Source organism: Dermacentor albipictus, unplaced genomic scaffold (assembly GCF_038994185.2).
Source record: "Dermacentor albipictus isolate Rhodes 1998 colony unplaced genomic scaffold, USDA_Dalb.pri_finalv2 scaffold_13, whole genome shotgun sequence".
NCBI lineage: Eukaryota > Metazoa > Arthropoda > Arachnida > Ixodida > Ixodidae > Dermacentor > Dermacentor albipictus.
The window spans coordinates 7,619,147-7,741,042 of NW_027225567.1; the positions used below are offsets into that span (position 1 = coordinate 7,619,147).

Sequence of the window (121,896 nt, forward strand, 5' to 3'; positions counted from 1 at the left end):
CAAAGAAGAAAACTGAGTGGCCAATCTCAGTGCCATCGTGACAGGCATCAGTGTTTGTGCCTTACTTTTTTCGGGTTTTGTCACCAGTTCACATTCTCGCCAAGGCGTATTTTGTTGGCTTTTATTGGTGCCATGCTTAGTGTGGGTCTACCGGGGCCATGAGTGGCTGTGGTTCTTTGTGTTGGAAATATCAGTGAGCAGCGAGTTTGTTTAGTTTTTCTGATGGCAGCACAGAAATGTGAAATGCCTTCTCAATGCACTGACACTGGAGACAAAAGATCAAAGTTATTGATGACTTCAAGAATGGTTGCTTTTCTAAAACAGACATTCTTTTACTACGTGACTGTTTTTCTTTCTTTAGTTATGTTTTATGCTGCTAGCTGTAGTCCCTTTGTAATAAGATCTGTTACACCTATTATTTGCTGTTGGCAATAAAGTATCTGCCCGTTTCAAAAGAACATCTTGTGTACTCTTAAGCTCAATCTTTCAGTTCATCGACCTCATGATAAACGAAACTTATTTTCCTGGTGTCTTGAAGTTTCATTTGAACTTGAACTTTATTTGTATCTATACAATATACAGATGACAGGGGCACAGACAAAAAGCCATAAAATCAGCTTGACTAGGTCTGTGTCCCTTATTGGTTTCTTTGGCATCACGTAGCAATGCGTGCATAAATACAAGATGAACAAATGTATTGGAAATACAATATAAATATAAACAATGTGCGAATAAAAGGGGACTATTTATACAAAGTTACTTTCGCACTGCGGTGAAAAATTGACAGGAATACAGAAATTGTAATTGTCATACAAATTATGAAAAACAGGAACAGGAAAAGAACAAAATGCAGACAACATGAATCACTTTTCATTTATGGGTAACATTCACAGAAATACATAACTAAATAAGTCACTGTGCAATTACAGCTTAGAATGCGTGTACATCAGAACAAAACACAAAGAAAAGCACTAAGCATTCACGTGAATGCCAATATGAGTGGCAAGTTTGGGCACCTAATTGAAATGATAATAAGTATGGCAATTAATGAAGAGAGTTAAGTAGAGATGGTAGTTCAGGGCGCAGCATTTGATTCTCGTAGTTCTTGAGTGCGGAATATGTTACGTTTCTCTGTGACGTGTACTGAAACTGCTTGTATTTAATGTTAGCCTTGACAAGTGCTCGAGAAAATTAGTGCTACTTTTTCTTTCTGCTAAAAAGCGTTTTAGCAAAATTGTATTGTACACCGATTTTATCGGCGCTATATCTAATTTATAAAAAAGAGGATCAGTATGCGCATCGAATGAAGAGTTTGAAATTGCACGGATAGCTTTCTTTTGCAATAAATATAGAATGTTGATGTTATTGCTAGTCGTGTTGCCCCATACGAGGTGACAATAGTTAACATGAGATAAGAAAAGAGAATTATAAAGTAGGAGCTTCACTCTTAATGGTAAAAGGAAGCGTAATCTTATTAGTATTCCAACAACTCGTGCAAGTTTGTTAGCAATAATGTTAACATGGTCATTCCACAGCATATTCTCTTGGAATATGACACCTAAGCTTTTAACCGATGGTACTATGTCTATGAAAGAAGTACGTATTCTTATATGTCTGTCAATACTATGCCTTTTGTGTTCTGGATGAAAAAGCACGCCTTTTGTTTTGGTAGTATTAATAGGTAATGAGTTGAATAAGCTCCACTTGTTTATTTGGGCTAGTGTATCATTAGCAACACATGCAATCAGCAATTCTTTCATATCCTTAGACGTTATGAATAAACTAGTGTCGTCGGCATAGATAAAAAATTGTGCACCGGTACTGATTTTAGTTATGTCATTTATATACAGGTTAAACAATAGTGGTCCTAGTATGCTTCCTTGAGGAACTCCAGTGAATATAGGCAAATTTTTTGAACGGTTGTTACCTACGACAACGGCCTGATACCTGTACTGTCAATAACTTCTAATTAAGTTCAGGAATGTTCCCCTAAAGCCATAGATGTCAAGTTTTGTTAGTAGAGTATTGTGGTTAAGGGTGTCAAAAGCCTTCGAAGAATCAATAAAGACACCGAGAGTAAATAAATTGTCTTCAAAGCCTCGCAAAATTGTCTGTTTTTGCATCAGTAAAGCTATTTCTGTTGAACGACCTTTTCTAAACCCATACTGGTAATCTGTAATTACATTGTGCTTTTTACAAAAGGAGGTTACTCTTGTATTAATCAATTTCTCTAGACATTTAAAAAATATAGGCAGGATCAGTATTGGCCTATAATTTGAAAGCTTGTTTCTGTCGCCAGATTTAAAAAGTGCTGTTACGTTTGCTATTTGCATGCGCCGATGAAATATACGATTCACCAATGAAAGATTGTACACGTGCTCTAAGACAGGACAGATTAGGTTTAAACATGCTTAGCTGGGCGAATCTGCAAATCATCGATATCGCAACTTTTGCTATTTCGAAGGCTGAGAAACTTGCTGTAGATTTCATGAGTATTAGTGGGGCTTAGGAATGCACTTTCGATGGCTTTTGGTTTTACGTATTCTGTGCAACGAAGATCGTAGGAACTATTCACCAGCGATACAAAGTGATTGTTAAAAGCGTCAGCCAATGCCGTGCCTGATGTCGGCTGATTATTTATTTGTAACTCTGCTGCATTCCCTGGCTGATTGTTTAATGAAGTAAATTGTTAAATTTTTTGCAGGTGATATCAGTTTGCATTATCGTTTCTTCATTAAATAATTTCTCGAAATATTGCGCTTTTGCTGCCCTTAGAGTACCATTAACTTTATTCTGGAATTTTTTGAACTCTTTTAAATCTATTGTATTCCTTGTGCCTAGGAATTGCTTGAAAAGAGCATCTTTTTGTTTGATCAACTTCAACGTACTGTCAGTTATCCAAGGTTTCCTTGCTTTCTTGGCTTTTTTTGTTTTGCATTTAAATGACTTTCTGTGAGCGCTTTGAAAAAAGGATAAAAACAACTCGTACGCTTTGTCTCAGTCTTTTTCGTTATATACGTCTTGCCAGTTGCGCAATATTGCGCAATATTTTTTGCGCAATATATTGCGCAATATTTCGTTGCGAAATTTCTCAAGTGTGAATGGGTTAATATCCTGAAATGTGAAGTGTTGATCTTTAGAAAGACGCGAGGGCAACACAGGTGAATTAACAAGTAGAAAGATAGGCAAGTGGTCACTGACGTGAGCAGTGACCACTTGCATTACAATTACATTCAATTACATTCAATGTGTTGTGTGTCAAAATTAGTAATGAAAACATTGAGTAAACTTTGGCAGTCACCTTGAATACGAGTAGGAGCAGTAATTGTATTAATGCAAGCATTTGATTCAAGTACCCGCAATGTGTCTCTGCGAAGTAGGCTATCATGTAACATGTTAATAATAATATCGCCACCCAAAACTAACTTGTAGTCATTATCGTTAACCCAGGATAGCAGGTTGTTGTATTTAAGAAAATTAACCACATTCCCTTCCGGTGGGCGATATAACACAGAAAAAATGCTGCGACCATGAAGAACAGTCAAAATTTCAAAGTCAGCAGTAATTTGAGTAGTCTTTCAACAATTCGCACTGCAAGTTAGTCCCAGTAAGCAACAGAACACCGAAGCCTTTTTTATTGCACCAATTCAGATAATGAGAGACATAGTCTGATATTTGCAGTACTTCGTTGTGATACCATGTTTCACACAGCATGACAATGTCAAATAAAAAACCAAAAGAAGACAGCAGTGCATTGAGATCATCGTCCTTACCGCGTGCAGATTGCGTGTTTAAATGTAAAAAGGATGTGCACTTATTTCTCTTGGAAAATATTTTACCAATGTTGGTTGGTGTGAGCAGTCTTTCAGCTATGTTTAACTGTTACAGTAAGGACGACGTCCGATGCACACTAGCAAGCGCTTACTCCATTTTATCAAGGTCTTGAACTGCAGATATGTGTAGTGCCCATGACGTGTCAGTTTTCCGTGCGAAAATTTTACCATCCCGAGTCCACGCGTACTTCCACTGTTTGTCTTTCTTTCGCCCAACAACTTGCCCAAGAAGCTTCTTTAGTGTTAGGCACAGGTGCTCGTTTACGAAAATAGAAGCATGACCAGATTGACCGAGATCAGTGGCGGAGCTTTTTTCGCGCCTTTTCAATGAGCCCATCACGCTTTGAACGCGAACGAAACTGAACAACAATATTCGGACAGCCACCGTCTTTCCGCGGCACACGGTGACAAACATCGACGTCTGCATCACAGATAGGCTCATTGACCAGGCTGCCGAGCTTCACTACTACTGCAAAACGATTTTCATTTTCAGTGAATGGCACACCTTTAATTTCAACGTTTCTGTTTCTTGAGTACTGTTCCTGGGTTGTCACCCTCTCCTCAAGGCTAGACACTTGCCCTCCAAGTTCCTGACATTTGGCTGTCAAAGCAGTGTTTTCCTTTTTTAAGGAAGCGTTTTCTTTTTCAATTGCAGCACACCATGTCGTCATTGCATCAAACTGGGTGCTGAAGAAATCAATAGAATGCTTCATATCTTTGAATCCCTTTTGGAGTTCTTTTTCAATAGCGCTTCGCATGTCACGCATTTCTTGCCGAATGTCTTTTAGGAACTTGGTTAGTTCAGGCATCACTTAAGTACCGGACATTTACGCTTCACGCTTGGCAGCAGCGACGGAGTAAGTGAGAAAAAGAAACACAAGATTCCCCACAAACCTGTGTGTAGGACGATCAAAGTAAGTAAATATGTTGGCTCAACCACCACTGCTGCCAAAGTGCGGTAGAAGATGCAGGTCCTTTATAGCCAGGGGCCGTACCAGTCGAAGGTCAGGGGGCGCTGATTTCACTCGGAAAGCTACATCAGCCATAAGTGCGTATGCCACCTATATGAAGACGGTATGATGTGACAAAATGGGAACAATCCCGTGCAGACGCAGCCGTAAGGTCCCCCAAGTGGCAGTCGATGTCGTTGCGCCTTGAGGCAGGCAAAACCTGTGTGTAGGACGATCAAAGTAAGTAAATATGTCAGCTCCGCCGCCACTGCTGCCAAAGTCTACTGTAGTCCACTATTTCAAGTCTACTATCAAACAAGTCTACTGTAGTTCGAATAGTTGTGGGATTTGCATAACACTTCGATGCAACAGCCAGGAATTGGCAAACCTTAAAAAAACTTCAAGAGATGGAAAAAGTTTGATCTCTGGAATTGGCTTTTTTTTTTTTGCAAGTGCTGTTATTCAGATATTTTCTTGCAAAACTGCGAGTTCAAAATTTTTTTGCAACACCAGCAGTAAGGAGAACTGGTTTGGGGACCTTTTCTCAGTGTTTTGATATATCCTACTTGAAATATCACAATTGTTGAGGCTGTGGGAACGTTTAAAGGGGCCCTGAAACACTTTTCTAATTAATCATAGAATGGCCTCTCCATTACAGGAGATTGTCTCACAAATCTCAGGCCGCAAAAAGTTTTAGAATCCTTCAACTATGAGGGAAGTTATCGCACCTGCGCAGATACCCGGCTTTCACTCTCCTTTCGTCTCCACTAGCACGCTGGAAGTTACGCAGTGGAGAAGCCTAGAAGGCAAAACCCCGGACGAAAGTTGAGCATTACGGTGGCAAAAGGGCTCGTTGCGGCACCCCGTGGCAGCCGCAGTAGACTACACTAAGCAGTATGCCGCTGCCATCTCAGGGGCAATGCGCAGAAGATGCAGCTACACGCATTGCAAAAATGAAATTATTTTTCTGTCTTTTTGAGATCGCAGACACTTATATTTTTATTTATTTAACTCAGAATTAGCAATTATGTACTGCTGAGAATGCTCTCGCGATCACAAAATCAGCCAATAGCATTGATTGGCCAGCTGCTTTCAATAACACCGCGTGACAACATTGGGGAAGCAAGAGCAAGCAGTTTTCTGCCGTTTATGACAGTAGATTGTAAACTCCCTGCTGCATGCAGTGCAGTAATATTTGACTGAAATGTTCACAGCAGCCTCTACGACAGATCGGCAGCATTTTCTTATTATGTTCAAAAGGTGTTTCAGGGCTCCTTTAATGTTTGCCTGTCATGCAAGTCGATGTGCGGCATGATGCCACAAAGTGCGACCTTGACTGCACAATCTTGGCACAGGTTATGCTGTGTTGCCTGAATTCAAATCAGTAGTGTTGCCCTACATATGAACTTGACCCATTCCGCCGTGTAGGTGCACAGCTGAACGTTGTAGCCATGCACGCTGTAATTGTTGGCTTGTTGTCTGCAGACCCGAATGCCGATTCTATGGATTCTATGGCCCTCAACGTGCATAATACTTCAGGCCTGATCACCAGTGAGACACTCGTTGAGCGGCAAACTTCTCGCAACAGTTTGCTGCCAGCCACTATGCAGTCCATCAGCAAATTTTAGTCACGGCCACACTGCTTTGGCTGTTAGACTGAACCCGCACTGCTTCACTGGGTGTCGGTGACTAATGTTGCGGTTCGCTATCAACTCAACACAAATAAATTTGCAGCGGCTGTAGAGTTGTTGAAGAACCGAGAAAATACCTGACCGATTTAAACAAGAATACGGAGGTTAACCTGTATGGTGCCGACTACCTTCACAGCCACTATTTTCCTGACATCATGCATGGGGATCTTGTCGGAAAAATCAAGCGAGATACCACACAGCCTTCGAAACTTCACTAATCGTTATGCATTAGATCAATAGTGAATACAGAAGGTGGTGGTGCTGCAGGGATGTTCGAATAATCTAACAAGTTAGAAAAATTGGTGACTGTAAACAAGTACTTCATAATATGCTTGTCTGGTCTGCGAGCCATGTTAATGTTATTGCGCCTTCCTTACCGAAACCCTACTGTCGATCGTGCATCTTAAAATTCGTATTTGTTCATTTCGAATAATACTTTGAAAATTGTGAATAATGAAATTTGAACCAAAGTGAATATTGACACGTGTACTTGTTAGTTTTTATCGGGCGACACGTTTCAACGCCTAACAAAAGTTATCACTCAGCGCAAGGCGCGCCTGCATGTATCAGAAGTTTCTGGAATGTTATCAATGCTTCCATCCGCCTTCTGTGACGAACCTTGTGTAATCTGATTGCATGTATGCGCGACGCGAATAGTGTAGAACTTTGTGGAAGACACGCGGGTCCCAGCAATTGCTCTGGAACATTTGATAACTGATGTATAAAAGCCGACACGCTTGACCTGCTGATCAGATTTTGATGGTCGCCGACTGTGTTCGCCGTTGTCGCCGTTCTTTAAGTGTAGCCTGTTTTTGTGGGCACAGGTTCGCCCAATAAAAGTTAGTTTCGCCTTTCACAGAAAACAAGATCCTTGGACACTGGCCTACGCGAACATCAGCGCGATCGGCTATGAAGGCGCTGCTGCGGTATTTAAAAGACACTGGACTTTCTGCCAGATTGTGACTTCAGTGTGACTCAGGATTGTACGGTGCACTGCATCACAGTAGGAACGCCTTTGCGGGCTGCGTGACAGTGCCCACAGAAACAGTTTGTGTGTACGTGCGTGTGTGTGTTTTTTTTTTTAAATCCTTCTCCTTCTCACCTATCGCTTCCCCTTTCCCCTCCCCCAGTACAGGGTAGCCAACCGGAGATAATCTCTGGTTAACCTCCCTGTCTTTCCTTTGCCTTTCTCTCTCTCTCTCTCTCATAATTCACTCCTCGTGACATCTGGTGGAGGTGCTTTTCGTTCCTGTACTGGACGCCCCCAACAAGCCGTGATCCAAGCCCAGACTGCAAAGAGAACACCAACGTAATCCCGGAGCACGGATTTTTACCTGAGAAGACCAAGAAGATTGTGGCCAAGGCAACCACAATGGCAGCCCCAGGGTCACCCATCGTATTTCAACAGCCCAGAGAGCCCCCTACCTTCTGTGGAACTGCGTCGGAGGATCCGGAAACCTGGCTCGAAAGCTTCGAAAGGATCTCAACCTTCAACAACTGGTCCTCTGAGCATAAGCTACGACAGGTGTACTTCTCCTTGGAAGATGCCGCGAGGACTTGATTCGAGAACCGGGAGTCCTCCTTTGCACACGGGAACTGTTCCGCAGTAACTTCCTGAGGACGTTCACAAGCATTGTCCGAAAAGAAAGGGCCGAAGTTCTGCTGGAAACCCGAGGCCAACTACCCAATGAGACCATCACCATCTTCACAGAAGAGATGACTCGTCTTTTCTGGCACGCTGACCCAGAAATGTCCGAAGAGAAAAAAGTGCGTTTCTTGATGCGAGGCGTAAAGCAAGAACTTTTCGCCGGACTGATCCGAAACCCACCGAAGACCTTAGCCGAGTTCTCGACAGAGGCAACGATGACTGAGAAAATTTTAAAAATGCACACTAGGTAATATAACCGCCAAGTGCTCATGCCTCACTGCGCCATCCAAGCACTGGGCTCCGGTGATCTCCAAGAGACCATCAGGGCCATTGTGCGTGAAGAACTGTGCAAGGTCTTGTCTTCGTCACAGCCTCAAGTGGCCTCGATCGCTGACATTGTGAAAGATGAGGTTCAGCGATCGCTTGGAGTTCCTGAGGTGCAACCTCAATTGTCACAGCCCCAGCCAGAAGTGATGACCTACGCCGCCGTCGCACGCTGTCAAGCTCCCCCTCCACGACCGCGCCAAGGCCCTGTAACGCTGCAATTCCATCGTCCGCCACCGCCGCCAGCACGGCCACCCGTCGCCCAGCGTACCTACGCGAGAAAGACGGACATTTGGCGCGCCCCCGATCACCGCCCGCTCTGCTACCACTGCGGCAAAGCCAGCCATGTGTACCGCCGTTGCCCATACCGCGACCTGGGATTGCAAGGCTTTGCCGTCAACGCAGCGCGCCTGAGGGAAGGTGAACAACCTCATGACATCACCGACTACCTCGCCGCTGCTCATTGGAGCCCTCGACGACCATCCCATTCGCCGTCACCGGGCCGCTACCTGTCGCCACAGCGGCGTCCATACACTGGCCCAGCCTGGGGCCGGTCCATGAGCCCATATTTGGAAAAATAAAAGCAGCAGCCAATGGAGGTGGGGTTGTTGTTCGTCCAACTGACGAAGATCCTCCGCCGCATACGAAGACTATGAAGAGACTACCTCAACAACATAACGACACGCCGCCGTCCCGACGAAGTCCGGAAGCAAAGAATACGCCGACGAAAGGCAACCTGACGCCATTTACCAGCCACAACGTAACCGTGATCCGACACCAAGACCTAACTGTAACGCAAGACAAAGAAACACCGACCTCAACGTCCTTCTCGACGGCCACGCAGTCACCGCCTTAGTAGACACAGGGGCCGATTACTCCGTCATGAGTGGACCCATCGCTGCCCAGTTGAAGGAAGTTAAGACTGCACGGGAAGGCCCTCAAATTCAGACCGCTGGAGGACACCTAATCACGCCGACTGGGATCTGCACGGCAAGAATTACTGTTCATGACCGGACTTACCCTGCCACCTTCGTTATCCTCCAACAATATTCACGCGACATCATTCTCAGCATTCTCAGCATGGACTTCCTAAACCAACACAGCGCAGTCACCGACCTGAAGTCGAAGTCGATAACCCTGTCGGAAGATCAAGCGATACCGCCGGAGACCTCTCATAGCCACCATGCCTTGAGCGTGCTCGAAAGTCAAGTCAGCATCCCACCCCGCTCCAGCATTGTCATTTCTGTCGGCACCAAAACACCTGCCGACGTAGAAGGCGTCATCAAGGGTGGCCAACGACTACTGCTAGACCGTGAAATTTGCGTCGCAAGAGGGATCGCTCGACTGCACGGAGGAAAAATGAAAGTGTTGCTGACAAACTTCAGCCAGGAGTTCAAGCACATCAACAAGGGCACGATGATCGCGTACATCGAGGAAATTCTGTAAACCAGTAATGCGTTTGTCCTCTCGGATTCCGCCGCATCTACCCTGACGACCATGGTTCCCGAACCAGACTACGACATTAATCCAAGTCTCCCCGTGATTAAGCAACAGCAGCTCAGAAGTCTGCTCCGACAATACAAACGCTGCTTTTCGACGTCATCGAGGATTCGACAAACACCAGTCGCCAAGCATCGTATAATCACCGTGGAGTGCGCTCGACCACTCCGCCAGAGCCCTTACCGAGTTTCGCCGCGAGAATGTGAAGCTATAAAAGAACAAGTCGACGAAATGCTGCGCGACGACATCATCCAGCCGTCGAGAATCCCGTGGGCGTCCCCTGTTGCCTTGGTGAAGAAAAAGGATGGAACACTACGTTTCTGCATTGATTACCGTCAACTGAACAAGATCACGAAGAAGGACGTATACCCCCTTCCACGGACAGACGACGCATTGGATCATCTCTGCAACGCTAAATACTTCTCGTCAATGGACCTCAAGTCTGGCTACTGGCAAATAGAAGTCGACGAGAGAGATTGCGAAAAGACTGCCTTCATCATGCCAAATGGCCTCTACGAGTTCAAGGTCATGCCATTTGGACTATGCTCGGTGCCTGCAACATTTCAGCACATCATGGACACGATGTTAGCAAGATTGAAGTGGCAGACCTGTCTTGTTTACTTGGATGACGTCGTTGTCTTCGCCGGAAATTTCGACGATCACCTTAGGTGGCTTGCCACAGTACTAGAGGCCATCAAGTCATCAGGGCTCACTCTGAAGCCAGAAAAGTGCCGCTTCGCTTACGATGAGCTTCTATTCCTAGGCCACGTCATCAGCAAATCCGAAGTACGCCCCGACCCGCAGAAAACAGCTGCCATCGCAAAGTTCCCGCAGCCCACCGACAAGAAGGCAGTGCCTAGATTTCTTGGCATGTGTGCCTACTACAGGCGATTTGTCAAGGACTTTTCACGCATCGCTGACAGCTAACTAAATGTGATGTCGAGTTGAAGTGAGAAACGCCACAGGCCGACGCATTTCAGGAACTCAAACGACGCATGCAGTCGCCGCCGGTACTTGCACACTTCGACGAAGACGCCGATATTGAAATCCACACTGACGTCAGTAGCCTAGGCCTCGGTGCTGTCCTAGTCCAGAGGAAAGACGGACTTGAACAGGTGATATCTTATGCTAGCCGGTCGTCAAAAGCGGAAGACAATTATTCTACGACTGAAAAGGAATGCCTCGCCATCATTTGGGCTACAGCAAAATTTCGCCCTTACCTATATGGCAGGCCATTCAAAGTGGTCAGCGACCATCACGCGTTGTGTTGGCCAGCTAACTTAAAGGACCCTTCAGAATGTCTGGCGCGGTGGAGCCTCCGACTGCAAGAATATGACGTCACGGTAATCTACAAGTCCGGACGAAAACACTCTGACGCCAGCTGCCTATCACGCACCCCCATCGATCCCCCACCACAAGACGACGAGGACGACGACACCGTCCTTGGAATAATAAGTGCAGAACATTTCACTGAACAGCAACGAGCAAACCCAGAGCTTAAAGGCCTCGTCGAGTATTTGGAAGGGAACACTGATGTTGTCCCTAGGGCATTTAAGTGCGGATTGCCTTCGTTCACGCTACAAAACAACCTGCTCGTGAAGAAAAACTTCTCACCAGTCCATGCCAACTACCTTCATGTTGTTCCGTTAGCGCTGCGTCCAGAAGTACTGCACGCCCTACATGACGATCCAACTGCTGGGCACCTCGGATTCTTCCGGCCGCTGTCGAGGATACAAGAAAGGTATTACTGGCCGCATCTGACCGCCGACGTTGGCCTTTACGTCAAGACATGCCGAGACTGTCAGCGACGCAAGACACCACCGACAAGGCCAGCAGGATTACTACAGCTGATCGAACCTTCTTGCCGGCCATTTCAGCAGATCGAGATGGATTTATTGGGACCGCTGTTGGGCCGATGTCAACATCCTGAAATAAGTGGGTCATTGTGGCGATGGACTATCTCACCCGCTTCGCTGAAACTAAAGCTCTACCGAAAGGAAGCGCAGCCGAACTGGCGGAATTTTTTGTGGAGAACATCCTGCTGCGACATGGTACCCCAGAAGTCCTCATCACCGACAGAGGAACGGCCTTTACAGCAGAGCTCACCCAAGCCATTCTGCAATACAGCCAGACAAGCCACAGGAGGGCAACTGCCTACCACCCACGGACGAATGGTCTTACGGAGCGCCTGAACAAAACCCTCGCCGACATGCTAGCAATGTACGTCTACGTTGAGCACAAGACATGGGACACGGTCCTGCCGCAAGCACAAGACATGGACACGGTAACCTTTGCTTATAACATGGTGGTGCATGAAACAACACAGATCCCGCCGTTCAAGCTAGTGTACGGCAGGAACTCGACAACGACGCTCGACGCCATGTTGCCACACGTCACTGACGAAGAGAATCTTGACGTCACTACCTATCTCCAGCACGCCGAAGAATCCCGACAGCACGCTCACCTACGGATCAAGAACCAGCAGCGTATCGACAGCCGACACTACAACCTCCAACGACGCTTCGTCGAGTACCAGCCCTGCGAACGTGTTTGGGTTTGGACCCCGATATGCCGATGAGGACTGAGTGAGAAACTATTGTGACGCTATTTCGGACCCTACAAGGTCATTCAACGTATTGGCGCACTGGACTATGAGGTCGTGCCAGACGGCATTTCGCATTCACAGCGGCACCGCGCATGATCTGAAGTGGTCCACGTAGTGCGTCTTAAACCATTTTATGGACGCTGACGAATTTCCTTATTTTGTTGTTCTCTTTGCTACGGGTGTTTTTCTTTATTACTTTTGTTTGCAGCATCAAGTCGATGCTTCTTGAAACGGGGGGTATGACACGTGTACTCGTTAGTCTTTATTTATCGGGCGACACGTTTCACCGCCTAACAAATGTTATCGCACAGCGCAGGACGCACTTGCATGTATTGGAAGTTTCTGGAATGGTATCGATGCTTCCATCCACTGTCTGTGACGAATATTGTGTAATCTGATTGCGTGTGTGTGCGACGCGAAGAATGTAGAACTTTGTGGAAGGTACGTGGGTCCCAGCGGTTACTCTGGAACATTCGACAACTGATGTACAAAAGCCGACGCGCTTGATACGCTAATCAGATTTTGATGATCGCCAACTGTGTTCGCTGTTGTCGCCATTCTTTAAGTGTAGCCTGTTTTTGTGGTCACAGGTTCACCCAATAAAAGTTAGTTTCGTCTTTCACAGTATTGCTACTGTGTTCTTCATACGTCACTCCACGTGACAATATCAAACAGTATAATATTCGACCAAATATTCGAAAATATTGAATATTCGCAGATGCCCACCAGTTTCTATGGCATATCAACAAGCCCACGACTCAGTACTTGCTGAGGAAAACCATGTTGAATTCTGTAGGAATGTTGCTTAGAAGTTAAAGGTGGTTTCGTTGTCGCGCACAGAAGGTGGAATAGGAAGTGGAGGAAGGAATTATATGCATGCCTGAATGTTGTAGATGCCTGGTTTCAGCTCTTAAAGAATAAGGCAGTTAGATGACCTCTAACACAAAGAGTCAACAGCACAGCAATATTGATGGGATATGTTGAACTATACTCTGTCTCGTACTACACAAGCAATGCTGCGTAAGCTATACAAATAATGCAGTCATAGAAATTTCACTTCCCGCACCTTGTAGTGCAGTTCTTTTTGGCATGTGATGTTTTCTGTAGAAAAGCTGCTTCATGTCATATATTACAATTATAATTTGTGGACGAAAGGGTACATCAAATCGTATTATTTTGTTCACGTTTGTGCTTCCTGTGTTCGATGTGCTATGTTTTGGTCGCAAACACAAGTGTTGGGCCATGGCCGCCAGTTGCAGATACATGCCACTATGCATATTCTGTGGCAAATATATTCTTCTCTGCAGAGCCTTCCACATATTGATTACGTCATATTTTGCAACATAAACATATAAAGCTTGATGTTGCATCTAATTACAGGACACATACTGATATATCTGTTCTTCATCTGGGACACACAATTGTGGATCATGAATTGGAGCAGTGAGAAAATCCTCTCTAGCCCTTGTAGCATTGCTTGCTATGTGTGAAATGGAGTATGGCCAATAATAGTGCCAAGTAGGTAGTATGCACTGCTTCATCTGAGCTGTGCTGGTAGTGGTTTGCTATTTGATGTTGTGTGCAGTAAGACTTTGTGTGGTTTTTAATTCCCATGTAGCTAACGCATATGCTCAGGTGCTTAAAGCATTGGGAAAAAGTGTAAAAGTGCAACTGAAACAACTTTCTCTTTACTGAATAGATATCGCTAACATGCAGTCAGTACAAAGATTGTGACAGTTCTTCTATCATTCATTCCTTGGTCTATTGTATCTCAAATGTACAAGGTGAAACACTCAAAACAGAGGCAGCTGCGTTTAGATTTGAAAGCTGAATTACAAAGTTTCACCTTAGCCTTGATCAGCTCTTTCCCCTGTCTTTCTTTTCTTTTTCTTCTTCTTCTTCTTCTTTTTTTTGAGCTGTTGGCAAGCGTTTTGTATCTTTCACCATTTTCATCATTGTATTGTCATCAGCCTGAGCCTGATGTTGTATCAGTTCTGTCCTCCAACACATTTTTCCGGTGCCCTTTTGCTTGTTCTCTGTATTTATCAGGTATATCTGGTGAGAAGGTGGAGATAACGCCTCTGCATCAGAAAGCCAAGAACCGACTCTGGACTTGGCAGCCAAAGGCAGTTACGCACAACATGAACGAGATTGCTGCATGCGAGTTCGTCCACCGAAAACACAGTTGAGTTCGGCCCCTCCTACTGCCACTTTCTTGTTTCTCTATGCAGCAAGTACAGTTCTTAGCTACCAATGACAGCATCAGTGCGTGTGGCTGCAGGGTGGCACAAATGATCAAACTGATGAGTTTATTAGTGTGTTTGGTATGTTAAGGCTGTATTTCGTATTGTTCCTTTTTCCTGATTTGTGTTTTTCACCATGACGTTGAACTTGTGTAGGCAGTGAGGCCAGCAAGCATGTTGACGTGACACCAATGCAAGACTTTTTGAAGAACAACACTTGCAAATCTGTCGTGCCTCCAGAAGCCTTTTGTTTGCTTTGTCTTTTCAGAGACCTGCGTACTGGCTCTGTGTAAGGAAAAATGCATGGGCGCACAGTAAACACATAGTCTACTTTTGTGATTTTATTGCCATGCTGCGATGTACACCCGACCACAAAATATTATGGACCATGAATTCTGAAAAAAGCTGAATATCTCCGCAACCTCACAACGCAGCCTAGTATTTTCATTTCGGGCATCGACTAGAATATGCTAACAATATTGTCGTATACACTTTTACTGGCTACTGCTACAGGCTCCTCTGGAATTGAACGTTTTCTGAGATCCCGTGGTCCGTAAGCTTTCGTGGCTGGGTGTGCATACAGTGCATGCATATGCTGTAATGTCAGCGTTAAAGATGTATGGAGCCTAAGATCTGCAGAAAAGTTACATGCCTTGCACCCTGAGCACTGAGCCTGGAATTCAGAGTTGCAACTTGTCCTAGCATATGTGACCAGCAGTGTGCCAAAAAAATGTGGTTTTGGGCAAGTTTAGGTTCAGTTCTGCTGTGCATTATTCTCCTTGGCACAACATAAGCAGTGTGAAACATAAATGCAGTAGAGGCAGACAAGCACCATGCACCCTCTGTTTGATGACGATTCCAGTTGTATAGTGAAGAAGCCTTCTGCTCATGCGCAGTACACACTGCGGTAGAATCATGACATACCTTGACTGCCGTTACAGTTGTCTTTTAAACAAGCACATTCCTGAACAACGCAATGTGACAGATGTATTACTAATACAAGCCGACCTTTTTTTTTCTCATTTGAAAGGCTTCCCTCACAGTTTGGTCTCTGTTTTTGCCGAAAATCTTTTGCTGCTGAGCACAGGTTGTGGGTTTGATTCCCAGCCACGGAGGCCACGTTTCGATGGGGGTGAAATGCTGAAACACTCGTGTACAGTCACCAACCAGTAATTTGGACATGTTTGATTAGTATATAGACTCGTGTAAGGGCCGCATCCCCAACTTTGCAGCCCAAAATTTGGAAGAAAAATTCCGACAGAGAAGCAATCGCGTTTGGTGCACCGATTCCGCACATATTCATCGGCAAATTTTCTCAGGTTGCATACTTACACATGCCGCTATTAGATGGCGAGAGCATTGCGTTGACCTCTGATGCAGTTGACCCGACATGTGCACAAGTTACTGGCTGTGCCAGCACCATTTCACCTAAAGGTCTGGTTCTGTATAAGGGCTGCACCTCATCAAAATTGTTAGAACAAAGTGCGGCCTTTACATGAGTCTATACAGCATACTTCATACTCTGCGCTAACCCTGGCATCATACAGAATGTGGGTGTGCTCAGCAAGGTGCGCTGCAGTGACCATGGGATGGTAAGAACTGGAATTAGCCTAGACCTGAGGAGGGAACGGAAGAAACTGGTACATAAGAGGCCGATCAATGAGTTAGCGGTAAGAGGGAAAATAGAGGAATTCCAGATCAAGCTACAGAACAGGTGTTCGGCTTTAACTCAGGAACAGGCCCTTAGCGTTGAAGCAATGAACGACAATCTTGTGGGCATCATTAAGGAGTGTGCAATAGAAGTCGGTGGTAACTCCGTTAGACGGGACACTAGTAAGCTATCGCAGGAGACGAAAGATCTGATCAAGAAATTTCAATGTATGAAAGCCTCTAACCCTACAGCTAGAATAGAACTGGCAGAACTTTCCAAGTTAATCAAGCGTAAGACAGCTGACATAAGGAAGTATAATATGAATAGAATTGAACATGCTCTCAGGAACGGAGGAAGCCTAAAAGCAGTGAAGAAGAAATTAGGAATTGGCAAGAATCGGATGTATGCGTTAAGAGACAAAGCCGGCAATATCATTACTAACATGGATGAGATAGTTCAAGTGGCTGAGGAGTTCTATAGAGATTTATACAGTATCAGTGGCACCCACGACGATAATGGAAGAGATGATAGTCTAGAGGAATTCGAAATCCCACAGGTAACGCGGGAAGAAGTAAAGAAAGCCTTGGGAGCTATGCAAAGGGGGAGGCAGCTGGGGAGAATCAGGTAACAGCAGATTTGTTGAAGGATGGTGGGCAGGTTGTTCTAGAGAAACTGGCCACCCTGTATACACAATGCCTCATGACTTCGAGTGTACCGGAATCTTGGAAAAACGCTAACATAATCCTAATCCATAAGAAAGGGGACGCCAAAGACTTGAAAAATTATAGACCGATCAGCTTACTGTCCGTTGCCTACAAAGTATATACTAAGGTAACTGCAAATAGAATCAGGAACACCTTAGACTTCCGTCAACCAAAGGACCAGGCAGAATTCCGTAAAGGCTACTCAACAATAGACCATATTCACACTATCAATCAGGTGATAGAAAAATGTGCGGAATATAACCAACCCTTATATATAGCTTTCATTGATTACGAGAAAGCGTTTGATTCAGTCGAAACCTCAGCATTCATGGAGGCATTGTGGAATCAGGGTGTAGACGAGCCGTATGTAAAAATACTGAAAGATATCTATAGCGGCTCCACAGCCACCGTAGTCCTCCATAAAAAAAAGCAACAAAATCCCAATAAAGAAAGGCGTCAGGCAGGGAGATACGATCTCTCCAATGCTATTCACTGTGTGTTTACAGGAGGTATTCAGAGACCTGGATTGGGAAGAATTGGGGATAAATGTTAATGGAGAATACCTTAGTAACTTGCGATTCGCTGATGATATTGCCTTGCGTAGTAACTCAGGGGACCAACTGCAATGCATGCTCACTGACCTGGAGAGGCAAAGCCGAAGGGCGGGTCTAAAAATTTATCTACAGAAAACTAAAGTAATGTTTAACAGTCTCGGAAGAGAACAGCAGTTTACGATAGGTAGTGAGGCATTGGAAGTGGTAAGGGAATACATCTACTTAGGGCAGGTAGTGACCGTGGATCCGAATCATGAGACTGAAATAATCAGAAGAATAAGAATGGGTTGGGGTGTGTTTGGCAGTCATTCTCAGATCATGAACAGCAGGTTGCCACTATCCCTCAAGAGAAAAGTGTATATAATAGCTGTGTCTTACCAGTACTCACCTATGGGACAGAAACCTGGAAGCTTACGAAAAGGATTCTACTTAAATTGAGGACGAAGCAACAAGCTATGGAAAGAAGAATGATGGGTGTAACGTTAAGGGATAAGAAAAGAGAAGATTTGGTGAGGAAACAAACGCGAGTTAATGACATCTTAGTTGAAATCAAGAAAAAGAAATGGGCATGGGCAGGACATGTAATGAGGAGCGAAGATAAACGATGGTCATTAAGGGTTATGGACTGGATTCCAAGGGAAGAGAAGCATAGCAGGGGGCGGCAGAAAGTTAGGTGGGCGGATGCGATTAAGAAGTTTGCAGGGACAACATGGCCACAGTTAGTACTTGACTGGGGTAGTTGGAGAAGTATGGGAGAGACCTTTGCCCTGCAGTGGGCGTAACCAGGCTGATGATGATGATGAGAAAAATTACAAGATGTTAATATACAAGAGGAGGTCCCGAAGTCAAAGAATTCGGGACCTCCTTTACTAAGTTTAGTGGTGTTTCATAACGCACCATAGATCCCTCACAAGAAACTGCTGCATGAACAGCAGAGTTCAACAGACCGAGTTGTGCATATTATAACACTGCCAGAGGAAGTGTCAGGTGGAGGGCTTTCTAAGCGAGCAAGACATGCCTTGACCACGCTATTTGTGCAGACTGGGACCATCACCAACCATGTGCTACTTGCACTTGCACACCTCTTTATGATTATTTCCTGTTTCTGCAGCATTCACCTAGTTTAGTTCAGAAATTAAGTATCCCTCTCAATTTTCTTTCTTTTTTTTAATCATCTGTTACTCTTATCTGTTGTTAACTCTTTGATAGCTGTGTCGTTTTTGCACTTCTCACTAACACGGTACTTCCAAAGGAAATTCGGTTGCGGCTGAGGTCAGCATCTTGGTAAGGAACTAATGCTATGGTTTTTTAGTTCCCTTCTCTTCTCCATAGTTGGTGCTGCTTACTTGAACTGTTGAAGCGATATTACTAAAGAAAATTTTCTTGGTGCTAATTGGGTTTGCGCTTTTTTCTATGTTGTGAAAACCTTGAAGGCATATAGGTCCTGACCAATTCAAATACAAACATCAATATAATAAACACGGATATGATGAATTAATGGATATAAAGAAGTAAATATAAAATTTTGTTGGCCATGCTTTATTTCACTGCTATAAAGAAACGAAATATGTAAGAGCTGAGAAAATATTGGTTACAGCGGAGCAAACATTCATTCATTCACTTGCAGTTCATAGCACATATTCTGGTAGCAAAAATCCTGTGATCACACGGTTGTATATTAACGATGATGCAAAGCATGTTTTTAATTTAGCTTTCTTCACTTGCCAAGTATTGGCACCCCAAGCCACCAACCTGCCATCAAAACTACAAGAAACCCTTTGGTGGCCAGTTAAAAGCATTGCAGTTCCATTTTCTTCCTTCCTCATGAATCCAAAATTGCATTCAGTTTTTTCTGATATCAGCATGTACACTTGTAACAAATATTGAATATAACGAAGATATTTTTGTGTCGGATGCACTTTATTATACAACATTCAGCTGTAGGTTATCACAAAGAATCTGTGTTTTCAGATTTTGTTGGGGCAGTATGGGAGAGCGTTTTTTAGAGTTAGCTTTTTCTGCAACAAACTAAGTTTATCGGTGCATTTTTTCTACAATGCAGTGAAATTACTGTTTAATCTTTGAAGTGTTATTCGCATTTTTGTTTCTCCCATATTAAAAAAATACTTTCAATTGCAAAAAAAAAATGCAGTTGAGCTGCAGGAAAGCTTATTTACAGTCAACCTTTACCATAACAGAAGTGCAGAAGGGCTTATGGCTGTTACATCTTAGTATTATATATATACGCATATTTGCAAACGTGGGAATCAGTCATTGCAGCATCATCTTTTTAATTTATGGAACAAAACATTGAGAATGCCCTCTCAAGATTTACACAGGGTATAATGAAACCCTGTAGATACAGTGTAGTACTTCAAAGGATAGGCCAGACTCAAGCACGCGTCCTTCAGACAATCAGCTCCAATAACATGCCTCTGATATTTTGAAAACTCTCTTGCCAGCAAACTTGTATCATGTATCAGTGGTAAAATGACTGAAAACAACTACTGTACTTATATGTGCATGTCAAACACTGCTGGCAGTTGTACCTTCGTGCTTGGGTTCATGATCTGGCTGCAGTACCAGAATGACTTGTTGGTGTAGTGCATGTTGAAAAATATTTAGCCTCACGGTGCCACTTTAATTTTCTGCAACAGCAGCACAGTATTCTCAAAAGCTGTTAATTACTTCACAGTGTTTTTCGCTGCCTGTGATGTCAAGCATGCAATTGATGTCAATGCAAAGGTTGTTGCAGATGTGTCATTTGATCAACTTGGCTGTACCTGTAGGAACATGGTAAAGAGATGGTACACGTTTTACAGAAGGAACAGGAGAATCAGATTCTAGTTGCTTAATTATTGAGAGCAGTTTGTTCAAATTTTTCTTCAGTAACCTGAGCCCTATGAGCAGGTTGTGAGGGGGATTTGTTATATGGTATATGCCTTCAGCTTCTCGCGTATTTTTTTTTCTGCAAATGTGGTCACAGCATGATCACATTGTAATAAGTGCCCCGAATTTCGGAGCTTTTCAAACTGAATTTTCTGTTCTTTTTACCTGCAACTGTTCTTCGGATTTTATCCTATGAATCCAAAACTGCAGGACCCTACTTATAATGAAAAAGCACACCATAGCATTCCAACATAGTGAACTTCCGACAAATACAGAAAACTTCGGTGAAAGAATATGGATTCGTCAAAAATTTTATGGAAGTATCCTTTTTCTGACATGAAAAGTACCATGTGACAGGTGTGCACATACAGGTATCCTAAATGTATTTATTTCAGCAAAAAGTGCATTTCAGTTTCTTATTTCAGGGTACATTATGTGCTCTAATATGATGCCCGGATTATCAGATAAAATGAGATCTAAGATGGCATTGAGTCTTGTTGGTTTGTACACATATTGTTGCTGTTTACATAGGACACATTCATACAAGCTGCAGCCAAGCAAAGACACAAGCAACCTGCAGCCATGATGAGAGTCATTACTTTCCCTGGCATACACCATCCCTTTCACTCTGTTCTAAACTGTGTGCTTCTTGCCCACTCCGCACGTTGCTGATGGGACTGAACAACATTCGGGATATTGCACACCATTCATTGCATAAGTTTCTCAATGGAGTGCAGGATGTTTATGTTAATTATGCATCAGATAATGTCTTTATGCTCTGTGCGGCTAAGATAATTCTAGGTTAATTGGAACCAACTTGCAGGTATTGAAAAGGTGTTTTTCAAGTTATAAAGTAGTGACCTAACATGTCAGTGTTCAGCGTCATTACTATCACAGCCGAGGGTTAAAGCAATGCAACAATGAAGGCAGAGCGTGAGCTTTTGCTGTCTTCGTTCTACGGTCAGCAATGAAATTGAAACAGCATTGAGGCTGTCTTAGTGTTAACTGTACCGACTTTAATCTGCAGCTTATATGGTTTCTTGTAACATGTACATGGGGGGAAGTTAATTTGTTTGCAACCCTTGGCTGCCAGCATTACAGGAACAAAGGGTATAATTGAACATAAATTTAATGTTTGCTTTGTGCTGTGCGTGGAAAACTTTTTGAGGAAATGACTGCGTGTCAGCACTGTGTCATGGCAGTTTAAAGCCATTTCTGCAATTACACAGAATGAATTGCAGTATGAAGTAATTTAGGCAACCATTTTGCTCTTTTAATAATTAAAAATATTCCCGTGTGTATTGTGATAAATGTCTGGGTACGCTTTTTTCTCACCAGGCATGGGCTCTCCCGAGAAGTGCGTGGTGAAAGTGGTGTACCTGTCTGGTGGAGAGTTCAAAAACCATGTGTTTGAGACAGACCCTGGCACAGCATCTGTGATCCGCAACAAGCTGGGCTACATTCTTGTTATGCGCACCAGTCCAGCACGCACTCAGTACCTGGCACTAAAGGAACGAAAGTTACTCCGCAAGCAAGCCTCCTTCCTGCTGCCTAGCTAAGGCCTTGTTCCTCGACCTACTTCTCCTTCGAGCTCCATCATCTGCCCTGCCCCTTGTACCACATGTGACAGCAAATGAGGCATGCAGGCAGAGCACAAGTGCTGTACGCCGAAATGTGCTCAGATCATTTGTTGTGTTGTCAATTGTTTCATGTGCCTCGTGGTTTTCAGTGCATCACTCAGCTGGAAGTGAAGTCCCCCTCACCCCATGCACACACATGTACACACACAGCATATTCTCACCGCCCTGCTTTCTCCTTTCACAAATTCTGTCACCTCTTCCACAACGCTGAATTATGAGGAAAGCATGCAGGACGAAGAGGCAGTGCTGTGAACTTGGCCATGCCTTTTTCGTCATCTGCTGTGATAGCAGCCTTCATTTGCTACCATCGCCTCCTCTTCGGGTGCAACTTGTAGCCACGTGCTCCCAAGCCCGTTATTCCCTCCTGCATTTTCTGGCTGTGAACAAGGTCGCTTAGCATGTACACTGCAGGTGGACCTTTTTGCAAGCTACAGACATGTCTCATGTGAGGATGTGAGTGCTGGAAGTGAACAACCTCATTCGTAATTTCTGCAAGCTGATCACTGTGCATTATTACTTGTTATCTGACTCATAGAGTGATCGGTCTGAGATTTTGACAGGCTCAGGGTCCTTAGGCACAATTGCCACCCTGTCTTCCAACCCATCATCCCCTTATCTCATGCTGAGACTCAGTTCTGTATTTGATTTCTTGGAGACTTCAGTTCTTTATATTACCAGTGGTGCTTTGTGCCAGACACGTGTGGTGCTGTCATTAGATTGTGCAGATAGTAGTGTATGGCTTTAAATTTTCAGCTTGTATATAGTGTATGTGTACAATTCAAAAGTTGAGCCATTAGTGACATACTCCCTGGCACAATGAGCACTCTGTTTCATATCCCGTGCTCTTAACTTCTCTGATCCACATCACACTGGAATAGAAAAATGCACCATCCACTTTTGAAAGTTGATCCACAACATGCTTAAAGGCCACAATGTTACACAAGTGAACTTTGGGGTGAACAGCCAAAGGAAGGGAGCCATATGTGCATATTTGCTTTTTATCATGCCGAGTGGTATTGTTTAAAGCAAAGAAAATATGTGTGAAGTGGGCAGGAAGAGCTTAACTTAGTTTGGTTTGCAGACCTCCCAGTCACGTCTCAGAAGCCTAGCCAATCTGTAAAGTTTCATTAGTTACCCAAAGAGTAACGAGCTAAGAAAAAGTATTCTGTGCACATCTGGCAATTTTATTACGCCTAACCTACTCACCTGCTTATCTTGCAGCACTGGTGTTACATGCAGCAGCATTGCTTGCCCCACTCAAAATATTTCACTGTAGTTCTTGCAGTCCTCCTTTTTGTACATTTTTTGCTGCCTTGTCCATGTGTGTAGTTGTCTGGGAAAAGTGGTGTGGAGGGAAGCCGCTCATCTCATGCACACTGCCTATGCAGAGAGAATGGGCATGTTTAGAGTCATCTGTTACTCAAATGACTTAGTGAATGAGTTTTTAGTAGACGCAGCTTCCCCTTGTTTCTTGTTGTGTGATCCACAATATGCCAGAGAAAGAAGAGTATCACAGGTAAGCACCGAAAATATATTCTGATTTTATATGTGTTCCTATGACACTCGGGTACACCTTATTTTCCTCCCCTTTTTTCCCTTCTTTTTTTTTCTCTTTTTGATAGCTTTCATTACCAAGCTGGACAGCTTGATATTGTTTCTCCCCCACCTTCATCATTTTTATTTCTTCTGCAACTATTGTGTTTTGCTAAAACAGTGAAGTGTGAAAGGAAGTGATAGCAGCCCATGTGGTGTCTGCTATGCAGACCACACCCTCTTCCTACCTCTAGTTTTGTAGTGTTTGTAGGTGCAGCGAGAAATCTGACCCATGGGGAGCATTCAAAATGACATTTCGGAGTACATACGTTTCTTTTTTTACTTCCTACGAGTTGTTCAATTCAGTGTGAAACCTACGTGGCAAAGGGAGGGAGAGCACTGCATTCATCAGGTGACGATTTCACAAAAAAAGCTTGTGCATTTCACCCAGAGACACATGAAATTATATGCTGTGTAGCAACTGACAGGCTTTGTACATTTTACCTTGTTAGTTCTTTTTAGTGTACTTGGCTTAATTTGCAAGCATAACTGTTTCTTCTATGACATAGTCATCTCAGATTATGCGATTTCACAAACGGCACTCAGGCAAGGGTTCATACACAATCAGTGTTGACACTCGCAGTGTATTACATGCTTATTCTGCCTCTTCTTAGAAATCAAACTTCTCTCTTGTACAGCATGGTCAAAGAGCAGTGTATGCTGTATGCCACTTGGAATCCAGAACCTGTTGTACAGCCCTCCTTCCCTGTGGCTTAAGGTAAATTTTAAAAAAAAGAAAAGAAGAAGAAAGGGAAAAAATGTAATGTTGTCAAAGTGCAGCATTGCAAGCAGTCTTCTTGAGATGCTTCAACGTGTCTACTAGGAACCACCCCATTCTTAGAAGTATAGTAAAGTGCAGAGATCACATGTTCCAAGGAAAAGCACAAATAGTGGCTCCATAAGTGGTGCTTAGCTTGCCTCCGCATGCAAATGGTTTTATCATAATATAAGTTACCAATGTTGCAGGGAAGATTGCTGTGACACTTCAAGAGCTTGTGTTTGTGGGTTCCTGAGGTAGTTCCCAGCAGTCATGATATTGTGGGAATTTTAGTGAACTATAGTGGCATGATGTTCATGCGAGTTTGATTTCTGTGGTTCTACACGAGTACAAGGCTACCAAGTCATCACAAAGCTCAAAAGCATTATTATGTTCCCATCTGCCAGTGAAGAAGAAGATGGACTCTTAAAATGCCAGTCATATGTTATGGCAGCACGACTTACTATAGTACTGTACTACATGTTCTAACATTGCGGTGCACTTGGCTGTGTCCTTCTCTGCAGGAGTGCATAAACTGTCTTTGCAAGTGCAGCAGAAAAACGAAAGCTTTAGAAGCTGACCAAGTTGCTGCAGGCTTGCCTATTTTATGTGGGATGTAGGCTGTAAGTAAAATCCTTTGCTCAAATGGCTATGAACACGCATTGCATCATTCGTGCGTGCTAAACTTTAAAGGTGTCCCACGACGCCTTCAACAGCTTTTGGCTGTAAGGTTTGCCATAATGCTACTCAGGTCATGTTCTGATTGCCACCCATTTTTATTTGTGATGACTGTGGCAACTTCACTGCAGTGAAGAAATCATGTTTGATTTTCCTCCTTGCTGTTGACTGACTATATGTTGGTTTGTCATGCATGTTTTTTTTTTGTTTCATGAAACTGTTTTGGTTGTGTAACTTTGTAAGCAGAAGTTACTATTGTAACGCTTTCCAAAGAACAAGAAATGTAAGTAAAATTTTATGTGTAGAAAAATGGTTCAATACTGCTAAATTTCCTGCCCTTCAGAAGGCAGTGGATTGGGCGAGTTGGTGTTCCATGGTAACAATAAAATTCAAACAGCACTAGACGACAGGACCAGAAAGAGGAGGAGACAAACACGGCGCTGAACTTTCAACTGATTTATTTGAAGCAAGAAGTCGACTTATACGTACAAAACTGGGCATGCATGCGATACACAATTGACGATACACAATTGTTATTTTTTCATAGTGACAAGACTACCAGAGATGTCGCTGAAGCATTCCATATCATCAGAAAATCTAATAGTTGCATTAGCAAAACATCTTTAATCTTGTTGGCGAAAGAAATGGCATTGCTGCATAAAGGGTAGATTGCAAAGCAGGTACATCGCGTGCGTATGTTGGCTGTCTGGAGTTTGTGTCTGAGCATCGATGTATGGCCGGACGCATGCATGCCCAGTTTTGTACGTATAAGTCGACTTCTTGCTTCAAATAATTCAGTTGTAAGTTCAGCGCCGTGTTTGTCTCCTCTTTCTGGTCCTGTCGTCTAGCGCTGTTCGAATTTTATTGTTCCTGCACTTGTTGACTCAGTCTCGTGCTAGCTGCTTTGGTTAAAATTGGTTGCACAGCTATTGTGTATGAAGCGTGACTTCACCGTTGTGCTTAACAGTGCTTTTAATTAGCTGTCATTGACAATCCAGTTGCTATTTCTAGCAAACAAGGACGGAAGGGAGACGACAACACATCCTTGTCCTCGTTTGCTGGCGCTAAATATGCTTTCAATTTACCAACACGCCCAACAAATGGCAATGCTATTTCTAGCAATATTGTCATAATGTGATTGTGGGAAATTGCCAAAACAATTCTCGGTGGCGTTTTCACCGCCATTTCTGTGAGACCCAAAAGCTTTAGAATAAGCGTAGTTGCCCTTCAATTACTTTTATGTACTCTTTTCTTTTTTCAGTCATGGGCACACATCAAGGCGTTCAAAATGATACGCACTAGGGATATTGACAAATTTGTTGTTGGGATAGCTAGGTGGCTCAATCCCTATTCAGAAGTTATAGCAATAGCATATTAACATGTTCACTGTGGCGTGGGTCTCCAATGGCTCACAGCTGTTATTGCTACTGTGCAGATGCACAGCGCTTTCCTGCAAAGCGCAAGTGCCATCTTTGCTAGAACTTAACAAAAAAGAAAAATTCTTGTTTCTGGTCCAGCGCGTTGTGGTGCCATCTGTCTGCACCTTGATCAAGTTTTGAAGGAGCACAACTCCCTGGTGACACACCAGTGAGTCACGACACGTCAGAGCAATATGACGAGTGACCCACCAGTGGGTCACCCTGGACAAGAAGCAAGGCTTCAAAAAGTGATGCTGCAGTGAATGCATTAATTATGATATGAAATTAACATATTTAGACACACTTCACATCATACAACTTTTGTATTCGCTTTTGGTTAAAGGAGATGCTTTGAAGGAGCGAAGGTGCATGCAGAATACATTTTTGCTCTTGTTTTAGGTGCAGTGTCTAATGAGAGGAAAGTGGTGAACAAACATCACTGTTGTTCTTGTGTGATGCACACAGATTTTTCTATTTAAGAACGCTCACTTCTTTCCCTTGCCTATTGTTTCCTGTAATGCAAAGAAAGTGTTCCAGAGCTTGAGTTTAAAGACACTAAAGCAAGATATTTTGTTAGAGAATAATGGATTACACTCTTCAAATATTAAATAGGATGTTTCTACAAAAAGAGTTTTTGTGCAGCGGGAAGCAACAGAAACATAAAAAAAACTGTTCTCAATGCCACTTCAAGATTCCTGCACTATCTTCCTTTAATGTTGATTGCAGCAATGCCGTGCATAAAAAATAGATCAAAGCTGAACTGCTGAACCTAGCAATATAAGAATACACTTGCAGGAGTATACTGACATGAACCAAGGTACTGTTGAATTTGTACCATCACACAGACAGTATTTGCATCATGGTTTAGACATGAAGTAAAAAGTTTGACCTTTTTTATGGTAATAAGCACAAGAAAATAACTCAAAGAAAAGTTTCCTTACTAGTCCTGATGTTTAAGGCTTTCTTTATGGTACCTTTATCCTTTTATCTGGCGAGATAAGAAATGTGTGGGTGCAAACAATTTTCTTTATTGGTTTCTGTTTTCTTTGTCTTAAATTATTATAAACCATGTTCAGAAAATGTTTGAAAGCAAAATAAGAATAATGGAGAACTTCAATAATCTCTGATGTCCAGCTCAAGCAGGTGAAAGTTGGAAAGTTTGTGTATTTCCGCACGTTCGGTAATTAACAGATGGAGATATGTATCTAAGTGGGAATTCAATAAAAGAATCTGCTGTCACAACGATTTCTCGAGAGATCTGAATGAAATACTTTAACTCTGCTAACTCCAGATGTTTAAACCCACAAATAAAGTGCCATGGATTAATGCACTGTTACTCGGGCCCCCTGTGAGAAGGCTCAAGCCACTGAAATGTAAACTGCAAGTCTAAGAGAAACGAAATCTGGAAACACTGCAGTCGGTGTTTGAGGGGCTGTGTTTCATAAGAGCCTACAGTATTGTCTAGGTGCCACTTGAAAAGGTTTAATGCACCTGCAAAGCCTTGGCATAAGCCTGAACATAAAATTGTACCTTGTTCTCTAGCATCGCACATTGAAATGCAGTATGAATTTGGCATGTCTATTAGGCCCTTTGCCAAGAAAAAAGTCCAGCGTTTCATGGCGAGTTATGCGATTATTTTTTTTGCTTTTTCTGTTTTATGAGCATGTTCTTGTAGAGTATTTTAGGAACAAAATTGTACCCACTTAGAGCAATACCTTCCATTCATGGGTCAAGCCCACCATCAAAATTCACCAGCAATTCTTGCAGTGCTTTAATGGGGGGGGATTTGAGGTCTTGTCTTAAACAACAACGAAGTTCCTTCCTGTCGTTGCTCTCTCTCTCTCTCTCTCTCTCTCTCTCTCTCTCTCTCTCTTTGTGGTAAATGCGCTCCACTTTTACCATCGGTGAAGCACTTATGTTCCTCGCCTAATGTTGTTCTCTGCTTTTTTAACCGTATAGTTATTGTGCTTAGTTTTGTTTCCCCCCATCCCCGTTCATATTCAGATTTATTGGAGGAGGAGGAAAGAAATTTATTGTGTACCCTGCGAGTTGGTGGGGAGGGCCAAAGGCCCCGCCTAGGTGACGGCCAGGAGTTCGTGGGTCCTGGCGGCATCCTCGGCCCGCTAGACGGCCCATAGTTGATCTTCGAGGGCGGGGCTGAGCAGCGCGGCTTCCCAGCGCGTGCGAAGGCTGCTGCTAGAGGCCGCGTTTTCTTTATTGTTATTTATCCCTCGGCATTCCCATAATATATGCTCCAGAGTGGCTCTGGATTCACATGTTTTGCATTTGTCCGTAGGATATACATCCGGATATATGATGTGCGAGAGCGCAGGATTCGGATACGTCCTATAGTTTGTGTAACTGCCGCCATGCGACAGACTGCGTTTTTGTCAATTTTGCGTGAGGTCGCGGGAATATGCGCGTCTGTAACCTATAATGTTTCGTAATGTCATTATATGTTGTCATTCTGTCCTCCCACTCATTTACCGCACCGTCACGTCCGGAGGATGTCGGGGCGTCACTCGCGACTGCGGCTCGGTCCGTAAGCCCTCGAGCAGCGTCGTGTGCCGCCTCGTTGTTGCCGTCCTCCGCGAGGGTGTGAGCGGGTGACCAGGTGATGTATATCTTTCTTTTGTAATTTTGGCCTCCTGCAAGAAGAATGCGTAGTGCCTCCGGGGAGATTCGGCCGTTGGCAAGGTTTCTTATTGCCGTCTGAGAGTCGCTGACTAACACGGTTGCGTTAGTCTGAGCTACTGCGAGCGCTATGGCTACTTCAGCTATCTCGTTACTTGTGGTGCGTATCGTCGCGCACGTCTTGCACCGTTTCTCCCAATCGATTACGGCTGCCGTAAACCGCCGTCTGCGACTGTATCGAGCCGCGTCTACGAACACTGCGTCCTTGTCGCTACCGAATTTCTTCTGTATTTGCTTCGCTCTGTTCTCGCTTGTGTCCTTATTGGGTTCTGGGTGGTATGGGAGGTATTACCAATCTTTGGTTCCAAAAAAAAAAAAAGTGGTTACAACGTCACAAATATACAGACGAGGGTCCCAAAGTGAAAGAACTGTAGTGGGACCCTTGGTAATTAAATTATAACATATCAGCAAATGAGCGTTATTATCAAATAACATCGACAGATCAAATACATTATACACTCCATTTACAATCAAAGACAAAAAAAAACACGTTATAAAAGAAAGTCGGGAGAAAGCATGGATGAAACACAAGAGATGACATGCGAGACAGAAGTCAAATTACACTGCCAAATCGTAGTACAGTTATGACCGGAAATGGTGCTTAAGGTAATTTTTAAAGATTTCAAGAGAAGTACAGGGTATGGTAGTTGATGGTAATTGATTCCAAAGAGATTGCAGCGATCACAGATTTTTTTTGTTTTTTGTTTTTTTGCCGTAATTGGTATGAACCACGGTTAGAAGAAATTGTTAGCCGCAAATCTCCTTACATTTTTTATTCTGCAAAAGGTCATTTGCAATGAACAGAAATGTAAGGTTATTATGAAGCAACACGTGGAATAAGACAAGTGCGGTAAGCTGTAAAAAATTATTAACAGGCAAGATATTTTACGCACGAAGTAACATTCATTGGATTGCATGGAGCTAAAAGTGATAATGCGTATTGACTGATTTTGGATATGTTGAATTGATTATAAGTGACAAGCATACATGTTGCCCAATGAAACAATGCCATAAATAATGTGACTATGAATGAAAGCATAGTACAATGCTTGAAGAGCCTCATGAGAAAAAAAAAAGGCGAACTTTGATTAATGCACGGGTATCAAACGCAGTCTTCTTCTTGAGATATTGGAAGTGACAGTGAAATGTAAGGTTAGGGTCAAGGTGTATGCCAAGTAACATTGTTGCGAACGGGAATTGAATGAATTCCAAGTGTAAGGAAGAAGTGCGCCGTGCCGAGCTCTGCAGCCGGATCGCCAGCGCTACTGAAGTGGGGCTCGGGCTAGACGCTGTTCCTGGTTACGCTGTTGCGTCTTCTTGTCCGCGTCCTTCGTGTCGTCCGCAACCTTGTCGGACTTCTTTACCATAAATGGTGGATGTTTGCTGGGTCTCCTGCAATCCTGGAATTGCGCAGCCGGACTCTCCCTGCCATCATTACCACCGAAAGCGCCACGAGCTTACCACCACCTGCTCCCCAGTCTACCGTCTGCCCTGGCACATTCCGCCAGCGGGACCCTCCTATCTTTAGCGGCACTGACGACCACGACGTTGATGACTGGCTATCCTCATACCAACGCGTCAGTCGGAACAACAAATGGGATGACATCACGAAATTGACCACCGTCCCTTTCTACCTCACCGGAATTGCCCACTTGTGGTTTCGGAACCACGAAAGCGAAGTCCCAAGCTGGACGGTGTTCAAGGCAAAGTTCAGCGAGGTCTTCGGCCGCCCTGCTGTACAAAAGCTTCGTGCCGAACAGCGTCTGCAGTCGCGCTCTCAGCAGCCTGGTGAGAACTTTACCAGCTACATCGAAGATGTCATCGATCTCTGTAAACGCGTCGATGCATCCATGACTGAGGGCAATAAAATCAAGCATATCACGAAGGGTATCGACGAGGACGCGTTTCAGATGCTCATTTCCAAGCTACTGTTGCCCAAGTTATTGAACTGTGCCAAAGCTATGACGAGCTCCGCCGTCAACGCCTCCTCACCCGCCGTCCTGTTCCCCATCAGGAATCGTTGTCCGGCACCTTTCCTTTTCGCTTGACCTCTCCCCCACGTCACCACGACCTCCGGCCCATCTGCTATTCGTGCGGTATTCCCGGACACGTCGCACGCCTGTGCCGCCGCCGTCCACTTCATCCACGTGACGACCCACGCACAGCCGCGTACGACCATCCGTCGTCTTAGCTCCAGACCGCGATTTACCCCTTCCCCGCCCAAGCCTTCGCCCAGTTTCCGACCGCCGTTCTCCTTCTCCTCGTCGTCGCTCGCTCTCCCCGATGCGTCGACGTCCCTCTACCGCTGACACGGAAAACTAAGTGGCGCAGTTCCCGAGGCAAGAACTGCGTCGTCATCACAACGCTCAAGCCCTCTTCTTTCGCCGCCGAACGTTATTGATGTCGCTTTTGAAGGAGTCTCTGTGCTTGCCCTCATTGACACAGGTGCCGCCATATCTGTAATTGCCGAAAAACTATGCCGCTCATTACGAAAAGTCACGACGCTTGTCTTCGGTTCTTTACTCCGCACGGTCACAGCACAGCACGTCCATCCGGTGGCTGCGTACACCGCCAGACTTGAAATTCAAGGAGTGCTCTACACAGTCGAGTTCGTCGTTCTTCCCCACTGTTCCCACGATATTATTTTAGGTTGGGACTTTCTCTCCCGTCACCAAGCTATTATTGATTCCTCCCGTGCAGAAGTCGCCTTCTTTTCGCTTGGCAATGCCATATCTGATGACGTTTCGCTTTCCGGCACCAAGTTGTCCCTCACTGAGGACATCCATATACCTCCGCATGCATCCGTTCTGGCACCTGTATCCTGTTCCGTTGCCTCCAACTCTACCGTACTCTTCACGCCTTCCACTGCTTTCGTTCACCGCCACCTCTCACCACTCCCAACTGCGTTGCTTAGCCTTCAAGCTGGTGCTACTCACCTTCCTATACACAACCACTTCCCATTCCCGATTGCGTTGCTTCGCGGCGAATCTCTCGGCTCTGTTGAGCCTTACGACACCATTACCACGTCTGAACTTTCTGTTGGGTCGTCAGAGGTCAACACCCTCTACTGTAGTCCCGTTCCTGCCACATCGCCTGAAGCCGTTTTCAGCCACGTCATCGACAACGCCTTAAGCCCCACGCAACGCCATGACATTCTCCGTCTCCTCAAGAAATTTCGCGCTGCTTTTGACAGCCATAGCACTTCTCTGGGCCGAACGACGACTGTATCACCGCTACAGCAGCGACCCTACCGCGTCTCGTCGACAGAACGGCGCGTCATTGATGAGCAAGTAGGTGACATGCTAAAGCGTGGTGTCATTGAACCGTCCGACAGCCCATGGGCACCGCCGGTTGTTCCAGTTAAAAAGGATGGCTCGATCCGCATTTGCGTGGATTACCGTCGCCTAAACAAAATAACCCGAAAGGATGTTTATCCATTGCCGCGGATCGACGACGCCCTCGACAGCTTACAAGGTGCAGAGTTCTTTTCCTCCCTCGATCTACGCTCTGGTTATTGGCAGGTGCCTATGGCTGCAGAAGATAAGCCTAAAACTGCTTTCACCACACCAGATGGCTTATGCGAATTTCGTGTGATGCCATTCGGACTTTGCAACGCGCCCGCGACTTTTGAGCGGATGATGGACACTATTCTTCGAGGTCTCAAATGGAACACGTGCTTGTGTTATTTGGATGATGTAGTAGTGTTCGCACCAGATTTTCCTACTCACCTTCATCGCTTGGAGCAGGTTTTACGCTGTCTCAGTGACGCTGGCCTCCAACTAAATCTGAAAAAATGTCACCTTGGGGCACGCAAGCTGACAATTCTCGGACATGTCGTGTCGAAGGACGGCGTTTTCCCTGATGCCGCTAAGCTCCGTGCTGTTAAAAAATTCCCGAAGCCAACGTCTCTAAAAGACTTGCGCAGTTTCATTGGCCTCTGCTCGTACTTCCGCCGCTTTATTCGAAATTTCGCTTCGATTATGGCACCTCTGACAGAGCTTCTTCGGGGAGACCCCAATCTTTCCGCGTGGTCCGCGACTTGCGATGATGCCTTCGCGACGCTACGTCGCCTACTCACAACACTACCGATACTGCGCCATTTCGATCCAACTGCTCCCACGGAAATCCATACGGATGCTAGCGGTGTTGGTCTCGGCGCTGTGCTCGCGCAGCGCAAGCCCGGCTGCCAAGAATATGTTGTTGCTTACGCAAGCCGTACTCTGACGAAAGCTGAAGCGAACTATTCCGTCACGGAAAAAGAATGTCTCGCGATCATCTGGGCCATCACAAAATTTCGCCCATACCTGTACGGCCGGTCCTTCGATGTCGTTACCGATCACCACGCACTTTGCTGGTTGTCGTCTCTCAAGGATCCCTGCGGCCGCCTAGCCCGGTGGGCACTGAGGCTCCAAGAGTACGATATCTGGGTTGTCTACCGCTCAGGCAAGAAGCACGCCGATGCCGATGCTCTTTCGCGCTCGCCTGTCCACGCCGACATTGTCAGTGTGTCTGTCCTAGACGACCCACTTCTCCCATTCGCTTCTGTCGACATGGCTTTGGAGCAGCGCAAGGACTCCTGGATTTCATCTTTGATAGATTCCATCTCTAATTCACCTGCACGCCCACCATCCCGAGCGTTACGCCGACAAGCTTCGCACTTCGCCATCCGCGACGGAATTGTCTATCGCCGTAACTACGGTTCCGACGGCCGCAAATGGCTGCTTGTAATACCTCGGCAGCTCCGCACTGATGTATGCGCCGCTTTCCACGCCGACCCTCAGTGCGCACACGCTGGTCTCTTCAAGACCTACACCAGACTACGCCACAGGATTTATTGGCGTGGTATGTACACATTTGTGCAAAAGTATATTCGCTCTTGCACAGAATGTCAACGCCGCAAGCCTGATCCTTGCCGCCCTTCTGGATCAATGCAACCTTCGCCATGCCCTTCGCGGCCCTTTGACCGGGTTGGGATAGACTTATATGGACCTCTGCCATACACAGCTGCTGGTAATCGCTGGGTCATTGTAGCTGTAGACCACCTCACGAGGTATGCAGAAACGGCCGCTCTACCAGCCGCGACGGCTCGTGACGTTGCTTCCTTCCTGCTTCACCGCTTCGTTCTACGTCACGGCGCTCCCCGCGAACTCCTGAGCGACCGAGGTCGCGTCTTTCTCGCCGACGTAATTCAAGAACTTCTCGCTGAATGCCGCGTCATTCATCGCTGTACCACAGCATATCACCCGCAAACAAACGGATTGACAGAGCGCACTAACCGAACTCTTGGCGACATGCTTTCGATGTATGTCGCCTCCAACCACACCAACTGGGACCTCATCCTTCCCTATGTCACGTACGCCTACAACACGGCACCCCAGTCAACGACGGGCTTTTCTCCCTTCTTTCTTCTATATGGCCGCGACCCATCATTTCCCATTGACACTATTCTCCCTTACCGTCCCGACTTATCAGAGGGTACACCGGCTTCCGAAGCCGCCCGGTATGCAGAGGAATGTCGGCAACTAGCTCGCGCTCTTACAACGCAAGAACAAGCGCTACAGAAATTTCGTCATGACGACGGGCGCCCCCACCACCAGTTTTCGCCTGACGCTCTTGTTTGGTTGTGGGTGCCTCCTACTTCGACACAAGGTGTCTCCTCCAAGTTTGTATCCCGATATCATGGACCTTACCGGGTTCTACGCCAAACTTCTCCGGTGAACTACGTTATCGAACCTCTGACGCCCCCTACGGACCTGCGCCGCCGAGGCCGGGAAATTGTGCACGTATATCGGCTCAAGCCGTATCACGAGCCCTTCGTCCTCACGACGCCTTAGGCCTCCTGTGCGGCTCCGTCTTCAGCGAGGGGGGAAGTTGTAAGGAAGAAGTGAGCCGTGCCGAGCCGGATCGCCAGCGCTACTGAAGTGGGGCTCGGGCTAGACGCTGTTCCTGGTTTTGACTGGCTAAGCTTACGCTGTTGCGTCTTCTTGTCCGCGTCCTTCGTGTCGTCCACAACCGTGTCGGACTTCTTTACCATACAAGCTTTAGTTCAGGAATAAAAATTAAGGGCCTCTGACTTTTAAACAACAGAAATTTAGTTTTTAGAGGATTAAGGTCTAAGAGATCTAATAAGAGATCACGCGCCGTGGTTGCTCAGTGGCTATGGTGTTCGGCTGCTGAGCACGAGGTCGCGGGATCGAATCCCGGCCACGGCGGCCGCATTTCGGTGGGGGCGAAATGCGAAAACACCCGTGTACTTAGATTTAGGTGCACGTTAAAGAACCCGAGGTGGTCGAAATTTCCGGAGTCCTCCACTACGGCGTGCCTCATAATCAGAAAGTGGTTTTGGCACGTGAAACCCCATAATTTTTTTTTAATAAGAGATTAAGATTAAGGATTAAGTTCTTTACATCCAGAATGTTTTGCAGATTTTTCAGCTATGAAAGTTGACACATTTTCTAAAATCAGGATGGCATAGCTTCTCCTCCTGTTTTATGCCTGGTGTAGTAGTGGCAGTGTAATGCGATGAAGGGAAATCAAATTATTGGTCAAAATAGGCGGAGGAGCACCATACAATTGTACATGTTGTTGTCCTATGTTGTGGTAAACTGTGGGTACAGGATCTGACAGTTGCTCAGCTTGGTCATTCAGGCATTATTTACTGTAGCTTCTGCTATTTTGGAACACCTTTTCACGTTCAGGGGTGTTTTGTTTACATCTCTGATGTTCCTGCTGTACCTGGACTGTTTCTCCTGAACTTACTTTCTCTCACTACCACCCGCAAAATGCGGTGTAAGATTGCTGATTTAGTGTTCACTCTTGTGTCCATTCTTGTATTCATTTCGGTGCATTTGGTTCCAAGTAGGAGCAGGGAAACTGATAGCAGCAGCAACCTTAGTATATAAGGGCTCAAATACTCAATCGATCTTGTTTTCCTAAATTAAAATGGGTGTATGTGTGCATGCACACAAAGTTCAGCTTGTCACATATTGACTGAGCACAGAGCCTTGCTCTTTGTAGCAAGTGTATGGAAAATGGAAATTAAATAATTGAGGCCTCTTTCCAGAAATGTATATTATTCTTGCTCCGTGTTTGAGAAATGTTTGTATATTGACAAAGGCACTAGCTATGCTTACTAATTATTCTTGCGCACTAGCTACCTTAACTACTGCATCCAGTGTTCACTTTTTATTTTTGGGGTCCGCAATTTAGCTTAAATGATTTCATGATGAATATTGAAAGATGTGCATGTCCAATGGTAATTGAACATTTTATCATCAACCTATTTATGTCCTCTTGTGCGACGAAAACAACTCCCATTGGTCTGCAGTTATCCCTGTCTTGCGTCAGCCAATTGATTCTATGCCTGAAAATTTCAGATTCTTGACACACCATCTAATCCTGCAACAGTCAACTGTATTTTCTTTTCTTTGGCACCCGTTCTCACATCTGCCAACTCCCAAGTTTTTCGTTAGGTTCATGAAATTGGGTTCATTCTAGGATTTTCTGAATGCTTGATCAAGTTTTAAAAATAAATTCTGTTTATGAAGAAGCTTTGCTCGTCAGTCTACGACCATACCTTGTGAAGTCTTCTGTTATGAAAGGACACCAGACGGGGGTACCTGCTACTAACAAGTTTATTGAGACAGGTTCCTGAAGCAGGTAAAATCTGCAATATCTCAGTAACTGAAATAGTCACTGTGATCGAAAGACAGTGTGTTGTTTGCCAGTTTGTGTTGTTCCAAGTTTACTGCTGCTTGTGTGCTGTGTCTAAGGTAAATAATTATTAATAAACTCAGTATGTATCCCATGAAAAGTGTGCACTAAGGGCAGACCTTTAAATAATGCGTAATATTCGACCACCCTCTCCATCAATAGACAAAAACCTGCCGCACGACTGGCCTCTCGCGGCACTTGGCGTGTATCGCAGGCTTCTTTTGTGTTTAGAAAAACACTTTGTTTCTGTCTAGCTAAGTGGCATTCGCATCTAATAAAAGCTTGCCTCAGGTTACTGGGACAGCCAGTATAATGTATGTAATTAACTAGGGAGCTACATTGATTTTGACCACCTGGTGTTCTTTAAAAGCACGGTACGCGAGCGTTTTATAGCGCAGCTCTTCGGGCGAACGAGCACAGCGAAGGATGAAAGAGCGTACGCGGAGCGCAGCGACGGATGAAAGACGCAAGCAGGGAAGCGAAAGAGGGTGCTGTGGAACCATGATACGGAAAGCGGAGGAGGAGGGTATGGCGAAAGCGTGAGATGAAAAACGTAGTGCGGCGACGATAGCTACGAGATGGCGCCAGAGTAGCGCGCGTCGTCTGGGTGGTCTGTCTGCGGCGGCTGCGTCTCGCGATCACCAGAATAGCGAAACAGTCGCGCCACACTTCGCTCCGTTTGCAACGTGCCGCGCAAAACTTGTCCGCGCCAGCCAGTATGTCGCGAAATGAAAACGCGTATAGAGCTGCGCTCAAATTTCGCATTAGGGAGTATCGTAATCGTCCCGTGAATTTGCATTTCGCCTCCATCAAAATGCGGCCGCGCGCAGCGATCGGGAATCGAATCCGCGACCTCATTCTCGGTAGCTCAGCGCCATAGCCGCCGAGCGACAGCATTGACGTCCTATGGCTATATTATGGATACCTGCTGCCAGGACACGGATATCCGAAGGATGTGGACATCCTTCGCACGATCGTTTGTTTGTCCGCGCTTTCCCGTGGAGGGGTGAATCTCGGCATGGTTCCATTGCCTCGCTTCGCTCCGTCAACGCTAGGGCCAAAGCAACACCCTCTAGAGAACTTAAGGTCTTTTGGCTGACCCTCTCCCCTTGAGCTACGTCACGCAAGAGAGGCCTACATAGAAGTTCCGTGCAGCGTGCTACGAAGCTACGAGCAGCGCACCTGTGTGGAAAACGAAGCGTGGAAGATATACAGACCGAGAGGACAACGGCGGCGACAACAATTCGATTAGTTCCAGGAGCCCTGCCGCTCCTTGAATAGCTTCGGGGTTAAACAAGTCCTGGCATGCTCGGCTATGCTGTTGCATGCACATTTTTTCTAGACGTGACCAGTGCATGTAGTCTCAACACTTGTGCTGTGCTTGCGATTGTGTGTACCGCGAGTCTTCATTGCCCCGGAATGTGGAGTGTCATGCCAAGATATGTCTAATAAGTGCTGCGTGCCCAATTGCCGGAGCGATTGCATGTACAAATCAGGGCAGAAAAATCATGACTTCAATTTTCCGCAAGATGAAGCCCAGAGTGCCTGGATTAGGGCGCTTCCACGTGCAGACTTCATTGTATTACCGCTCTCCAGGGTAAGATGTTCAAAACTTCTTTAAATAGTTACTTTTTAATAATACGGAAAGGTTAATTGCTCAATTATAGAAAGTACCTTTACAAAAAGTAATGATTCCTCATAGTTCGATAGCACAGCTCAACAAAGAAATAGAAAAGCACGCGCTTAACCTGCATCAACAATGGGAAGAGAAATGCGCGCAGATGGATGGTCAACTCACCACGCGTTGCACGTGGCAGATACTGCGGTACCTGATCGATCCCGCCAACACCAAGACCACACACATGCAAGGCATATACAAAATCATACATGCTTACGGGGGAACGGAAGAACAATTCCTACGGGATGCGGAACGCCTTTACATATCCCAAACGCCACCGCAAATATATCCAGACTACTCGGGAGAAAGCAATGCCACCCTAGACGAGGAATTCTCCGTTGCCGAAATCCAGGCGGCCCTCGTAAAGCTGAACACCAAGTCGGCCCCTGGCCCCGATCTAATACCCAATAGGGCACTACGCAATCTCGATTACGGATCGATCGAGAAACTAACAAAATACATTAACGAGTATTTGGCGCACGGCAAGCTACCTCGGCAATGGAAAGAAGCAAATATCACACTGATACCGAAACCCGGCAAGAAATTACAGCTGGAGTACCTGCGCCCCATCTCCCTCACGTCCTGCGTGAGCAAGTTAATGGAGCACGTGTTTCTCAATAGACTCACGGATTACCTCGAGAACGACGACTTATTTCCACACACCATGATTGGGTTCAGAAGACATCTCTCCACGCAAGACGCCCTTCTGCAACTAAAACACCAAATCATAGACAATCCGGGGCGTTCGACGAGAGCCATCCTCGGGCTGGACCTGAAGAGGGCCTTCGATAACGTTCGCCACGATGCCATATTGCGACAAATAGACAAGCTAAATCTCGGCCTGCGCACGTACAACTACGTCCGAGACTTCCTCACGGGAAGAACCGCTCGTACGCGAATGGGATAACTACAGTCAGAGCAAATCAACATCGGCAGCTCGGGCACCCCGCAGGGCTCGGTGATCTCGCCAATGCTCTTCAACCTCGTCCTGCTGGGGTTACCCGACCGATTGTTTCAAATCGAAGGACTGCATCATACGTTATACGTGGATGATATTACAATCTGGACGACAACGGGCAGCGACGGAGCGATCGAACAACGTTTACAACAGGCCATCCAATGAGTAGAAAACTACCTCGTGGGCATGGGACTCGCCTGCTTGGCCGAAAAATCCGAACTGCTGCTATATAGACCAGTCAGAAAGGGGCGCCCACCTAAATGCTACACGTCCCTGGAACAGCAAAAGATCCAATTAACGGCATCAAACGGCCTACCCATCCCAATAGTAGAGAAAATCTGGGTACTAGGAATGATGATAGAGCATAAGGGTGGCAATGGCGAAGCACTTCGCAAGATAACGGCAAAGGCCACCAGCACGATGCAGCTCATTTGACGCATCACCAACAAACACGCGGGCATGCACGAAGGCAGCGTCATCCGACTCATACAAGCCTTGGTCATTTCTCCACGGCAGCGTTTCACAACTGGACGGTTGCGGAAAAAAACAAGCTCAACGCGCTCATACGCAAGGCGTACAAATGTGCGTTGGGACTTGCGCCTGGAGTTAGCACCACCAAGCTCTTAGAACTAGGCTTACACAATACGCTCGAAGAACTCGTGGAGGCGCAACAAGTGTCCCAACTTGAACGCCTATCCAAGACCCGCCCGGGCAGACACGTACTTGAAAATCTCGGCATCACATACCACTCGCAACACGGCGTCAAAGTAGACATTCCAAGACCCATACGCGAGCAACTATACGTATCCCCATTGCCTCGCAACATGCACAGGGCAAACCACATGAACAAAAGTTACTCTAACGACAAGGAGGCGGTCTTCACCGACGCAGCCCGCTGTCGAGACGGGAAGAGTTTCGTGGCGACAGTTACTAGCCACCGAGGCAACCACCTCACGAGCGTCACCGTGAACACGGCACATGCCGAAGCGGCAGAGGAAGTGCCATAGCACTGGCCCTCACACAAACCAAAGCTACATACGTGATCTGCGACTCGCAAACGGCAATTCGCAATTTTGCAAATGGGCGCATCTCGCAAGAGGCGTATCAGATACTCCAGCGACATCCCATACACCAGGGAGAGGCCGACGTTGATAACCGAAGGCATTTGCTATGGATCCCGGCACACACTGGAATGAGCACCCCCAACGAAGCGGCTCACGGCGTTGCTCGAGGCCTGACTCACCGAGCAGCATCGGAGGAAGAGCCCCCGCGGGGTACTGCAAACGTCTGGGCATGGGAGGATCGTATGACCAGTTTTCACGACATCACGGCACACTACCAATTACCAAGACGCATATACCCATTCCCTCACGCTAGGGTAGACAGGACGCAAGCAGTACACTTCAGACAATTACAAACAGACTCTTACAGAAACCCCAGACTCATGCACGCCATGTATCCAGACATGTACACTACAAACAGATGCACATCGTGTGGCGAGGTTGCCACACTAAATCGCATGTTATGGGAGTGTCGGGACCTAACAAACAAGCCGGGCAGTGCCGACCCCTCCGTCTCTTCCACCGCCAGCCTCCGGTCACGCTGGATGACCACACTGCTCAGCTCTGACCTGACAGCACAACTCTGGGCCGTCCAGCGAGCCGAGGAAGCCGCTTCGAGACAAGGTCTCGGAACCGCGTCCGCGGCGGGTGCCCAGACCCACTAAAAAGACGCCGGACTCAAATCTTGTTGATTTGAAATAAAAGTTTACGCTCTCTCTCATAGTTCGACGCCTGCGAGGATGGATACAAATGTGATTTTGTGTTAAGGCACCTTTTGTGGTGTAGCACGAATATTTTATTGAACTACTGCTTCAAGATGAATGACAGGATATTAGATGCCAATGCTAAGGCAAGGAAGAAAAAAGCTGAAACTTCGCGCAATAAAGCAGCTGCACTCTAAGAACAGTTTACACCCCTTGGCGTGCCCCTCACTCTTAGAAAAATGTACACCCTCTGGGGATTATCTTGTGCCACAACGATAATCGTCATCTGCCTTGCCCGCGTTTCCTTTCTTTAACGCTGCGAGCCCGGTACTTTCCAGTAACGAACGGCACGCGCGCATAGAACAGGGGCAGGGGGCGGACACTCCGTATACATCCCATTGGCCGTTTTCGAGCAGACGCTCTGTCGACCCTAGCGCCAAGGTCCCCTTCAGTTACGGCCCTAACCAATGGGCGACGCATTAAGCAAAATGGCGGCGCACGGGATTGTTTACGATGTCATGGCAACAGCATCCGCGCGGCACCTCCTCTCCCAAACGTTTCTCTTTCCTTTTTGTTTTTATTATGCCGACCCGCTCCACTCCCTTTCCCCCATGCCGCGCGCGCCGCTCACTTTTTGTTTGTTTTCACCCGTAAGCGGCGCGTTTTTTCTTTTTTATAGCGCGCTTGTTACCGCGCGCCACGCGCCAGCTCGCAAGCAATGCGCGCGCTACGCCGCGCATTGGCAATGCTTGCGAGCTGGCGCGTGGTGCGCCGTGGGCTATGCGTTGGCACGCACGCAGTCTTGCCCATACTTATATTATACCAGCATGTGCCGGGACATAAAAAAAAAAATCCACTTCCAACACCACAGATGTTTAGTCTCGCTTTATTGACTTCGTTTCCGAAAAGAGATTTTTCTTACAACGTGGTGTGATACACGCTAAAAAAATGAGCAAAAGTTAGAGGTGCATGACATATACAAGAGTACTAAAGACAAAAGTTCACAGATGGTGAAATAACAAAAGAAAGTGCTAGAAAACGCGAAGGCCATTTCATGTACACACATATAAAAACAAGATTTCTATATAACGTCCTCAAGACCTAAATGTAGACGAGCTCCTGATATGTGCACTAAGATATTGCACAAAATTGGACGACGTGCATGACATAGTCATGACAACTACAAAAAGGGAAAACTCACTGGTAATGGCAAAAACAATGACACGCAAAATACCTGAAAGATAGAATAAAATGCTAACATTGTTTGATTGAGAGCCATACCAAAAGAAAGCTTACTTATAAATCTGCACGAAAGTATATGAAATGCTTGACATGTGCATTACTGCTGAACAAATTGAAAAAAACATGGCAGAAAAAAATAACATTGTACTAAAAACTGAAACACACATTATCACATTATTTTGCACTTGGCCACAACTTGAGTAACGGTGGCAATGAGAACAGAAGGTAGTCGGCTTTTGCAGCAGCACATAGAAAACATTCGCAGAAAGGCTTATTCCTCAATCAAAGACCAGGTAAAACAAGCCAACACGACTTTTCTTTCTACCCGAATGCAATGCTTAGCAATAAAATTACGTCACTTAAGGCACTAAGTCGTACCTACTGGGCTCTCCCTTGTATAATAAACACGAACTGCAAAAAATCTGCATGTAGGACACTTGCAATGCTCATGCTTTCCAGAGGAAAAAAAAGCGTATCATGCCTACACATGAAGGTTGTTCTCGCGGTTTTCCCATCGGGGGTTACTGAGATAGTACACAAACACTAACAGTAATTTTTCAGCTGTTAGTTGGTTTGCAAAACGTGATACACAGAAAAAGCACTGAGGGCGGTATGGAAAGCTGGGCAAGTTACTGAAGTTGCAGAATGAGACTTGGCACAGAAAAACAAGTCACAGACCAGGTGACAATGAGGAGGAGCATCTATTTGTCAGCTTTCTCTACCGGGAAGAAGCAAGTGTAGCACAATCAAGGCGCAACGACGTCCGGAGCCTCATGGTGTACACAAATGGACAGGGATGTGTTCGTGTACATGCGCCTTCTGATGTCCTTGGGTCTGAGCGCTCACCTGTTGTCTTCAGGCACCCGGAACAACCTTGCAGGACTTGTTTTTGAGGTATTTGTGCACCACTGCACGATGCACGAGCGGTAGGAGTCGTGAAATGGGTGAAACATCGCGGAGCACAAGCACACAGCTACCGAGGACCACAGAACTGACGAAACTAGCCACGTCGGTCAACGCACAGCAGCGCACTCATCTCGATGACAGTAGATAACAAAAATTACCGACGATTACGTTACTTCCTAATGCGAAATTTGAGCGCAGCAAATAAGCTGTTTCACCTTTTCGATAGATTGAGGCAAAGAAATCGAGCAACACATGTATGCGCTATCACAGAATTTTTTTTTATTTTTCACACGTATTCCTTTAACAAAGACTCCACTAACAGTTCTTGACAGTCATGAAGGAAGCTTTGTGGTCGGAGAAATAGACTGATATATGTTCGACTTGGTACACCAATGCTTGATTCTCAAAGACGTTCACAACTGGGCCCTTAATGCCATATTGGCCTCCGCCGTGCATCAGTCGTCGCACTTGCATGAATGGGATTCGCGGAGATACGAGTCTTACACTCACCGCATTAAGTTGTGGAAGGTGCGCTGGCCTCGAGGGATATTTGTAACCGTTTGTTGTCGAAATAACAACCAAAACAAGCGCGAACGAGACCGACCCAACAGAACCAAACAGGCGCGGGCGAGAGCTGTGGCGCGAGCAGACGATAGTACGAAACGAGCGGATCGGCTGAGACCAGACACGAGTGCGCATCGAGCCGTAAGGAGGGTCCGCATGACACCAGCATCGCGCGCGCACGTCACTGAAGGGGCCGCTCTCATTGGTCTCCGCCATTCGCGGCTCGCGTCCTTCGTCTCCGACTCCAGCGAAGTGGGGCGGAGCTGGTTACGAGGCCGACGACAACGCCGACGACAACGACGACGCGAAACCCAGGAACGGACGCCAAAGAGCTGCGCTCTAAAAAGAAAGCGTTACATAGCGGACTAAGCAGCAGCCGGGCCGGCGGGGTTGGCACGGCGGCGCGGGCGCGTAGACAGTCGAAGGTGAGGGAGTTGAGAGGGTATTACGAGAGAGGGCGTAGGGAGAGGAGTCGAGCGGGGGGAAGGGCTTGGCCACCTGGATCGGCGCGCGTGCGCGCGACGATCTACGAGGCCATGCAAGGGAAACGGATTTTTGCGTCGCCCATTACAGAGATGGCGCCAATTTCCTGTGCCACCAGAACCGGGGAGTGTCCTCCCCCTGACAGGGGTGCGATCGGAGATGGTTGTTTGGCGCGTTCGTTCGGTTACCGGCGCGCGCGATTGGCCTACTCCGCGCCGACGTCGCCTAAAGTCCCTCAATCATTTAAAAGTACCGCCAGGCTTTGATCCAGCCGACAACGCCTGCGATAGGCTGATCGATGACATGTGACCTTGCTCCGCCCCTTTGCCGCCATGAAAGTTTCTGCGCGCCGGGCGAAAAGCGCGCGTTTATCCTGTTGTGCTTTGCACATCGCTGCGATAATTTCGTTCCGGGAGGTCTGAAATACCTTGTTGCTGTGCGGTTGGGTGCCGAAACCGGACGAAGGATGGCAAAAAGTTATTTTGCATCGCGCGCAGCAACCAGAACCTAACCAGACGAAAAGTATGGTTACACAGAACTGCACGGACGGACTTTGAACCGTCGGTAACAGCACGACTATGCGAGGCAAGTAACATACAACGATACAAAGGTGCGATAGAAAGTATACACTTTCGGGTGTCGTGCGGTGATAGTATTTCACTCGCGTGCATGAATGTTGAGGGCCGAAGTTTGTGGATATTATTTATTTTAGTTCGCTGTGAGCCCGCTGAATAGATCGGTATGACCTAGGACCGAAATGCCTTGTTGCTGTGCGGATGGGTGCCGAGATCAGACGGAGGATGACAAGAAGTTATTTTGCATCCCGCGCAGCAAACAAAACCTAACCAGAAGGTAATTCTGGTTGCATAGAAATGGACGGAAAGACTGAACCATCGGTAACTGCACGACTATGCGAGGAAAGTAACGTAGAGTGATACGAAGGTGCGAGAGAAAGTATACACCTGTGTGTGCAGAGCTGCAGTATTATTTCATTCGCGCGCATGAATGTTGACGGCCGAAGTTTGTGGAGATTACTGATTTTAGTGCATTACGAGCCCGTTGACTTAGCAAGTGCAGCATGACCTAGCATGCAAGTAAATAGTCGGGCAGAAACGCATTAACTCGCTGACAAATATCCGCATTGCGTTACGTGTGATAAAAAATAAAATTCAGCAGCGAATTACATATACTTTTACACTTTCCTCTGTTTGTGCGCGCGTTGTTAACTGCGCTTTACAACATGTACAAAATGTAATTTCCGATATCCTAATCGTATTTTGTGCATTGCATATGTGAATAAATATATTGCGAAGTGCCTGCATTACTCTGTTTTTAAAAACGAATACTGCATAGCCACAGCTACTGGCCGTCAAATAATAAAGCGTAATACAGTATATCAAAGTACATTACATACAGCTGCGAGCTCGTTCCTTCCAAGTTTCCCTTACACTCGAAGATGTTTCAGTAATCGGCAATGCCATTTTACTGATGAAAAACACACAACTGCAAATGAACATAACAAAAACACCACAAGCGATACACGGATTGCCAGCAAAACACAGTGCAGTAATAGCTGGGTCAATCCGCGTGCGTTTCGTATAAGGGCCCTCTAATTCTTACGGGGCTTTAGCGGTGCACGGAGGCGAAAAGGGATAAACACAATAATGCGCGTCATGATTCGAGTTTACGCGGCGACGTCGCACGGTTCACGAGAACAGTCAACCACATTCACACACGCGCACACACTACGCTCGATGTTGGTGTGCCGCGAGATCAGATCGCGCTGGCAGCCCGAACACGATCGAGGAGGCACGCTGACACGATCCATACCACCTCTTCATCATGTCACGACAGTTGCACCGGCTCGTAGCATTGAACCACAAGACACAGCAGTCGTCATGTAATCGCTACAAGACAGACACACTCAGCGACAAGAAGACTGTTGGCGCACTCGTTTCCACGAACACACAGGATGTTGTTCAGTTGCCGTGAGGGTCGCGCGCTTTGAGAATCGCACGTTTGAGCGACGTTATGTCGAAAGTTTTCCGGTCCAAGCGACTGTCAGCCTTCATTTCTACACGACTTCTTCGTTCAATGCAACCGCTATGTGTACGCAGCACACTTACATGCAAAAGATTTCACAGAGCCTACGGGATTAAGCGTAATCAATCACCAAGGCTCGCGCGGTGATTGAGCGCAAACGAACGAAATGTAAACACGCGGAATCGATGCGATCAAGCCCTCATTACGCCCTCTTGAGCTATTTTCTTGGAGCACTCATTTGAAATTAAAGGACTAAATTTAGCAGTTCGGGACCTTCTTTCATTTTTCGCCACAGTCAGGCACCAGTAGCTTTTATTTCCGCGCGTATGCAGATATTTTTTCACCTCACGAATGCCGCGGCGCCGCGGTTTAGCGTGGGCGCCGTCTGCTACAGGAACTTCCTAGGTGGCGCGCGCGGCAGATGTCGCTACCTTGGAAATTATAGAGACCTTATTGAGAGTAGCACTGTAGCGCCCCTAGGCGACTTCTCACCCTATGAACTGCCTCGTGCGTGCGACTCGCTTCAATGTATCCGCTTCTAAGCTTTCGCCTCACTGTCGCCACTCGCGGCAAGAAGTGCAAAATTTAGTAATTTGCTCGGTCTCCGTTTGTCATCAGAAATTTCTAGCATTCAAAACGAAAAACAGACGCTTAAAGAAATAAAAAATGTTCCTTATTTTATTTGTTGTATTTTAACGTATTCGTTTGAGCGAAAGCGTAAGTGCAAGAATGCGCCGCATGTACCCTGTTCGCATTCGACGGAAGATGGAAAGATAGTGCCCGAAAGAGGAGGCACGCCCTTGACATGGTAGCGAAGCTTCCATAGAAGCCCATACGTTCAAAACATGGCTGTCCATCGGCGGTCCATGGGGCTTAGCGCCATCTGTATGTGGTGGGAACACTTCCGGCGGTAGAAAAAATAATGTGACGCCATGTCCGTTGAAAGCAGAAGTGACGTCATTTTGTTTTCAAAGGCGCGAAATTCGTTTTGTTGTTCTTCCTTTGGAGCTATATATTCAAATGCCCCGCCATTCGACTTGATGGGCGTTTCGAGCTTTCAGCGTGGAAAGCGATGCAGGAAAAGGCCAGCCGTACGGTTGTCAGAATCGCATCCCTGCACAGAACATACTTTCTTTGGAGGCCGACGAAAGCTTTAGGTGTAGAGTGCTGATCCTGTTGTTGGATGCCAAGCCTGTCCGCCAGCGCAGTCGCACGAAAACAACTACACAATTCACTGGCGGTCGTAACTCACTACTTTTGACTGAAAAGATTAAGAAGCAATGAAGCTACCCGCGTCACCAAATTCAGACAAACTTCGACAAGCAAGAAAGCACAAACTGTGAGGGGGGCGTATTTCAACAGGTGATATGAGTGCGCCTTTCTGCCCATTTCAAGCGTGCATTGCATTGCGAGTAATAGTGGCGTCAACGCCCCCTGTAGTGATGGGCGCTAAAAAGAAATGCATTTATTAATAATAATGAAGTTAAACTTGTATTTTCTTAACTCGTCACGAATATATAAAATTGAGTAGGAATTTTATTTTCGTTGAATGAAACTAACTGTATCTCGTTTGAATTAAAAAACGCGTTTTTCTTTCCCAATGTTTGTTCCCTCCAAACATAGTCGCGCTTCAATCGCTGCTCCCATAACCCCCCATGCTGATGTCGGTGACAATCTGTACTGAACCGCTTTTCGCCCGAAGCTTCGCGACCTATTTGAATCGACGTTGCCCTTGACGCGCCAGGGAAAGGCGTGGCAAGCGGCTCACGGCAAGTGTGCAGACAGACAGCGGGACAGTCAGGGTATTGCTAAATTGCGATAATCCGTTGATAACAGTAGGCGGCGCTGGCGCGCTTCGTTGTGCCTAGGTAGACCTAGGTAGAATATTAGGCAGTATAGTAGCAAGAGCTTGGTGGCGCAACCCACCGCCCAGTTCCAAAGGGGACGGGGCGGTGCATTGTGCAGCTGTCTGCGCTTGAAACGTGGAAGCAGCGTGCCGCGCAGGGTGCGCTCATGTTGTCATACGCGGCTTTTTGTCTACATATTTTTTTTGCCTGCAGCCTTTGCGCGTTTCACGCTATCTCCGTTCACTGACTGCCGTCGAGCAAACTCGGGTGAACGAGAAACTCGGCGCATCCTGCATAACACCGCAGGGAAACTGTGTATGTGGACCCCTTCTGCACCCCCGTCGCAGGTCGTCCCGGCATTGCACAATCTTCGGGGTCGGCCCACGTATGGGGAGTGCTTAACGCCTGCTTCACCTCAGCCGCGGGTTGGCCCGGTATATTGCATTATCTTTGAGATCGCCCCACGTAGCGCCTGCTTCATATCCGCTGCGGGCCGGCCCGGCATTGCACAATCTTCGGGGTCGGCCCACGTATGGGGAGTGCTTAACGCCTGCTTCACCTCAGCCGCGGGTCGGCCCGGCATTGCACTATTTTGGGGATCGGCCCACGTATGGGGAGTGCTTAACGCCTGCTTCACCTCCGCCGCGGGCCGGGCCAGCCCGGCATTTCACTATCTTCGGGATCGGCCACGTATGGGGAATGCTTAACGCCTGCTTCGCCTCAGCCTTGGGTCGGCCCGGCATTGCACTAACTTCGGGATCAGCCCACGTATGGGGGGTGCTCAACGCCTCCTTCACCTCCGCCTCAGGTCAGCCCGGCATTGGACTATCTTCGGGATCGACCGACACATTGGGAGCTGCTTTTTTTTTACAATGACACGACAATTTTCTTGGACGGTAGAGGTATACAGCTTCGCTGTAAACATGTTTGTTCTCCAAAGGGAACTGTACAATAGCATAGTAGAGTGAAAGCCGACACTGCGGCCACAATGCACGCGCAGTCACCGAGCGGCATTAAAAATCAATAAAATGAAATAAAAAAAATGAAAGAGAAAGAAAGATATCTATTCTTAAGGCATAAATACAAGTCATATCCAATTATAAACACCATTCGACCGGTCTGATCCCAAACAGCAGGTTTCCAACGGCGCGACGTTGATGCGGCCCAATACGCTTAAAACCCCTCAATTTTTCAAAAGTAGCGCCATTCTTAGATGTTTCCGCCACCCCGCTCACCCTGGCGCGTCCTCCTCCACGCTTCCTGTCGCCCCAGCCTCCTCCGCTCCGCCATTGGCCAATCTGTGTCACGTGGAAGCAGGCGCCGCGCATTTGTATATTTTTTTCTTTCCAGCGCGCGCCGACCTCCATTGTTGGGCCTGCGCGACGAAAGTACGGCAGGCGGACTGACGGAGTGCGTTAACGTAATAGAATGTGTAGGGCCGAGAAGTTAATTGCGATGCCATGTTCCTGCGCCTTCGGTTGCCGCAACAGACACAGCGAGGGCAAAAAGCTTTTTGCTTTGCCGTCCGGCGGGCGCAACGCAAAAAGAAGTGTGGACTCGCAGGATCGGGCGGGCTGACTTCGAGGAAGTGGCAAAGAACGCACGGCTTAGTGAAGTAAGGGCCACGGCTACTCACAACCTCTTATTTTGAGCCTAGTTCACGCCTTCCGCTGCGAAAAAGTGTGTGTTCATGCTCTGCGTGGTTTTTAGCGCGTTGTCTGACTTTTTTTTTTCGAATGTGCTCTCTTTGTTTCATGTAGTTTCGTCTTGCGGTGAAATGCACGCATCTGCAGCTGGCCTGTGACATAAAAGCGACTTTATTCAGGGTGTTTTTTGAGCTCCACCAGAAGTTAGCACATTCTCGACGCTTTTGCAAGGCTCAATATGACTTACGATGCCGTCTTTTAGCTTCGAATGTACGCCGGCATGTATTGAATTGGTTTCTGGTGATTTACGTTTTTAACGTTCCGAAGCGACTAAAGCTAGGATGCAGGTCGTAGTGGATGGCTCCGGATAACTTTATCTAGCTCGCCTGTGGATGTTTAATGTGCACATTGATCGTAGAGTCGTACGTGGGCCGGTAAATTCCTCGTTGGCGTTTCATAATACTCGCGCGGGCGCGCTAGTGCTGCTTTAAGAAGTTGGCGCCTCGGCGCGATTGTATTTCTTAAATAAATTTTATTTACTAGTTGTAACACCTTGTCATTATTTCGTATTATTGACGGCGCCTCCAGGGCTCCAAAGCGGCAACGGGAACACCAAAGCTAGAACCAGGGCTGGATGCGGCTCGCCGAAGCCTGTGCATGCCAAGGGGGTTTAAGATCGCGGACAGCCAATTTTGTATGCGAACACTCCCTGCGACGCCTGCATTATTGTAATGTCACGTGCTCTTCAGAGGCCTCCGTTAGCCATTACATGTGCCCTCCTGGAGCAGTACTTGTAAAAATAGGAAAACAATATATCGTCACGATTACCAAAGCACCCCGCAACGAAAAAAACGGCCCTGTTGCCAGGCGTTGCTGACCGCACACAGCCATTCCGACTGTGTGCGGTCAGCAATCTCTCACGCGCCGGCCGAACAAAAGTATCCTGCAGGTACGTAACTTACGAAGCTTTCACGCTGTCACGCTGTTTTACTTTCACGCTGTCAACACCTGAAACTTTGGTAATTGCGCGCGTGTTTCAGTACACCGCGTGCTTGCGTCGTGTTTCAGCAACACGAACTCCCAACGTCGCGCGCTTTACGCCTTAAACACGCCTTGAATAATGGCCCTTTCCTCTATTTCTTCCGCAATTCCAACACGAAATTCTAAAGGCCAGTTGCCGACTGACGAAGAAAGATCTCGATTGAAAAAGCTGCTCCGCAGGGCTTGAACGAACTTTTCTGCGGATTTCCTCCCGTAGCGTTTTAGCCGTCGTCTGCTACGGCAGGCCCACCACCAGCGGCGCCACCGTTGAGGCCGCGCCGAGCGGAGGAGGAGGGAAGTGAATGGCGCTACTTTGGGAGATTGAGGGGTTTTAAATACGCTTCGGTCGCAGCGCCGCCACAGTATTTTTCGTCGTCTTGCTCCGCCACGGACGAAGGAAACTAAGGAGAGGCCCTGACGTCACTCTTTGTGAAGCAAAAGTGAAGCCGGAAGTTGGCGTTGCTCACGGCGATGCTCCGCCTTTTGTGCCACCCTCCTCTCTTGTTTACATCTTTCGCGAAACCACGCCACGCTGCGCGTGGTTTCGCGCGCGGAGTGCGCGCGCTCGCGCAACATCCGGCAGAGCACGGTGCAGGTAACACAGCGCAACAAGACACGGTGACTAACGCAAACCCGCCCACACAGCGCCTTTGCCACGGAACGAAACCTACCAGAGCAACACGTGTGAGCGCTCAAAAAATCAGAACAACGCCGCCATTGTGGCCCAAAAGGCGTGGCCATGCAGCAAAAAAATAAAAAAGCAGCAAAAAAATGAGAACCCATACATCATTTCCGCCACACTTTTCTCCTAGCGCGCGGAGGGGGTAGGGCCAGGGTTGCCAGATTTGGCTACTTTGCGCCAAATTGGCTACTTTTTGAGGCTGTTGGCGGGGAAAAAATGCCTTGGCTACTTTTGAAATAGCTTGACTATTGTAAAGAATGGATAGAAACTTGTGTAGCTCATATTATGCAGCAACATTAGCAAATATTTAGGCCAACCCGCAACAACGACACTTCAAATCTTTTCAAGCAGGGACGCTATTCTGGACATTCCGCCATTTTCTTCGGAGCGTGACGTAGGCGCAACGCAAACAAAATGGCGCTGGTGGCCCGGTTTTGCTTACGTAACGTGACGCCAACTTGACGTTTCGCCTAAGAAACTGAAATGAAGGCACTGAATGTAGCGTTATCGGTAAAGCAAAACAGTTTTCCTCCGCAGTAAAAATAAAGCAGCTATCTCAAAGCGTATGATTATTCTGTCAAAAACGCTTCTCGCTTCCGTCGTCTGCTGCGTACAAGCCGTCGTCTGCTTCAGTAGCTCGGATGCGTGTCCCTGGAAAATGGAATGAGTCATCGCATGTTGGTGCCAACGCGCTTGTTTTCTTTCTTGAGACAACATACGCGACCTACCAGTGGTAACGCGCGCACGTTCTAGGCCACGTTATCGCTATTTCGTGAAACGCAAGTTACTCAGCCCGACTCGGCTGGCTTAGAAACGGCCGAATATCACCGATAGCGTTGGGCGCGCCAGAGATATCCACTAGAGCGACGCAAGCGCCGGCGCTGCCATCTCTTGTTCATTTCGCTGGTTACTCGCACTGAGAGATGAAACTTCAAGGCGCCGCCTTGCGTACATTTCTTTTTGTAAGTTAGAAAAAGGCCGTTGTCATAACTTTTGATTGTGCGAAAAGGCATTAATCTCGATTACAATACAAATGCAGCAGTGAAAAGTGGACAACATTGCTGAAAGTTTGCTATATTGAACCAATATTATTTCGTATTTACGCGTTCTTTTAAAAAACGATGGCCCAAAACACAAATGCCAACACCACCCGAGAGCGATGCAAATACTATGAGCACGCGTTATGAACAAAAGATTTTCGTGGCGCCAAACGACGGGGGAAATGTGGCGATACGCATTCCTCTCGGCTGCCATTGCATATGGCTACCCATTAGCATAATTCGCGCGGCTCGTCGCAGCAAAAATTATGGCGGAAAATCTCAGCAATGGCGGCCCTGCGCGACGTCACGCATCGTCAAAATGACGTTTACGAAACAGCCCTTCCTGCACGGAGGAAGGAAACTAAGGAGAGGCCCTGACGTCACTCTTTGTGAAGCAAAAGTGAAGCCGGAAGTTGGCGTTGCTCATGGGGATGCTCCGCCTTTTGTGCCACCCTCCTCTCTTGTTTACATCTTTCGCGAAACCACGCCGCGCTGCGCGTGGTTTCGCGCGCGGAGCGCGCGCGCTCGCGCAACATCCGGCAGAGCACGGTGCAGGTAACACAGCGCAACAAGACACGGTGACTAACGCAAACCCGCCCACACAGCGCCTTTGCCACGGCACGAAACCTACCAGAGCAACACGTGTGAGCGCTCAAAATATCAGAACAACGCCGCCATTGTGGCCCAAAAGGCGTGGCCATGCAACAAAACAAATAAAAAAGCAGCAAAAAAATGAGAACCTATACGTCATTTCCGCCACACTTTTCTCCTAGCGCGCGGAGGGGGTAGGGCCTCTCCTTAGTTTCCTTCCTCCATGCCTTCCTGTGACGCTCCTCATGAGATATACCTTCAGCCAATCAGCAAGCTGGCATGGCGCATATCTTGAATCGCCACCACATATTCGCACAATTGCAGATGCATTGCACTGGCTTCTGCACGCTACCGCTCACATTCTTTTTGAAGCGCTAACATCACAATATATCTGCCAAGGACCAAAAAAATGTATTAGTCCATAACATTTGCAGCTCCACGTCACGTTTCGTCATCTTGATGAAAACGCAAAATTGCATTTTGCAATACTTCCGCTATAGTGCCTAGAATATACTGGCTAGTGTGCTCAGCGCGAGCGGCGCGGTGGCCCCAGAGGTGATGCCTGCCGGCGGCGGCCGCATGGCGGCGCTGTGGTGCGAGTGGGTGTCGGGTGAGCGCGCGCAGCGGGGCGAGACGGTTTCGCGCCGCGCTACTGAGTTAGAAAGTGTGCTGCGCATAGCTTCGGCTCCCGTTTAATACTTTGCTTTACATCAATTCAGGAACTTGGGAATACTGTAACGTTTTAGCCTGCTTCGTACAGATTTCCGGAGCTTGAACGCTCAGTATAAACGCACATGCGAGCGCCAACGGTTGGTGGAATCCAAACACAAAAAACACAAGTCTAACAAAACACAGATTTGGTTTAATGGAGCGAATACAGCATTTTTAATCAAAGGGGCCAGTGCGAGTGGAGGGTAATGCTTTTTGGCGAACACAAGCTGCGAAAAAGCATGTATTCAATTGCAGTGCCGCAGCTTTAGAAGTTTTAGTCTCTCTCGCTGTCCGTCTCGTTCCTTGTTAAGACCCTTGACAAAGAATCTAAATCTCAATAGAACATAGAATTTTAATACAGCTGACAGTGTTTGCTTCTGATGCTCGGGGCAACCAAGAGTTGGAAACGTTAGGGAATGTAAAAGGCTGGCAAACTCAGGTAAGCTTTCCATGTGCAACTTGTTCTTGCTCAAGAATGATGTAAAGCTATCTTCCATGAGCTTTACAACACTCGATAAAGCTTGACTTGGATAAATGCGCCCGCCGTTGTCAAAGTGGGTAGTGAAATATGCATCCGCATTTGCGTTTGCTTCAGCATTGCTTATGCAAAGCTGAGCAGCACAACTGGTGCAAGCTGTTTTTGCAATAATTTTTCTCGCCACATAGCCCACTACATAGTAAAGTAGGGCGCTGTTGCTTTTCTTTTCTGTGTATCCTGTATGGTCACTTTCTGCCACTAGAGTGTCAATTACATCCTCGGCCTCATCGACCCTTCCTCGGTCCATCAAGCTGTCCATAGAATCTAAAACATCTTTAACAGATGTCTTATTGGTGTCGCTTGGTTTCAGCAGCGCTTGGACAACATCCTGGGAACAGTTGGCAAGAACGTGGCGACTTGGCAAGGTTGTAAAACGCCATCAAATTGACAGTCACCAGGAACTGTGAGACAGTTGGGTGATCGTTACATCCCGACGATTGTCTAATGATCCCAAAGAGGTTTTCTAATTTGTCTTGGCTCAAACGGGATGTTAATATATACTTGAAACCCACATTGGTGCTTAGGTAGGAAAGCAAGCCTAGAGTGCTCGTTATTGTCACTCTTAACCCAGCGGCTGTACTTTTAGATAGAAAACCACCTCCAGCTGGTTTAGCATGTTCTTCCCACTGGTCCAGATATCCTAAAAAGTCTTCCAAGAAACCCATGTTCGGGCTGTCTAGCTTAAGTGCACAGTTGGTTACTCTGGAGGTCATTACTCGTATCAAACGATTGATTAGCTTGACAAAGTCTTCTGTTGGTTGCACCCGAGTGTATAAAATCTCCACATGCCGGCGGTGTAGAAAAAGCCCCTTAATTACCTCATCTCCAAAAAGTTGAAATGCGAGGTCAACCTTCATCTTTTCAAAATTATTGGGTCTGTGCGCATCTGTTATTTTCGGCATTGCCTTAAGGGTCACATTTTCACGGTCCGCATTTAAAGCAGCTTGAATGATCCCGATATGAACATGGCCACTGGGCGTGAGGTACCCTTTGGAAACGAATGCATTTCGGACATTCTTAATTAAATGCGGAAAATCTGACACAAAAAACAGTTTCCTGTTCGGGTCCACTGGGTGCTTAGCGCTGCACTTGACATGGCCAGCTGATCCTATATGGAAGGAATACAGAATGCCAATTAGTTCAGATCTAAACACTACAAACGACTATGTTCTACATGCTATCGTAAAGTAGCTCCAACATAATGTTAAAACTATGTGACATTCAACAGGCACAAAACAATTGAAGGTTATTCACCGATATGCTTTTTACAGCAGCGGATTATAATTGCATTGTCATAATCTTACCTTGGATTCCGAAACGTCGCCACATGCTTCGATTCCAACTCGCACCATCACAGGTAACTGAGTCGACGTACAAGCCAGCTTGTTCAGAGAGCACAATACTCTCCAAAATTATCTTGGCTAATGTATGTGCTTTGACATTTCCTCTTGAAGCAAAGACACCAAGTATTTGTGTCCAGTTGCCTAGAAAAAGAAGAGTTTGGCGTGAAGCAAAGCTATTCCTGATAGCATCACTTTTTACAGTGCATTGTGGAAACGCAACTTACCAGTGAACGGTTGAAACAATACAATCATTCCGTGGTTGGCCAAAACTCCCTTGCTTTCGTCAGGTGTGTGGTCACCGAGGTCGACAAAGCCTTCGATCTCACCTGAATTGCAAAACAAACACAACGGGCGCTTTTAAACTTATGCAAAACAGCTTATTGGATGTCATCCTAGCTGCATGAACGTATAAGACAACTCACCCGATGACTTTACATTCAGGTTTTCTGACAACTTGATCTCGTCGATGACGAGGCCTCCATGGCAGCTGAATGTGTCCATGTTTTTAGTCTTCTCACGCAAAGCTGTGAATATATTTGCGTTGAGGCCAAAACCACCCTTAAAACGCTGAAGGTATTTTTGCAAACAACGGCGTCCAGGCAGAACCATTATTCCTTCTCGTCTCAGGTGCTCGTAAAGCCGTGGGCTTCGCATCCTCATCAGCAGGCACTCGACAATCCACTCGTCATCATATTTCATGCCTCTAGTTGATTTCCTCCTAGCAGCAAGAAAACAGTTCTTCACCGCCAGCTGCTGCTTGCGAGGGAGTGCTTGGATTCTCCTCTCAAATTCCTGTTCACTTAGTGCTTCGTTGCGTTCTTTCATCTGGGAAATTTGTGCTTGTGCCATGGTAAGCCTCCTTCGTGTTCTGGCCAAATTGCGAATTATGTTCTTAGACTTTTTCTTTTCATCGCATGCACTTTTTTTCTTTGTTCTGCGCATTTGATTTTGTGCAAGCTTGCGTTGATATTTGCAGTGCACACATGATTCCCCTTTGGATGGAGTTGTGAGGAGGCACCTCTCGGCAAAATACATATCCCGGTATGAAGCATACTTTTTTGAGGTAGGCTTCATACCGCAGCCACCACATAAGTATTTCAAATTAACATTTCCAATCAAAGATTCCGCCTCATTCAGTGTCCTTACAGCTTTCTTGCCCTCCTCTCGGCCTCTCAAATAAACAGTGGCCACGACCAAGCCTTCGTCAGCTGAAGGGTTTCCAAACCTGACCATTCTTTCCACGAACAAACTTGAAAAATCATTTGCTTGTGCTTCGCAGCAAGCATAAGCTAGGCTGTCGTCCACTGTAGGTATCCGCATCCATGTAGCCGGAATGAGAATGTTCTCAAATGGATGACGGCCTCCGTGGTGGTTAGATGTCTGTAGTGTTGCAGAGTCGCTCACAGTGCCCGCTTCACTGGAACCGGAGCAGTCGTTGCAGTCTTGGAAGCCTGCTTCGAGAGAACAGGAGGCCTCGTTGATTTCCGAGCCCGGTTTGCCGAGTCCAGTCTCTGTATCCCGCTTATGGCGTTTACGAGCTGGTTGCTGCTCGCATAAGTTTCTTTCCTTCCTTTTTGGTGCCGTCTTGGGTACAAGGTGTGGAGGGTAGTTCTCAAAAACAGTCGGGACAGCATCGGGCTTTAGACGAGGTTTCTCTCGGGGAATCTCATTAAGAACGCCGTTGACTGTTACCTTGAACGACCGCTCGATGCAGGTGTCTTCGAAGTGTTTTTCGCACACCACAGCTGACGGCGTCAACTTTCTGTCACCTCTCTTGATCTTCCTTTCCCACTCCGCGAGCCTCGCAGGGTCGTTTGGAGCAGTGAACATCGAGACACGCTCTTTGTTCGACTTGTAACCACTCCGACAAAGCGGCACGAAACACGTCTTTTCCTTGCACTGCCGCTTTGCCTTTGACATCGTGCTGCACCACTAGCATTTGTTTCGTGAACTTACGAAACTTCGCGCTTGATGACACAGCAGCCACAAGACACGCACAGAAGTAGGAAGGCCGCAAAACAACCACTCAAGAAACACGCGGAAATCTCACACACGCGCCAAAACCAACAGCGACCAGTCTGCGCAGCGAGCGGAGCTGCGACTGTGGCACCCACCCGACGAGAGCGCCCTCTATTGACAGTAGCAGGCAGGCATCACGGGGCGCGCGCTGCGCACACTAGCCAGTATATTCTAGGCACTATACTTCCGCTTCCCGGCACAAATTTCAAAACACGTGACCTTTCGACAGCCAATCAGAGAGTAAACATGGCGGATAATGGCGGCCACGGAGGAAGGAAACTAAGGAGAGGCCCTGACGTCACTCTTTGTGAAGCAAAAGTGAAGCCGGAAGTTGGCGTTGCTCATGGGGATGCTCCGCCTTTTGTGCCACCCTCCTCTCTTGTTTACATCTTTCGCGAAACCACGCCGCGCTGCGCGTGGTTTCGCGCGCGGAGCGCGCGCGCTCGCGCAACATCCGGCAGAGCACGGTGCAGGTAACACAGCGCAACAAGACACGGTGACTAACGCAAACCCGCCCACACAGCGCCTTTGCCACGGCACGAAACCTACCAGAGCAACACGTGTGAGCGCTCAAAATATCAGAACAACGCCGCCATTGTGGCCCAAAAGGCGTGGCCATGCAACAAAACAAATAAAAAAGCAGCAAAAAAATGAGAACCTATACGTCATTTCCGCCACACTTTTCTCCTAGCGCGCGGAGGGGGTAGGGCCTCTCCTTAGTTTCCTTCCTCCATGATGGCGGCCGTGCAGCCGCCATGCGTGTTCAGAATAGCGCCCCAGCTGGTCCATCATTGTCAATCAGACTCTGGCGCTTTCATTTCATGCAAAGGATTTCGCACTGGTGACGTCACAGCGTGTTCCATCTTCGCAGTGACGTTCCGCGTCAGGCCTTCCACCTTCCACACATAGGGCTTCTTCGATTTTCGGAGTTCTGGCAGCCCGCTGGCAGCCAGCTAGTGCCGGTCCTGATGGGAAGGCAACATGAGGTGGGATCCTAAGACAACCCGAAGCTGCCCGAAGCTTGCAAAATCGAACACTTGGACAGCTGGTCACGGGATAAACGTAAACATGCTACCAGCATGTCAGCGGCCGGTCTGGCCGGCACGCTCTCGGCGTAGTCGGTCCATTTATGTGTTCCCAGCTTGAAAATATACAGCTGTTTTCTGGAATACGATCACTCTTGCGAGATTTCGCGCGACTGGGCATCTCACTTTGCAGAGCGTAGCAAACGGCCTGCGACGCGTCCGATGCCAAGACGCAATATCGCACGTAAATAATCGCGAAAGCGATCGCTCGAGGTTGCCTCGAGCTTTGAGCTTCTTCGAGAAATGTGCGCCAAGATTTACACTGTGATTCTGATTTGTGATAAAATTCTAGTCATATTACATGCTGATCAAAGCGCTCTTAGCTGTAGTCATTTATACACGTTTCATTATATTTTTGTATGTTCCTGCATTTACTAAAAGCAACTTTAAGTGTTGGCTGTGATAAAATGTCTTCAGAGTTGCATAATAAATGAAAATGCAACGTTTTTCCATAGCGTGGCTACTTTTTTGGCTACATTTCTGTATGTGGCCAAAGTTGGCTACTTTTCGAGATTTTTTGGCTACTTTTCACATTTTGTACCTGGCAACCCTGGGTAGGGCCTCTCCTTAGTTTCCTTCCTCCGTGTGCTCCGCACTTCAAAGCATGCGCCGGCCCCTTTGGCCAACCCAGCTCGAGGCATATTGCTAACGTTGGCCATAATATTGCGCTAAAACAAGTTTTGCTGAAGTCTGCGCTCTGTGCATATTCGTTTTCACTTTAGAGAGTTCTGCACACAGGTGCAACCGCTGCTGCCATCGTTGTCTGCGAGTGTTCCTTGTTCAGTATTGAAAAAAATATGGTAAGAATATTTCCATTGCGCGTTATATCATTCTTGTCACGGTAGTACGTACCGTCTGAGCTCCAGGATGATTTACCGCGATATGTTTCGGTGCGGAGGCTAGCCCAAGCTGCCCATTTCTGTGTTGCAGACAGACTCACGAATAATAGGTGTTACGGGAAACTTCTGATTTCGCTATTTTTTTTTTCTTTTCTTTAGTAGTCGATTCTCTCTGACTTTCAGTCTATCAGAGTCTTGGTCAACTTCTTTCTGATCACTTGAGTCAGCCTTTTCATTCTGCAACGAGCCGTGACATTTAGTGTCGCATATTTCTCATTAGAAGCTATTAACAGCTGATTTGCCAGCAGATTTACTGTGCAAGCCTTCAACCTGTTAAGACATTTTAGATCGTGGTTGCCCCTGATTCGCTTGACCAACGTGTGAATATGGATCCTCAGGCTCGGAAACTTACCGAATCCACAAATACAACGACGTTAATTTTCCCTACAGTTTTAATTGCCGCTCATTCATTCTGCATTTACTGATCTATGCGCCTTTCATCACTATGTTCTTCCGTCATCATTGTATTGCGTTTAACTAGGCTTTCTACTCAGAAATATATTCATCTTAAGACTTTTCATTCAGTTTGCCTTCCGACAAGGCGAAATTCTAGAGTTAAAAACTACTTTGTGGAGTTTAACATGCTGATACTGCACAGTGGTTAATAAGGGAAGCCACAGTGCAGTGAAGGGCTCTGGGTTTAATTTGGACTACTGGAGTTCTTCACGTGCACCTAAATCGAAATGAATGAGTCTTCTTGCATTTTGCCCCTAATGAAATGTGGCAGCCACGGCGGGGAATAAAACCTACGACCTTGTGCTCAGCAGCAGAATGCCCTAGCCACTGTGGCAGGCGAATGCCACAGTCTGGGGACTGGGTTTGAAAATATCAACTTGATATCATGTGTTGCCATGTGTCGTGAGGCCTTAGAGCCAGCTCATGTGGCAGGCATCTGTGGAATCGGGCCATTGATCATAATTAGTTTTGTTTTAACTCTGAAGTCTCCTAACAAATTATTTCATGAAGTACGAACTGCCTTTGTTATAAGTATTTATCTCAAGGCAATTCGTATTTCTCTGCCATAAATCTAACTTACTCCAGCTCAGCCCTGTCATTTCCCCCTATCGTCTTTCATAAACTCTGCATCAAGTATTAATTATCTTCATGTAATTTTACTGCAACAGCAGAGCATTGCTCGAAACTGGATTTGTGTTGTCCGTCCATCTGTCGGTCAATTTTTTTGTTACACTGACACTGGTGAATGTCATCAACATTATTCCGTTGTCGTCGGGCTGCCTTCTTTTGCTGATCTTCACCATTGTAGTATGAAGAAAAAAGATATTTTTTTCCACAATTGCCACCGCTGGGATTTAAACTTATGTCACTGCAGCAATGTGCATTTGGGAGCCAGACGTGCTAAGCATTTTGCTGTTGCATAACAACCGTGCTGGGCAATTAGTGCAAGGTTTTGCGCTGCACACTGACTTCGAGAGTGGGGGCGTCTATGCATTTATTTTGCAGGTCACAACAGGTGATAATGTAGCATACAAATACATCGTCATGTGCATAGCATAGGAGTTGTTCATTGCGAGAGATGGCATTGCGTTGATGTGAGTGAGTGAGTGAAACAACTTTATTTGGTCCACTGTGGACGTAAGCAAACTCCACGTCGCCTGGCTAGGCCCACTCGGGGACCATCAGGTGAAACCTGACAGCCCTCTCGCGAGCCCTCTGGGCTGCAAGGATTTGAGAGGTCTGATCCTGGGCCCTAATTAGCTTATCAGGGGAAACCTGACGGCCCTCTCGCGAGCTTCTGGACTGCCAGGATTTGAGAGGTCTGATTCTGGGCCCTAATTAGCTTCATCATTTCCTCTTGAGTGAAAGGGGGACCGGTAGTGGCGCAGCGCCACAGGACATGTTTATGTGACATTTTTTTATTGTGCTCATGAAAACAGCATTGACAGCACAAAAGAGGCATATATAACTGATGATGAATAAGCGCGAAAAGATGCACCGACCAAGATAACTGAAATTTTAATGATGTTTCGGCTCCCCATATGGGAGCCTTGTTCACATTAAAACCCACAACAGAGACACAACATATTTAAGTATGTTTCAGTATGTGACGCAAGCAGCAAGTGTACACTGTCGGAAATGTCCAGTTGTTCCTGTTCAGCGTGTGCACCATGGTCTTTATGTGCAAGGATTCTAGATGCAGGTGTGATGCAAGCTTCTTTTCCTTGGCCAGGACATGTGCACTTGCTCAGTCAATATTGTGGCCTGTAGATTCCACATGTTCAGCAAAGGCACTTGTGGCCACATGCTGTATCTCAACGTCATACTCGTGCTGTTGTATGAAACATGTGAAACCGCTGAGAATCTGAACAGCTTGTATAAAACATCAAAAGCATGAGACCAGACTGGTGGGCTAGTTGGTACCGCATAACCTGAGGCAAAGCGCAAAAAAAAAAGGAAATGCATGCTATTGGCCTGTTGTACGATGGTATATCATATAATGTGGTAACCATGTGCAATAACAGTTCAGTTGTTAGTAGCGCTGTGTCTTCGTTTCCTTCTCTTGTCTCCATGTTCTTTCTTGCACTTTGCCTCAAGTTATCAAAAGCACCAGTGGCATCACTGCCAGTAACGACTGTGTCCCATATTTTTTACATAGTAGCTCGCACAATTCACAGCGGAGTGCCCAGTAAATTAGCTCTGCAAATGTACAAAGAAAAAAATTTTCGCTCAAATCTTGTGGGTGGCACTGCATCATTACACTTGTGACGTTCTGATTTGGGTAATTCCCATCTGGGGCCTCCAATACAACTTGTTGAGCTGGAAAAGCAAGAAGCCTTTAATGCAGCAACTGCCTCATCCCCAGTGTCTTAAACACTGATCTACACACACATTAAATTTAAAAAATGGTAAGGGAACTTCATATTTCAAGGTCATTTCAAATGCCATGTTGCCAGTACATCAGACAGTTAGGTGCTTGCCCTGCAGGGGTGTCTGCGTCAGCAGGCGTTTGGTGGGTTGTAACACCATGTACCTGAGCACATGAGGGTTGGGCCCTCACTCATGTAGCCGTGCACGGCTTAGCCATGTCTGGGGAAAGGGGGATCCTGACAGTTGAGCCAATGCTGGGTGTTTGGACATTTAAGAGCCCCCGGCGGAGGCAACTCACCTCTTTGGCCTCTTCTTCACATAGACGGCACCACCAGACGGACCCACCTGGAGGAAACTGGCAGTCGCATTTCCCTGTCCTCCTCTTTAATCTTCATCTTTCTCTCTAGCCTTTTCTTCTTTCCTGTCTTCTTTTCACTTGTTACGTCCGAATTTTCTGGCGGCAAGGGTTAACTGTGTGTAAAATATCCAGTCTTGGGTATATACATTAGGTTATAGTGGCGGTGCATAGCTGGTGTCTGCAGGTTTCGCTGAACCTATAGTGTCCTCTTGTTGGGCTCGGTGGTGGGTGGCTACCACTGCTGCCGAATTTTGAAACCATGTTATGGAAGAAGCGTTCCCCCGATTTCTAGATCGGCTTTGAAAAGAGGTCACACCGATGTACCTTTTCAATTGACCCTCTGAACCGACCTAGACAACTTCCCACATTGCCACGTCTTGCATAGTGAAGGAACAGCAAGTATGCGTAAGCTATCCCCTTTCTTGGTGACGAGATGCCTCATAGAAAAAATTGGTACAGAATACAAAGGCTCAAAAGTGACCAGCGAAGACCTGCTAATAGTATCGAGAAACGAAGAACAAGTGCAAAAGCTCTCCGAACTCGCCACTATTGGTGAAATCAGTCATGATTTTCCCCCATTGCTCCCTAAACGCCTGCAGGGGCGTCATCTCGGAGGAAGATTTTCTCAGCTTGAGTAATGAGGAATTCTTCGAGGGTTTCCAAGAACAAAATGTGATCAAAGTTCAAAAAATTATAATCTGAAGAAACTGTTAACAACTCCCCACCAAACATGTGATTCTTACATTTGGTACTAGCATTCTCCCCGCAGGGCGTCTGCGTCAGCAGGCGTTTGGTGCGTTGTGACACCATGTACCCGAGCACACGAGGGTTGGACGGAGGCAACACACCTCTTTGGCCTCTGCTTCACGTAGACGGCACCCCTGGACTGACCCACCCGGGGGAAATCGGCAGTCACCTTTTCCTGTCCACCTCTTCAACCTTTTTCTTTCCTATCTTCTTTCTTTTACTGTCCTTTCATCTCTTTTCTTCCGTCACTTCCTAATTTTCCTAGGCGGCTAGGGTTAACCTTGTGTATGTGCCCTCCCTTGGGTATAATATATTAGGTTATAGTGGCAATGTACGGTTGGCGCCTGCAGCCTTACCCGTTAAGTGCTGCAGCGTCCCCTAGTTGGGCTCCGTGGTGGGTGGCTGCCATTGCCGCCGAAAAGAAAAGAAAGTACTATGGGAACACCCGCATTTCCCCGCATACTTGATCGTCACCCTCAAAAGAGGGGATGCATCGATGACCTAACCACATGCTTCAACAGAACAAGAGAGACATATCCGAAATACTACGTTGTGCAGAGCGAGAACTCGGAAAAACAGGCCAGATTTATTTCCCCTTTCATAGTTGCAAAATCTTTAACCGAAGCCATAGGTTCAGGTTGTAAAGTAACGAAAATGGCTAGCGGGGACCTTCTCCTTGAGATCCCTCAGAAACATCAGTACGAGAAGCTTGGCAGTCTTGTGACATTTGGTAACATACTAATCTCTGTTACACAACACCGAACAATGAATAGCTCACGGGGAGTCGTGTCAGAGGCAGACCTCCTAGACTTGGCAGAAACTGAACTCCTGGAAGTGTGGAAAGAACAAAATGTCACTGATGTAAAACGTATTATACTTAGGCGAGACGACAAGGAAATCCCCACTAAACATCTTGTCCTAACATTTGCATCCAGCGTACTGCCAGAAACCATCGAAGCAGGATACATCAGGTTAAATGTGCGACCATATATCCCCAACCCTAGACGGTGTTTCAAATGTCAGAGGTTCGGCCATGGCTCGCAGAGCTGCTGTGGTCAAATAACTTGTGCAAAGTGTGGAGTCCAGGGCCACCCTTCCGACAACTGCAGTGGCACACTTCACTGTGTGAACTGCAGTGGTGACCATCCAGCCTACTCACGCTCCTGTCCGAACTGTAAGAAAACAAAAGAAATAATCACCCTCAAAGTCAAAGAAAACATTTCATTTAAGGAAGCCCGTAAGAGGTGCTCACCTTTCCACAGCACACCTTATGCTGATGCGGCGCGTCGGGGGGGCAGCGTCGCAGCGGCCATTGCCAAGTGCCCTGCCCGCGTGCAGCGAGCAGGTATCTTTGGCTCCTGCCCCCAGGGTGGAAGTAGGTAAGCCTACTTCATCCAACCAGCAAACAGGCCAGGCTACCCTTGGGTTGCTGGCCCTACAAGAGTTATCTGCGGCAACCTGCGCTACACGCAGCGATCCCGCAGGACCAGTAGCGGCCCCGAAGGTGGGCGCAGCCGAGGCTGCGTCAACTTCCCCGGCCCCTTCCAGCGCTGGCAACAGCCTGCGCAGCCAAATTCCACAGGGAGCCCCATCGACCTCCGGGCTGGTGGGTGCAGGGTCTTGCCTTTCGAGGTGAGACTCTCTTGAAAAACTTCTCGCTCGCAAGTGTGCGTGTCCGGCGCCTCACAAGAGGCAATAGACACAACACCTATCCTCACGACGCACCAAGCGCCTAAGGAGTGGCGAGGCTCCCTCGAACGCTCCAGAACAGGCAAAACCCCAATTACAGGGCCTCGAAAGAGCCCTGTAATCTAATGCATCACTTCCGTTTCCGCACACACAGCACCTATTTACTTCCAATATGTATACACAAGTTATTCAATGGAACGTCGGATGTCTCCTTAGAAACCTTGGGAGACTCTCGTATCGATGCGCGAGGTCATCTCGTTGAACATTTCCTTTTTTCTTCTGGAGCGTGCCTTCGCAATAAGAAAAAACCCACATATTATTCTCTTGCAAACAGAACATTTTCTTCAATTGACCTCAGCATAGTTTCGCCGTCTCTACTGCCTGAACTTGAATGGGAAGTTACCAGCAATCCTTACGGGAGCGACCACTTCCCCATAATGCTAAGAACATCAAAAGAAAATGAATACCCACGACAGGCTCCTAGGTGGAAGGTTGATACAGCCGACTGGGAGAAATTTTGAAATCTCACTAGTATCTTATGAAATGAAATGTCTTCTTTAGGAATTGATGCTGCTGTGCAGTATTTTACAGCCTTCATTATAGATGCCACATCTAAATGCATATCTGAAGTAAGTGGCTTGGCATGTAGACGGCGTGTCCTGTGGTGAAACGACGAATGTAGGATCGCCCGTAAGAAACCCGTAAGAAACAGAAAAAAGCGTGGGGGTTGCTACGCGCTTCTCCCGCTGCAGAGAATCTTATCAACTTTAAAAAAGTAAAGTCTGAAGGCAGGCGAACCCGCTGATAGGCCAGAAGAGAAAGCTGGCAGAAGTTTTTATCGGGCATCAACTCGTACACAGATGAGGCCAAAGTCTGGAACAGGGTTATTAGGATAAGAGGGCGACAAGCACATTCACTCCCTTTGGTAAACACACAAGGCAATACCCTGCAAGATCAGGCAGACTCACTTGGGGAGCACTTTGTGACCGTGTCGAGCTCAACCCATTATTCTCAGTCCTTTCTCAAATATAAACAAACAGGAGAATGTAAGCCACTAATTAGAAAATCCAGACAGAATGAACCCTATAACCGGCCTTTCAGTATTGCCGAGTTGAGAGCTGCCTTGAACACATGCAAAAGCTCTGCACCGGGACCTGACAGAGTCACGTATGACATGATCAGAAACTTGCATACTGACACACAAGTTACACTACTAACACTTTTCAACACTCTGTGGGCTGCGGAATACCTCCCATCTACATGGAAAGAGGCGATTGTGGTTCCTGTCCTGAAGCAGGGAAAAGACCCCTCCTTGGCAGCAAGTTATCGTCCGATAGCTCTTACAAATTGTCTGTGTAAGCTTTTTGAAAAAATGATTAATCACAGACTCGTACACTTCCTTGAACTCAACAATATACTTGATCCCTATCAGTGTGGCTTCAGACAAGGGCGGTCAACAACCGATCATCTTGTGCGCATTGAAGGATACATTCGCGATGCCTTTGTACACAAACAGTATTTCCTCTCGATATTCCTCGGTATGGAGAAAGCATATGATACAACCTGGCGTTACGGGATCTTGCGAGACTTGTCGGGAATGGGCATCTGTGGAAATATGTTGAAAATAATTCAAAGCTATTTGTCCAATCGTACCTTCCGTGTAAAAGTCGGCAATGCACTATCACATCCTTTCACGCAGGAAACTGGTGTACCCCAGGGAGGCGTGCTCAGCTGCACTCTCTTTATCGTTAAGATGAACACACTACGTGCTTCACTACCACCTGCCATATTTTATTCTGTATACGTAGATGATATACAAATAGGCTTCAAATCCTGCAACCTCACAGTATGTGAAAGACAGGTTCAGCAGTGCTTAAACAAGGTGTCCAAATGGGCAGACCAAAATGGATTTAAAGTCAACCCCCACAAAAGTGCTTGTGTTCTCTTCACAAGAAAGAGAGGCCTGGTCCCAGATCATTGCATAAAACTGGGGGGACAACAAATTCCTGTAAACAAAGATCACAAATTTCTTGGTGTTATACTTGACTCCAGGCTTACTTTCTTTCTTTCTTCTTTATTCAATACTGCAAACCTTGTACAGGTCCAAGCAGGGTGGGTCAAATGGCAACAAAACAATAAACAATAATAACAAGGTTAAAAAAAAACAATAAAAACATCAAAGTGTGGCGAAAGGCAATAACGAATCATTCCAGTCGGTTACAGTGCGAGGGGAAAATGAAAACTTGAATAAATCTGTTTGCGCAAAATACGGCGTCAGGGAATTAGGATGATGGTGGCGTGTGTGCCTTGACGTTGAAAGCGACAGATATGGAGAAGGGTTAATAGCTAGATCTTGATTCCAAAGCAAGAAAAAAAACTGCAAATGTAAATTTTTTCTTCGTTGTTCAAGACATTGTATACCTTTAATCTGCATTAATTCAGAGGGTGAGTAATACGGGGAAAATTTAGAGTAAATAAACCTCACAGCTTTTCTCTGTACCTTTTCTAGGCGGGTGATATTGTGTTTATTAAATGGGTCCCAGACAACGCATGCGCATATTCAAGTTTATTTCTAATTAGTGAATTGTAAGCAAGTAATTTTATGCTAGGGGGAGAATTTCTTAGCTTATGTCTTAAAAAGTACAGTTTACGGAATGTGGAAGAACAGATGTTATCTATATGTAAATTCCATGATAAAGTATTAGTAAGTGTGACACCCAAATATATTTAGTCTCTTCCAGCAAAGGTGATGAACCAAGCCTGTAGTTAAAAGAAAGCGGAGCTTTTTTGCGAGAGAAGCGAAGAAAGACGGTCTTATCAGTGTTAAGTTTCATGTCCCACGTTTCACACCATTCAAAAATCTTAGCAAGAGAGGAGTTAAGGTGGATTTGGTCATTAATGGAAGTTATTTCTTGAAGAAGCACACAATCATCCGCAAAGAACCTGATTTGGGCATTCCGATCAAGTTCAGCAGTAATCTCATTAATATATAATAGAAACAATAATGGCACCAGCACACTACCTTGGGGCACGCCAGAGCCGACCGGAAGGCAACCTGATTGCTGCTCATTAACTGTTACAAATTGGTAGTGATTAGTTAAATAGTTTGATATCCATATGATTAAAACTTCTGGGAGTCCAATGCGTCTGAGCTTTAAAATTAGTTTGTCATGGGGAACTCTATCGAAAGCTTTACTGAAGTCAAGAAATATTGCATGAATCTGCCCGTTCCTATCGAGACATGAAGCGAGTGAATGTATTACTGTCACTAATTGTGTAATTGTTGAGTATCCTTTTCTAAACCCGTGCTGGAAATTAGAGATCTAAAAATCTAAAAATTCATTAATCTGGTTGGCAATAATATGTTCGATTAGTTTACAACATGATGTAAGTGATATTGGACGATAATTTTGTAATAATGTGCGGTCACCTTTCTTGTGTATTGGCACAATGCTGGCTATCTTCCAGTCGCTTGGTAATTTTCCATGAAGTAATGAAATACGAAATAAAATAACTAGAAACTTTGCAACAGATTCCGCTCCGCATATGTCTTCAGAAACACGTTTGGAAGGTTGTCGGGACCACATGATGATTTAGTTTTTAAATTTAGTAACATAGAAACTACGCCAGGGTATGAAATAAAATTTACATCACAGGGGTGAAACACTGCGTCATTGGATGAACAAGCACCGGATTTAGAAAACACACTGTGAAAGTAGTCATTGAAGTGGTGCGCAATATCCCCGTGATCGGTAACCACAGAACCATCAACCAGAATTTGCGACACCGGTTTCTTTTTTTCACTTATATAATTCCAAAACTTTTTTGGTTCCTCTACAATGAAATTTGGCAGCACTGTAATGAAATAATGTTCTTTCAAGGAGTGTACTGCACGTGCAAGACCTTCTTTTAAATCCTTTAAATGACCTAAATGCAAGCGCTGTTTCTTTAACCTTTTTATCTTTCGCTTTAAGTGGATTATTTCACGCGTCATCCACGGCGTTTGTCTACGAACAAATTTATGTTTTCCGGCACAAACTTATCTATACAGTAGTGGCACATATCTTTTAAACGGCGCCAAAGTGTGTTCAAATCAGCATCATTAAAGTCGATAAGGCATGTATCCAAATGTTCTATAGTGGATGCATCATCTGCACGGGAGTAATCTTTAAAAGAACTATGTTTCGCAGTGTTATTAGGTAGAGTACAAGCGACAATGAGTAAGTGAACACTGACAAGCAGGTGGTCAGAGATGCCATCCACATCTTCAACAGTGTAATCAGGTAATCCTCTTGGCAAAAATACCAAATCCAGTACAGATTTGCTAGTTCCTTGTACACCTGTCGGTTCCTGAACTATTTGAATTAGGTCGTGTTAACATTATGTTAAGTACACTGTTTAAATTATTGCTGTTTTGAGGAAGGGATTCAAAACGCTCCCAATTAACGCCTGCCAGGTTTAGGTCACCAATAAGGAGCAATTTGTTTCTCTGGAACCGAGACATGTGCTCTTCTAGGTTTAACAGATAATCAGCTGGCAAACAGAATGAAGGTATGGCCCGAGCATGAGATCTTTATGCACAAACATTCAAGGCCGGGAATTTCTTCCAAGAGAATAGCCTGTATGTGTTCTTTAATTAGAACTGCAACGCCGCCTCCCCTGAAAGGCCGATCCCCATGAAAAACTTGGTAACAATTAGGGAAGACATTTTGTCGGCTATTTCAGTCCGAAGCCACGTCTCGGTTATGACGGCAATATGTGGGTCATATTCTAGTAAAGAAACCTCAAGGAGTTCCGTTTTGTTTACTACACTACGAGCATTTAGGGTGATTATGCGCAAGTGCTTGTCACATTCTTTGGAAAGGCGTCAAGGCTAGGGCTGCTGAGAGCGTTGATTGTTTATCTTGACGCGCATGTTTTTTGCCTCATCCCAAAAGAACAACTCTTTATTGACCCTAAGTTTATCATGAAGTAGGTGTACTTTTTTACCCTGCAGTTTCTCATCTTTCGCTCTTTCCCACAGAAGCTTCAGTTTTTTTAGCGTTGCTTGCGAGTAATCATTTTGTACAGACATGCCTGAATTTTTTAGCTTGCTGCAGTTCAAATATAAGTTTCTTTTCATCAAAATCCTGCAGATAGATGATGACCGGTCGTTTGCTGCCTTGTCGGCCGAGCCTGTGAATGCGCCCGATTGATTTGCACTGTACTTGCAGCTTATCTCTCATTACCTCGATGAGAACTTTTTCTTTGAGGGCTGCTTCCGTTTCATCGTCACAATCAGAAACGCCATGAATAATTACGTTTGACCACCTATTTCTGTCTTCGAGATCAGTTAGTTTCTTTGACTGGAAGCCAATAACATTTTCTATAGACTTGAGAGAAGTTTGAACCTGATCCCCTTCCATCGGAGAAGATTCAGATAACCTTTTGTCAAGTTGAGTGTACGTCTGTTGAAGGTTGTTTATCAATGTTTCTATGTTAGACAGTTGGACTTTCATTGCTGAAATATCGTTACGGATAGCAGTTTGACCCTGAAGCAACTCTTCAAACAATTCCTTCTGTGTGGGACCTGGGTTTGATTCAATGTCCCCGCAGAGAAGCAACTTGCACACAAGAAGACATTCATAGGCAAGGTCTAAACACTTCTGTGGGCATGGCAGGACAAAAATTCCACCACAATCAGTCCGTAAAGAACTACTGTAAGGACTAACCTGCAGATCGCAGAACAGAGTCCTGGTTAGCGTCATTGCCAGTCCGCGTCCGCCGTGCCCACAAGATGAACCGGTGAGGTGCTTCTTTTATAGTGGTGTTCTCAGGTGATGTCACACCGCGACTACCAGGTGGTGTCGCTACTGGAGCCAGGTTTCCAGGAAATAACCATGGTGTCATCTGGCTAACAGTGTTATCTGTACGAAGTTGATAGACGACGATATCGCTTCTATCCCGGCACGTGTAGCCGCTCGTTGCCGTACATGTGCCGATCTGGAAAATGCCCTGCAGAACGCAGAACAGAGTCCTGGTTAGTGTCATTGCCAGTCCGCGTCCGCCGTGCCCATCATTCCTCACATGAAACATCTTAAAGAAAAATGTCTTAGAACAATGAACTTACTTAAAATCCTATCCCACACAACCTGGGGTAGCGACAAACAGTGTTTATTGAATATATACAGGAGCCTAGTTCGATCACGGTTAGATTATGGTGCCGTAGTATATCACTCTGCCGCACCGAGCGCGCTTAAGATGTTAGACCCCGTTCACCATCTTGGTATCCGTCTGGCCACTGGTGCATTTAAGACAAGCCCTGTTGAAAGTCTGTATGTAGAGTCGGATGAGTGGCCACTCCATCTTCAGAGAACAAACATCAGCTTAACGTATTTTCTCCAGGTTCGCTCTAATAAGGGACATCCATGTTTCACAACTGTTAACGACTTGACGTGTGAAGCACTTTTTCATAATAGACCCTCTATGAGACTTCCTTTCTCACTGCGTGCAAGAGAACTTAGTATGGAAATGGATGTTCCAGTTCTCGAATATCACTTAATGCCTCCAGCTAAGCTAGTACTGCCCTGGGAGTGGCAGGTGATAGACTGTGATATATCCTTTGTGGAGGTCACAAAGCATGCTCCTGACCTGGAAATCGCCATGCATTTCTGTGAGCTTCAATCAAAATACTGCTGTTCCGAATTCTACACAGATGCATCAAAATCACATTCTGGTGTATCTTATGCTGCTGTTGGTCCCTCTTTTTCTAAATCTGATGTATTGAACCCCTTAACGAGTATCTTCACTGCAGAAACCTATGCCGTACTGTCTGCAGTAAAACATATAAATAAATTAAAACTCGACAGAGCAATAGTATTTACAGACTCGTTAAGCCTTGTAAAAGCGCTGTACTCTTTACAAAAGCATACGAATCCTGTTTTCATTGAACTTTACTCGCTCTTATGCAATATTTATCTATCACATAGACACGTGGTAATATGCTGGGTGCATGGCCATAGGGGCATCGAGGGTAATGTGTTAGCTGACAAAATGGCCACATCACTCACATCACTAACCACTTTTCCTACGGCTGCTGTCCCTGTCACAGATCTGAGGCCTTTGTTAAGAAGGAAACTGTGACAACACTGGCAGCACATGTGGAACGCAGAAACAAATAATAAACTGCACGTTATAAAGCCACAGTTAGGTTTTTGGCCATCTTCAACAAAATCTCGGCGAACAGATGTCTTATTCTGTCGCCTCAGAATAGGGCACACATTTGGTACCCACAATTTTCTGCTTACTGAAAATGAACCGGCAACCTGTGGTCGATGTGGTGAGAGGCTGACCGTCCTCCACATCCTCTTGGAGTGTCGGAAAGCCGAATCTGAAAGAAAGAAACATTTTCCACTTGCATACTGTTATTACATCCCTCTACACCCGGCTATGTTTCTCGGTAAGGAACCGCTCTTTAACACCAAGGCAGTGCTCAACTTCTTAAATGATGTCGTTCTGCATGTTATAAGCCCATTAAATTTGTAGAGCATCCTCGCTCCAGAGGATGCCGCTGCGATAATTGTTTTGCATGGCACATGCCTCCAGGCCCTTGTGTTTCAAGGGCTCTAAGGAGGCAGTAGTGCTGTAGCATATCTTATAACTTGATATATTTTTACCTGTCGTATCATCCTTTTTAAATGCATCTTAATGTTCATAGTACACGTCAAACCTTATCGCCATAATCTTATTATACAAATTTTACGCACTTTAGAGTGACCATTCTTAAGGCCCCTTTACAGCCACGTCACACCATCTTCATAGAACTCATAATTACACTGCGAACTCATTACCACGGACATGGCGCTCTTTGGCCATACTGGCCCTTGCGCCATAAAACATCAAATATTATCGTACTAGCATTCTCCCCGCCTCTCTCGATGCAGAATATCTTAAGATCAATGTCAGACCCTGCATACTGATCCCAAGGCAGTGTTTCAAGTGCCAGACATTCGGCTATGCATCACAATCATGTAGAGGCAAAGAAACATGCAGAAATATAGTGCGAACGGCCATCCATCTGAAAACTAACGCTCTCCCACGCTGTATAAACTGCAAAGGGGATCATCCAGCATATTCACGATCGTGTCCATGTTGGAAGAAGCAGAAGGAGTGATTGATCTCGCAGTAAAAGAGAAAATTGCATTTTTCAAAGCGAGGAAGAGGCTTTCACTTTTACCTCAAATAAGCTATGCCAATGTGGCGCGGCAGGGGGCAGCACCACATCAGTCTCAGGAGTCTACAGGGGTCACAGTCTGTCGTCCCGTAGCAACTCCATCCGCCCCCTTGGTGGCAGCAGCTAGTGCTGCTCCACCATCATCCAAGATGGCCCTGCAGACAGTTCCACAGGTCCCAAGACTAAACTGAACACCAAGGCCCGAGACGCTTGTCTTAGCTTCTGGCTCTCAATCATCCAGCACCTCAGAGAAGGCGATGAAGGTCGATACCAAAACCCTGGCATCATTGATGCCAAAGGAGCATCATTCTTCTGAGCGCTCTAAGAAGGACAAGCTCCTTGTAACTGCGCCAAAAAAAGGGACAGGTTACCTGAATGGTTACCGTCCATCAAACGTGTTTTGTTCGCTATCGCATGTCACCTTCAATTTTTAAGATCACACGCATCAGTAAATTTTACATTTTACAACCATGGCTTTCATTAACACTGGAGTTGCAGAAGTCTCATACACAATATAGGCGACATCAAAGACATCATCAACATTTTTTCGCTGGTTGCAGTGTGTCTTCAGGAAACGAATCTTGGTGAAAAAAATAGTCAAATTCTGAAAGGTTTCACTGCTGTCCGAAGGGACTGCGAATACTCCAGCCGCTTGTCAAGAGGAGTCACTATAGTCATGCAGGGCGGCACTCCAAGTGAAATGTTAAATTGAATGCATCCTTCGAGGCTGTAGCCATCACCATTTGTTCACTGCAAATTCCACCCCACACCCATTTTACTACTAAACAATTAGAGAATTTAACAGATCAGTTACTGGTAACAGATCAGTAACAGATTTGTTTTAGTAGATTTTAATGCTCATTGTACTTGTTGGGGCAGTGTCAAAACTGACCAAAGAGGGCAACGCATTGAAGATTTTATTCTGTCCAATGATATCTGCTTTTAAACTCAGGTGCACCGACCTACTGTTCACCAACTTCCTGCACTTTTAGATGTTTAGATTTAGCTTTCTTGCTCAGCATCTCTTTTTTAAAGATCTTAAATGGGAAGCCCTCGACACATCATGTGGTAGTGGTCACTTACCGCAGTCATCAAACTCCTATCATCATCACCACCAACTTTTTCACTAGGCCTCGCTGGTGGAAATAGCAGCTCGCTGACTGGCTATTTTTTTATGGAGAATGTGAAACTAGAAGTTGTCTTTTTGCCAGAACTAAGCGTTGAAGAACTTTAAAAAATCACAGAGGTCAGAATCTCAGTGGCAGAAAAGGCAATACCCCAGTCATCTGGTATCATGCCCAAAAAGCTAAATCCCTGGTGGTCAAACAAGTGTACTGAAGCTCAAAAAGAATAAAATAGGGCTTCGGGAATCCTATGGAGGTACCCCACCTACAGCAACCTTTTAAATTTCATACAGGACAAAGCCAAAGCACAATTTAATCGAAGAAAGGCAGAGAAATCATCATGGTAAACATATATATCTTCAGTCAATAGTACGCTCACATCAAAACGAATGTGGGACCAGGTGAGGAAATTTAAAGGAGAGTACTCATCGTACACAATATGACTACTTACATGTCCAGCACACAAACAACACTACAGGACCAGGCCAGCTTATTAGGCGAATACTTTTACGTCTCCAGCTCGGCAAACTACTCAAACACATTCTTAAAATATTTAGAGTCGGCGGAGAAACAGGGACTGCCCACCACTTGGGCTTCAAATGAACTCTAGAATAACCTCCTCACAATACAGGAATTGAACAGTTTTTTGCCAGTAAAAAAATGGCAAGTCTTGACAGTGTCCACTACATAATGCTGGCACACCTATCTCCAGCATCGGTAGAAGCACTCCTTAAGTTTTTCAACAAGAAATAGGAGTCTGGGGTAATTCCTACAGATTGGAAAAATGCGGTAGTAGTGCCTTTTCTAAAATTTGGTAACAGCCCAACATCTCCATGCAGCTACAGACCCATCGCAAAGTTGTCTAGCCAGATCCTATGAGAGCATCATAAACATAACTCGCATTCATCGTTGAATCAAGAAGCCTAATAGACATGCACCAGTGCTGATACAAAAAGGGCTGCTCCACCACTGACCATCTCGTGCGACTAGAACATGACATATGTGGCACGTTTCTACACAACACTGTCTGGTGCTTTTCTTTGATTTAGAAACCACGTGGCAATATGGAATTTTGAGAGACCTGGCTGACCTGGGAATTCGTGGCAGAATGCTAAACTGTCTATCTGATTTCATGTCAAATAGAACATGTCAAGTATGTCTCAGCACAATACTTTCAAGCACATTTACACAAGAAAATGGCCTTCCACAAGGTTGCATTCAGAGCACGACACTCTTCATACTCAAAATGAACCCTATTAATAAAATCGTCCCATCCTCTGTTCAGCATTCAATATATGTTGACGATATGTTGACCCACCTGCGAAAGACAACTCCAAATAACCATAAATAATCTCTCACAATGGGCTGACAAAAATGATTTCCGTTTTTCAACACATAAAGCTGTTACAGTTCTGTTCTCCTAGAAGCGAGGGTTACACTACGATCCAGTTCTGACACTGGATGGTACTATGCTGCCGGTCAAAGAAGACTGCAAATTTTTAGGTGTAACTTTTGACGAATAACTGCACTTCCTTGCCCACATTAATAAAACAAAAATCAAGGCAAATAAAGTACTAAATATTCTCAAAGTATTATTGCACAAGCACTGGGGATCTGACCTAATATGCCTACTACGTATATACTGGTCCCTTATGCATAGCATTCTGGTCTACGGTAGTGTAGTTTATGGTGCAGCTAGGCAGTCTTACATTAAGCGACTTGACCCAACTCATAATCTCGCCCTACGATTAGCGAGCGGTGCCTACAAAACATAATCTGTCCAAAGTTTATGCGTTGACTGCAATGAGCCTTCCTTACAGCACCGGAAAGCACTACATACACTTTTCTATGTACTGAGAATTCGGTCATCAGCACAACATATATGCTACAACATCATAACACAAGGCAAATTACGGGTACACTACATATATAAACCTAAAGTGATTTGGCCACTTACGACACAAGGAATACTGTCAGACTTATGATATTCCTCATGAGGTCCTGCAGGTTGCTGAAAGGCCACCAAGGTTCTCTCCATGGTGCAATTTTACACAGCTACGTGACTGGACACAAACACACCTTAAGAAAAAAAGACATTCCGCAAGAACACAAATACAAGAGTTCCGAGCTATTCAAGAAAAATATAAAAATTACATAGAATTTTACACTGACGGCTCTAAAACACAAGAATACAGGGGTGTCGGAATCATACAAAAAAAATTGGGAGAATAGCATTTCAATAAATAATTTTGCTTCAGTCTTTACCGCCGAAGCTTATGCGATATGGACAGCAGTAAAAAAAATTACCACCAACAAGCAGAAGAATGCTATCATTTATACTGACTCATTAAGTGCACTCAGCGCTCTAAACTTAAACTCAGCGTGTGAACTTCTGCTTGGCAATATCCTAAACATGGTGGCGTATTATAAATATGGATGAACCACACGATTCTGCTGGGTCCCGAACCATGTTGGGATACCAGGGAATGAAGCAGCAGATAGATGTGCGTTCATGGCAGCACACAAAGGTATAATGCAAACACTTCCATACAAAGAATATCCGAGCGATTCATAAGGCCCTGGCATCAAAGTGGCAACTAGAATGGGACTCTTATATAAATAACAAGTTACACGCAACAAAACCCCTGCTTGGCGAGTGGAAATCCTGCAGTCACCTGCAACGCTTTTATGAGGGGATCCTATGTTGACTTCGAATTGGGCATACATACCTGACACACAATTTTCTACTTCGAAACGAAAACCCGCAACTTACGAGAATTGCCATGAACCACTTACAGAAATGCACATTATTATGACATGTCCACATGTTGAAAAACAGAGACGGAAGATTTTACAGAATCTCTATAACTTACACCTATCTTTACACCCCACCTCAGTACTGGGAGATGACCTGCTAGTGCCTTTCACTGGCTTGTTGAACTTTTTAGAAGAGACCAGTTTTTGCACAGACTATAAATAACGCAGCTCCTGCTGCTTTAATATTTGATTTCTTAATATCTTGTGGCTGGTGCAGCATGGCCTTAGTTGCTTTTGCGCCATTAAACCCGAATTAAGTTAGGTGCTTGCATATTGTGTTACTGATTGATGGAAACAGAAACTATGACTGTTTCACACAACTTCTCACAACTTTGACCACCAGGTGAACTCCCAATCATGACACACAGAAGAAATGAAAATAAACATGATGCACATTGATTACCTGAATCAGACATTTTCAAACGATAAAAAAGTTGGACTGCCTCAAACAAAAAAGAAAAGTATCAGAAAGCTTAGGCCAAACAGCTGTGAACATAAGGTTTCATAAAGCTCTACATTTGAACTAAATAAAGCTAGTCCACTGAGATACAGGGAGTTTGAGAGTGGTAAAGTCTGTGGATGTATACCTTGAAGTCCGCTATATGCCTTACTATACCATACATAAAGGAAGTTGCATACATCACAAGCAAGGTAAACTCACAGATTATTTATCTAAACAGCTCTTCTTTCTCTAATATTGCATAATCGATAATTATAGGTAATTATTTCTAATATATCTTTTTTTTATTCTTTTTAAAATAGTACATTATTCTTCAACTGGGTGTCGCCCCACTCCCTAACCAACCACCACTGACTTCTTGGCCATTCCCTCATATTGGATGAGCGCAATTACTTGAGGAACAAGCAAGCATGCGAAAACAAGAAGGTGGTCTTCACTGTAGGAGATTGCTGTTGCCACAGTAAATGAGTTTAGAGGCCAGGAATGGAAGTGCTGCACCAATTGTGCCATCTGCGAAACCAACCAGCTGCGCCAACCTGTGCCAAAACACTAATTTCATATGAGGTTGCCAAATTTAGCAGGATGTGCATGTTCAGTGGCAAGTGTGCAGTCATAGACAAGTGTTGGCTAGTGCTTAGCCCTGCAATCCGTTTCAGCGTCATGGGAGTGTGGGTGTGTTTGGTAGCATAAATGTAACCTAGTCCACAAGAAAATGAAAACCATTTTCTGCTATACAATTCGTTATGAATGCTTTATAAAAGTGTTGCGTGTTTGCATGTATGCAGACCAGCTAAAGATGATTTGAACTGGTGCTCATTTTACGGGGTGCTGGGAAGTCTTCCTTGTGGCCACGAAGGTTCCATGGGTAGTGCCGTGCCAGGGGCTTGGAGAAAGAAATGTTCCAAGTGACGGTTAAGAGATGAGAAAAAGGATTATATTTAAAAAAAGTGCACAATTGTTTTACAAACACAGGTCCAACTATCAGAGCACACTACATGCTAGTCTTTGCAGGTCCGGGCGTTTCTCTCTCACTGCTGTCCGGATCTGCTTTTTATGCCCTTTATTTTGCTCTTCCCTCATTGGGGGAATTCACTGACCAATCACAATGGTCAAATCATTCACCACCACCCATTCCCCAACGTCCCATGTGTCTCCAACGTCGCACAATACGAGGCAACCAGGTGGCAAACTGTGAACCTGCCGTCTATGTTTTCGTCGGCACTTCTCGACGGTGACCCTGTCATAGATCAGTGGCCTCTTCATGACAGTCAGGAGGCACGACGTCTCGAAGCGAGCTGTCATTTCTGGGCACTCGAAAAGTCAAAGAGCTGGAACATAACTGCCTGTCCATAAGACTCGGGTGACGCTGATTGAGCTGCCTCGAGTGAACGATGAGGCGTGATCAGCCATGATAGCTGCATGTCTGCCGGTGAAACATTCTTTGTTCTGAGGGATCGTCAGGCACAACAGGGGCAGTCAGGAAGGAAAGCCGCACTGAGTGAATAAGGTCGTACAGTCTGCTCAGCGTGTAGCTAATCAGTTTCATTATGCATTTTAGTGCTCCATTTTGCACCCTATTGGTACATCGTCGATTCATGGGCGATACGGCCTGCATGTGACATTCTAAATCTGTTTTGCACATGTGCCATGTCTGGTTAATGGGATGATGTGTGGCACGTAGACAAACCAAACGACCTGCCTGCTTTCATGAAACTTCTTGGTCCCAAATATCCAATGGCAACCGCAATCGTCACTCAGGCTTACACTCTGGCTACACTATTTTCTGCCCCGCCACACCGAACAAAATCAGGCTCTTGCGGCTGCAGAACGCAAACCAAAGATGTGGAGTTTCATATTTAACCTTAGCGACCAAATTGTCGTAATGAAACGTTTGGCAAAACCGCAAACCTCCAAAATTGCGTTTGCGGCAGCGGTGTTCATGACGCAACTTTCATAGACCGAGTCCAAAAATTTTAATAAAACATCTTTTGACGCACAAAATATCGGTTGCCGCTTTCACTGGGTTTATGGCACCTGTGGTGGAACCGTGAATAAACCCAAATAATCGAGCTTATTCAAAATATTGGCTGATGACGCAGACCGGAAATTTTATCCCTTTATTGTTTTCAGAATTATCTGTGAGCTTTTTCTCGGCAAGCGATGCGAAATACTGGCAAATGTGCAATGACCAGTACGTCACTTTACGTTCGTTCTGCGGTATTCTGCTATTTTAACTGAAGGCCGTCAAGAATTCAAAATTACCTGAGGGCACTACGCGAACAGCATTCACTGTACCTTGATGGGTGTTGCTCATGGTGGCCACTATGAACATTTCTCATTCATTGTGCACGAATATGTCTAATTAGCTAAACTTATGAAATTATCTAATCAATGATCTAATCAATGAGATGTCAATGAAAAAGTTGTGGATGACGCTGACAAATGACTGATAACAGCATTTAAAACAACCTAGGATTCGTCAATACATTTTTAATGAGAAAGAAATCCAGTGAAATAAATACAAAAAGTAAAAAACTGCTGTGACCGGGAGCACACTTCTGCTCACCACAGAGTGCATCAATATTTACCTAAACCTTGTCAAATAGAAGCACTGGGAACGAGTGGCCGTGCTTCTTTCTCGCCGAGTCAGCAGTTCTTGGTGTACATCTTTGGTCTCTATCAAATGCAAAGTAGCGAGGTCTTGTAAAGGTTGGCTTTCCAAACCGTTACGGGACCTTAGCCCTGGTTTGCATGTGCATAATATGCACTGTGCACAGATGACGCTTACGTCTGAGACCTGTTATATTACTGGTGCGGGGATGCATTGTTACATAGATTTTGAAACAAATTCTTGCAGGCGTTTTCGCAATTTTTTTTTGTCAGAAAAAAAGACCACCCAAGCATAGGTTTGCTATATAGGCTGTTATCGGTAATTTATCGACATATTGCACAATTTTTCCATTGGCACCTTTTTGAATAAGTAAGATAATGTCATGAGAAATAAATATTAATCACTTGTTCACAATGCAAAAAAAAAAAGCTAGCAATAACACAAGCCTATCAACATAGAATGGGCACTGTTCACGGAAAATCCTCGGTTATTTCTTTCCGAGTCACTTTTAATTTGCACATCTGGTGTATAACTTAATGGTTGTTTCTGAGAAACCTGTATGGGTTTCCTTTGAAACCCTGGAGCTGCGATCAAGAACGCTATTGCCCGCCATGACCGACAGCTCATCCCAAACGGTGCCGGTGCCACTGTCCGTCACTTGCACTGGCGTGCCACGACAACGGGACCCCAAGATCTTCAGCGGTGCAGACGACGAAGACGTAGAAGACTGGTTGGCGTCATATGAACGGGTGAGCGCGCACAACAAGTGGGATCTTGGACCGCACCGAGAGCAAATCCTTGGAAGACGCCTGACAATCGTCCCATCTGTTGTTATTGCTGCACTCCCAGACAAGTCGCCCGATATTGCCGCCGTCGGCCTCAAGCGTTCGGCGACGCCTTTTGGCCCTTCCAGTACGGCAGCCAGCCCTTTCGCCAATACGGCACTCCTTTCCCCCAACCGTATGCTCGTGCTGACCTTCCAGAATTTCCTTCGCGTCGCTCGCCGACGCTCGCTCTCCCCAATGCGTCGGCGACCCGCACCACCTGACCAGGAAAACTGAACGTCGCAGTTCATGAGGCAAGAACTGCGCCCCATTCGAACTGCCTAAGTCATCGCGCCTGTCCTGCTAACGTGGTAGAAATTTGTGTAGAAGGTGTTCCTGCATTTGCTCTTGTGGATACCGGTGCAGCCGTTTCTGTGATAGCCGCCAAACTGTGCTGTTCACTGCGCAATGTGACCACGCCGCTTTCTGGACTGTCGCTTCGTACGGCAAGCGCGCAGCATGTAACTCCGCAAGCAGCCTGTACTTTACGTGTGCTTAATCACAGCATAGTTTACATAGTCGAGTGTATTGTTCTTCCCACCTGCTCGCTTGACGTCATCCTCGGATGGGACTTCTTATCCCGTCATAAAGCCGTGATCGACTGCGCACGCGCCGAAGTTAAATTTTCCCCTTGTGATGCACCCTTGCACGAAGATTGTGACCGCCCTTCTAAACTTACCGTGCGCGAGGACACAGATATTTCACCTGGCTTCTTCGCTCTCGTATTCTAAACTTACCGTGTGCGAGGACACAGATATTCCACCTGGCTCCTTCGCTCTCGTACCCGTCTCTTGCGATGCCATCACTGATGCAACGGTCCTCTTCACACCATCCGACGTCTTCATGAGCCGTAAATCTCTCCCACTACCCTTCGCAACACTTGACATGGCCGGCGGCTGCAGCAATATATACTTTTGCAATCCCCTCTGTGCGCCTATTACATTGCTCGTTGGTGAATGCCTTGGTTTGTGGAACTCCTCGACTCTTCGTCTTTGGTTGACGTCCCCGGAGACTCTTCTGATGTCGACTCCGGCCAGTCATCTTCGATTTCCGCGCTTGAGGAGACGTTCAGGGATGCATTCTCAAGTGCCATCGCCGATACCCTCACACCTGCAGAACACGCCGACCTTCTTGATCTCCTGCACCACTTTAGTTCATTCGACGTTTCACAACCTCACTTGGGCCACACGTCGGAAGTGCAGCACTACATTGACACCGGTTCACATCAGCCGTTACGTCAACGACCGTACTGCGTCTCTGCCGAAGAGCGTCATGTCATTACCACCCAAGTCGAGGATATGCTGCCCCGTGACGTTATTCAACCTTCGCACAGTCCCTGGGCATCGCCTGTTGTTCTCGTTCGCAAGGACGGGTCTATTCGCTTTTGTGTTGACTACCGTCGGCTAAATAAGGTAACGCGCAAAGACGTCTATCCTTTGCCGCGCATCGACGAAGCCCTCGACAGTCTTCAGGGAGCAGAATTCTTCTCGTCCCTTGACTTGCGTTCAGGGTACTGGCAGGTACCGATGGCTGCAGCTGAGTGCCAGAAAACCGCATTCATTACGCCTGACGGCTTATATGAATTTAACGTAATGCTGTTTGGGCTTTGTAACGCCCCTGCCACCTTTGAACGGCTCATGGACAACACGCTGCGTGGCCTCAAGTGGTCCATATGTCTGTGTTACCTCGACGATGTCGTGGTTTTCTCGCCTGATTTTCCGACTCACCTGCTTCGCCTCAGACTTGTTTTGACCTGTCTAACGAACGCTGGCCTCCAACTCAACCTCAAGAAGTGCCGCTTCGCCGCGCGAGAGCTCACCATTTTAGGCCACGTTGTGTCCAAGCACGGCGTTCTACGCGACCCTGCGAAAAGTCGAGCAGTGGCTGAGTTTCCGAAGCCTCAGACCATCAAAGAACTTCGAAGCTTTGTGGGCCTATGCTCATATTTCCGGCGCTTTGTTCAGAATTTCGCATCGATCATGGCGCCATTGACTCAGCTTCTGTGCGGTGACACCACCCTCTCCTCCTGGTCCCCTGCATGCGACTCCGCCTTTGCTACGCTGCGTCGTCTTCTCACCTCCCCACCTATTCTTCGCCATTTCGACCCGTCAGCTGCAACTGAGGTACACACACAGGCCAGCGGGGTCGGTCTCGGCGCCGTCCTCGCCCAACGAAAGCCCGGCTATCCCGAATACGTAGTCGCCTATGCGAGTTGCACGCTGACGAAGCCTGAGGCCAATTACAGCGTGACCGAAAAGGAGTGCTTGGCCTTAGTATGGCCACTTGGCAAGTTCCGACCATACCTGTACGGGCGCCCATTTGACTTGGTCACAGATCACCACGCACTTTGTTGGCTTGCCAACTTGAAAGATCCCACTGGCCGCCTAGCCTGTTGGGCATTACGCATCCAGGAGTACGATATTCGTATCGTATACCGCAGTGGGCGAACACACTCCGACGCAGACGCCCTGTCTCATTCACCTTTCCCTCCAGACTTGGCCTGCAGAACAACTTCCGCACACTCCATGTCATCTCTCGACATGGACTCCTTTGCCACCGCACAACGTCGTGACCCATGGTTTCGACTATCTATCTGGATCATTGACCATCCCTGTATCCCGAACCCTCCGATGCCAAGCAGTTCATTTTGCCATTCATGACCAGCTGCTCCACCGACGCAATTACTCTCCTGAAATCCGTCGGGGGCTTTTGGTGATTCCCCGCAGCTTAAGGTCACAAATACAGTCGAACACGGATATATCGAACCCACATATATCGAATTATTGTCTGTATCGAACTCGTAAATTATCCCCTTGAAAATTCTGTGTAAAGGTATAAAAATTCGTACGTTTATATCGAACGATATTTTTACCCGCCATTGGATATATAGAACTCCACGCGATCTCGGCACTAGCTGCACCCGCATGCTTTGCGCCTCCCCCGAAAGGCTTGGAAAATGTGAGAGCGAGAGGGAGGGAGGCTCAGACGGTACTCCCGCTGCGCACGCTCTCCGACTTGCGGCAACACCCTGCTTGCGGAACTGCTTTTATTTTTCTCTCTCCCAATGTCTCTCATCCTTCCCCCACGTAACCATAGTGATCGGCTCGGAAAAGGTAGCCAGGAACGAAGGCGGCGGTGGCCTCCTCCTTTTGCCTTTTTTTTTCTTGTTGCTTTTTCACGAGTTTTGTTCAGCCAACCACAGCTCGTGCGTTTCGTACGTCGCTGTCGCCCTCGGAGGTGGCCATCGCGAGCGCTTTGTTGGCGGTGGCTGCGCACGTGAATTCTTGTGTTTTGTGCGCGTTCTTGTGTTTCGTGTTCATTATTGTTTTGCGTGCGTCTCACGACACGTGTGACTGGATCGTGGTGAGCTGACGCGGAAGCAATGGCCGCAGCAAGCACAAGCAGCATCAAGAAGCGCAAGAACCTGGACTTTGCGACAAAGCTGAAAGCCATTCAGCGTGTTGAGGCGGGCGAGAAAAGTGCGACGGTGGCAGACGACTTCGGGATTCCTCGGAGCACTCTAAGCACCTTGTTAAAAAACAAGGCGGACATAAAGTCGAAAGCGGCGGAGTTACGAACGTCGGGAGCTTGTCGTGTGCGCGCTCCTGCCCACGAGAAAGTTGAAAAGGCCCTCTATGCATGGTTTTGAGAGGTGCGGGCTAAGAACATTCCGGTGGATAACTCAATGCTAATGGCTAAAGCGAAATGGTTTGTCGCTGCACTCGGTGATGACAACTTCGCCGACAACACAGGGTGGCTGCAGAGGTTTAAGAACCGCCATAAGATAGTTGGCAAAACCATTGCTGGGGAAAGCGGAGCCGTCATCAGCCAGGATATCCAGCAGTGGATTTCGAAGGAATGGCCGGAAATTTGCGCGAAGTTTTCATCCGCGGAAATCTTCAACGCCGACGAGACCGGGTTGTTTTGGCAGATGCTGCCCAGCAAGACGCTCGACGTCCGGGGCAGCACGTGTCACGGGGGCAAGATGAGCAAAGTCCGCGTGAGCGTTCTGCTCGCTGCTAACATGGATGGCTCTCAAAAGCTCCAGCCCTTTGTGATTGGCAAAGCAAGGGCACCGCGCTGCTTCAAAAACTGTAAGCAGCTCCCCGTTCGCTACGCCTTCAATAAGAAGGCGTGGATGACGCGTCAGCTGTTCACAGAATGGCTGCAAGCGTGGGACGCCGAACAGGGCAAATCGGGGCGTCAGGCTTGCCTCCTCGTCGATAACTGCTCGGCCCATCACACCACCTGCAAGCTCGAAAACATCGCGCTCAAGTTTCTGCCGGCGAACACGACAGCAAAGTTGCAGCCGCTCGACCAGGGCATCATTAAGTCGTTCAAACTCGGCTACAGGAGGCGACTCATTGATAGGCTTTTGGTGAACCTCCGCATGGGCACCAAGCTTAAGGTTGACCTGCTGGGGGCCATTCAAATGATGACGGGCGCCTGGAGAGACGTGAAGCAGGATACTGTGGCCAACTGCTTCCGGAAGGCAAGCCTCGTGACAGCCAAACTTCCTGAAACCTGCGAAGACGGCGACGGCAACAACGAGTGCATGGACGACGTGTTTCGCGAGTTGTCGTCCCTTTTCCCGGCTGCCGTTCCAGCCGAAGTGTCTGCTGACGATTATGTGAACGTTGACAGCAATGTTCAGGCTGTTGCGAGCCTCGCCGACGAGGATATTGTAGCTGCAGTCGGAGGGACCCAGGCTGACAGCTCGAGTGGCAACGAAGATCGTCCGGATGAGGGCGTGGCTACACGCTCGTACTCCGCCGCTGAAGTGGCGGCAGCGTTCAGCTTGATTCGCCGTTGTTGCGGCGACATGGAAGGAACCGGGCTTTCGCACCTGAACAGCCTCGATAAGATCGAGGTTGGCGTCTTTAATTTCATTTGCAAGGCGAAGAAGCAGACCAACATAAACGATTTTTTTTCACGCAAATAAAGCATTACGTTGCGTCGTGTGTGCGGAAATAGTTGTCATTCTTGAATGCGCCGATCGGTAGGTCATCGTCCGCCACAGGTAAAGTCTCTGGGCCTGTATTTTTTATATCGAATTAATTCGCGATCCCCTTCGAGTTCGATATATCCGTGTTCGACTGTATGTGCCGCTTTCCACAACGATCCACAGTGTGGCCACACCGGAGTCTTCAAGACGTACAAACGAATTCGCCACTGCTATTACTGGCGCGGCATGTACAATTTTGTACAAAAATGTGTTTAGTGCTGTCTTGACTGTCAATGCCGCAAATCGCCGCCTTTACGCCCGTCTGGTGCCTTGCAGCCACTCCCGTGCCCTGCCACACCCTTCGATCGCGTCGGCATCGACCTATACAGCCCGCTTCCTATGACGCCAGACGGCAATCGGTGGATTGTAGTTGCTGTTGACAACGTGACACGCTACGCTGAAACTGCTGCTTTAACAAGTGCTACAGCGCGGGATGTAGCCTTTTTCGTCCTACATCGCTTCATGCTTCAACACGGCGCACCTCGAGAACTCCTCAGCGATCGAGGCCGCGCCTTCCTCTCCGAAGTCGTCGAAAGTTTGCTCTCGGAATGCCGTATTATTCATCGAACAAGCACGGCATACCATGCCCAGACTAACGGGCTCACAGAGCAATTTAACCGCACACTTGGTGACATGCTGTCGATGTGCATGGCATCTGATCATCGTAACTGGGACCGCATCCTTCCATTCATCACGTTCGCGTACAACACCGCGATCCAGGCCACTACGGGATTTTCACCTTTGTTCCTCCTGTATGGCCGTGAGCCTACGCATACCATCGACACGCTCTTTCTATACCGTTCTGACGCCTCCGAGTGTCTACCTGTGGCCGACGTCGCCCGACAAGCCGAAGAATGCCGCCAGCTAGCACGCTCCTTTACGGCAGAGCAACAGCAGCGCCAGAATGAAAACCGCACCGACACGCTTCCAAACACCACCTACGCTCCAGGCATTCTTGTGTGGTTGTCTGTCCCTTTCCAGACTCCGGGGCTTTCCTCGAAACTCGTCCCAAAATTTGAAGGGCCTTACCGAGTCTTGGAGCAAACATCGGTGAATTTTCTAATTGAGCCACTGTCACCACCTGAAGACTTGCGCCGGCGTGGACGTGACATTGTCCATGTCTCGCGTCTCAAGCCCTACCACGACCCTCTGCCTCCTGATTTTTAAGGCGCCAGGATGGCTCTTTTTGTCCGGGGGGAGTTTGTGAAGAAGAAGACGCGCCTCGTGGCACAGCCGCATCGCCAACGCGCGGCTCGGCTCCGCTCGCGCTGTTGATTACTGTCGCCTTTTTGGACGGTGCTTCGGGCTGTCTCACCGTTCCCGGTCGCTGCGCCTTGCATTAGGAGCCGCCAATAAACCTCTTCTCAGTTGCTCCATGCTACAGTCGGGGGGATGACAATTTTTCCCTGTCAATTATTTTGCTCGTCTTACGGGCTTGTGGAGAACTGATCTGCTGGAACCTAATAGTGTTCTGAGAAGTCAAATAAGGAGCACCTTTTCTTCATATGGCTCGATTTCACTCGTATATTAACCTTTACTAATGCTCCAAAAACGTATTTACTGCTCCAAAACAGACATTTCCTGCTCCAAACCTGCTCCAAAGTGCCAAATTAGCTGCTCCCAGAGCTGCTCCAAAACTTCCTTGGCCACTTCCATCCCTGGAGGCAAAAAAATTGTTGAATCTTGTGTTTTGTTCTCAATATTATTTGGCCACTCATTACATTATATTTTCAAAGATGCACTTTTGTCTATCTATGCTAAATTTGAATAGGAGGGCTTTAACCCTTTATTGATAAGCGTGGCCTACAATGCCAGAAAAAAAAAGTTTTTTTTGTGAAGTTTCAGTATTTAGTACGAAGTTTCTGGCTAAATGTCTTCAGCCAACACTGAATGAATGGCAGTAAGCATCATTTGTTGGATTAAAGTGGGAACACTGAACGAGGAAGAAGTTTGGCATGCGACTCACTGTCTTGTGAAAGCAAGGTCAGAGGAGACAGGCCGATGCAAGATATCCAGCTGCAGTGGTGTTGGTGTCGCACATATGATATAAAGCAAATGAAATGTACTTGATGGTTCACATATGATGAGAGCTGTCAATACAAATTGAAAACAAAGCCTTCGGTAGCTTGTGGTGCAGCCCACTTCCAGTTTCCTGCCTGGAGGTTCTCCCCTTATTGCTGAAAAAATACGGGTTGACATCCAAGCCAGTTGGTACATAGTTGAAGAAAGAAAACCAGTCACAAAAGACAACTAGAGAGGTTCACACCACAACAACTAGACTATGAACTCAGCTTTATGAGAAACGGCATACTCCCAGCAAGGCCAGCACAGCATGCGCAATAACAGCATCACTAATCACAGAGCATGGAAAGACACCACATCTATCGTGACCGACCTAAAAAAGCGAATTCTTTTTCAAGTAAGCGCACCGAGGTTGTACTAATGCAGTCATCACCTAATAATCTGATGTAGTATGCTTCCATGATTTCTCGCTCTTCTTTGCCCTTGCCCCTACCAAGAATCGTTACATTGCTGAACAGTGGGTAACAGCCACATTCATTGCAATGGTGAGGCAAGTGTTCACCGCCATCGAATCCCAAGGAGGAGTGGTGCTCATGCAGCCGGCCATTAGTACATCAACCGGTTTGGCCTATGTAAACTCTCTCGCATGTGAGAGGGAACTACCCATGCGACACATGCCGAGAAATGGTTTTCGTGCTGCGTTGTGCAAACGTGGTACCTTGCCCTGCCTCGAGAAATGTGCGAGCACAGACCTGAAAGCTTGCAAGGAGCAGAAGACACTAAACTTAATCCTTGCTTGGCCACAACCTTTTTGAAGTTGTGCCTAACCGTATGCACATATGGCATGACTTCAAATTTTCTACGTTCCCTTGCCCCAACATCTGCCAGCTTCGTACATTCTTTCTTAAGCTTCTGAAGCAACGATCATCAGCTTTTCTCGAATGCATTGCGGAAACAATTCATTGCAATCCCTTTTTAACAATCTTTGAGTGTGCAGAACCAAATGGGAACAGAGCTTTCTTGATTCTAGGTGAAAACATCCAGCATAAATGGCCGTCATCAAAGAATGTTAGTTGCAGTTATAGGAACCTAATCGAATGACTCCTAGGAAGTTCATGAAGAGTCTATGAAGAAGCGTTAAAAGCAGTCAAAACATTGTCTACTGCTGCGAGCAGAGTGTCATTAGGTAAAAGCTCTATAAGTACAAAAATATCGTCCACATACCTAAAAACTTTGCACACACGCTTGTCTTAAGGGAAATATTGAAGTGTCGTGTCAAACTTTGCTAAAAAGATCTGGGAAAGCACTGGAGCAATCAATGCTAGAGCCAATCCATATTCCTTTTTTTCTGAAAGAACAAGGAGTCTGAAAATTTCTGCAACATATTTCTTTCTTTTTCTTGATTGTGCTTATTCTTGATGTGTTTGCACATTTAGATAGAAAATAAAATTTTTTCTGGGTATTTTTGTGTCTCGTCATTGAAGGGTTAAGGGGATGAGTCTGCTCCATGCTAAGTTTAAATGTCAGTTCATTGTACGAGCAAGAGAAGGCAATTCCTTCTCTTATTGGTGAAACACAGGGTGTGCATTGGGTTCATTGCCACTGTGTTTCTCAAGCAGTCTTAAAAGTGAAGAAAGGCTATGATGCACAATGTTCCAACCCCATGTCTAAATTGGACTGTAAGAAGCCTTGTTTAGGTTTATTATGTCCTCAAAGTTTACTCCAGTGCCATCAGATATTACTACTCTGTCTGTATGTTCACCTGCTGCAATAGTTTAACAACTATGGAATTATGCTGCTAAGCACTGGTTCAATTCCTGGTTGCTGCGGTCACATTCTGATAAGGGTTGAATACAGGAACATTCATGAACTGGGCATTGGGTGCCCAATAAAGAACTCCAGCTAGTTGAAGCTGAACCATGTCCATCTGCCACTCTGGCTGGCATGCAGTTGGTCAAGTATGATAAACATGAGATGCGCAGATAGTCCATTAGTACAAATCCAGTGAGTGGACTAGTCTCGTCACCCACTAGTGGAATGCCCTGCTGCAGCTCTTTGTGTTGCTTATGTGACTACACCACAAAAAACTTCTTGTGAAGAAACATGCTACTATTCTCAAACTATAGTATAAAGGTCATCTGTTGCTTATGTAACTTTTTATGTAATTTTTCTATGCAGTATTCGTGACAAAAATGGTTTAAAATATAGGAATACCAAAATAATGCTGTTTTGTTCATACCTACAATATGTGGATATTGCAGTCGTTAGTCTTCTTTCCTACCTGAACGAATGCTTAGGTTATATCTCTTACTGAGTTAATAAACCATTCATATTTCTAGTCTCATAGTGCAAGTTTTAACCTTCAATCTCAAGTAGTATTTGTTGAAATGGATTGTGGGTTTTAAAAGCACACTTAGCAGACACAACCACAATGAAGTATGAAGAGCACAACATGAACACCATCTCCCTTGCATCCGTGCCTTCTAAGCCTGCTCTTAAAATTGCAAATCCTTACGAACATGAACTTCCTGTTGTTTTGTTGCAATGAAGCACTTGCAATTTGGCCCTGCAGTCAAGAGAGCACTTTAACTATTTATAAAGATGTGCATCTTGCAGAGAATCATTTGGAGAATAATGATGAAGTGCTGCAAAGTAGTGTTATTGTTACGGTCAGCTGATTGGCACACTGTCTCATTATCCACATTGGCAGAGCAGCCTGTTTTTCAGAAAGCAAATGTTGACAAGAGTCTAAAAGGAGGGGGTTATCACTGCGATTGGTTTATAACCTAAGACTTCTGCACAAATCTTACAGCCAAAAGGGAGAGATGATAATCCTATTCTTGCTTGAACAATCTGAGCCTTCAGTGAATGCTTCCTTTCAAGCCACGTGTTGCAGCTATGTGCCTTCTTGTGGAGGTGACGTATGCATTTGACACGCATAGGTCACCTGCATTTAATATTACCTTAGCACTGACAGACAGGCACCTGCCTGTCTGTCAGAGCTAAGGTAATAATAATTGTGGCAATGAGTAATCAGTCATTATGGGGAAATGTGTAATAAATTATGTTGAGCTATTGTAACACATATTTTGTACAGAAATCTGTACTGCTGCTTCACTTACCTTTCAGTGCATCTGCACAGCTCCCATTGCAATCTTGCTTGTTGTACTTGTCATCTCACTGAACGAAATTTTTTGCTGCCTTATGTACAGGGTGATGGAAATGATGAGATGCAGTTCAGAAAACTGCTAGGCAAGCTGCAAGCATTGTGGACCACTGAAAAGTTCTGCAAAAAACAAGATGACATATGGCATCTGCTCAAGCGGGATGTTCCTCGAAGGTCTAGGTTTGGCTGCCATACTGTCTATGACTTGCTAGCCATTCTCACTGACCGAGAGGTGGTCACACCACAAGAAACAGTGCTCTTGGAACGGCTTGCTGCTGTATTCTCAATTCAGGAGGCTTCGGAGCACATACAAGCATATAAAAAAATACCACTGGACAGAGACACCTGCAGCCTGTGTTCTGCACCTAGTCATGTACCCTTTCTGTACCGTCCAACTCCTCAGGAAAACACCGGTGAGTTTATGGCCCCATTCTATTATTAATGTTTTGTTTACACTTTGATACTCTGTAATCTATAACACTCTTTAATATTCTTTTTCACATCCCATCTTGTTACACTGTTCTGAAAATGAACCAACACCAACTTGCCCAGCTTTAGATATTACTGCTTATAGAAAGCATGTAGGTAATTTTATAGAAGTCACCCCATGCCTTTTCTTTTATCTGCCATTCATAATAGAAATTCTTTGTATTGTCTCTTTATAGAAATAATTAAGGAGTACAAATAACAAAATTAACAAAAAATGAAAAATTTATTAATACCCTTGCACATATTCTTAAAGCTCAACTTGCTGTGGACTTTAAAGAAATCTACCAGTTTCGTAAGTTGGCTTCTTAAGTCTGTAGGTATACCAGCCTTCATGTATGTGAGTACAAAAAAAAAAATGTGTGACATCATATTAGACTGGAAACGAACTAATAACAAATTTCTTAGACTGATTGGACAGGATTTCTGTTTGACTAATGCAGAGCCTGTCGGTTTAGCACGGTAAATTAAAACAAACATTTGTTATAGAATGCTTGATATGGCTGTGTGCAATGTTGTAAATGAATGCGAATGAGCAGTAATTCATGTGCTGACCTAAGTCTTAACTATTTAATTACAGGGGGCTCTTAATATTATGACTGACACAGCTATTGCAACATTTTCATTCTGAAAAAAAGATAGGTACCAGAAGGAATGTGTGCTAATATACACCAGTACGTGGCTGAAGCTGAAGCTCTTGCGAACATTTTTTCGTTGTATGTACTTGTAACTTACTGTATCTACAAAGAAATTGGCATACTCTAGTGACTCCTTAATTCCCTTAACTGAATTACTGTGAACAGCTGTTACGAGCTGTTTTCTCATGGCTCCTTTAATGGTTTGCTTTGTTTCGAGCTGCTGCACCATTTTCTGCCTGGCATTTTTTCAAGCACATGCATTCCCAGGCTGCTTCTTGTAAGGCTGCCACCTTTTCTGTCTCAATTGGCCTATGCAAAGGCCCCGGCTGTGGCTCTCCATTCCCTGGTTCATTGCAAAGAAGCTTTTCCATATCACCCACCATACCGAAGCCTTTTCCTGCTTACTGCACATTGTTCGTTGCACCTGAGGATAGGCACATTCACCAGATTGCCTAGCTTGTAACAGTTGATCGCAGTAGAAAGTGGACATGAAGTAGGGGTTGAAGAAATATGCACTGGTTCATTTCCCCACACCACAATGTACCTTTTTATTTTCATGTGTGAGTATGAGTGCATGTGCATGTGTGTGTGAGAGAGAGAACCGTTTGCAATTTTTTAGCCCATTCTCTTGCTTGTAACTGCTGTCAATAGTAAAGGAGGCATTGCTGCTGTTTGCAGTAACAAGCATGTGTGATGCCCCTTCGGGCATAATATTCGTTGGTGCGCCAGGCTCAGCGGCCTGCCAGGCTGGGTAGGCAACGTTGGTCACTGCACCCAATAAACAACTTCTACAGGAGTTTCCTGCCGAATCTGTCGGAGCATCTACAGCTGCTCCATCTTCTACTTTGAGATGGTCAGCAATGGGTCTGAAAGAAGGAGCAGGACTGGGCTTTCCAGCGCAGCAAGGAGCTAATAACCAAGGCTCCAGTGCTAGTACACTTTGATCCTGCCAAGCCTGTCGTCCTGACCGTAGATGTGTCGCCGAACGGCGTGGGAGCCGTCCTGCACACCGGGAGAAAGATGGCCAGGAACGCCCTGTGTCGTTTGCTTCTTGTCGGCTTCATGCTGCAGAGCAATGCTACAGCCAGCTGGACAAGGAAGGCCTGGCCCTCATGTTTGGTGTCGAACACTTCCACCAGTATCTGTGGGGCCGGAAGTTCGAGGCGGTCAAAGACCACAAGCCACTGTTGGGGCTGCTGGGGCCTGACAAGGCAGTTCTTGTGCAGGCATCTCCTCGAGTGGTACACTGGGCCTTGAGGTTGGCAACTTACAGCTACGAGCTGGTTTACCGTCCGGGAAAGGACCTGGGACCTGCTGATGCCCTGAGGTGCTTGATGCCGTTCCAGAACCTTCTGAAGTGTTCATGCTGCAGCACGCGTACCGGGAGGTGCTCTCCAGATCTGCGGTATCCCAAGCAACCAGGCGGAACTGAGTCCTGTCAGGTGGTGCGGTGTCCCGTGGGAATTGGTTCAGCAGGCCTATAGCCACAAGGCCGCCAAGCTGAGCTTGCAGCAGGGCTGCCTACTGTAGGGTTCCAGGGTGGTGATCCCACAAAGTCTCTGGTCCAGGGTCCTGCATGCGGGTCATCCTGGCGTGAAAAAGGCCAAGATGGTGGCCCGGTCCCACATTTGGTGGCGTGGACCAGGACATCTCTCGCATGGTGCAGAGCTGCCAAATCTGCCAGGAGCATCAGCGGGCCACACGTCACGTGGAAATCACCCCCTGGCCGTTCCCACGTATGTGGATCAGGCATGTGGATTTTGGGAGGCCCTTCAAGGGCCATTACTTCCTGGTGGTGATGGACGCCTTTTCGAAGTGGGTGGAGGTTCTACCTGTCACCACTCCATCAGCAGGCGAGACCATTGCAGTGCTACGACAGGTCTTCACCGTCCAAGGGTTGCCGGACCTCATCATGTTCGACAATGGTCCTGCTTTCGTCAGCACAGAAGTACCTGGCCTGGCTGATGAAGAATGGAATCCGCCGGATGATGGTTCCGCCTTACCTCCCTGCTTCAAACAGTGCAGACGAGCGGGTGGTGCAAACCATCAAGGACAAGCTCAAGAAGAGCCAGACTGGGGATTTCCGGATGCAGATTGCCCGATTACTGTTCCAGTACTGGACCACGCCCCACAATGTCACTGGTCGTGCCCCCTATGTGCTCCTGCTGAGTGGGATGGTCAAGACACCCTTGGATGTCTTGCATCCGGACCTCCGATCCACAGTGCTCCTGAAGCAGAAGCTGGCTGCTGACCGAGGGTGCCGTCCCGGGCCTTTGCTGGAGTTGGGAAGTCCAGTTTTCTTGCCAGGAACTGTCGTTCTGGCCCACCCTGGTCCGCCGGAGAGGTTGTGTCTCCTGCCAGCGCCTCAATGCTGCTCGTCCACATGCCAGGCGGGGCCATGTGGCACAGACACGCCGGCCATGTCGGGCTTCGCCTCGGGACCTGGCCAGCACTCTCAACTGCCACTTCAGAGTTCCAGCCCGCAGGAGGACTAGCGGCAACACCAGTCGCTTCCAGTGGAGCACCACCAACCTCGGAGGCGGCAAGCGTTGCCAGTGGTGCCGTGCCCGTTGGGCCAGTGTCAAGTCCGGCACGACTCACAAGGCTGACCACTGCGGACCTTTTGGACGGAGCGAGGCTGGCTCAGGCAGCACCCGGCTCAACACCAGTGCCCAGACGGAGTACTCAACTGGGGAGGCTGCCAGACCGTTACTCGCCTGGATAGCAGGCACTGTCAACTTGTCTGGGATGGCGGCAGAGCCTTATGCTTTGAACATGGACGTTTGTTTTTTTTAGTTAACAAAGTTGGGTTAAGGGGTGTAACAAGCATGTGACGCCCCCCTGGGCATAATCTTCGTTGGCCCGCCAGGCTGGGTAGGCAAAATTGGTAACCACACCAAATAAATACCGACGAGCACAGCTGCTCGGTGGTCAGTCATCATTCGTCACCACCACGCTGCGGAGCGTCTGTTTAACGGGGGGTGCCTCGAGCCCTCCCTCGTTCACGAACCCGGGGGGATCGTGACACTGCACTAAGCTTGGACACGGAAGTAAAGGAGCACAAGCGTACACTAACAATAACAGCCACTGGATTTAGAGCTTGCTCCTTACCATATTCATCAGGATGCGAGAACACTTCTCTCTAGTCTGTTGCATGTGAGTACAAAGTGCATGTGCTGCTGCTGTCTTTTGTACTTTTCAGCAAGTGCTCACATGGGCCCAAAGTTCAGATAGCATTGTGGCACTGCCTAGGGAGTTCTCATTGGAAAGAGGAACAATAGAAAAAGCTTACATTTATGTGATCCATGGGAACTTCATTGTGACATATATGAAAACTTTCATGCAAATTTGGTGAACTTACTCTATCTTGTTTGATAAATTGTGCATGCTTCTCATATCTTGCTCTTTTTGCTTCCCGTTTGTACAATTTCATGACAAAGCGTTGCTTAAACTGGAATACAACCGCAATCTTTGTAGTGGCTTGCCAAGTGGTGGCCTCGCATGCTGTTCAAAAATGAAGCATGCTTACACATGGTGCTTGTATATTATATTCAGACCAGGGCCATGTACCAACCACTGCACATGAACACAAGCAAATGTGAGGAAATTTCTTTGCTCCAAAGGAGTGCCGATGCAAAAATTCTTCCTTTATTTTTGCCCTCTTAGGTAGCTGCTCTCATAATAATCACATTGTAAGGCCTCAATTTCTAAATCATGCGGCAAATCATTTATATCTTTCAACGCAACAAATTCAAGAAAGTGCACTAGGTGCAGCATGGTGTACTTGAGGCAGCACACCATGTTACACAATGGAATTTGAAGATGGTGGTCTTGCGGTATCACAAACCAGTGATGGACTGCTCAGTCGGTTTCGTGTAGTGGTTGCAGGCCTCGTAACTGTGTTGCCAAAAGTTGTCTGTAAATAAGCACTCAATGGGATAGTAGGGGAGAGAAGGTGTGCGTGTACTCTGCATTCCCAGGAAAGCAACAATGGATGACCAGCCATATCCCATGTCGAATGTAGAGAAGCATAGATTGAAGTAGGAAGGAACAGCTGATGTGGCAGTGTGCCCAGCTTGCTGCAACATGCTCATGGTGTAGCTTATTCTAGGATGGGACTTGTGACCACTGCACTGGGCCAACTAGTGCATGTACCAATAGGTTATGACACCACATGACCTCCACACTGCACTTGGTAAGCATATTGAATTGATTTCAGTTATATATGATGCAATTATTTATTTCTTGCTCCCTGTGGGAATTGAGGTCTTGTACCATAATAAATGGGCATAGGCTATTAAAGAAAAAGAAGACAAATTTTAGACCATTACTTTTGAAATATTTCCTTATCTGTTTAGCTGCAGTTTGAATAAAATAACACTGCAATATTTTCGATGGCAAGAAGTGACTGAAACTCAAAAATTTATAAGATCCCTTGCCAAAGGGCACTAAATTGAATTTTGAGTGCATGCTGTAGCCCACGTTATGGTCACTACTGCACCATTTGACCCGGTCCAATAGTCCAAAGTTTGTTTGTAAATTCCAGGAAGAGGGTGTAGAGCTGATGACTATTGGCTCTCACATAAGCTACTGCATGAGTTGTAAGACCTTGGGTTGGGCATATCGGAAAGGGGTAGCAGGCCCTCACCATCGTCAGCCTCACCCACGCTGAGGACGTTCATGAAGGGAGGAGCAGGTTTTTATCGAGAATGAAGGGTACTGCTTTTATTTACAGTAATTACATGAAGAATAGAGAATGTTATGTCTCAACAGTCTAGCCTGACTGAATCGAAGCACACCAGAGGAGCAGCTGAAAAAGACCTCTTAAATCCCCCTGTCCTCCCTAGATCCTAGGCAAGGGAAACCTGCAGTCGCACCTTGCTCCAGTCGGAGCATCCAAAGTCGCCGAAGGCTCCGCCGCGACGTAGTTAGTAGTACTGTGATCAACAGCTCCTTGCAGAACTCTGCCTATGCTATTTTCGTTACTATCACCAGTGGAGTATCACCACAAATCTGGAAAGCAGATATCTTGTCGAAGCTGGAAGTTAACCAAATGTAAATAGGCCGGTTGACTTGGGGAGCCTATGGCAAAACCACAAATGAGGCAGTGCAGGGTGAGATTGGTTGGGCCTCGTTTGAAGTCTGAGAAGAGCAGAGCAAAATTAGTTTTGAAGAAAGACTCGGGGACATAGATCAAAATGAAAGGGTGGCTAAAGTGCAGCGTGGACACAAAATGGAGAAAGAGGTCAAGAAAGTTGAGAACCAACTACAGAGTAATTGAAAGTGTAAATAGACAACCAGGAGTCATCAGAAAGAAAGTCGGCGAAACAGAGGGAGTGAATTGGATGCAAATAATTGAAACAAAAATGACTATGGAGATTTACAAGGATGAGTGGAAAGGAATTGGAAAAGAAAATCTGTACTATAACTCAAATGTAAGTGTCTTTCTATTCAAGGCTCAAGCTGGCTGCCTAAGGCCAAAATATATTCCAGAGCAAATATTCGCAACTAGATGACAGTGGTGTAGCCAGAGGGGCTGACCGGGCTTCAGCCCGCCTCAAAACTTTTTCCGGCAAGTGCCCTTCTCGCTTTTTTTCCTGGCATGTTGCCTATGTACAAAAACATATCTTTCAAACGCCCACCCCAGACAAATACAGGATAGTACTCGCCTTCAGGCAAACCAAGGGCCTGCTCAAGCGAATAGTTGTATTATTATGCACCAAGTATGGGAATAATGGAACCCATTTCAATGCGGGCAGACTGCAATATGCTTGCATACCATGCAATGGGTGCACGTTAAAGAACCCCAGGGGTGCAATCGGAGATAGTTGTTGGAAATGCATGTTCAGTTTGCATTCATTTTCACCTCGTGCAATTGGCCTTGGTCGCACAGACGGGTGCGGCCGACGACGCCAACATGGCCTCGGTCCATCGCGTGAAGCGAAACTGAATGCAAACTGAATGCATGTTTCGAACAGCGATCTCCGATCACGCACCAGGTTGCTAAAGGTAATTAGGAGTCCACCACTACGGCATCCCTCACAATAAGATTGTGGTTTTGGCTGGTGAAACTGCAGAATTTAATTAAATTCCCTGATGGAAAGCAAAATTTCACTCTGAGACCTAAGAGTGAAGGTAATACAGCAATCATTCTTTGAAGAGATTCCTGCCTTTCTCTTTATTACACCATCACTTTGCTACTCTCTTTTTCTTACTGGACTGTGAAATACTGCTTCTTGTTTTCATTTTGTTCTCTATAGGCCAAAAAGAATTGGTCTGTGCCATCCTGTATCTCTGTGAACAAAAGTGTCCATGGAAGACAGTTGTTCGGGCATTTCCGAAAACGATAAATGTCAAGGAAGGTGAGCTTGAGCGGCTGGAATCCATGAAATGTGCCTCTAAGCCACAGTTGAAACGTTGCCTGACCTGTTCCGGATTTGAAGTTTTGGAGTCATGGAGGAAGAAACATCCAAAACACGCCACAGTGCAACTCTTGGTGAAGTACCTGGCCAGTGAACGGGTCAGTTCTAGTTATGCTGAAGACATTGAAAATGGCTTTCATATGAGCATGACTGTGAGCTCAAAGTGCCTGCTGCTTAAGTCAGGGTGTGAGAGGCAGGCACAGCATGGTAAAGCTGTCTTAGTACATATTGTGTGTGCACAGATTCTGAATCGGGACGCTTGCGAAAGCTCTTGAAGGTTGTCACATATGATTATGTACAGTCAACCGCAAAAGTTTACAGGACGCAGAATCTGCCAAGAAGCTGAATTTCGCGAAGCGTGGTCACACAGCCTCGTATTAAATGTTCCAGCATGTAGTAGCCTTCGCCTCCTACACAGTGATTCATTAAATATGAAGTGCCATGCCTTAACAGTGCAGGAATTCACATTTGAAGGGGAAACCGCATCCCGTAAACTTTTGCTGTTGACTGCACATATATATTGAAGGTCCCATTTTGAAATTGGATGCAGTAGCAGCGGCATAGGGTGATGTGTATTTATTCGCTGTGTTCTGTTTTGAGGCATTGATTCAACTGTCATGCTATACTTATAGACTGACTGAAGGATGCACAGTGTTGTAGTCCCCGATGCCCTTGTTGTCTGCAGAAGTGTTGTGCATGCTGTTTGCTGAGGTTTGTGGGGTTCTCACATTCTCTATTGTAGAAATTGCATGGGCTTTCCTCATGAGCCTTCGCAGTGCAACAGCTTGAGAGGCTCCATTGTGTGGAATTGATATAGCTGGTGGCCGCATAACATGCTAGCATGATGTTCTTGGTGCCAAGAGCAAACCTCCTCCTTATGTGTATGAGCATGAGCATTTTTGGAGTAGTTTTTTCCAGTTTTTATAAGCTGCTTTGTGCCCTACCTGACTTGGGAGGATCATCGGTGGGTTAATAAGGGAAAGCCCAGTCATTGTTTTGACAAGCATGCTTGTGCTAGTCATGGCCAGACTTGGACATCAAGTGTTTTCCTCTTCTCGCTTGGCATTGTATTCTTGATTGGATCAGTGGAATGCTTTGCGGCCCTTGTTTGTGGCATGGGTCTGCCGCCACTGAGGTCATGCGGTACCAGCTGGCCTTCGGTGTATGCCAGAGAGGTAGGGGCAGATCATGGAGTCTGATCTCGTGTTGGTATCACATGATGCAGCACCTAGTGCAATGCCTCACTAGCAGTGGCCATTTGTTGAGGTCACGGAGTAAGACATTTAGGAGGTGAAACTCCTGTCAGCGCGAGCGAGCACCGGTGACCAGATAAGGTCACAATTGTTGTATGCGCCAATGGGGCCGTATACAGTGGCGACGCCATGCGGCGCGTCGTAGAAGCCGCAGCGGCAAAAAAAAAAAATGCACACCCGGGCAGGCGGCTTTGGCGCGCTCTCAACGGTGGTAATTTCTTTCCAGGCCGCCAGCACGATAACGGCTCCGCAGGCTTGTGACCTTTTCTGGTCGCCGCGAACAGCGGAGTTTCCACTCCTAAATGTTTCTTGCTCCGTGGTTGCTCGTGGTTGAGGTCGACACATTGTTGCTCTGTAGACATCTGGTCAACGCTCTGTCGATACACTCAACAGCTACACAATATGAAAATCACCAGTTGAGTGCTCTGTGGCTACACTGTTCTGCTGCTAGGCAGCACAAAGCTGTTGGTTCGATGCCCAACTACAGTGGCCATGTTTCAATGGGTGCAGACCGCAGAAAAAAAGCTTATGCGGTAGGTTTGTCACTCAAGAACACCTAGGTGGTCTAAATTAAGGTGGTGTCTCTACCCCTAGTATCTGTCATAGCACAGCAGGGGTTGCCTTGGGACATTAAACTTAATCAATTGATCAGTCAGTCAGCATGAAAATAAAGCTGACAGGAATTATGTCCTACGTGCCAATTTCTTTTGTCGTCTCGCTTCGGCTGGTTTGATCAGGCTGCACAGATAGAAGGTAATGCCCCTAAAAGTATTCAGCTGAATACGTACTCCATTGTGTCCGATTAGTAAAGGTGATGTTGTGCGGCAGGTGTTGGCACATCTTCTATTCTGCAGGAATGTGCTGAATTGGGCTGGTTGGTTCATGACAAAGGGGGCAAAAACAGCGTGAAGCACAGAATGAAAGCAGAGACCGACAACCAGTGCTTATTCCATTGTCAATTGCAATATATAGGAATCCTTAAATGCAGAAAGGTGCAAATATGTATATTTTACAGGCCACTGTCATCTGCAGTTTATCATACATTTGACAAGTAGCGCATTTTGCTGCAGTGTAAGGATTTAGAGGGCATGCTTACACATGAATCACCATGTATTAGGAAGGCTTCACATATTTCACAAGCACGTCGCTCTGTGTAGCATCCCAAGAGCATACATTATTCAGAATAAGGTGTGCAGGCACAGTTTCTGTAGTGATCTGCCAGGTGACTTGCTACTGACCCACCATGGTTGCTTAGCGGCTATGGTGTCGTAGGATCGAATCCCGGCCACAGCGGCCGCATTTCGATGGGGGAAAAATGCGACAACACCAGTGTACTTAGAGTTAGGTGCATGTTAAAGAACCCTAGGTGGCCCAAATTTCCGCAGTCCCCCACTACAGGGTGCCTCATAATCAGATAGTGATTTTGGCTTGAAAACCCCATGATTCAATTTTTGAATTTTAAGTTGCGACTGAGCCCCTGAGCAAGTATGCGTGTTCTTGTAAATGATCATTAATACATTGGCCAGTTTGTCCTATGTAGCAGCGCCCACATGAAAAACGGCACCTTATACCGTATACGACTTTACATGTGCAGTTAATAAAAGATCGGGCATGTTTCTTATCACATTCGTGCTTTTTGGAATCTTCTTCGTTCATTCTATGGCAAAAAGTGGAAAATTTAGTGCATGCAATGAATACAACTTTCATTTAAATTTTCCTGCAATATTTTTTAACCTATGGCAAATGTTGTGCATGTATGGAATCACAGCCGAACTAGAATATACATTGTTTGAATCATTCTTGTTTTCACTGTCTTTTTGCCGTCTCACAGTGGCTAATAACTGTTCCGCTATGGAGGTTAACAACGGTGTCGGATAGCCAGCATGCTGCAGCCGCTGCACTTGATGTAGGAAGCTACTTGACAAGACCGGTTTAGTGCTTCCTTGAGACGGAATGGAGTGGTGCTTAGTTTAGCGAGTTTTGAATGCGCAGACGGATAAGGTAAAAAGCTTTTGCACGAGTTGTATTCATAATGCCAGCGCATGTGGTCTAACCTAAAGTTCAATTCCATGTCCAAGAATGGCATCTTATTGTCAGATCGTATCGCAGGTGTCAGTACTAAATGCTTAATCTCAGAATGAAATATGTCAAAAATCTAATCTACAGATAACTGTTGGTCAGTTTGGTTAGTCCAGTGAAAAACTAGGAAACCATCAACAAAGCGGAACACTTCGACTGCATTTGTCTTTTGGAGGCTAGCCTTAAGGCACCTGTCATATCGCACTTCTAAAAGATAGCTAAGTACTGGTGCTTGGCATGATGGAATGCAAGCACTTTTGTGTTGGAAGTAAAAAGTATCCCTATGGCTGACGACAGTAGAGTCAAGTTAAAAACTAAGCAATTCTAAACATCTGTCTACATGAATGCTTCACATGTGTTGGAAGTTTGTGCACCTGAGCTTGCTATGTGCTTGCTAACTTCGTCACTTACAGACTCATGGGGCAAAAAATAATATAGGTCCTTAATGCCTACTGAGAAGGCGCTCACTCGTTCAGGACATTCAATATGGAGGTACTAAGTGACGGTTGCTGGGTCCTGATTAAATATGGATCATCTACATGCAGGACAGCAAGCATCTTCTGTAAGCAGGAACCAACTAGGCATTGCCAGGTGCCTCGTCCAGAGACAATTGCTCCGAAAGGGTAGCCTTCTTTGTGGGTTTATAAGAGAATATCATGGGCAGGCTCAAACCTTCTGCTGCCTTGACAGGCTTGGCAACAGCAGTCAGCCCCGCTTCTTCGCACAGCTTGGCAGCTTTTGACTTTTGCTGGGCTGAAGTTGCCAGAAATGGCTAGCTCAGCGTTGTTGTCATAGACGTGTCTTGGGATGATCATAAAGCCACTTTTTTTGTTTGCCTGGAGTAGCTTTATGTCACCTTTTCATAGTGCGGCGACAGCAGTATTCACACGGTTAGGACTTCCCTTGACATCTTGGGGCAAGCATTCAACGCGTTCTTGTAGCAGTTGACCAACGTCTTTCGCTTGTCCGACAGCATTTCTGACAATGCTGAGCAATTCAACCTTGTCAAGTCTTGGATGTTCGCAGAATTTTGGTCCTTTCCATAACACTTTTTGAGCATCAGCCGGGATTGAGACTTTTTCAAGGGATGGCAGCTTCTTGTCCAGCTTGCAGTTTTCTGGTGTCTTCAAGGAAGAAGTTGGTGCCATCTCAGAAGATTTATGCGAAAGTTGTGGGTCCTTTTCAAAGAACTTCTCCCTACTACCTCTCGGCGCTTGTTTGAGATTTGCAACATGCAGTCATTCTGTGTAGAATCGCACTAGTGATTCATCTGCAAGTGTGCGCTCTCTATCCTTGCATTGCAGTGAAATGCGCTACTTATCAAATGTATGATAAACTACAGACAACAGTGGAATGTCATATATACATTTTCTAACCTTTCTGCACATAGGGATTCCTATATATCTCAACCGAAACTGCAATAAAGAGTGGTTGTCAGTCAGCGCTATGTACATCGTCTGCTTCCATCCTGTCCTTTGTGATGTTTCTAAAAAACCCCCTTCACCTAAACATTCATATTGTTTGCAAAGTTTTAAACTTCTCAAAAATAAAAATCATCCCGGAGACAAGAGAGATATCTTAAATTACTTCTTGCAGCCACGTCCCTTTGGCTGTTTACCTTCATAGTGTGTGCATGCTGTCCAAAAATGTGACACTTAATTTTTGGTTGTCAAGTGTATTGAGCAGAAGTTCAATAAAGGAATGGTGAAGGCAAGCTTTAGTGCCATGTCACTGCAAAATAAACGTTTCACATTTGCAAATTAAAAAAGCACACACTGTAGATAGAACAAGGTAGACGCTGGATTTACTCACTACCAAAGTTTACGAGCACGTTGGTTCGGTGGCTGTGAGCCTTTGCTTCCTAGTACTAGTATCAGAATTCGATAAGAGTTGAGACATGTTTGCTTGTGGTTCATTGGAAGCTTTTTATAATCTTGTAAAAATACTTATTGCCTTGCGCATGCCCTGCTCGTTATACCGTTGTTACACATTCATTTTGAACAACCTTTGCTACAAACTACCGTTGAAGCCTGAGAGCTCCGTAGGCCTCGTTACACGAGCTTGCTTGGAGGAGTCGATGGGAGTCGCTGATTTTAATGCTTGTCTCTATCAATGGTCATTGCATATGCACGTATGAGAAGAGTGTTATGCACAGAACTTGGAAATATAAATCTCCCTGGGTTGTTCGCATGTGTTTTTCATTTCATATTTGTAGTCCAAAGAACATTGCCTTTTTGTGGGTCCAGGGGGAAAGAGATGAGGTGGTCTATTTTATTATCTTTGTATTGTCTGTAAAACTGTATGAAAAGTTTAATAAAGAAAGCATTGGTCAAGGAACTTAAATGTGTCATTGTATAAAATTACACTGACATAACCACGTGTGCTCTGCACAACAAAAGACCGTGTTCCAACACTGCAGCTCACTTGGCATGTGATCATTGGAACAGCAGGCTGTTTTCAACAGGTTAGGTTGAGCAAAATTATGTATGTTGAAAATTTCAATTGCATTTGGAACCCAGTTTTAAAAAAATTCCCTTACCGCGAGTGCTTTAACGAGCTCGTGCCGCGGAAAAGCCGGTGTCGTCGGCGGCATTAGCCATGAGTGAAAAATCCAGGAAGGCAATCCATAAATAAAAACAACTTGCTAGATGGGCTGGGTGGGAATCGAACCAGGATCTCCGGAGTGTGAAACGGAGACGCTATCACTCAGCCGCGAGTTTTTTTTTTCTTTATTTCCAGACAATCAACAAATACATCAATACACACTGCTGCCACCATCTGACAATATTCGCTTTCCCACCGCTGCGCTTGGAGCTTGCGGTTGAGATTACAAAACTTTCATTTTGGCAAGGGCATCCATCAATAACAACAGTTCATCGTCATACGCTAACTTCTGAAACACTTCTTGTAGTTTACTGATATTTTCAGCAAAATAGGAGTTTACTGTTCTCACATTTATATCACAATTCCTTACAGCCATGTGGTTTCTCCAGATACTGTGAAGGCCGAGAAGAAAGAACATGTCATAATGTATACTGTCTTGCACTGTCGCTAGGTAACGAATACCATGCGCTGTTAACGGCAATTCTTTTTTAATAGTTCTTTGCATAATATCCCAAAAGAAGACCACGCTCCAACAGTCTAGAGAAACGTGTTCTATAGTTTCTGGTTTCTCACAAATCAAACAGTTAGCCCCCCATGGTAACTAGTCCCCTCTTTCTTCTAGCCATGTTTTCACAGGCAAGGTATTAGTATGTAGTTTAAAAAAGAATGTTTCCATTCCCCCTGGTACAATCATTCGTTTCACACGTTTTAGCACATCTTTCCCTTGGCCTTCGTGGTACATTAATCGATATAATGGTTCTGGGAACATAATATTAATATCTATTAAATCCGAGCTTATCCGCTTACGACTCACTGTAGCCAAATATTCTATGGAAAAGTGGTGGTCTAAAAATCTAAATGCTTCGACCACCTCACGTAAAAATTTACTCGTTGCGTAACACGCACCCTCCCTCATCGAGACAACAAAGTTAGGTAAGACATTGCTCAATCGGACTTGAATAACTGTTCGCAAGAAAGGGTTTGTCGTGTCTCGTAAGAACAAAAATCTAGAAACCAGTTGCTTTAAGAATAAATTCGGTAATGACAAGCCCCCCTGACCCAACTTGCGAAACAAGTTGTTTCTGCTTGTTCTTTCATATTCAGACTGCCACACAAAAACCGCAAATACTCTATGGAATTTCTTAAAGTTGAATCGGGAACAGCTCAGGACTTGCATGAGATACCACAGCTTGCTCACCAAGAAGATTCTGCAGATAGCCGCACATGCGAATATTGAGGTGTCACGTCTGGCCCACTTATCAGTTTGAGCTTTTAATTCCTGCACTTTGCCATTCCATAAATCTTTAGTGTCTCGATGTGTGCCTAACGGTGTATCAAGATAAATCCCAGGCGTGAGCTACGCCTGCAGCGAGCGTCTAAATGTCGTACAAAAATCCCTCACGTGACCTGATTCTAGGTGCCTAGAGACAGGATTGTTTAGGGACTTTTGGAGCTACATCCACGATATCTCGCACAGACTGAAGAAGATTGGCAATAACGCAAAGGCAAAGACTGGTGCAACATGCGGCAACCTAGATGATCCCACACAGAATCGACTCCTGCAACGCATGGAAGTGACGTCACTAAATGACCACGTCACATGCATGTGTATTTCTGGTTTTTCAAGGGCGCGTGGTTTAATTGCTTGTTCGCACGTGACATTCATTACGCATCCTGTCAGCCACGCTTGCGGGTCGTGCTTTTCTGCTGCCGCTGGTGCTGGTCCCAAGGCCTGGTTCTGCTGCATCCTCGCAAGCCTTTAACATCATCCTTTTGATATGCGTGAAAGCTGCTTTGCAGGGATTTTTTATGTTTGCTAGCATTATTTATATCTGTTCTAATTAGTATTTTGATTGTGTTTGTCAGGTATTTGCCGATCTTGCTGTCCTTGTTCGCGACTGCTTGCTTTGTTCAACCCTAGCGCGGATTTCTCGGATTCAACATATATAGTGCTGACTAGAAGGTAGCCTCCTTTCGTTTGTGAAAAAGCTCAGATTTATTTTCTCACAGTATCTTTTTTTTCTTCTAGGTGTCATTTTAGATTGCACTGCTTGCAACATGACATGTTTTGGTTGCCGGCGACTCGGACCAATATTTCCCATCACGTCGTAGTTTGTCAGTCAGTGTTGCCGCACATACAGCAGTAAGGATTGAGCATTTGCGGTCAATGATTGCTGACAAGCTAGCTGGTTTTGATGTTGTCATTGTGCACGTTGGCACTAAGAACAATCTTGACAGCGTCAGCGTGTGCATGGGCAAGTATCGCCAGCTCGCGCAGGGGATCATTGATAGAAATTCCATGGTGCATGTAGCTTTTTCTGCCATTCTTCAGATTTTTCTTCGTTGGGGGCAGAATCAGTACAGCTCATGGGAAGCTCAGTCCTCTTGGTTGCATGACCTGATGATAACTACATAAAGATTAACACTGCCCTGATGCCTGCCAGAGTACGGCTACACATTCCTCGGTGGTCTCGTGGACAACTGGCCCAGTTGCCTGAGCAGAGATGGTGCCCACCTGAGCTGCTTTGGTAACAAGGTGCTGGCAGACTTCCTGTACCAGGGGGCCTGCGCCCTGTCCATCCATCTGGAGAGAAGCCGCATCCAGCAGTCCTACAAGGAGACCCAGGCACCTTCATGGACCAGTTGGACTTGGCAGGACAGCATCCCTGCCATCTCCGAGGCTGACTTTCCCCCACTTGGTTTGCATATTTTCATTTCTTTTCAAACAGCAAGTGGACCTTCCACAGCACCAGCTCCTGTCTGGAAAGCCAGCACTGCTCCCTTGCAGAGGCACCAACCAGCCTACCAGAACCCTTCAACGGCTATTTGTTTTGATGTGGGCACAATTCAGCATCTAGAGCATAGGTTCACTTTGTATTATTCAATTTGAAAACCTGATCAATCTGCTTCTAAGTAGTAGCAATCAACTGTGTTACAAAATTTGCTTGCCATTGGTCTGGTACTGCTTTAGCAACCAAAATCTGTACTGACATTGCCCCATTACCTTCCCGTTGCCGCAAGTCTCTCGGCGGAGCCTGACCGCTACAGAGCACATTCTCAGGTGGCGGATACAGAAAACTCTTGTCATGAAGCTGCGCTAAGCAGCTTCATGCAAGACAGGTACTTGTGCCAGCGGACGAACAGGCTAAGAAAATGCTAAACAGCAGCACTCAGGTTGTCACAGTGACATGTTCATCTCGGAGTGCAAGTTGCGGATTCTTTTTAAGCCTTTGTACTTCACCTGCGTTTTCTTCCCTCTCTTGTACAGGTCCACTAGGTGTACCAGCTGCATGCATTCACACTACCATCAAGTCATCAGGAGCGTCTGTACCTCTATCTAAATATTACACTATTGTCTAAGATAGAAAATCAGACTTGTATATTTTGCTGTAATGGTTCTGTTAATAAAACTGATTATACATATTTATTTTCTTGCAAAGCTGGCATTGTATATGTAACAGGCCAGTGAAGCATATAATCTAACTTTTTTTACTTTTTTTTGCAGATGCATAACACTCACCTGCTATGAAACCAACTTGCAGTGCACAGTTCATACAAAACACAGATGATAGTGCACCATCTTGAGTGCCTTGGCATTTTTATTTGGGAGTATTTTGTATCAGCTATGCAGCACAACTTGACTTCCATGTTCAAGAACAAACTAGCCTACACACGTTTCTTTTTGCACTAACTACGTTAAGCATGTGCCAATTAAGTCCTAGTCAAGTCTTTTTAAATACTCCTCCTTGATCAGATGCTTGTCACTGTCAAAACTGAGGCAAGGTATAGCTTTGTCTACAATTCTTATTGGACATGAACACAAATGAACAGAGACGACAGCATTAAAAAAATTCATGCTAAAGGGCAGTACTCTATAACAACCCAACACTCAAGTCCAGATTGCACTGTTTTGCAATGAACGCACTTGAAAAGCACAACACACATTTACTGTTCGATTGTCTTTCACTGTTGCATGGGTGATCAAGTATTGGGCCCCTGTACCTAATCTGAGCATACTTTAAAGAATTGTAACACAATTCAGTCATCCAGATCACATTTTTGCATGCACTATACCATTCTTTTTTTCTAGAACTTTTTCTGGGTATCCCATAGACATGCCGCTGCATTTACATGGATGTTCAGCGAACGTCTCGAAAAGGGCATTTTGAATGTTAATTGAAAACGGCCTCAATATTAATTCAAAGCTTTTCCTATTTTGTTTGACTGAAAGAATACAGCACATTTTTATGGTGTATGACAGTGTAGCCCATCTAAATGTTACTTTAGTGTAGCAGAGAAATCTGTATGCTCATTAAAAGAGCTATATAAAGTTAGCCTGCTTCACTACATGAAATGGGTATGAAAAGGTGACATATCTGAGGGATAAAAATTCGAAGTTCACAATAATTGGTAAAACGGTGTAGAGCACTCACCTAAAGCACCTAAATAAACCTTTTCATGCCTTGTTCACATACTGATTTCCACTACACTATAACACTTTTGAGCATGCAACAATTTGCAATTAAATAAGTAGCAATTTGAAAGCTCATTTGTAGCTACAAATTAAATGTGATGTGGAGAAAACTCGTAAACATGCACAACTTGCGCATTTCATGATTAAGCTACTAGGAATTTATGGCTTTCTATTATTTCATTGCAGGCTAAGCTAACCAATAAAAACTAAGACTTGCGCATCATGCTTTGCCACATTGAAATTCATATCGCCCTGTTGTTCGGATGCTTCATGTCACGAGTAGCTGTTCTAGGTACTTTAATGCTTCCACCATAAAGTCAACCCATATGGCTTGAAGTGCCTTTTCTCTGCACTATGAAGGAAACGTAAATAATCATGTGAAACTTACTCCACACTTATTTCTTTGGCATTTCAGAGTTGGTAGACCACACTAAACATACACGTAGCGCAAAAATTTGTTCGTTGACTGCACCACTAAACATCCTACCATGCTGCCGTGAAGCTATAGCATCAGGTGACGGCTTGGCGTGCTGGCGGTGAGGGTGGTGGGGGAAGACGGAACTGTGTCGTCGCTGCGCCCTGCCGTGGGCACGGATATGCACTTGACCCACCCCCTTTCCCCGATGCCTAACCGCATAGGTCATATGCAGAGTGTCACAGAATTCTGTTTCGAGGATTCTGTGCATGTGCTAATGTTTCTCCAGCCATTGAGCGTAAGTAAATTAAGAAGACTAGAACATAGCACTGCTGACTAAGTATGCAATAGGTTGTGATGATTGTGACACCGATATGCATGTGTAATCTTGCGCATACTCGTTTATCAAAATGACGTTCCTATAACTTGTACCTCTTACAAACTTAATTGTGATTTCATGCACACTGTGACACAATCGTACACACCCAACCCACCTCCAAAGTGGGTGAAGTACACCTATAAAGCTATAAAGCAGTGTGTGACTGTTGGTGGGATTGACTCCGTCTTCCAGCAAAGCGGCCCAATGTTCTAACCGTTAACCCATAATTGCACATATACTTCTCTTGTGCCAAAGTCACTCTTTGAAACATCTGGTGCGTGCAAAACGTGCTAGTTGGCAAATAGGAGGTTGGCAAATACATTTTTCTAATAGGAATAGTAGGTAACGAACAGTCAAACACTGATGCGTACAGTTACAGCAGGCATATTTATCTTGGAATTACGCGTCATGCTTATATTGTCTAGTAAAAAAAGGACAGCTATCAAGGAAGATTACGATTATTTTTAAGCAAAAGTAATTATACCTCATATACTTGAAGCAGATGTAGTGCTTCTGAAGAATCACGTCCAAACTGCACACACTAAAACTTTAAGCTGGGATATTCAAAAAGACAAGTACATGTTTTCTCGCCAAGTGACCTTTAGTGTGCTCAATTGTGTAAAGTGTGCTATTATATGATTAATGTAATTTGCTAATGTAAAGAAAGAACAAGCCAGGATCTCTTGCTTCATATATATGCGCTGAATCAACAAGGTAATTAAGAAGAACACCAGAAATAAACACGAATATTTGTGTGCTTTCTGGCATAAAATAATTATCATGTAAGCCACATAACATGCTTTCCAAAGCATCCCCTACCTTAACTTACAGCTGCATCACATGAAGGCACTTTGTAAGAACACACATGCTTCATGATCATTCACTGTGTTAGTGACTCCCACTGAAGTAGACTGAGAACATATCTGGGCATTGCATTCAATAGCTGATGTAAAGTGAAAAGACTGCTGCTTGTAGGTATGAATGAACCAAGTGAATAAGAAATATAGGTTCTCAAACTTCTAGTAGTAAGTGTGGCAGCACTTAAGAAAAACATTGCAACTAAAAATTGCAACACATGATGAAATAACTGAAATAGCTAGGGAGAGTTTAATAGACCAATAAACAGGAAACTGCAAATTCCCAACATTTCTGAGTACTTTTCTTCACATGTACTCACCTCATAAGTATGACTTCCTTTAATGCTCGAACCTCTGCCTTAATTTAATAATTCCCCATTCTCGCTGCTTCGATCATGCTGATTGACATCTAGCGCAAAGGTTGGCAAAAGTAGCTGAGCATGTGCATGTGTTGTGAGGCAAGCTGCCCATATCTGGTAGCCGCATGCCAATTGAAATGAAAGGGAAGCCTTGAGGGTAAACCATAGAGAAGACAGATACCTTGGTTCAATGATAACTGAAAACACCAACATGGAAAATTTGGACAGCCCACAGATTCAGCAGAATTGACATAGTTTGGAAAAACTGACAAGATGCATTATATTTATGTTACACAGGTTCCAGTCAAGTTGAAGATTTTCACGGCCTAATAAACTTATAAGACAATACATGGCCAGCAATACTGTATGGAACCTAAACAAGTTTAATAAAGTCACCTAGAAGTCAGGATGGAGAAGTGACTGAATTGAGGATGCTAAAATGGTTGAGGTGGAGGCAGATTGTGAAGACAGGTCTTAAAAAATTAACATTCAACGCACACTTTAGTTGGCAAAGATTGGACTCAATGTTCAAGAAGAAATTGACTAAGATAATTTAGTGGTATACATACATGAGAGAGCAGCAACAATACAGCAGAGATAACTGTCATGCAAGAGGAAAGGTCGTCAGTCTAAAAATTAACGTTTGGTCAGAAGAATGGTTATGCATGGGCTCAGGCTCATGTACAATTCTGTATGGTACGCATGATGTCAGAGCTGCATCGCATAAGGAACTGTGGCCTTACATGCCTCGATTATGAAATGATGTGGGCCAAGAGTGGAACAAGGATAGCATCAAGAGGTGGCCTCCTCCAAAGGGAGAACGGTAGGGAAACGGGGTGAGAGAGATTTCTTACGCAACAGATACAGAGTCATATGAGTCATAGTCATAGAAACCATGACCCAAGGAGCTGCACAACAAGGTATATAAATTCAAATCTCTATACAGTTAAACCTCAGTATAACGAAATTCTCTATATAACGAAGTATTTAACTTTCCATAACCCGTTCTCCATAGAACACCATGCATTTAGAGCCTCAATATAAATAAGTGTGTTTGTGTGCAATTTCAATATAACGAAATCTCGCTTCTGCCGCAGAGGAGTGCCAAGACAATCAATGGTAACTTCCGCTGACGCAGATAGTCAAATGATTGAATTACAAGCGGCTGCTTGCAAACGCACCTCTCAAATTGCGTGCAGCGCGACAAGAACAACAGCTTGGAGCCGCATCATGTTCCGTATAAATTAAAAGTCCAAGTGCGATAAGATCCTATCGCGCCCCGCGCACTTGTGCTTTAGGTGCGAGTGAAAGTGTGCGAGGGTGAGACAAGATGGTGGCTTCATAAGCGCGGCCTTCCCACGCGAGCAATGGCAAAGTGGGGAAGGAAAGCGAGCTCGCGGTAACGCGATCAAGCACGCGCGCGGGGACGGAGTGTGTGGGGGGGGTGGGGGTAAGTTGGCGCGCGTCTCGGCCATGACTGCGCGTGGCTGTAAGCGCGGCTGAGCGCATACGCAGCCGCGCACCCTGCTCTAGAGGTAATCTGGGGTGCGATCTTGTACGCGTTCCAAAATAGAACGGAGGCGGCCCGTTCCACCGAGCCGCACACGGTTGGTCAGTTTGAACGGTGAAGAACGCCATGACGTCAATTGTGAAGTGATATCTGCTGTCAATCATTCTGTGTTGTCTGCTATCGGACAAACGCAACGGAACGGACCGCCAATTTCACGACGGAAAGAACGGACCGCCTCCGTTCGAGTTTGGAACGCGTACAAGATCGCACCCCTGCTGCGTGTGGAAAGAGCGGGCATGTCAAGACGGCGTGGCATCATGTAAGCTGTTTTCCCGCACGTTTAGTATTGAAGGTTGCGCAATCTCGAGTTTTGATGACCCGTTTTGGAACGAGAAGCAGACGAAGCATTCGCTCCCAGCTGCCGGCGCTTTTCATGATAGCGCCGTCGCAGTGCGACCGGGCTACGCTTTGGGGGCGGAGTGCACGCGAAAGCATGGCGTCACTTAATTCGTACCGCTGATGTGAAGATATCAACGTGGCATGAAACCGTATCATTCATCGCTGACTCCTATATTCGTCAAAATAAAATGTTTTCTCATTCAATCTTGCTTTTTTTTATTGCCCAATAATTCGGAAAATTGCATGGCCCCTTTCCGTGCAACAAAAATCGATCGGCGACTGTACTCATTTGCATAAGAGATCGAATTTCAATACAAGGGAATTTTTATATAACAAAGCGAATTGCCGATTTTACCTACTTTGTTATATCAAGGTTTAAGTGTATAACGAAATTTCCTGTTTCTACACGGGGGTGGCAATGTGGGCTCGTTCGTTGATCATCATGGAACGACATGGACAATAGCGCAGCAAAAACAAGAACACAAGAAGAAATGAAACACAGACACAAGCGCCTAATTATGTCTGTGTTTTGCTTTTTCTTGTGTCCTTGTTTTCGTTGCATTACACTACATGACATTCAATACTTTCACTGTCACATTCTTGATCTGAAAACCTAGACTCAACTAATATCTTGCCTGATTTGCTATAATTAAAAAGGAAAATGTGGGTATAGTAGGTCTAATTGAGTTCTGGTGATTTTAGTATGTCACTGACATATAGCTTTTAAGAATGTTTAATCGTTTCTTCCGTTAAGGCTGAGTACATGCTCAACTGCTACAATAAGTGTGAACGTAGGCAAAAACGACATTTTTGGCTCTTGCATCAATTTTATGGCATGTTGCGTGATCTAATCAAGTGGTTTCAATTTGACGAAGTTCTCGATTTAACAAAATAAAACCTCACATCCCAATAAAATTTATTAACTAGACTTACTGTACTTTATAACCAAAGTACTGTATAACTGTAAGCAGCTACAGCCGCCATGAGTGGCAAGCAGAATTGAAATGAAATTGCTTTAGTCGAAACACGCCGAGCGCTGCTGCTAAAGTACGCGCCACATGCATTGGGCAACTGCGGGAACCGCGGTACCACACGCAGTTATTCAAGGCAGCACATAAAAGTGCCGCGGACTCAAATTGCATGGTTAGTAAATGCATTCGGAATTAACTAGTTTCGATTACTCAATTAATATATCAGCCACACACTCGCATAGCACGGCCACGTGGCAAACGCGGCTATGCGAACGCTTCACTATGCACGGATCGGCTGGTTGCAATATTGGGGCACTCTATGGGTGCATGTTTAAAGCACAGCGTTTTTTGCCTATCGCGTGATCATTGCGGGTGCTCCATGGCTGAGTGTATTGCATGGTACAGAATTGGCCCCAGTATCAAAAGTACACAGGTAGGGTGGTCCGTGTAGATGAAGCGTGAACGCGAGCTCAACATAACCACATCGTCATTATTCTGTAGCGATTATTTTTGCGAAAGCGTCAAATGGCCCATTGAGCAAAAAAGCCGGCGTCTGTCGTCTCAGCGAAACAGCGCCTCAAATCCCATTGGCTGCGACCACGTCACGAGCACCTCGACGAAACAGAGCGGGTGAAAGGGTACACCTGCTGTCGCACCAGGTGTTGCGTGAGGGGAGAGGGCGTCGCCGCCACGCCACGTCATCCTTGCTCTCGCAAGCCGCCGCCCGGTCCGTATCTCCCCCCTCCACTGGGCTTAGCTGCTGCGCGTGCCTGCCGGCCTTGGTGGCCACTGCTCTTTCCTGGTCTCTGGTCATGCGCAGCACGTCGGTGGCATGCGGTGTTGGCACCGCAGGCTGCTGCTGCTTGCTAGCTCGGGCCCAATGTAGCTCTAGGGTGCATCACTTGCAGCGTAAAACTCGAAGGACTGCTCAGCGGCGTTCAATTGTGCGTTAATGCTTTCACAATCACAACTCAGATAAGACATGCTTAGCTGTCCTCATATGTTTTTCTTTAGTTGCCAAGTGGACGCATCATTGTTCACCATTCACAGTCTTCAATCTGTCATCATCATTGCATTGTCATTTCAAATTAGTTGCAATATCACGCCGTAGGATGCTGCCGCCTTCACGCTGTGTAGTAGATGCGCAGTCATTGCCATGCATGCACTCATCACGCAAAGTCGTTATGCCTCAATCGTGATATGACTCTAGTAGGCGGTGGACAGCTTGCGCTCAGTGGCACAAGAGCGGAGGAGGTCGTCGACAACTCGAGACAAGAATGAGCAGCTGCGGTCTGTAATAACTGTCAAGGTGCACCGTGGTGGAGAATGATGTCGTGGAGGAGAAAATCGACGACGTCTGTTGCACAGCTAGTCGGCAACGCCTTTGTTATCGCGTAGCGTGTCGTGTAATCAGTAGCGACGGCAATCGACTTGTTAACTCTAGTCGTCGTCGGAAAAGTGCCAGGCAAGTCAAGGCCTAAGCGAGAGAACGGTTCAGAGGGAACTTCAACTGGATGGAGTCGTCCGACAGGTGGTAGGGGAGGTTTCTTCCGGCGCTGACACAATTCGCAAGTTGCGACATAACAGTGCACAAAGCAGTAGAGACCCGGCCAAGAAGAACCGGCGTCGTACGTGGTCGTATGTACGCAAAACTCCAAAGTGTCCCGCCGTCGGTGCATCATGAAGTTGTTAAAAGAGCAATGGATTGCAGATGACGAGGAAGGACAAGGAGCAACTCAGGGCCATCAGCGTTGATATTGCGGTGGTAGAGGATGCCGTTGTGCAGCACGAACATGCGGCATGTGCTGTCAGTGCTGCCGGAGTGACTGCGCTCCAGCGATGATGTACTGTAAGGATTCGTCGCATTGTTGCTCGGCGCGCATGTCAGTCATGTCAGCGAAAGCCATCACGCAGGTCACCGGATCATGCGCAGACGGAGCAGGTGGATCCACGGGGTGACGAGAGGCAGTCAGTGTCCTTGTGGTGGCATACAGTCTTGTAATTGACAATAAATGAAAATTCCTGGAGCCACAAAGCCCAGCGACCAAGCCATCCTGTTGGGTCCCGGAGGGAAGACAGCCGGCAGAGTGCGTGGTGGTCTGTAACGACCGAAAATGTACGGCCGTACAAATATAGCCGGAACTTGACGAGAGCCCAAACTAAAGCGAAGCACTCCCACTCGGTGATGGTGCAATTTCTCTTGGCAGGTGACAGCAGGTGGCTGGCGTAAGCTACCACGCACTCGGTACCATTATGTTATTGATCGAGAACAGCGCTGATGCCATGGCCGCTTGCGCCAGTGTGGACTTCGGTCGGTGCAGATGGATCAAAGTGGGCAAGCATGGAGGGGTGGTCAGAAACCCGATGAGAGCGGCAAATGCATGAGCCTGCACCGGGCTCCATGAGAATGGCGTGTTCTTCTCTAGAAGATCTGTCAAAGTCCTAGCAATGTTGGCAGTTTTTGACGAAACGGCGAAAGTAAGAACACAGGCTGACGAAGCAGCGCACGTCAGAAGCAGAATGTGGCACAGATAAACTGCGTATGGCACGAACTTTTTCTGAATCTGGTTGGACACCGGATGCATCAATGAGGTGTCCCAACACGGTAATCTGACGGCGCCCAAATTGACACTTCGTGGAGTTCAGTTGGAGGCCGGCTTTTCAGAAGGCAGCTAGTTGGGTAAGGCGGCTGCCGAACATGGGAGAAAAGCAAAAGCTTCGTCAAGATAACAAAGACAGGTGGTCCATTTGTAGCCTCACAGAAGAGAGTCCATCACACGTTCAAATGTCGCAGGAGCATTGCATAGGCCAAAGGGCATGACTTTGAACTGATATAAGCCATTCGGCGTGATGAAGGCCATCTTTTCCAACCATTTCATCAACGGAAATCTGCCAGTAGCTGGATCGAAGATTGATGGACGATAAGTATTTAGCTCTGTGCAAGCAGTCCAAGGCGTCATCGATGCATGGTAGTGGGTAGACGTCTTTTCGCGTGATCTCATTTAAGTGGCAATAATCGACGCAAAAATGCCAGGCACCATATTTCTTTTTTGACACAGACAACAGGCGAAGCCGGGCTGGCTGATGCTCGATGACCCCTTTGCAGAGCATTTTGTCCACCCCTGATTGGACGACTCGACGTTCAGCATACGATGCACGATAGGGACATCGACAAATAGGATTTGTGTCTCCAGTGTTTATACGGTAGAGAACAACAGATGTTCGGCCTAAAGGCCTGTCGCCGAAATTAAAGATGCCACTGTATGATTCAAGCAGGAGACGTATGTCCCTGGCCTGTGCAGAGGTGAGGTTAAGTGCAATCAATTTCGTAAAGTCATCCGTTAAGGAACCAGAGCTGGGAGCTGCAATTGGCACTAATAAACCACTCTCAGAATTCAGACTCTCAATATCGAATTCAGAACTAGAAACACTGCACAAGAACATGGTGGCCGGGATCATTTGAGGGCACAGGCTGAAATTCACAAGCGGTAAAACGATGTCGATATTAGTAACAGTGACCAGTGTATGCGGAACAATAACGTTCCGTTCAAAAGCACATCGATGATGGGGCAAAGCACATATTCACCATCAGGAACCGGTGGCTGGGCGGTTAAAGTGACGTAACTGCCTCGGGTGACAGACGCACATCGTGAAGTGAGCACAAGTGCGGTGGGGTGGTGCTCGGAGCATCGGCGAGTTGAGGCAGTTCTAACTGAAGAACGCTGGTCGCGCAGTCGATGAGAGCTGAGAGAGTGAATAAAAAGTCAAATCCAAGGATAACGTCGTGAGGGCAGATGTTGATCACAGCAAAGAGAACAGAAGTAGGGCGGCCAGCTATACTTGCAGTACACATTCCAAGAACAACCAGCATGCTACCGTCAGCCATATGAAGCACTCAGGCAGCTGCTGGGGTGAGGACCTTCTTTAAACGTCTACGCAGGCTAGCACTCATCACAGATATGTGGCCTCCACAGTCAACGAGTGCTTGGACAGCTACGCTGTCTATTTTAACGCCACTTACACTTCTCCTTGTGGGCATAGACGGAGGATTAGCTGCAGCATTAGGCAATGCAGCACCACCTCCGAGGGCTGCATTTCTTAGTTTTACGAACGGGTGCAGCCAGACGCCACAGGGGATGAAAGGCGACGTGGCTGCAGCGAACAGGAAGATGGGCGACGTGTTTGCGGTGAACGAGACTGGTGTCTGTGCGGCGACGGTGAGCGACTGTACCACATGTTCCTAGCAGAGTTGGCGCTGTTATATTCGGCGGTGGGCGAAACATTGCAGGCATTTTCATCAAAACGGCTCAGGTTGGTCGGCGTGCGAAGTGTTGAGGGCCACGAGTTGTGACAGAATCAGGCGACATGACCAAGGCGGCGGCAGGTGAAACATATCGGCTGGTCGTCCGCAGTTCTCCGCTCAGTTGGGTTGCGATAACGCGGAGAGAAGCGTCGGGGTGGAGCAAAAATAGTAGAAGGGCGTTTGCTAGCTCTGGGATTGGCAACAGCACAGACAGAACATAAACTAATGTTTTCAAGTTCCTGGTGAACGATGGCTTGTAAGAGGGGGACTGAAAATGTTGTGGCTTCAGGGATAAGCGAACAGAAATGCAGGCGCCATCGCATCCAGTTCATGTCAATGATTCGCACCACATCCTCCGATGGCGACGCATGCTGCTGTGTGGGTTGATCTTCACACGTCGGCGTTGCAGCAGTATTGGGAAGTCTGGCGAATGGTTGCAAGACGCATCGGCTTTTGGCCTGCTGGAATTGTCGGCACTCTTTAAAGATAACATCAACTGTAGAGCAGCTTTTGCACATGTGCAGATTAAAGGCGTCGTCAGCAATGTCCTTAAGCACATGCCTGACCTTCTCAGCTTCTGTCATGTCATGATCGGGTTTGCTTTACGACAAAGTGCCAGCATGTCCTGGACGTACGAGAGATAGGACTCCGGGGGGGGGGGGGGGATTGGGCACAGGAGGCCAGTTCCTGTTTTGCGTCAATTTTACGGCCGGCTGGTTTGCCAAACAACTCTGTCAACTTCTCTTTGCATTGGTCCCAGCTGGTTAGCTCCTCTTTGTGGTTTTCGTACCACACCTTTGCTGTGCCTCTTAGGTAAAACAACATGTTAACTAGCATAAGTGTGGGGTCCCATCTGTTGATTACACTCACGCATTCGTACATCGCCACCCACTTTTCAACATCAGTGCCATTGGCCCCGCAGAAAGTTCCAGGATCATTGGGTTGCACAACCACAATTGTCCTTGGCTATGCCCGATGACAAGGGATAGCAAGACGCTACTTTACCCCTAGATGTCACCTCTTATGACATTTCAAGGCAGCGAGACTGAGACTGCACTGTATTCAGCGGCACTGACAACCATGATGTAGAGGATTGACTTTCCCCCTATATACAACACATCAGCAGAATAAGAACAAGGAAATGCCCCACACAGGTGCATCGCACTAAACTGGGCGCACTACCTGCTGTATGCAAGAGAGAATGAGGAAGGATGAGCTTCCCAGGTAGCACACAAAGTCTTGAAAACGTTGTATTATGGGATTCAACGTCTGAAACGGATTTTTGACCAAAATCGACGCATCAAAGACGTTCCAAACAAGATAGCTTAAAAACGAGGGGTGAATACGTTTTGATAACGTTGGAAGCCAGGCAGCTTAAAAACGAGGGGTGAATACGTTTTGAAAACGACTCAAGGCGCCACCGCCACGCCACGGTGCGTCAGCCTCTTTAGCGGCTTCTACAATATTCAACAGCCCATCAACGCGATCCAACCTTGCGCAAGGTGGCGATACCGTCGTCAAATCATGTGACCAAGGTGGCCACGTGATTCGTGATGCCGGGAGCCGCGTTTACATGAATGCGGCAGTGTCGCATCGCATCGCATTTCCAGCGCAACACATTCATGTAAACAGTAGTAATGCGCTAGGAAGGCGCATCGCATTAATGCGCCAGGCGAGGGTAGATTTACGGGCGTGAGTCGACTCTCGCGGAGCATGTAAACGCAGGATCGTCGCATTAGGAATGATGGGAAGGAATTCGCCACCAACATGGCGGCGGTCCCGGCTGCCCGCTTCGAATTGAATTTGGCGTTGCTTTTGTAAAATGCACTTCGTTCGCAGCAAATGATTGTGTAAACGGCTTTCGCTTAGTCTCAGGCCGCTTCGACGACTGGGTATTATGGATAACCTTGTGTTGTTTTCGAGATCGCTTCCCGTTTCGAACGAGGCGAAGCCTAACGAAAGAAACATTCGAGATGTCAGCGCTACCTATCGCTATAGTCGGAAAATAGCCGCAACGACGACTAATGGCCTCCGAGATCCGAAGATCTCGCTGGCCAGCTAAAGCTGCAAAAGAACGTGCGCTGCATCGCGTCCGCTACACTATTAGCCCCGAGAATTAGGAGTGGCGCCCTCTCGCGAGTGACGTCACGGCCAGGACGCCGCTCGCTACGGCTCGCTCGGCTGCCGCGCGCGCTCGTTCCCTTCGTGTATGCTTGGGGTATGGGTGGCTCGAGCCGTACGTATTGAAGAATACGTCGGCTTCTTTCAGCTGCCATACCTTAACCACAGTTTCTTCTTCAAAAGCGTGTGAATCGAGAAACTTTGCGGCTTGGATATCGCAAGCTAAGTAGCGTTAAAGGGGTCTACTAGGTTTTGCAATGCATATATGCGCCCTGTCTATCGGTAAATTTTGACTAATAAAAGAATATCTGCAAATTCAACGCGCGAAGTTGTGTATGATGCTTCGCTAAACACTTAACATTCCTTTAGTATTTAGCTATGAGAGGCATTGCATTTTACGTGGAAGAAAAATTTGGTAATTGGCGTCAACATGTTATCTGATTTTAGAAAGACACTGCCCAGCGAAGCTCTCATCATGATTCCTATTACTCTGGTGTGTTGTTCTATTCAAATATGGCCATTCATTAATGCGTAAAAAAATCGTTAGGCGCGCATTTCTTATGAAAAAGTTTGCTGCTACTTTCATCCCCCTCTGAAAC

General features: G+C 46.2%; 2 protein-coding genes across 11 annotated transcripts in view; both read left to right on the forward strand.

The window, feature by feature from the left end:
* Sin1 (SAPK-interacting protein 1) overlaps window positions 1-27,911 on the forward strand; it is a 213,565-nt gene extending 185,654 nt beyond the window's left edge. For all 10 annotated transcript variants that reach the window (XM_065449061.1, XM_065449062.1, XM_065449065.1 and 7 more), the window contains 2 exons: window positions 14,601-14,735; window positions 21,931-27,911. In XM_065449061.1, coding sequence (XP_065305133.1) covers window positions 14,601-14,735; window positions 21,931-22,151 — 356 coding nt within the window. In that variant the 3' untranslated portion in view covers window positions 22,152-27,911. The remainder of the gene's footprint in view (window positions 1-14,600; window positions 14,736-21,930) is intronic.
* A 31,904-nt stretch (window positions 27,912-59,815) lies between these two features.
* Window positions 59,816-105,238, forward strand: LOC135915877 (uncharacterized). The gene is made up of 3 exons (XM_065449066.1): window positions 59,816-60,067; window positions 92,074-92,440; window positions 99,412-105,238. Exons 1-3 carry the CDS (start codon window positions 60,065-60,067, stop codon window positions 99,846-99,848), a joined length of 807 nt encoding a protein of 268 aa, XP_065305138.1. The 5' UTR covers window positions 59,816-60,064; the 3' UTR covers window positions 99,849-105,238.
* Window positions 105,239-121,896: the final 16,658 nt, after the last annotated feature.

Excerpts from the sequence above, each read along its gene's own strand:
- LOC135915877 (XM_065449066.1), top strand. Across the intron at positions 92,441-99,411 it reads AACTCCTCAGGAAAACACCG|GCCAAAAAGAATTGGTCTGT; the intron begins GTGAGTTTATGG and ends TGTTCTCTATAG.